The sequence below is a fragment of the Nymphaea colorata genome, chromosome 10 (genome assembly GCF_008831285.2).
Source record: "Nymphaea colorata isolate Beijing-Zhang1983 chromosome 10, ASM883128v2, whole genome shotgun sequence".
NCBI lineage: Eukaryota > Viridiplantae > Streptophyta > Magnoliopsida > Nymphaeales > Nymphaeaceae > Nymphaea > Nymphaea colorata.
This window is the reverse complement of record NC_045147.1, coordinates 15,125,147-15,259,864: the sequence shown is the minus strand read 5'-3', so window position 1 is coordinate 15,259,864 and position 134,718 is coordinate 15,125,147. Positions and strand designations below refer to the sequence as shown.

Genomic DNA, 134,718 nt, shown 5'->3' with positions numbered 1-134,718 from the left:
ATTGATCAACTTTGTCCTATCGGCCTTCCCAGTTCACCGGTTGACTGCCCCCTTTCTGGGGAATACAAGTTATCCTGCAGATGACAAAGGACATTAGAGATTTCCTGTGACCTCATCCCTTTTGATGAAGAACCATTGGCGGTGAAGCCTCTGCAATTGGTACGTAGATTGGGTAGGTAGAAAGCACATGTTGCAAAAATTCATCGAAAGCTTTAGAAAGCTTCGGCGGAAGACTGTTTCTCTCTTCAGGGCCTCATGCGACGCTTAGAACTTGATTGTTGCCTTTCAGATTCTCCTAATGGTAGCTTAAAGGTGAATTTTAGCTGTAAGTTTCTTCAAGAAGGAATCGCAGATTGGGCTCACGGTTAAGTCGATTGTCGGATACTGCATCTTAGCAAAAGCCACAATAATTGAATTCCTCCCATTGAAAGAGAAGGTTCTTTTGTTGGGATATTCTGAAGCCTGAACAACTACTGAAACATTACCACGAATCCCCTCAACACTTCGTTGTTCACTGGACCACCATGGCCCAGAAGGCAAGGAAAAGCCAACCATAGTGCTCATGGGTTGCTGGAAACGCGCACTGTGAAGTGCCTTGTCACTCCACTCGTTCCATTCTGGACGTGGAAGTGGGATTTCATACGTTCAGGAAAACCCTAGAAGAAGAAGAAGCAGAAGAAGCTTAGAAACATTTGGATTCAACTTCTTATGGCCAAGACATTAGGCTTCGTTGTTTGGTGATTTCAACAGACCCGGTCAGGAAGGAAGAACTGATATTCTCATCTCGATACTTTTGCTGTTTATTCAGCGCAAATATTATAATTTGCATTGATAGAATTTTTAAGCGGAGATGCCGTCTCTTATTTTGTATATTGTACGAGAGAAAGAAAGAAAAATAATATTAACATAAGTCCAAAAAAAAGTTGAACATGGAAAAGATATTCACAAATCAGCTCTTAATTCTTCTACGAGGTTTAAGGTACCAGACTTTTTCCCATAAGTTACAGAAAATTAACAAAATATCATACAAAATGAACGATTCCATGCATGCGTTCAACTGAGACAACCTCATTCCTATAAATAATATCATTTATGAAGTTTCTAATGACCCACCAAAACGTAAATAATCAAATTCTTCAAATGGTGCCCCATTTCTTTTTGTTTCACTCTAACTGGTTCATGGATCAGGTCTCGAATTATAGATATGTTTGTGACTTCGATGGGAGACATAGACCATATAAGCACATAAAGATCTTGAAACACTCGACAAAACGATACCAGGTGAGTGGTAGTTTCCTCGGCACAACAACATAAAGGGCATAAACTTGCAAGGTGAAAACCAAACCTTTTGAGGTTATTTTGAGTCTGAACGCGGTCCAACAAAATGAGCCATGCAAGAGTTTTGGATTGTCGAGTAGGACCTCCAGTCCAAAGAAGATTATGAGGAAACTAGTTGACCCCAGGAGGTAGAAGCAAGCTATATGCATGATATATAGAGAAATGCCCTTCGCCATCTCTTGCCTATGAAGAAAAATGCTCTATGAAATCCATCTTTGAATTGTACTTAATGAATGTAGATATCCAAGATTTCATCAAATGAGATACTCTTCATCTATTTGGGAGAGAAGAGAGACTATGCAAATTGTATTTGTGTCGCAAGGCCATCGCACAAATTGAGTTGGAGTCTTGAATGAAGGCCCACCACTTTAAAATAAGAGAAATATTTCTCTTTACCGATATCTGGGATTCCTAAACCTCCATGAGCAAAAGGCTAAGTAACATATTCGCAAGCCACAAGATGTTTTTTTTTATTTCAGGTTTGTTCCACACCACAAAAATCTCTTGAGAATACTATTGACAGGTGGGGAGAGCGATATAAAATAAGAACGCAGAGACAAGAAGACATGCTTGTATATTACATGAAGAAATCACACTTGGGTCGGGGGACTTTGTCGCTTGCCAGCAACGTGAAACTCTGAGCTGAATACCTTAGCCCCATGTTGGCTTCTCTGTGCCTGAACTGAAATGACATTAGCGGATATGGGTTAGCAAGATAAAATGCTTTTCATCAAGTAGGTTAAAATATTGTTAATTAATTTTTATGTGCTGGGCGAAATGCGTTATTGGTCAGCCAAGAGGAACGCCGATTATACCGTTACTCAAGACACTGCAAAATCTTAAACAGTGTGCCAGAGTTGGACTGAAAATTGTTCGCTTCACCAGGAAAAATGTTGGCAAGAAGATCTTACTATTATGGATGATATCACAGACTTCTCTTTTGGGAAAATTTCTGTAAATTCTAAGAAATTGCGAAATGAAACAACCTGGACGTTCGGCATCAATCACGTCAAACGTCAATTTGAATCAAACCTGAATTCGGATGAGGAAGAAAGCCATCTAACTAAATTGAGCTGCTTCTACAAAATGACCCTCATTCTCTTTTATAGAATTTGCAGTTGAGTCCTGCAAAAGGGCCATTTGTGGCCAAAATTTTATATCTGTAAGGATTAACAGGCACTTTTACAGTGTACATTGCCGAAACTGTTGTTGTGGAGCATTAATATTAGGTAAGCGAAGTGGAAAAGGTAAAACACATAATTTAACTGTACAAATGCACATAATTTAACTGTACAAATTTGATCTTGCTTGGATTTCAGGAGTCAATCTTCCTAAGGACCTGTTTTATAAAATCTTACCGAGCCGGGACTCTGTTTATGTTTGGTTAATTCAGAAACCTGGAGAGAAATGAAATCTAATAAGTTCATTTGCAGGTATCATTTCCCTTCCCTATATAGTGAAATGCATTATTTCGGGAAACAACCTTCAACATAAAAGAAGTGCTGAAGTGGGGTTATAAGAATTCGACGTCTGGAAATCATTGCCAATTTGCCATGAAACTGAAAACTTTGAATCATTCTTATGCCCATCATTCACAAGAAAGGAGAAACTAAGAAACACGCATAAGAAAGGAGAGAAAGCTACGTACAGAAGATCAAACGAATTTTATTTATGGCAGCGATAATCTTAACAAAGAACAAAGAAAGAGGTCAGCTCCCCTTTCAAATCAATGTCGCTCGTCGAGCAAACCTAATAAACAGATAGAAAACTATGCAAACTTGCTGAGAAAGTAAGTTTGGCCGAGAATTAGTCTCTTATGTAAAAACCAGCAACCATGAAAAGTCATCCACAGTTCCACTTTATCATCTTCTTCGTCAAGCGTTCGTGAAGTCAGCTACAACTGGTGTAGGAAAGAGTCGGTGAGTTTGGCAACACATCTGAACTTAGAAATAGAGTATTTCCTGTATACTGATGTTAACTTTCCGACACCCGCATTTCTATGTATGTCCTCTATCAATTTCGCGCATTCCCTGCGAAGGTGAAAAAAATCAAGACAAAAGGGATAATCAGAAGAAAGATGCAAGTGTCATGATTCAACAACTTGGAGTAGTGGCCTCCCATTCTAGATTAACAGACTCCATCTTTTCATATCAGATCACAAATCTCAAAGCTTGAGTTTGCGTTGCTCAGTGAAAACTGTCTAGAACAACTCAGACCTAAGGATTTGAGACCCGAAGGAGGCAGAAAATATCTAAGAACTAATGGCAAAGATGGTTCCCGCCAAGAAAGCCTTCAAAGTTTGAGAATTGAAAATAAATTTGATTGGACTGAAAATGAGCACAATAGCCTGCCTGTGTTAATATTTTAAAGGTGTCAAGGATTCAAAACAAAAGGCAACTAGTCCCAATCTTCAATGTTTTTTTTTTAAGCAGGAAACCATTCTCAAAATATGGATGTGAAAAAGCTTTTCAACTAAAACAATTAAGTTCAGAGACTCACTGAATCTGCTCCTCCGAATAGGTGGAATGAAAAGTGAGGGTCTTGTTCCATAGTGGAAAGTGTTTCAGCAGGGATTTTCCTGCATAAATTGCAGCAGCAGATAGCATGGATGGTGGAAATTTTAGCATCTGATATTCCACCAAACACAACTCTATTAAATAAAACGCCACCATTTCCAACTGCACCAGCAAAATCAATGTTAAGACACAGGCAACACAGACGCAGGAGCGAGAATACATAGGCACCTCTCTCTCTCTCTCCCTCCGTGTGGGATACCTTAGTCTCAGATTCTGCAGCTTTAAGAAACCTTCTCATGAAGACAAAAGGTGTTGGAACTGATAAACTAAACTGTAAAGTGTTCAGAATTGATCTCTCCTGCAGTAGCCGTAACTGTCAATTATTTCAAAAGAATTTAAGAATACATGTTTAAAAATCATTATAGATTTCTCTTACCATCTTCAAGACATCCTCTCTAGAATAAGCTCTGTCTGAGATGATCACAAAATCTTCAAGGGCAGGAACATAAACCTCCTCATATTTGCAGGCGAGTAGCATCCCTGTGATGCCAACCAGTTGAAGTGATTTTCTCATAACGTTTTCAACAGAGAGATATCTGTCAATCAGATTAACTGCCAGGAAAAGAGTCTCATGCCTCAAGTCGAATTTGTGGTGGACCTAAAAATAAAGCAGCTTATCACCTTCATTACAATAAGATGGAAAGTATCTTCCGTATGAATGCAGATAAAGTAGCAGAAGAAAAAGGTGGCAGATTGCAAAACCTCGATCAGCCAATCGACTAATATAGCTCTCATTCTGTGATTGATATCTGTTTGCTTCGACATGTAGTCTGCTGCAAGGCAGCTCATGATCTAACAAGACCGAAAGATCAATTAGACATGTCCATGTAGTCTTCATCTTCGTAATTAGATTCCTAACTGTTCAAAGTATACCTCAGTTGCTCTATAATGATTATGTATATCCTCGATGTAATCAACAACAGCCAATGGATTTCCAACGTCAGATTCGTCGATTCTAGGTGTTGGCGATTCAGCTTCTTCCATCTCAATTTCGCATGATTCCTGTCCCAACCGCTCCTATCAGGTTTATGTAAAATAGCTCACAGAGGCAAGAGAAAAAAGGAATGGAAAGAGGACGGCATACAAATTCGTCGATCTCCGACAAGGGTGGAGGGATGGAAGGCGTTGCACAGTCCATGATATTACTCTGTTCCGAGCCGTCCTCTTCTTTTTCATCCATGGAAACGTCAATCTGCACGTAGGCTGCTCGATTCTGTGTCTCTTTTTTCTCGGGTGACGAGGTTCGCGATTGTTTAGCTTTCCACCGGATATTCCCATCATTCTCTTTGCCAGTGTTCTGTAAAGCCGGCTTCCCAAAACTCGGTTACAGAGAAAAGAAACTAAAGACCATAATGTTGAAGATAAAGGTAACGCAACATTGTGAATAATCAGTAAACCTGTGCAACTAACTGTGTTTTGGCAAGAATAGCACCATACTGTCTGCAGCCAGAGAAAAGGACGATAGTCTGTTAAAACCGAGCAGATCATTCAAATCTTACATAGTCCAGAAAACACCAACCAAGAATTGGGTTTGTCACCTCGTGATTGGTCGATCATGAGGGATGAAACTCTTCGTAGGATCTCTGTTCAACAAAATTCTTTTATTTTCGTGTAACACCAGAAAGGAAAAACTGGCAGAAATAACCTGCAGAAGTGAAGCAGAAACAACAAGAAAAGAAAGTACGTACTGAGGAGGAAGCCGGTCGGGATCTTTAAGGTTTGATGAGCTATAACAGCGACCGTCAACAAGGTTTCCGATATCTCCCAACGCGCTCCGTCTGCCCGCTCTCGCCATTCCGTGTCCTTTTTCTTTTATTTTTACTCCTTTGAGAAGGAAAAGGAGAGAGAAACTTAGTCAAGAGGGTCTCAGAAAGACATAAGGAGAGAGCTATTCCTGATCACCATGGAAAGGTGGAGAAGAGGAAGCAAGAGCGCGAGAAAAGGAGGCGAATTGGTATATCAGAAATAGAAGGGGAGGGGGGTTTTCGAGAAGGAAGGGAAGGTTTCCAGAGCGAGAGAGAGAAATTGAAGGATGTTCCAACGGATAGTAGCCCACCAGAGGCAACAGAGAAGCGTGAAGAGAGACTTAACGGTCGAGGCATATCGACCGTCCGATCTCATCGTTGACGGTGCTTAAGAAGCCTTGCTCGGTTGCATCCACAAATTGAATTCCAAAGGCATTAAACAAAGCCCTCTTTGACGAACTTTTGCCCCCACTCGCTGACCTCTCTCCTTCTCTCTCTTGGGAACACACGAATATTTTTGCCAATGTTTTTTTCTTTGTCTCCACCACCCATAAAATTTACAAAGCTTGTTTCGAAACCTATTACAATTTAACACAGTCAAACGTGACAATAAGTTTTAAACCTAAGAAAAAGTTTTAAACCTAATTTTCTTGATGAAGTGGACTGTCTTGCTGCTTAGTATGCTAAAACAAGTTATTATAAGATCAATTAATTGTTACTTTAAAGATATTAAAAAAACAGTTAATTTTTTTAGTCTTGATTTAATTTAATGGTAAGAGAAGAATGTGAACGCTGTCAAGTAAAAATTCTCTAAGACCCAACTTTGTTATATTCTCAAGACTCGCTTTTAACAAAATTTTACATCATCTTAAATAAAGTCATGTTCAAGCATTTAAAAAAATACTTTTGAATCCCAGAGGACTTGTAGATTAGTTCAGTGAGCATAAGAACGCAATCTGAGGCTGCAAAGATGGCTGACAAGAGGGCTGGTCTAGTTGCTTTTATGGGCAGTTGGTCATGTTACTAGTGCCTTTCTCTTCATATCTCATATGCATTACATGAAAAAAGGAAAGTTCATTTTTTTTTTACTGACAGATGGGCTAACTAATTTTCAAAAAGAAATTGATGGAGTCCCCTAGATTTTAAGTTATTTTCAGAAGACGACCTCCGCATGTGTGGAAATTATAAATGAGAGCCAAAATTTAAAATATGTTAAATAAAAGAAAGAGTATAAACTTACGTTGGCCTTGTAACGGATTGGCCCATATAGATGCCTTTTGCAACACTGAATTGGATATCGAAAATAATTTTTCTCTTTCAATTTTGTGCTTGTTGGTAGAGAATGAATATTTTTTTCTTGCTTAGTTCCCTTTGGTTTATTTCTTAGGAAGAAACTGGTTCATTTTTGAAGATCAGCCAAAAACCACACTAATCACAACAGCTGTTAAATTACAAGTTAAACGGAACTACTACTTACCCAAATGAAAAAGAAAAACTACTTTGAAAAGACTGACTCTCCCTATATTTTGTCATTTGAGGACCAGTTTCAGTTTCCCCTTACTGACATTAGAACCCTTTGCGAATTGTGTGCGACGAAGTACTAAATTAAGTGAATGTTTGTAAATGTTGCCGGTCGACTGGCCGAAGGCTTTGGGAAAACCTTCGGCGCCGCGCGGGACGAACAAGACTTAAAAAAGTCGGCCCGTGACACTAAGCTCCATCGAAATAAATCTTAGAAAGTATTACAAAAAGCTCGCACCTTTTCCTTGACTACTTAACTTTCGAGGTTTCACAAACCATCCTCTACGAGATTTGTGTGTGCCCGTATCACATAGGAGGGCATTTGAGCTTAGCTCTGCCATTCACAATGATGAATCACCTTCAGGAATCGACGCCATGATTACCCAATTTAGGGGTCAAAGCAATTATATTAATCAGACATATCGCAGAGATGGTGGATGTCCAATTCTAACGGGAAGACACTCTTGGGAGGCCTCAACGAGCAAGGACTTGCAGATGGAACTCCAAGAGTTGCTATTTCAGTTATGATTAAATGGGCCTAGTCGCTCGTCGGGGAAGAATCTGGCGGAGCAGAGAGCAACCACTTTCTAGTCAAATCAAATGAGGTGCTAGGGCCTTGAATTGAAACTGATACATCTAATTCCTTCCTCTTCAAAAAGAATGGATGAGTTATACTCCAGGACCTGCTTTGTGTTAGGCTTTAGTTATTGATCCTACTTTTGCCTCTGTAGCAGTGTACTTACACATTTCTTGTAGGGAGATAGATACATTCGTGTACATACTTTTCCACAGAAGCTTAAGGTTGTAAGTGGTAGCTGCCTAAGCGTAGCTCTTACAGTAGAAAGAAAACCTGATGATGTTTGTCGCATGGCTGCAACTTCGGAAGGTGAGACTGGTGCGCTACGTATAGCCAGAAATGGATGGATCAATCACCATCGCTGTAAAAGCGTTAGAAATGAGATTTACCGACACTACATCGGTGTCACTAGGAAAGTCAATGAAAGTTGTATACCAAATCCCTTTAGCGCATGGTGAAATGTACACAGGAACTCCAAATATCATTAGCAACAAAGTGTCCAATATCAGTGGTATGAATTCGGTGACGGCCACTTAACGCCAGCGACTGTCGTCGATGGGGATCTTTTCTGATGGTCGGGCACATTAGTGATTGCCTATCACGGACGCTCGGTCAGTGAAAACTCAGTTTTTATTGAAGGTAAGATGAAGTCCTTGCACATGATTTTCAAGGGGATGAAGTCCTTGCACATGATTTTCATGGGGATGAAGTATGAATATGAGTGAAGTATTATTAAGCAACAGTACTACGCGCATTAGCTAATGAGATTATGTTCGAGGAATTAATTAAATAATTATCACTGAATGCTGATGGCCAAATGCCTAAATTCCATGCATGTTCATCTCTTCACGCCCATCTGCTCCACTTTTATAAAATTGTGCCATAGAAGAAAATAGCTAACCGTTTCAGGTGGGTTATGCTTCAACTCCTAAGCTTACACCTCCATAAATAGTCGCTTAGTCCAAGATGGTGCTCTCTTCATAAATAACATCAACTCACTCTTTGCAGTGCCTCTAAAAACCATATTTATTTCGTAAAAGGATGTCAACAGGACTTCATTACAGTTTTGCATGACTCATACGCAAAAGGGAATCAAAGGCTACTTTCTAGCACTTCTAGCACACAGTCAAATTTTCCATATACCTATATATATATATATATATATATATATATATATATATATATATATATATATATATATATAGTTGCCTTTCGTTATTGAATCTTCTTGAGCCAAACTCATTAGAGGCAAATATAGGAAATGCCGTTCTATGAAGTCGGTCCCTCTCCTAAACCTGAAATTCTACTTCATTCCTAGTTATTATGAAGGTCATTGCATCAGTTTCCAACAATTTCCCCTCATTTTCTTGAAGAGTAGAACCAACCAATCTCTCATGGTTGCCTTAGCTTGCAAACTTACATTTCTGTCATCTATGCGATGATAATGACCTCATCATGCTCTTTGGTTCCTCGATCTCCCTTCCAGAGCCACAATTCTCTGTATGGGTGCTGTTCTCTGCAGGTCATGCAATGTAGGAGTTCAGCCAGAGAAGACAATGAGGTAACTTGAAATTTGCTAGATCGAATACTTCAAGGTTTGGAGCATTAGTTAAAATCAGAGACAAGTTTGATTCTAAAAGTTAAGGTTGAATATCTTAAAGAGGAGGATTTTAATATCTCAAACTTTCAAAATTGCCTCACCCTCAATAATTTGAAAATCTTTAATGACCATATAAAACAGAGACTTTTACTTCTTTATGCCTTGGTGGTAACCGTTTCGTAGAGCATTGAATCTAAGTAGGTTAGGAGGCACATTAAGATTTGCCATTCAATCTGCTATCCAGCCTCAGTTTTGATTGGGTCATGATCACTGAAGGCCACCTTTTTTGCATGAAACTCATCTAGTTGGTCAAGGACATCTCACATTCCCCTGAATATATATGGTTTCTTCACATTGCATGAATACCACACGGAGCTGGGAAGGAAGCACAGGTGCTGTAAGGATTTGGCTCTATAAGGCATGAAGTTTTTGGTCAGATGATCTAAAACCTCGAAAAATCTTATTCTCTTCTTTGCTTTGTGATGCTAACCTCAATGGCAGTAAGGCAGCATTTGAGTCAGATTTCGCCTTACATGACTAAGAGTTTATAAATGGGTGCTCAAGAGCTCATAATATTTTCTTGGGCAACTATGCCTCGCTGAATTTGACAGATTTAAGCAAACCTACTTGGTGCTACTCATAAACCCCATGGTCCCCAGATGTCTGGCCCGGTCCGAGAAAAAGAGAAATCCCACAGTGGTGCTTGAAATCTAAGAAACAAGACATGACAAAGAGATAACTAATTTCCTCGCATTATAGCTCATATCTGCCATCTCCAGCAGCTCAATCTACTTGATGGCGTAGAACGTCTGCAACTTCTTTTTTTGTTAAGAACCAGTTTTAAGGCTATATTTATAAAAATTTGTTTCTCAATCAAAGGAACAATTGTGAATCTTAAAAAGAGATAGTATCGTTTGTACAGGGTCATCTTAGTTGAGGACACAAAATCAGATTGAAATCAAAAGAGTAAGGGCGTTGCAGCCTGCAGGTGAGAAAATGAGCAGCTTCACAACTGCTCCCATTCAATTGTGACACTCATGATATTGACCAGTACACGAACATCTCATGAATGAAAGAAACTATAAACTGGAACCATGTATAGGGTTTGGCTTTCGAGCCCGTGTTTACCAATAAGGCTAGCTAGGAGCCAATTCTGCAAGATATAAGGGAATTCTATACATAATATTGCAAAGAATAAATATGGGATGATGGATAAGACAGATAAGGGATAAGTTGCCCAAAAAAGAGACTACCTGCAGTGGATAATAAACAGGGGGTGGATGGGGATGAAGAATGTGCATTCCTGAATTTTTTCTGGGTAACTCCCGCTTCGTGAGATCCTCCACTGATGATGCTATTATTATGCTAGTATATTAAAAAATGTCCAAATGCTGCCTCCGTTTCCATGATGTAGACCAAGATGGCCTAGCCGCTAAAATTTTGAGTTCCTCTTCATCTTTTTATCTTTGTGGAAATACACAGTCCTTTTTCTACTTATCATGTTGCTTAAGACATAAATGATTTTCAGAACACAATGATTGCAACATAAATATACCAACTTTATCTCATATTTTACTTGATCTTTCTGTGCTAGTTCAAACTATAGGACTTTATAAAAAGTACTGGTTGCATCTGTATACCTAACAACTAGATCCATGTGATTTGGCATCGCAGATGGAGAAGATTTTTGCTGACGATAGCGTCAACAGAGATATCACAATATAAAATATCTTTAAAGCATTCAAGATATTTTCTGACAGATGCACGAGACTCCAAAACTAGAGAAAGAAGAAAATATCTTAAGCATTAAGCCATACTGCAACATGCAGCCAAAGCCACATACGAACACTAACTACTGCAGAGAAAGATCTGCTCTGAAATGCTACTGTTCGCGGGGAAAAGCCATCAAACAAGTTGATGGATAAATAACAAAACAAGGTGACTTGTAAAGAAGGTGGGTTGATGGATAAATAACAAAACAAGGTGACTTGTAAAGAAGGTGGGTAAGACGAACAAGAGGGAGCTGTGTAATGCGCAGCCCTGTTTTGTCTATTAACAAATGGTGTTAGTTTAATCAAGCATCTTTCTTGAACTAACAATTCTTAAACTGATCAGGACGTAAACTGAGTTCCATTTCCTGCAGATATTTTTAGACTTGGGGCCACCATCTAAGAGTTGCAGTATGAGAGCTTCTGGATAATCTGTCAGAAAAAAGCTGCTTCACTGCTGTAGTCCTTCCTGGTTGAAGGATTTGCTTATCATCTCGGAGAGAGGCGCAAGAAGATATTTTTCAAGAGGGGGCCAAGTTTTTGGAAGATGTGTAACTTAATCAGCACTTGCTAAAGCTGATGAAGCATTGGTTGTTTGAGTTAGGGGTTTTTCTAACTTTCCTCTCCCCAAAAAAATTAATCCTACAAGTCGAAAGCATAGTCACGTGTACCTCATTTTCGGAGCTATGGTCAGGCTTTTGAGAGGACGTCTGATTTCCCTATTCCAGGGACGCCTTTGTAGTTGTACATGGTGTCCCAACAACGGGAAGAACAAACGCGGCCTTTGCATCGCTAATGGCGTGCAACGCTCTTGGGAAATCAGCACCTTCGTGGTACCTCAGTGAAAACTTGAAATTAGGTATGGAGGATGAATCTTATGGCGCAGTTCACTTGAAATTCGAAGCCAAATATGATTAGGACGAGCGGCAGCTTGAGTGCAGGAAGGAATCTTCCTTTGGAAAAGCTCATGTCCTACATGCAAACATGGTAAAGTTTTTTCTCGCTACAATATTAATCCCAAAAACGAGATGTTTTTTCATCGGTTATGAGAAAGTTCTTTTCCAAATTCAGACGCTCCCTGCCTACCACATTTATTGACATTTGCCTATTCCACGTAGAAACTTTTTGGTGGAAAACGAATACCCTACAAGTTTTTGGTGTGCCAATGAGCTAGATGAAAAGGTTTGGCAGCTATTTAAAAATGCTTCGATATTCAACTCCTACAAGTTACAAAATCTTATCTACATATATGAAATAGAGTAACCTAACCATTTACTTTTACTTTTATTAGGTATCAAGCGTGGCATCTATGGCTAGAATTAGGGAAAAGAAAAAGAAAAAACGTCTGAAATTCAATTGTAATGGTATAGCTGGTCAGTGTGGAAGGACATGTAAGCAACGTCTCCCCGCTTTAATTCCTGTGGGTGTTATTTTCTTAAGGCACAAAAGGTAGGGTATGTTTTGTGGAGTTGAAGGCAGCTCACTGCCCAACCGGGGTTAGGGGAAATGGTGGGTAAAGCTTTCGGACTTCATCCAAGTAGTGGATAGTTAACCTCATGCTCATCTTAAAATATGAAGATAAAGAAAAGTTCTGCAAGTTGCTCAGCAGGATCCAGCCAAAGGGGAGGATAGATGGCGAGCACCTTTCTGCCATTCTTTTAAGGGTGTTTGATGACACCAAAAACCAGATTCTGCCTCTAAAACCAGATTTTTGGAATGTTTTGGTGCCATTCAGTTTTGATGAAACTTGATTTTGTAAAAGGGAGTAAAGAACCTGTACCCCTTTTAAGTTATTCAAAAACCAGGTTTTGATTGTGCCACCTAAACAAAAAAGTCCCAAAAACTCGTTAGAAGATCATCCCAATTCCTGCGTGACATGAAACACCGCCATTTGTTTCCTTTTGTGATTAATAATCACATGAATCCATTTATGATTTAGGATTGGCTCTGCGCTTGGTTTGAATGCTAACGAAAACAAACGTTTCAGATGTGAAAATAAGAACAGGCCATTTCTTATGGAGTGGGCAGATAACTGATTTCCTGCAAACAAAATCTGTTTCTTTTTCCCTTTTTCTAATTATTTGGTCATTTTAATATTTATTAAATATGGTGATGTTCAAGTATCACATGCATATTTTAAAATTTTGATTGGACCCTGCACATCCTTTCTTTCTGCAGATTCCATGCTTTGAATACCTTTTTTTCTTTGTTTTTTATTTCGTTTTCAAAATCTTTGCATTAAAAAATGCAAGCCAATATTCTCACAGAGATTCAGGACTATTGCAGAGGGAACTTCTGCCTTTTTGGAAAGCGGTTCAGCTTTTGAACCGATAACATTGACATTGATTTATAATTTTAGACCACCAAAATACAATTGGAACTAGGAAGTTCCATGGAAGGCCTCTAGTTTCTGGATTTTGAGGTTAAGAGTAGATCATACGAGTGCTGCCAAGTTACATTCTTGAAGGGTTCTCAAACCTCTAATATTTGTTTTTACGATTGACATTTGGCCTCTGAAAATTAATGCTGCAAATCTTTTCCTTTTCTTCTTCCACGAAGGTAGTTTTTGTGTGTTAGATAGAATTATATGTGGGTCTAATAAACGATCAGCAGAAACTTCATAGCGTTTAAACTTTTTTTACGATTTTGTTGGGGAATTTGAAATGTTGCTGTCAGATGGTAGTGCATGAGTTTGCCTTTAAAGTTTAAACCGTCTCGTTAAACAAAATTAAAGGCCTTAAAGCTGTGTTTTTCTTCATCAAAATCTATGAATGTCCACTGAGAGGGCGGCAATGAGTCAAAGCATTTGATTTTCCACTGTTATCATAATTTTTACCAGAACTTGTCCAAGAAGCCGAACAAACCTCATCCGTAATATTGTTGGCTGATTTTTCCAATCTCATTTCTGTTTTAGTTACTTTCAAATGATGCCAAGTGCAAATGAAGTAGTCCCTGATATGAGATGTAACAACGACAGGTCCCACGCGTAGAAATTTCAGAAACGGAAACGATTTAATTCTAATAATAATGTTCATCAACTTCAAGAGGCGAAAGTGAAAAAAGGAAAAGAAAACAAAGAAGATCCTTGGATTTGCGTGTTGGAGAAAAAGTGTCGTCACAGCTCAATCTGACCAAGATCATTACCAGACCAAGATCATTCAGATTCAGAATAAGGATGGTAACCACGTGGTCTGGGGCAGCCGTTGGCTTCTTGTGATGTCTTCCCGTTCTTTATTCCTCGTGTTTCATTATTTAATGTCATCTGGTGAAGCAAGACTCTCTTGTGGAGGAAAATTTCAATGATTCATTCCCCACAAGATAATCCCATTGAAATCCTTTTCATTCTGTAGTCTCTATCAAAAGAAGCAATCTTCTAACTACAATCAAATAAATAATGCATGTACAGAACAGAATTGATGCCATCAAGATGCCACAAGAGTGTGAACACAAACACCATTATTTCGTTCGCTGAAACGCATCCTTTTTTAAATTGAGAACGTCATTAGAAGGAAGATTCTTCCACAATTGTCATTAAGGAATTGAGACTACACTAAGCGCAGCCTGTCCTTGGCCTAAGTGGTAATGCTCACGTACATTTGATAGTTTGATGTAAAACTAATTTAAGTCATCCGTAATGTAATACTAATGATGTATTACGCCTCCGGCTATCAGTGCTGCTTGAATGACTGCAGAGATAACATCAGCAACTTCGGCTAGAAGACATGTGCTTCCCCTGAAGGCTTCTGCTCCAGAGTCGCGAGCCGTTGCAACACATTGCAGCAATTCCTCATTGCACTCCAGATCAAGGTAATCTATTATGATATAAGAAGATCAGGAAGATAACGAGCAAATAATGATGATAAGGACACAGCTCAAAAGGCAATGGCGTTCGCCGAAAGGGGTGAACTTTTTTATATTGGAAAGCAAGTTATGCCTAGTTCTTGTATAGTTAACTTCAACCATGTTCCTAAACACCCGATGAAAATTGTCAGAAAGGCTCAGCTCCTGAACTACTGCTGAAAATTCGGCTCTGAAGACCACTGACCTCTTGCATTAGTTAAGCTGACCAAATATCTAATACACCTGTTAAAACTTCAAATCTCATGAACTACCAGTTCCTGAACTCCTAATCAAATTTCAGATTTCAAAACCAATTTCATGGCAACCATGGTCATAAAACCATAAAAACATTGAGTTCGTGACCTTGCTCAAGATTAACATGATGCCGATGCGTGCTAGACTATTCTATTCAAAAGTAGAAGAAGGGGAAAAAGCTTCACTTACTGTTCTTAGCCTCAACGCAAGCGTCATGCTTCTGACAGCAGGCATCTAGGCTATCACATGGTCGCTCTCCAGCACAGCCAGTGTACATAATCCCGCAATACTTGCCATATCTCAAGAATGGTGGTACTGCAAAAACCACCATTCAAATAAAAGGAGGCTCCAATGAATCCAAAAAAGGGCCAGGGGCCAAAACCACCATTAACCAGATGAATTTCAAAGAACAGCAAAGGCGACTGCTTATAGGAGCCCGAAGAAGCCATTAGCAGAATCGATTTCAAGGAACAGAAAATGAATTAAGATAGGAGAACATTAAGGCAATAGAAGTACCAGAGCAGAACTCTGAGTGGCACGTCCTGCTACAACCTGTATGCTGTAGAACATGGAGAAGGAAAGAGGAAAAACAAAAAGATAAAAAGGAATCAAAACTGAAGGTTCAACACCAAAAGACCACATTTACATGATCCAAATCAACATGCCCTGAGCTCAAGGCCTCTCAAAACCTTGTCGGAGCGTCCAAACTTAAGCCTAAAATTGATATCTTTTCGAAGAACGAGAGCAAGAAGACATGATCAAATTTGAAGGCGATACCAGTGAGGTGGTGGAATCCCAGTTTACACGGGATCAAATCCCTCTTGGTCACGGATGGTTTTCATATAATGGATGCCTTCGCAAATGAAGGCAGTCGCTCAATGGCTTGCGCCCAGAAAATGGAGGCCCCATTAAGCCATCACTTGCAAGCTTTCTCACCATTCGAGGAACAAACCGAAAAAAAGAAAGAAACGGGTCTCCGTTTACACTACTTACTGCATTTGAATAAACTTGCAGAGCAGAGTCCTGAAAGCCGAGGTTAAGTCCCTGAACTCTATGCAGCAGAGAAGACAGGGAGAGTGATGAAACCATTACCATGATGACAACATTAAACCCGCAGCACCCCGTCATGGCTAATGATGCCGGTGATGGCTACTGATGCCGGCGGTGCTGCTGTTCTTCCTTCTCTGATAGACCTGAAATCAATGCATGCCAGTGCGCCGATTTATAGACTTCATACATCATCAAACAGCCATTTGTGGTCTGTCTGAATGTGGGTGAGAGACGTAGAAGAGTTGTGTTTTTGTCATGTTCCCTCCCGTGAACACATTTTGTTTCTCCCTTCCTCTCCTCTCTCTCTCTTGTCATTGCGTGCAATGAGGCGAAGGATTTCACCCCACGAGAGTTCAAGCTCTTCTCAATCGTTGATTTGGCGAATCTCGCGGTTCCCCGGAGCTCTGTTGCTGCGATGGGGTCCGGTGGCTCCAAAAATAGAAGGGTCTGTGGGCCTCAAGTCTGGGGCCTCCTCTAGACCGAGGCATGGAGCCCAGATGGAGGGTCTCATTCTTGTGTTAGATAATTGGATCTGCGAGAAGTACGCCATTTTTTAGGCTCTACCATCACTTTGGATTTCGGGTGCTTTCCCGACTTGCCGGAATTGTTGCCTGAGTTGGCCTGATGGACGGTGAGCGTCCGGTTGATCAAGTGGATCATCAGCAGCCTTTTGTAGCTTTCATTGGTTAACTCACAACAACAAGAAAGGAAATTGGAGCCTCATTCTGGCGCATAACTTGGCCCGGATCCGCGCAGAATCTAGGAAGAACCAAGTTTGGTGTAGAAGAAAGAGATCCGGTTGAATATTTCAGGTGGAAATTGTTGGGTTTGACTAATAAGCGGTTCGGGTCAGACCTGTAGGAACTTTTTACATTGGATCTGAACCTGACCCATTTTATAAGTAAGAAGTAAGAGCCCCAAATTTCAATACAAAAACATGATTTTATCAGGCAAAATTATGCTTAGTTTACATCTTCTCTAATCAGATCAGATGTGAGCTTTCTATGAGACCGGACAAGGGTCCAAACAAGGCAACTCCAACCAGATCTAATCGTTCTGTTCGATGTGTTTACTAGATACTTAGACATTTCATGTCAGTGTGTTCTCAACGAGGCGATGAGGAGCGGTTTGGATAAAAAAAAAGTAACCTTTTCCCTCTAAAGAGAATAACATGAGGGCTACCAAAAATGAGTCATAATTAGAGCCTGCAGGAACGTATATATAGAAGTTCTGAGGCTGCCTTTCCGTCACTGAAAGCTTCTGTGACTTCATATCCGACGTTATATAGTTCGTCACTATAGGTCGTGCCATTGATTGAGTGGTTGCGAAATCCACCATCGTCAGTGATTAATTTAAACCAGTTACTTAATTTAAGCGACATCCGATAGTTATATTTTCTACTAGGCTTCCTAAGCATCATTGAGAAATGTGTGTGCCTATATATATATAAAAGCATGCTCACACACACACACACACACACACACACTGTAGATCCATCATATTGAAAGATTTCACACACCGTGAGAAATTGTTTTCCATCATATTGAAAGATTTCACACACTGATTGTATATTATTAAAAACCTGAGAGTATTGCAAAGTATAATTCAATGACGATAACACCACAAGACTATGGCAGTAATAAGAAGCAGATTTAGATGGCCGTCATCGACTTCAGTTTTGGGGCCTAATTACTTCAAAGCAGTAGTAGGATATCCACAAAGAACAGGAGAGAGAAGGGGGAGATGCAGAGAAGATCATGGACGACAACTGATGAAAGAAATACAAGCATATTGATCAAAGAATAAAAGATGATGGCATGCCATTCTATCCTGAGAAGTTAATTGTACCCATCAATGGAGCAATCTCCATTGAAATATTTACTCGAGAGGAGCAAAAGGCAGAGGAACTGCTGTTTCGCCATTTACGTGAAGAAACAAGGATTTGCCTTGTAGAGAAACTCTTAGAAACTGTGTTTGATCACCTAGCATCTTATATTCAATGTATTTTAAGATCTTATGGGTTATGATATCTTAGATTCTACGACTTTTTACTGCATTAATTTCTACCAAGGACTTGATCAAATCTCATGTGTTTGAAATTAAGATGCAAGGATCACGAAATTTGTAAATTTTACATCTTGAAATCTCAAGTTAGACCCCGTCCTTTGTGATTTGAGAGCCGCGGGATCCATGGTTCTAATGCATAGTCGTGATGTTAAATATCCAAATTTGAGCCAATATTTGTTAAATGAGACCCTCAAATCTATGATTTGGAATAATCAATTGACCTAAAAATGGAAGGAGCTAACATCAAGTCAAAAAAATATGTTTAAAACCCAAGAAATAAAAAAAAAATCCTGTTTTTTCCCGTATAAACAAGATTTGATGGGTTGAAAAACCTCAAACCACTGATTTCCTAGTCCAAGCTCCAAACGCCAAACAAATCTACAGCTATGAATTAATCTGAGTTTGAGACTGAATTAATCTGAGCCTAAAAGTGGATGATCTGAACATTAAATTGGATTGACATTAACACCCATACCCAGAAAGAATCCATGTTCACTCCCCTTAAATCCCTACCAAGTATCAAACAACGTGTGGACGCATGGATAAATTGTGGTTGGCATGATTGTGATGGGCAGTCCTGCCTGTGGATTCCCGAATTCCGGTGACTACTTAATTCCCTGCCACCATTCTCTTTGATCTTAAAAGGCTCGCACAATATAAAACTGACATGTCCAGTCATTCCTTCATTTCATTCAGCAGCATGCGCCAGTGCTATGTCTGAAACCGGCCATTAGCTGTGAGGGTAGCTCAAATTTATGTTATAACAATTTTTGTCTTATACAGCACTGGGGCATGCTCTGAATCAGCAACTTTATTTAGTAGATGTAGATGCCACGAGAAGCTCGAGTTTGGCCAGCTCGATCGAACTCGATTCGGCTTAAAAAGCTTCAGCTCTAGATCGGCTCCAATTTGAGTTGAGTCAAGATCAAGCTTGACTCGACTGTACAAAATCAAGATCGAACTCGGCTTGTTTAACCCATTTAACTGGCTTAAGCATTAACTTATTTAGCGTTAACACGTGTAAGGATTAACTCGTTTAACTCATGCAAATGTTAACTCGTGTAAGTGATAACTCATGTAACTTGTGAAAATTTGCTTTTATCATAGAAGTTGAAACCGATGCTTCGGTGAATCGGTTTTGACAATATTATACAAAATACTGATTTGCGAGTCGAGTCGAGTATAAACGAGTTGAACTCTTGAAACTTGAACTTGACTCGTTTATCGTTTCGAGTATCTTCGTAAGCTCGAACTCGGCTCGTTTATAAACGAGTCGAGTATAAGCCGAGTTTTTTCGAACGAGTTCAGTCGAGCACGAGTTGGCTCGGCTCGTTGTGCAGCGCTATTAGAGGTACAAACCTTAACAATTTAGCACATCTCCAAGGAAGAACTAATATTGAACGTTGACACATTGATGTTGATAAAACAAAATAAAGGGTAACATAAGCATGTATGGATTAAAGTGTCTTAAGCTATTAATTATGTGCCCCTACGACCATCTGATTTTAAGGCGTTCATTTTGTGGGTAACGACAGATCAGTAATTTTTCTGCGGCTGCAAGTTTTCTCCATAGTGTCCAGACAAAACGTCCCTCAATCATCATTTGAGACAAAAAAAAAAAAAAAAGGCCGGGCCACGAGACTTTCTCGCTCATAGTTTAACCTTCCTTTATTTACGCGAATGTTAGAAAGAATGAAAGAGGGGAATGGAGAGATACCTTAAAAAACGAGGATGCTCCCTCTTCTTCTTTTTACTTGCATTGTGAACTTAGAGTTACTTCACTGGACGGTAATACCTGTCATTATTTACAGTGCAGAAAAACAACGACCACAAAAATTGCATTGGTGCTTTTAACAGTCCACCAGTCTGACCAACCACGAGCTTAATGTTCCATTAGTTTTTGAAACCCAAAAAATTAGGTTCACTAGGTTTTAGACCATGTTCTTGGAAGATGAACGCCAGTAGGGAGGCATTTGATGCGGAGAAACACGAGGTAATCCTGAACCAGATAAAGAGTCGATGCTACAAATTAATTACACTGGAGTTTCATGGAGAATTGGACGAGGCAAACCAAAGGCATTTGGTTTGATAAGAAGAACACTGCATTTTTAAAATATATGTTATTAAAATGTATGTTTGAAAGTCGTATAATTTGTTTTGTTTGAGCATGTGTGTTCTTCGAAAATATATTCTAACGACATATGCTCCGAAAGTTATAATGTTTTCTTATAAAACACTTTCTTAGAACATGAAGTTACTACTGAACTGTTGTGTAAAGGGAAAAAGATTAGTCTACTTGAATCGAGTCCCTTTACTTTTGTTAAGAGCACGGTAATGCATGTGGGGTACTGTAACACCCCAGAAGTTTAGTCCCGTATCGAAGATTGTGGGAGGCTATTAATGAGATGATTGTCCTGGTTCCTAGCCTTTTTAGGATTGAAACCGAAACTGCTAGGGGACGGGTTGGGATCCGTCGAACCAGGGGCCCGAGCCTGGGAGTGGGTCGGGTTGTTATAGTGGTATCAGAGCAGTTTCAACACTCGGCCTTGGGGTCCCACACGCGCGGACGCGTGTGCTTTAAGGGGGGTGGATTGTAACACCCCAGAAGTTTAGTCCCGTATCGAAGATTGTGAGGAATCTTCAAGGGCTTATAATGGGAGGCTATTAATGAGATGATTGTCCTGGTTCCTAGCCTTTTTAGGATTGGAACCGAAACTGCTAGGGGACGGGTTGGGATCCGTCGAACCAGGGGCCCGAGCCCGGGAGTGGGTCGGGTTGTTATAGGTACCATGTGGCCTCCATAAATTTGCACAATGTTTTCATATAGATAAAAGTACACTTGAATACTGATATCAGCACTAGGACTTTTCTCAAGAAGAAAACAAGCAAATGTGAAGCATAGGGACTCAAGCATTTACGGAGAAGCAGTGGAGGAGGTAAAGAGAGGAAAAAACAAGTGACTGTTTGTGTACTAGTCGTTATAATTGATTTTGTCAATAGTGGCAGATTGGAGTGACACTGTAGTTGGTCGAGCTGGTAACAATATATTGTTAGTTCAATTCTCATGGATACTACGCTTTTTTTAAAAACAATATTGAAATGACAAAAGTTGAACTTAAGCACCCATACAACCCTCAACCTTGAGGGCAAGAGATTGATTGGTTGATGTGTCACAATATTAAGATATCTAATATTAAGGTATCTGATTTGAAATAGCCCAAGTTATCATCCTGTCGCGCCCACGGTATCATGGCTTGCTAAAAGTCCACTTCCCCCATGAGTCATCCAGAACACTTAGATTTTATCCTTTGAAAGAAAGAGTTCAGTAAAATATTCCATTGACTTGTATTTTGTACTTCACAACAATTCTGATGCCTTTTTGTTAGAATGTATTACAAATGGAAAAAAATAATAAACATTTTCAATCAATTGTTGAAAAATTAATTGATGGACAACTTCTTAAATTTGTTCTTGAGATCCATATCCAGGGGCAAAGACGGGGGGCCGGCAGGGGCTATTACCCCACTTTCAGATTTTAAAATTTTAAGGATTGAATTTTAAAAAATTGCATTTTAGCCCAGCAAGAGTTTTCAAAAAATATATTAGGCCCCCTAAAAATTGGTCAGCCCACACAATAAAAAAATTATGGCTCGGACCCTGTCGATACCAATATCGATCAATTGTAAATGGGCTTCATGACATCTCGGTTTTGAGCAAGTAAAGATGTAATGAAGGATTGCATAAAAAAAAAGGAATGAATTAAGGAGCTTCGGCTTCTTTCTATGTACCCTTTTCTCTTGAACTTTTTGTTTACTTGCGACATATTTGCATAAAAAAGGTTTTCGGTTGATGTGTCAACGACTTTGAAGTTGGGATCTCAGTGTCTTTTGTGTTCCAACAGAACACAAGTGCTCTTTTTGTTTCGTCTACAATAGACAAGCAATTTGCACTACACCCCATTATTTCAAATCCTGTATATTAATGGTATAATAGTATTTTTAAGTATATTAATTCAATTTTTTTAATATTCATTGTCAACATTAAGCATTAGTAAATGTGAGAGACAGAGAGAAACATCTCTTTATTTATCAGAGCAATGTCACATAAGGTCTCAGACGACGAGAAGCAGAGAAACGCTTCTTATATTGAAGACACTATCTTACCATCTCGGAGATGATACTACCACACACATCAAACCCATCTTCATAACCATAATACAGAGCACACAGAAAAGGGGCAAAGTTCCATCTAGTTGGCAACGACTTGGATCTTCATGCCGGCCTGGCAGTGCCCTGCAAATGTGCATATGAAAGAGTTGACTCCCCTGCTCAGAGTGATCCGATCATTGCCGGAGGTCAGAGTCCTCGCATCCCTCGTCGCCGCGCAGCTCTGGTAGGCCAGCGTGCTCACCACAACAGTGTTGTGGAGCATAGGGTTGTACTTGAAAACTGCTCGCCCCAACATGCAAGAAAGTCACGAAATCAAAACCTTGTAAAATAGTTGCAGTGTTTCATAAATCCGCTCTCAATTTTTGAGATAGATTCATGAAATTTTCATTAATACAGTGTTGCTGTTACCAAACACCTCCAAAGTGTTTCCATCTCCGTCTAAGTTAAGATTTATAAACTGTGAGGCACACATTCTATGGATTCGTAGGTTGGGATTCTTATAGGATCATGCTTACTAAATTATCATGAGAAGCCAAAACAAAAAAATAATCATCATCAGCATAGAAGAAAGTCCTAAAAGTGGTTATAATAATGTTTGATTGTCGTTACATCTTAAAAACCACATAGGACATGTCTCAAGGGGTGGGCGCTACTCCCATGGGCTGCTAAAGTGGGGATGCAGCATGAACAGTGCTTTCCGGCCTCTTTTCTAAGCTGTAAGTTGTTAACGTCTGGCTCAACCAAAAAAGTAAACTACATCCGTAATGAACAATGATCAGAATCTGAGGTTAACAGTCATGGATACAAGAATCACAGATACTCACTGAGCACATCCCCTGCTCGGAAAGTTTTGCCGACGGGCCATTTGTCGACGTTGAAGGTCCAGCCCCTGCTGTCTCCGACTACATAAGTCGCGGCGTGCCCACTCGAGAAGTGGGCAACGACGCAGAGAGCAACCAGAGCAAGAAAAGCACTGCCTCTTCCCATGGCCATCTCCCAAAGCAACTACAGTTATGTTTTCAGCAGAGGGGAATCGAGATCTGCTGGAGTGATGGCGGTGGGCTTGAGGGGGAACGGATGAGCAATGAAAGCATTATATAGGCACAAAGTACTGCAGGAATTTACCGCTCAGATGAGGAAATCAGCAACAGGGAAAAGGTAACCGGAGAAAGGACACAACCATGTGAATAATGAAAGCAGAGATGATATGATAATCAAAGAGGAATTGAAGGAAGCCAACAAACCACACTGACCACCCTCTTGGACTTTGTGTGTACCTGATCTGACCTCTACTGCCCCACGCCTGACGCTTTCTTACCTCGTGCAAGATCAGAGCCAAAGAACGATATCTCTCTTTGCGCCGGGTGGTAGCCGTGGTAGACCTGAAAGTGAAGTTGCCAACGGAAGAAGGACGGGTGCAGGAATCTAAGGATCAAAAAGTCGCAGACCTCACTGTCCTAATTTAGCCTGCCATATCTCTGCGTTCATATCAAGGCCTTTGAAATATCAACACCGTTGATTCTCCTATATCTAGAGGTCATATTAAGTTTGAACTTATCATGACAAGCCACTTGTAGCCAAGGTTCTTTTCAATTGTGTCACAACTTAGTCAGTATCCTAGTTTTCTTTCAAAATCTAGAAACACAGAAATTGAGAGCATTTGCAGGAAGTGACTTATAGTTCGACCTTTAGTGGAATTTGCAAGGAATGTTATTGTGTCTAGTGTTATCAAGAAACATTTAATTTGCCAACAAAATTAGGTAAGCTAATTATTGTTTTTGGACTTGAGGAAGATGGAGTCAATGCCTAGGGATTCACTAGGTATAATTGGTGTGCTTGTCATTAATTCCAATTGGCCTGTAAAAGAAGGAAAATCAATTTCTAACAGACTACTGTATAGAATGCTTCATTTTGTGGGGTTTAACTTGATAAAAAATGGAAACAATCCATGGGATTCCTAACAAGGGCAAGCCAATTAGTGGTGGGTAGAATCAGATCGAAACTAGATTGTGAAAGGAACCATGTTGTAATTCTCCTTCATAAGTAGGCATATGAACGGTCTCGAGACAGAATCAATTTAACCTTTAACGAGAGTCTCATGCACCAAATTGATCTCACCTAGTTGGACTTTTGTTCGGTCTTTATCTCAAACTTGATTTCCGAAACCAATTTTCAGTATAACCTAAATGGATGATCTTCTCATCTAATTGAATTCCTTCCCAGTTTTTGGCTCATATGTGCGTGCTTTTGTATATTCCAATCTGATATAGAATCCGATGTGCAGATGGAACAGAGTTGAGATCCAGCACCGAACCCAACATCCCTTAATGACTGGGTCCTATATATTTTCTTCATCATGGAAGCCTAAACTGGTAGTGGTTCAGCTAGCAAGGGCGAGGGCTTTTCAATCTCAGGCTTGGAGACCGGACTCATCCGGCTTAGATGCCGATGTCGCTTTTCCTCTTGCAGTCCAGTCTTCTCTTTAGGGTTTTGATCTCAATAGTTAGAATTCATCAATGTTTGATAAACCAAAGTGGGGTCTTTACCTCTTGAAGAAAGAAGAGAAGGCATGGGGGGTGTTGCTCGGCCTGTTTCTAAAAAGGTTGCAGGTAGAAGAGTTTTGGTCATGGCTTTGAATCTGATGGTCACTTTCTGGGTTGCAAATAGTGTGCGACATCCTCATTGAATGATGTACTGTAGATCTATCCTAGTTCCGAAATAAGCTAAAACCTTTGAAGTATAAAGATACGACCTTGGTGGTTTTACTGTGAAGGAGTATACATTAAAAAAAATGTGGCGATTTCATCTATGTTAATTACTTATATAAATGTACAAGATGATGTTATAGAGGAAATGCAAACAAGGGATTTGAAGAGTTTCTCATTGGACTTGTCAAAGAGAACAATGACAATTTAATATTTTGGCCAGATTGGTGCCATTTTTCTCATCAGCATGTATGGCTTTTTTCCGTTCCGAACTTTTTTGCCTTCACTTTTCCGGTCTGTTCATGCAGTGGGATTTGTTGGGGCCTTAAATGAAACATGAATGTCGGTCAAGATAAGTCATCTCCCTATGTCTGCTGCGGTATTAAATGGCTGCGAGTTGGGGGTTGGGGACAGAGATGAAAAGTGATGGACTTTCGTTCACACCAAGGGTCGCCCATTTCCAACCCAGATTGACTTTCATTTTCTGCAAGTGAGTCTCCACTCGATGGGTTCAGCGGCGGAGTCAGAAAATTTTGGTTAAGAAGCCAACCTCTGGCATAGTAGGATGAATGCTTGTACTGCACCTAGGTTTGAACCTAGGTTCAGCTCAGTTACAATAAGCATTTCAAGGGTTGGCGTGGGCAGTGGTCCACACCAATTACACACTAGCTCCACTACTGGATAGGATGAAATCGGATTTCAGGATGGAAAAATCAACCTACGCACATCCATTTGCTTTCGACATGTCATGTATTGGATTCAGATCTAGCCAGATGCGCGATGTAAACCGAAAAGTTTTATTTCTCATGAGAGCTTTGAACAAAATGTTGTTACTGTTTTATGAATCTGCAATAAGTGAACTTGAGTAATGCCCAATCCAGCCTAAGTGATCATGTAGCTCACTTGGACCCCTATATGAAATCAGATCTGAAGGAATCAATACAGAATTACCATCCAATTAGTTGGAAGAACAATATATTTATATCCATTAAATGGTTAGATTTTGATTCTTCTGAAATTTATCAGCAGTAGATGGGCTGTCCGTGCGAAAAGCCAGAACTGTAGAGCCTAAAACGACCCTTGCTAAAATACAATTCCATCAACCTGTTGGCATGAATGTTCGACAGGGTTACAGTAGAAAATTACTACTGATCTAAATCTCCAAACTAAAGTAAGTTCGTGATTTTTTTTTTTTTGATTAAAAGTGCATCGGTTCAGCTTGATGTGTCCAGAAATGAAGTTTACGTAGTAAAGAATATTCAACGGATTAAAGTTTTGTATATTCTTTTGCAGTCATTTATTTGGGAAAAAATGGAAGGATCCAGGGGCTGGGTTCTGGACTTTCTACAAGTTTATGCAAAGTTAATCCTCCAATGACGATTTGTACAGACTTTATACAACCAAACAAAGCACGAATTCTTTTAGGGGTCCATCCGATCTCGTCACTATAGGCAATTTCTAAGTCTTTATCTTGTCATCATACTGTATCCGATTGTCTTCACCATGAAGCTTTGGCTTGATATATGTCCGACTTGACATATGGGAAGTTAATGTTTTTTATTGGTTACAAACACGACTGCCAATGTGATACGAAGATTTCCAATGTCTCTAAGTAAAAGAAGGAAGAAGAAAATCTAATAGTGGTAAGTCCACGGTTAGCAGTCGAGGCCTTCCTTTGGCTGCAGCCGGTACATAATTATTTACTTAACTGTAGTAACAGTCCGAGGAGTGTAGTATAGGTAGTTGGGTTGGTGGACTGGTAAAAGGGTGGTCATCAATTTAATTCTGGTGAGTGCTATTCCTTTAAACTGTAAACAATAACAAACTTAACTTTCGAATTGAAAAAGACCTCCAAAATAAAGTAAAAACAATACATCATCAACTTGGTGCCGCACTCTACCTCATTACGCTAAGGCCAGTACAGTATGTGAGCCCCTCAAAGACCCATCTTAATATGTTCACTTATTTATATACATCTCCGTCCTTCTCCCTCCCCTGTTTCTCTTTCTTTCTCTTTCTCCTACTCCTACCCAACCACATTTCTCGTCTCATTAATGCTTAATATTTTTACCCTGAATGTGTGTAAAAAGGGAGACACCAGTTAAGACAAATCTACGCGTCTGATGGTTATAGAACTAAAATTTCGCAAGAAAAAATACCTTGGCACGGCAATGAGTAAAATACGTATTTCATGAATTAAAAATGTTTTTATGTAATAATGAAGCAAGAGGAAAAAGAAAGAAGCGAAACATTTCCTGACATATCCCACATTGTTTGTGTGCCAGGTAACGGGTTCTCTTTAGCTCTTTAAGCTATTAAACTTAACTTTTTTCTTAATTTCATATATTTATAATGGTGGATTTTGCTACACTTTTCAGTCGTTTGTTCTTTGCATGGGATGTCTAATGTGAGCCTGAAGCTAAAAATCCAACTAAAAGTGTTGTAAGGCAGAAATATTATTTTTCCTTCATTAGAAGACATAATTAGCTTCGGTACCTTGCTCTTTCAGTTCTTTTTACTTGGTTAAACCCTTAAGTACTGTAGTTGTTGGATTTATTTCTTGTTCTCTATTCTTATTCTATGCCCCCTGAGGATCGTGATTTGAAAAAGAAGGACGAATAAAACAACTCAAAATTAAGAATGCAAAGTATCATCCGACTCCCTCAGAACCAGCGCAAGATCAATAGTATTATTATCTTCACATCCTCATATATGTGCTCCGTTTTCAATTTGTGTTCAACCGATGAGTTGGACCCGAAAAAGTTTTGAAGCACGCATTTGCATTGGGGGAGTCACAGGTGCACCTCAAGGTTTCTTTTATTTTCAAATTAATTTCCTTAATATTCGCTATGTTATGTATATAAGTGAAAACTTCCCTCAAGAAATTGTTTCTCTCCGCCACTGTTGCCATTAATGTTGGTTCTGTGGAAATGGAGTTACATGAGAATGTTGGTTCATGAATTGTCGCTGAATTGTGAATGAAACTCGACTGCAAAAACTAAGTGCACAGTCTCAAGCAAAAGAAGCAGTTGCATGACAATAGTATGCGTACGAACTAGAAACAGTCAACAACATCAGTCATTGATGTCCCTTTATATAGCACATTCGTCTTTATACCGTAGCTGAATTTCCTTGGAGAAAACGCAGAGAATAACGCAGAGAATAAGCGACCAGGTACAGTTCATAATAAAGAAAGAGTGAGAAACCAGTCAACTCTCTTGAGAATAAAAAGAGAAAAAGCGTCCACCGCCAGTTGCCTATCATGAACTTCTTACGTGCACTACTGAATGTTGCGACTTGCAGGTTTACTTGTTCTGCTGAAACTGATGAACCAGAAATTTCTCTGTATGGGGGATCTTTGAAAGTAGTTCCTATAAAATTGAAAAATAGTTTATCTATTTCTTTTCTCCACCATTTTGCTGAACTGCAAAAGAATGTGGTTTCCAGAACAGTGTGCAGGTACAAACCATAAAAACAATTTTAGTTAAACTAACTTTGGTTGAAAAGGAGGGGTACTTCATCCTACCATCCAAAAGACACAGCTAAAATTGCCACTCAATCCCTTGTCTTTATAGGATACAAGGTCTGCTTTTTTATGTTTTGAAGCACAACCCCGTTACTCTTTAATTTACACGTTAGTTAAGTTGACACTTGAAAGATTCAAAACGGAAACTAGCCGCCTACTTGCTCCCAATCTACTGTCAAAGACATTCGTCAAGCTAATTAACCTACCGATTAGACAAGCCTTTTCAAGCTTATGCAATCATTAATCTTCAAACCATTATCTTTTTTTTTTTTATTCTACTAAGTAAGATATATGGCCACCACCCACTCCACTCCTATATGTTACTGAGTGATTAGGATATGAACAAGCTCCATTAAGAGATAGTATTTGGAACTTTCCAACGCAACACTGATGACGTTCCGCATCATCTTTTTAAAATTATGATACATAACGGATAGAAACTTGAAGGATTTTTCTTGGCAGCAAAGACGATCTTCTCTTGAAACTAAGAAGACAAAAAAACATGTAGAAAAAAAAACCCACCAATAGCCAATTGAAAAGAAGGATTATACAGGCTGATCCACCCAAAAGGTCTGTGACAGATTTAGTTCGAGGGGTATCATTATTCTTCAGAAAGCAAATGCCTAACTTTTCAATTTTTCTTTTTGGTTTCTTAGACTAGCTACACGATAACGAGCTTTGGCACATTTAATTCGTTCTTTCGGTCAACCGGAAAATGCAAAATACATAGATATATCTGTGTATGTGCTTCTCCCCATGCAAGGAGAAGCCGATGTTCTTCTTTGGTGCATGCATATATGGATTATATATATGCATACATAACTTGTGAACACAAGCAGACAAGTCCTCTTTGAAAAGTAAGACGTATGCATAGACATTAAGTGAAAGCAAAAGAACGGGTTATCTCCCAACAGATTCCCAAAGGCACTTCCCAATCAGGTCCACCAGAAACAATCTATACATATCAGTAACAAAGCAAGAAGTGTTTAGTTCAGTAAAATACTACTTTTTGAAAAATATAAATTAGGCGGATTTGGCTCTTATTGATCAAGGAGACATAGCAGCGATTATTCCACCCCTTTTGCCATGTTCGAAGATACAATGATGTTGTGAAACAGCAATTCCTAAACAAAACATAAGCTTAAGAAATGTAAAAGGGACCAATCAATATATGCTTGATTAATCATAGAATACAAAAAAGGAAATCCAAATAGTGCTCATTTTATTTGTTGTGCATTGACAACTAGAAAACCAGAAGCCACAAGAACAAATTGTTTGGAGAGGGAAAAGGAAAGGAATCCAACTTGCTACCATGAAATGACAAAAGCACAAACATCCTAGCTAGATTTGGGGGACGGATAATAACCAAGAAAATCAACCCATGAATAGCAATAAAATCAACATGTCATATTAACCAAGAAGCATGAACGAAAGAGCTAAAAGCAACGACATGCTTCAACAATGTTACGGTGTAAAACTGTTTTGTTATAAACAGGAAAAATAACGAGAACAAGCCATTCATGATTCAACTTCACATAAGGTCTTGTTCAAGCCATGAAAATCTTCTGGTTATAATAAGATTTTTCTCTATGAGAAATCTTTCTGTCAACAAGGGCATCAAATCCTCGTCCCGATAAATATTCTCAAAGTCACACAGCAAATTAATGTCATTATATAATGGAAGTCTTACGAAGTGAATGATTTCGAATGTGGTGGGAGCAATGGACGTAGGCGCGGATTATATTACATCTGTATGAAATCAACTTATTGTGCTTTATTTTTTATTTTTTCCTTTTTGAGAATGTAATTGACTTGCATGCTCATATGGAAAGAATCTAATATTTGAACCATGAAAAATATATAGGCCTTCATAGTCAAACTGCAGACGTTTGTCTTTCTATAACATAAAGACTCAAGAAGTGGACCTTTGAAATTAGAATTAACTCAAACTCTCAAATATTCTCCCCATTCCACACTCGTGAAGGGAGATATTACCTTACATGGTGATTGACCTTTATAATCAAATATCAATTAGCGGCAACTCCACTGATCAAGAATCTATACTTTATTTAATTTTATATGTTTGCCATTACTGTGAATCGTTTTCAACTCAATATATAACTTCAACCATATGATATTTCTGACCACTCAATATAACGTAAGTTAATATATTTTCATTTCCATTTATATAGCAAACTTCTAATAGAGGCTTAGCACTATGCTTGTCACAAACAACCATATACTTTTCTAAACTAACGCCAAATCTTTGACAGTGACCTTCATTTGTGACATTTCATTGAATCCTTCAACTGTGTAATTACTCATAGCTTTTGCGCTGGAGGCCAACAATGCAACTTGACTGCTAAGAAATTCCTTTTTTTAAAAGCAAAGATATAGCTTAGGAGATACTTAGTTTCTCCATTCTCCATACATATACTCATGAAATTTCATTTGTGAGTTCCTTTCATCTCTTCAGCATTTTCAAAACAAAGCTAAAATTTTCAGTACCTATGTATATGACACTTAAAACTTAGTCTCAAATGCAATGCATTGTTTTTTCACATATAATTGCAAGTAATTTGTCAATTACATGCGCTACGCTAGTTTGAATACATGCCATTACATGCATCAAGCTTCTCATTGCTAAGCGAGCAATGTTCTCATCATATATCTTCGACATAGACTTCAACTTTTTAAAAGGACTTGCAAAAGGTGTCTCATTACCTTGATTTTTTTATTGGAAACTAATTTATGCGTTCTCAAAAGTTTGTTTTATTTAATACGACACATTCTTTATCGTATCGTGCCAGTAATAAATGTGTGTACGAGATAAATATGGAAAATGATGAAGTTATTATACTTTCATATTATTTATTGGCATACAAACAATTATCCACCAATAGTACTCTGTAGTCACAGTCAACTTCGACTGGTTCAAACTTCTTGTATAATTGTTTTGGTGCTATTTTGCAATTCAATTGTTAATTTGTAAACTATTTTATTTTTATCTTTCACCTTAAGTTTCTTCAAGTGCTTTGTATATACCATCTTCTTCAAGTTCTTACAAGGAAATGCCATATTCACGTTTATTTGCTACTGAAATTGACATAAACTTGGGGCAAATTTACTGCTAGCTAATTAAATTGGCAATATCTTCACCATTGATGAGAAAAGCTCATTGAAATAAAAAATTTAAAGCCTTCCAGAACCAAACTTGCATTATTGTATTTATCTCTTTTCATGTAATACTTCAAATTGTGGCCTCACTTTAATTGTATAAAAGAATTTAATTAATCTTTATATTTTTTCACTAGATCATAAACATTGTTTCATGCAAATAATATGTTATTTTGCACATTACTTTGTGGACATAGTTCATCTTTATAAATATCCTCATGGCCCTTCAGAAAAGAATTTGGTTCCATAGTAAGCATAAAATACTCGAATAGGATACCTTGTAAGCATCTTGCAAATTGGACTTCTTTTAATCTTTTATATGTACAACTAATTATCTATTATCATGTGATATTTGGTCTTTTATGACTTGATTTTATCATCAATGGTTTTACCTTCATATATATGGTAAAATTCTTCAAGGCAATCTTTGAAATCACACATTTTATGAGGCTTTTCATATAACTCATTGTTTTTCCATGATAATGTGGAACAACACTATTATTAACAACTTGATATTCACTAATAATAATAAGTTTTACCTTATCCATGTACATTTAATAACCTTTCTTCAACTCATGTTTCAAAAAAGATAGGCAAGTACGATTTTTCAAATTTCAACAAATTAGCTTTTATAGGGCACTCCAATATTTAAATACCATAATTTGTATAGCCTTGGCCTTCATTCTTAAGAAACTGAAGGTGTCTGCTTTGTTATCGTGCTCGCATTTCAATTTTATAATACATTTAGACATTACATGAAGAGTACTTTTCAAGGTGCAACATTATTTCTTCAATCTTGTTATTTTTTTTTTAATTCGATGTAAGTGCTATTAACATTTTTTGCAATTATATCATAGATAACATGCACTGAATTTTCTATTATGGTTCAATTCATACACTGAATACATAGTAATGTTACATTGCAGATCCAAGGTTGGACTGTTTGGAATGATGTAATAAACACTGGTAAGAAACATATTCCAACATAGCAGTTGTAAAACTATTAGTGTGAGGCTTGTTGGGGGTAATAATCTCAAATGCTTCTAAAACTAATAATTCCAAGCACATAATTTAACATATTACTAGAAAATTAACATGTTAAATTATGCACTAAAATATTTAATATGGCAAAACAGATGTTTGTTACTTTCAGAGGAGACAATAGATTCGCTACGTCGTTTCATAAACAAATTCTTAGTTAAGTTAATGCTTACTAAATTTATTGATCACAACTTTGTTTTTTAGTTAGCAAACTAAAATTTTTCAATTTTTTCAATGTATTTTTTTTTTTCAATTAGTTGGGGTGGGGCCATGGCCTAGGTGGACCCCCCTCCCTCAGCCCCTGTGTCAATTAAATAAGACAGATGAAACCATGTGTTTGTGTCTTGAATGAGATATTCTTTAAAAAATCTTTCATCATCTTCTCAGTCATATGCTTGCTTTTGTTGCGCCCCTTCTAGGACCCCGCCGCTAGCCTCCGCCCAAAAGTCACCAATACAATAAAGACCCTGGCCGGACAGGACCCCGGCCCTCTAGCTAGTCCGGGTTGAGTACAAATGAATTCCCCATTCCCAACCTAATTAGCATACATCAAATTTTCTTGGGTTGTGAGGTTTTAAATATTACAAGAGCGTGTGATACAATCTTTTTAAACACTCACAACTCACTCGTATGCCGCTGCCGGGCTCATTCATCCATAGCATACATGCCTAGTTTCGGCCAAACCACTTAGAAAACAGCTTTTGTATTGAACAAGTGCACACAACCTTGCTTAGAAAACAGCTTTTGTATTGAACAAGTGCACACAACCTTAAATAGATTGCCATTTATACGATATAAAGTGATGAATTTGTCATCTCATGCAACTATATGATCACCCTTAACTGTTCATTTTGCATATAGACTAGTATATGGGATCCATGTACCGGCACATGCATAACACATAAATTCATCTTTCTAGGTAGGGTGGAGCCAAGATTTTGTTGAGGGGTGGGCCAAATAATCAAACTTCGAATTTGGGTAGGGTCAAACTGAACCCAAATAAAAAAAATGCATTGTATAATTAAAATTTTTAAATTTTTTTAATGTAATTTTTTTTCTAAGTTAGTTAAGGTGGGGCCATGGCCTAGGCGGCCCCCCTCCCTCCGCCCCTATTTCTAGGAACAGGTTTTTAGCGCATGCGCGTGCACACACACAGAGAGTATATATATATATATATATATATACTCCTCAAAAGGAAGATCCGTGTTTAGGTTAGAACTCCAACCAATGTCTTTTAAAAATATTCATATTAACAGTCAGGCATGAATAAAAGCCAAAGCATCGGATGAATCCTATGAATTAGGGTCAAAATAAAAGTGATCTTTTTTTTTCAGCAGTTAAAACTAATTTTCAATTCAAAATGACATTGTTGAAGCATAAATTAGCTGTTTAACTGCAACTAGCTAATTTATGCTTGAGTGTGAAACATTTCGAGGAATAAGCCCGCATTTTTTGGCCTAGATTTTTCTACAATCCCAAGAGGGTATATATTCCACAATTTTGTTAATAAAAGCCACTTTTTTATGAAAAGTATCAAAACCATAAAATCAGTTTCTTAATTTCAATATTACCCTTATCATTGTATTATGTTATACTCTTTTAACTAACAAATTTAGTTTCTTAGGTTAACAGAAGTTTACGTCCTTATTTGGAACTCTGCAAAAATGGGTTTTAGTATTTTTTTTTAATTATAGGCAATAATATGCCAAAAATAAAGTTTCACCTTCTAAGAATCGTCAACGACGTCGAAATTCATATATAAAAACAAGAGATCCATATCTAAGACTATATCTAAAAGGAAAGCCTCTAGACAGAAGCTTCTCCATAGATTAAATATAATCGTGCAGAAAATTTTCGAATACTATAATCCAATTTATCTAGAAACTCCGTAAACATACCCGAGACCTTGACCACTCAAAACTCGCCTAACAATCAAGAATATCAGAAAAAAAAAAATTATTCGCTCTTCAGGCAAACCTAACCGAATCAGAGCACATCCGCTGGAATGAGACTTTGAAATGTCTTCCTCAGAATATAGGCAATTTAAGTTAAATGAATAAAATTTATTATGATAGACATGCCGACGGCGACGCTCATGAGCGGACGCAGTTCCTTGGCCATCGTTCCGCAGTGGACCGGAAAGGCGCCTTTAGAATTTCCGGCGAACCGACGCCTGCAAGAAGAAGAAGTGGAATAATGAATGCCCCAAAAGAAAAAAAAAAAGAAGGACAAAAGAGCATCAAGTCCCAGGAAGAATAAAAATGCGGCATGGGGGACAGGCAGAGCCTCATAAGGACTCAAAGCAGCTGCGGTCTGCCGTCGACCTGCTCACAGCCTCGAGCCTCATCATTTTCAACACCACGCAGCTTCCCACTTTACTCCAAAATCCAACTCCCTTTCTCTTTTTCTTTCTGTAAAGAAATTCACCCCCAACGGGAAACAGAGGCCAGAAAGAATCTCCGGTTGCTTTGCTGTTGGGAGCTTTTCCCAAATTGGCCTTCAAAAAGACATTCATTACTTTGGATTCTCGTAATTCGAGAGAGTTTCTGCTGTATATAAGTCTCGAGAACCAACCCAATCCAATCCAATTCATCCCCATCTCTCTCCTTGGGCGTTCAATCTTCGAGACTTGTTTCTTTTTCTTTCTTTCTCGCTCGCGTCTTCTTTCGTTTTGGCTTTCTTCCTGCTCTCTTGTCCCTCTCCCCACATCTGCTAAAAGCAAAGCAAAGGTGAGAGGTAAAGAAGGGGGACCAACTCAAAAGTCTAGCTTTTTAGAAACCCATTTTTTTTTTTTGCCTTGTGAACAAGCGATTTGAGATGAAAAACAGTGCCATCGTGTGGTCTCCTTGTCAGCGTTGGAGACCGAGATCTTTCGCTCCTCTCAATACCTGCCTGCCTTCTTCTTCTTGTTCCTCCTCCGCCTTTCACTAAACCAGAGACCTGCCTTCATTAGCAGCAACGTGTCTGAGAAATCATAAGTCCTGAACGCCTCCTGCTCTTCCTCCTGTTATTTGGTGGTATTGCTCTTTTGTAGTTCCCATCCGTCTTTGTCTTCGAATTTAATTGGCATAGCAGTGGTGAGGAAGCACATGCTCGTTTGCCGCCACCATGATCACCGCAGCAGACTTCTACCACGTGATGACCGCGATGGTGCCGCTTTACGTGGCCATGATACTCGCCTACGGCTCCGTGAAATGGTGGAAGATCTTCACCCCCGACCAGTGCTCCGGGATCAACCGCTTCGTGGCCCTCTTCGCCGTGCCGCTCCTCTCCTTTCATTTCATCTCCACCAATGACCCCTACACAATGAACCTCCGCTTCATCATCGCGGACACGCTGCAGAAGCTCATCGTGCTTGGGCTGCTGGCCGTTTGGGCCAACGTTAGCCGGAGGGGATGCTTGGAATGGACCATCACCCTCTTCTCCCTCTCGACGCTCCCCAACACCCTAGTGATGGGCATTCCTTTGCTGAAGGGCATGTACGGCGAGTTCTCGGGCTCGCTCATGGTTCAGATCGTCGTCCTGCAATGCATCATCTGGTACACCCTGATGCTCTTCATGTTCGAGTACAGAGGCGCGCGGATGCTGATCACGGAACAATTTCCGGGCACCGCCGGCTCCATCGTGTCGTTCAAGGTGGACTCCGACGTCATGTCGCTGGACGGGCGGGAGCCGCTCCAGACGGAGGCGGAGGTCGGGGAGGACGGGAAGCTGCACGTCACGGTGCGCAAGTCGACGTCGTCGAGATCGGAAATCTTCTCGCGGCATCAGGGCCTTACTCCTCGTCCTTCGAACCTCACCAACGCGGAGATCTACTCGCTGCAATCCTCGCGCAACCCGACGCCGAGGGGCTCCAGCTTCAACCATACTGATTTCTATTCCATGGTCACCGGCGCCAGCGGCCGCAGCCCGCGCCACTCGAGCTTCGGCCCCGGCGACGGCTTCCCCAAGGGGCAGACTCCTCGGCCTTCTAACTACGACGAAGATTCTCACCATTACCATCACCATCCTGGTTCTCTTCCTCCCCCGCCTTCTAGGGGGCGGTTTGCTACTGGTGCCGTGCAGTATCCGGCCCCGAACACCGGGATGTTTTCCCCCAAACCGCAGCAGCCTTCAGGACCTCCGGCGGTACTGTTAGGGAAGGCCAACAGTGGGGCGTTTCAGACGACGCAGAGCGACGAGCCTGGCAAGGACCTCCATATGTTCGTGTGGAGCTCGAGCGCTTCACCGGTATCCGAGGCGGGGCTTCATCATGTCTTTGGCGGTCAATCAGAGTATGGGAACGATCAGAATGTGAAGGAGGTGAAGATGAACAGTGCTGCGGCCAAAGGTGTGCCTTATCTTTTTCCTTCTCTGTGGTCCGATTGCTTCTTGATTAGTTGATTGCGTTGCTCTTTCTGGTTTGTTGGTCTCTTTTATTTTCTGAATATTGAATACTTTAAATTTTTTTCTTCTGTTGGTGGGTGAAGGGGAGATGAATTGGGAGGATTACCAGAGAGAGGGGTTTACCTTCGGGAACGCTGGGGTGCTGCAAGGGGACGAGAGGGAGGGGCAGTGCGTGAAGGTGGAGATGGAGTCCGATGCCAGAGAGGGCAAGCCCACTTCCATGCCTCCGGCCAGCGTGATGACGAGGCTCATCCTCATCATGGTGTGGAGGAAGCTTATCAGGAACCCCAACACTTACTCGAGTCTCGTCGGCCTTACTTGGTCCCTCGTTTCGTTCAAGTACTTACTCGTTCTTACCCTGTATATGCACGTGAGAGAGAGAGAGAGATTTCAGGCTCTATTTTGATCTGTTCTAGTTTACTTCCTGAATGCGATCTCCGATGTTTGGTTGATTGAGATAGATTCTGTAATAAGTTGTTCAATTGTCTGTTAGTTTTATTTATGTCCAAAGGATAAAGATAGTAACAACTAAACCAACAACCAAGTCTAGTTTTCTTCTTTAATGGTTTGTTTAATTGTTGACTTAAACTTTACTATGCAGGTGGAATGTGGCCATGCCAGCCATCATTGCGAAGTCCATCTCTATCCTTTCAGATGCTGGTCTTGGAATGGCTATGTTTAGCTTGGGTAAAGCACTCGACTGGCTTCCGTTTCTTCAAGGGAGAGAGAGAGAGTGAGAGAGAGAGGCAATTCTTGGTTACTATGGGCGGTTTTTTATGGCTGAGATACTTGGCTTATGTTGGTGGCCGTGATGATGGTGGATTGCAGGGCTGTTCATGGCATTGCAACCGAGGATCATAGCGTGCGGAAACACAATCGCGGCCTTTTCCATGGCCGTGAGATTCCTTGCGGGTCCGGCCGTGATGGCTGCTGCTTCCATTGCTGTTGGATTGCGTGGTGTCCTCCTTCACGTCGCCATTGTGCAGGTCTGCCTCTTCCAGACAATCCGAATCCCTCTTTTTCTTTCTTTAGCTGGCAGTACACCTAAAAGAAATTTGCTCTCTACTCCTGTCCCCTTCCTGCTTTTTTTTTTTCTTTTCCTTTTTCTGATTTTGCTTCGTTGAATCAGTGAAAGGCATAAAGGAATTTTACTGTTTACGGCTACGGGGAAAAGGAAAGCAAAGAAAGTGGTAGTCCCATATTTCTTATATAAAACTAAAAGGTGCAGTGTTTTGTTGTGGAACAGGCAGCACTGCCGCAGGGCATTGTCCCCTTCGTCTTCGCCAAGGAGTACAACGTACATCCTGATATACTCAGCACTGGGTGAGTTAGGACAGCTCTCCCTCTCTCTGCATTTATTTTTGTTTTTACACAGCAAAATCACCCTTTATATCTTGTCTCTCTGGTTAAAATACGTGGGTTTCCCTCAAAACTTTTCCGTTTACATGTTTCAGAGTGATTTTTGGAATGCTGATAGCTCTGCCCATCACGCTCGTGTACTACATTCTAATGGGCCTATAAGTAGAGACTCTTGCAAGTAATGAGATTTCAGTTCTCCCCCGTTTCTGCGTACTGCTCGAAGACCATTCACCAAACGAACACTTGTTCTCGTGACAAACAGTGGCAGAAGCAGGGAGATAGAGGGAACAATCTTTTCTTTCTGAGCATTTTTCGTTGTTATTTGGTTGGGGGGGGGGGAGGGGAATGAACGATGGGTGTCCTGCTGACCAGTGTACTTGAACGAAAGAACTTCTTGTGATTGATGTGGAAGTTCTCTTAGCTTAAGAATCATGTCTGTAAATCAAACAACCGTTCTTTTTATAAATTCAGCAGCAAGTCAATTCCTAGAATATGTTTGAATGTCCATCTTCACGGTTTTTTTTATGTCCATCAACACAAGCAGTAAAATAATCATATATGTATGTATAAACTGAGAGAGAGAGAGGGAGGGAGAGGTTGAGAGCCACAGGAGGCCCATGTTTTGGCAGAGATGCATATGGACAAAGGCTGTTGCTGTTACTGTTCAGGTACTTGGTCTGTGCTTTTGCTTTTGGTTTTGGTTTTTCTCTTTGCAACCTTCTTTGACGTAGACTGGTTTGGCATACTCCACGACACCACTGTTGCGCGAGGGCCCATCTTGTCTCTCGGCATAATTGCGCGTGTTCTTACTTCCCTTCTTTTAACGCCCACTTCGCTTTGGAAAAGTAACCGCATATTAAGTGTGCCCATAAAAAAATATATACGAGAATAATGAGTGATTAGGAGTCGTTGAGTTGGAATCTTACGAATATTAGTACTTCCTTGAACCAATTTTGTATGTATAATATAGCTTCTCCATTTTAGAGAGAGAGAGAGAGATTCCGGGCACAGCTCTAAAGAGGGAGAGAGGGATTATGGGCACAGGTCTGGTGTGCTGCGAGCAGCAGGTGCGGCTAGTCCGTCTACTAACTGGAGGGCCTCTGTTGCCGCCACCTTGTTCAGAGCTAGATTCCGTCCGTGCAGCTCTTCTACTGGCCAACTTTTGGTTTAGTTCACTGTGAAATTTATGACAGGATCTAACTGGTTAGATGATTTATTACAGGATTTAACTGGTCAGTAAGGTTCCGAGTGGTCTGGTTTTAACCGGTTAGTTCGGCTGCAAGTGGTCTGAATCTGGTTTTGTTGCCAGAGATCTGAATCTGATTAGATGTTTTTTATTAATTTTTGCTGCACCACAGCTAGTCTGCTTCGCATCTCTAACGCATTTTGATGCACTGAACATTTCTGCAGCTCTGCTGGTTAGTTTATTAACTAAAATGGCTTGCGAGATTCTTAGTTCTTGAAGTCGCGTGTATGAAGAAGATCCAAGTGGTAAATGGGACCATTAACACTACCCGGACACCAACCTTGCCTTGAGATATTGTTGTCAGGCCTTTTTCTATGATACTCCCGGGACATATCAATATTCATAAGAACTTTGTTGTATATCTCAGGTTGAAGCATTAAATACCTATGTATCATTAACATTATTATATCTAAAAATATTTCCAATTTATAATTTTGTATTTTTTTTTCCGTGAGCAGCTTCAGATCTGCAATTTGGGGCCGCCTTCACAGAAGTTTTCAGTAAATATCATTGTATTAGTTTTTGTTGCTGATCAGATGTTTTGCCTTTTTGTTGGCCAAGGTTTTTGTCGTTATGGTTTAGACAAGCTTTGCGGTTGATGACGAACATGTCGTCTTTCTCTGTTTTTCTTATTAAATTTATTTAGATAGATAGGCAGTAGCCTGTCTTTTCTCAGGTTCATAGTTTCGATAACGAGTCAAAGCAAATCCAAACGGCTGTTGATTATTTGTTCCGCAGATTCCCTTGAAAAAATTGTTGCTTTGTCCGGTTTATCTAGAGGGCAAGAAGCCACAAGAGTAACAAAAATAGAAATCCCGATGTTAACCACAGTAACTTTGATTAAAAATTTTCCGGTGATAGTCCCCAGAGCTTCATGTTCGTCATTTTTTTTTGAAAATTTGAAATCCATCCTCTTCTTTTTTATATCCATTAACAAATCCATTCATCCATACTCTAACTCATCACTCCTTGTTTTTTCCATACAGAGATCATCACATCAGCACACGCCGATTTGTGGAAAATACTCACGGAAGAAAAGTTTGTGTATGGAATTGAAATTATGACTTAATACGTGAAGGATATGAGTTTGAGAAATTGCCAACAAGATGATGTCCCTGTTAAGCCAACTATCTTTTTATAAGTATGCAAATTCAATGTAATTGGGCCACAAAAATTGTCGACTATGGTTTAGCACATAGTAATTTAGAACCTGAGCAGTGGGGCTAGTATGCCTTCGGATTCGTACCCATTGAGCGAATGTAACATTCACAGTAATTAAACTGATGATCGAACTTTCACAGGCCTGCCAGTCCGAGTCCGAGTCAGTTATGTCGTCAACCTCATGACATGAAAGTCAGATACCTATCTTCCTGCAAAGTATGACTTTGAAAGGGATGTGCATGATAAGAGAGTAGAGGGCAAACAACATTATTAGTTGTATAGATAATAATGGTGAAACAATAAGGTAGCTCAGCCATGATAACGCAAATATTCAACATCCCAATGTCAAGTTGGGGGTGAAGATAACGATAGCTACCAACTTGCTCACAACATGCCATAGCTAAGTTTGAAAGGTGGCACTGATATGTGAATATATATATTTGGACGAAAGGAATTTTAGCAAGTTGGGGAGCGCACGTGGTCACCCTGGTTCATATGTGGCTCTGCTACTGTCTTTGACATGGATGACTTTTCATGAAGACGGTCCAGATTAGACATTTAGTGGGTTTTTTCTAGTATAGCTGAAGTCAAATTTTAGAGCGAGATTGAATGCTGTGATTATGGCAGCTTGATTGTCACAATATATTATTCGGGGTCCTGTGCATTGCTATGAAAGCATATCTGACTTGGAAGTAACTTCATCCAAACTAACTCAGAAGTTGATTCTCTCATGGCACTAAACTTCAATTTTATTGTTGGATTGACATATACGGTCATGCATATTTAATTATTTAGTTTGGTTTGGTGGCAGAGCCACAAGTTTTTAAATGAGACACACTAAATAGCTTGGTATATTTACCAAGACATGACTACTCCATTATTTCATCTAAAGTCCTCGTCCAATTATCCGTTTGATGTATTGCATTCGATTGCCTTGAAATCTGTAAGTGATCAATATATGCATTTGTTAGATAACTTCACTAACTACATGTGCAATGACGTTGGACTGAGTGACTGAGAAGTAAAGTGGAACAATATTGCCGACTAGTTCATGAGGCCGCTTGGCATGATTTTATGCGATCATCTTTGGTTGACTAAAATTTATAATTCGTTTTAGTAGGTAAGCATCGAGACTTGGTATAGAAATTTGTTTGGTCTAGTTTAGAAAATTAAGAGCATAAATATATTTTTTTTCAAAAGAGTTAGACGAGCCCCTTTTAGTCCGACCATAGTTTGGAAAAAGCTTATCTTAATTTCCCTAAATATCTTTTTGTACCGAAGCATAGCATAATTTGTCTGCTCTTAAGAAGTTTGTTGCCATCACAAATGATGTCATCCAAACATACCAAGATGATGATCATATGTCCTCATCTTTTTGCATAATGGAAAAGCAAAAGCAGCTACCATAGTTACCATAGTTTTATTTATTTATTTTTTAAGGGTGAGTGGTTCATTCCACCGCCCCTAAAAGAGGTTATTGGACTCCATATGCCCGCTTCCTTGGGTTTTCATAGTGTATGCTTCAAGACTTTTTACGGTTTAGAGGTAGATTACACTGAAACGTGATAGTGACCACTCTCCGGACCACCTTGCCACCTAACAATACCAGAGTTACTCTGTTTTCATCTTTAACTTCTAGAGGGATTGCGAGACTCAAGCTTGATAAACTTAACCCCAATTGGGAAGTTGTAGTATTTTAGCTCACAGATGGCCTTTCAAAGAATAGATATAGTGATTACGAACACGAACACTTGGCAATACGATAAACCAGAATGTAAACCCATCAGGAATCTCCAAAATGAGCTTCAATGCAAAACAATTTTCAGGTCTTTCCTCATACATGCATCTAAAATAAGAGTGTTGCAATCCACCACTTTTTAAGAAGATGTGTTATTAGATGTTGGACTCATTTATAATTGAATGCCAAACTCACTCTGATACCGTTGTAATTACTCCATTTAAAATTGACCATAGGAAGGTACAATTGTTTTAAATGATGTTATATTCTCTTTGCTTATGTTCGTTCGATGGAGAAAGCTTCCAGCCTCTCATAGTACGTGCCCAATGCATTGCATCAGACGACATGTTTAATTACGTTTGGGAAATGCAATCCATCAAAAGACTATGATTAGACAAAGCTCAAGATGGCCGGAAGATTTCAGCTTATATATACAACAATAGATTATTGAGACTTGATGAAATGTTTAAAAATTGTGCAAACTATTGATAGACTTACTGGATTCCCAAATTCTAATCCCCTTTAGCCTATATTTATTCAAGTGATCAGGTGAACAAAATAATTAATCGAGGAGGGTGATCTACTCAGTTTGTTTAATAAAGGTTGTCATGTTATTTTGATATACAACAAGGACGATCGATCGCGACGTTCAGAAGTCATAGGCCATTTCCCACGTTCTTACAAGCGTCAGGAGATCAAATTCTGAGTTCTGCTTACCAAAATATTGATTTCGAGTCAGCGGAGGGATATGCTGTATAGATAGTTCGCCGGTTTGGACTCGAAAACCGACGGATGTTTCATCGATTGAGCGGTTTGAAAAAGGTCTTATCGTTGAGAAAACGATGATGAGAGCAGTGATGATGCCACCCTGCTTCCCTTATATGCAGCAAGATTACGTGCTCCTGTCTCCTTGACCATTGATGATTGATCCCAGCTTACTGTAACAACTAGAAGATGGCAAAATTAGAAACGCTAGTTTTAAATTATAATTGTTTTTTGATTTTTTTTAAATATTTTACACTGGTTGAGACGCCGACAATGAAACAGAACCCATATAAAAATTATGAGCATAAACATGAACTTTCATTAGTAAAATTGCCAATCTTATATATAAATGAGTTGAGGAACAGACAGCAGAACACTACCCAATAAAAAAAACTCAAGGATAAACATAAGAAAGTAGAGCCGTGTCTCCTTCGAGTGCATTTATTTGCGATCAAATCACGTCTATCTCATCGAATTTTGGTCTGCACTTGATGAGATATGGAAGTGCTTCTGCGCTTACGTAGATTGTTCTGCATGAAAAGAAAAGAGTTTTTGGGTATTAATTAATTGGTCTTTATAAACCATGCAGTCACAGATTCATCCTTGATCAATAGCCCTGCCTTTTATTTAAAACAATATTTCAAATCAACTCTCGGGTTAATTCTTCGATCGAAAGTTTAGAAATACAAGCACTAGTTTTTATTTTACTAATCACGATTCACAAGGACGTAGATATGTAATAAAATAATTAGTTTCAACAAAGACATGCACATGGATCAAGATGTATTTCGATCAGAGATCCATTTCAGGTCTAATTAGTCAGTATCTGATCAAGAAATTAATTTTAGGTTCAGCGTATAGTTTTATGACCAAGTTTGGATCTAAATCTAATATCTGATTGAGATAGAGCAAAAATTCAATGAAGTTACACATAAATGTCAGAACTAAAGCTAATTAAATCTCAAATTCAAACCGTTTACATCAACAGGGTGAACGAACCGATGACGCCGGAAGCTGACATTTATGATTCCAAGCGACAACAGGGGAGAAGGGAGTAATATATAAACAGGGATAAGTGTAGGCTATGCGCGTGCAAAGCACGCCTGCGGCAAAATGCACAACCAGAAAGTAGTCAATCCAGTGTCTTTAAGGCTCAATGATTTGTTCTAGAATTTATACCTACCTGGAATTTAAGAAGGCGTTGAAATTCAGGGTAAAAGCTCGAGTCTCCGTTTTGAACAAAGGATTTTTATACAGGATATGAACTCAATTGTTTTATGCATATATTCCCCACACATTCGTGTAGGTTTTCTGCTTTCTTAAGCTATAGTTGGCAAACCGTAATTCAGATTCCGATCAGAAGATAACCGGTTCAATGAATTGACTCATCAACTCGGTGAATTGACTCATCGACTTGATCGAGTTTTAAAATGATCTGAATTGGGCGAGTTAGGGCCAAGTCAGGAGCGTATCAGGGGCAAGTCGAGCCGACCTTGACTCATGGCGAGGTTTTTCTAGCGATTCAAGCTGACTTGAGTGATTCCCGAGCCAACTCGACGAGTCAGCCAACTATGCCTCAACCAAGGACCTACTCTTGGGATTTTGATGCCCACCAGCTCTTTTTTATGGGGCCGTTGACCTTAAAAAGGTCTTGTGAGTATTACATAAATCTTCCATAAAATTGACGTATATTTATGAAACATATGAATGAGTATTTCTTGAATCAGCCTCACTTTTGAAAGAGATTCATGAAAGTTCTTAATGCAAAATGGCTCCCAAGGAGTAGTTCAACTTTATTGAACTCGTAGTCTGAGTTTCGAAGATTGATTAGTTAATACCAATTAAGACGGCCTGAGTGATCAAATTGACCCAAGTTCATGGTTCTTGCAGTCGATTTAAGTCTGTTCATAGTTTTCTCCTAAAAAGTGGCTATAAGTTAAATTTAAAGTACAATAGCCATTGGATTTTCTTAAAATCTCTCAGATAATGTAACACTGAGCCAACCCATTCTCCCACATTTAATTTGTATGTTATGATCCTAATCCCTGCCTGTTTTTTTCTTCTTCATTTTATACGAGAATTATAATTCATCAAGGAATTAAACAGTTCAATAGATCAACATCAAGGTTTTAAATGTTCAAGTATGAATTAAACTATACTAGTTTTTGCCCAAGAATATTGGAGGGTTTAGATGATCCAGACAAAGGTTAGGAGTCTTGGAAACTATGAAAATTGAAGGCTTATGTTCTGGGGAGAACAAAATGAAAAAAGACATGTTTTTTTTTCAATTTATCAAGTCAAATAGCTGTATTTATAAAGCTAAAATCTAATTAAGAGTTGTTCCAAAGCAGAAAAACTATTTTGCCTTCATTAGAAGACCTAATTATCTTTTTTTTTTTTTGGACTTTGTTGAACCGTTAAATAATGTCATTATATTTATTTCTTGCTTTTACTATATTCCCAAAACCTCCTCCCTCAAAGTCATCATTGGGTGCGTTTTCCAAGAGCTCGCACTGACGCATTGCGGGTGCGGGGTTCGGGTGCGTTCCGCACCCGATGATGAGGCGCACAAACCGCACCCAGGGGAGTTAGATCAAGTTTCGAGTCGAAACCAAATCCAAACCAAGTTCATCTGCGTGTATGGTTTTAAAACCAGATTAAAAATCCACAAAATCAAATCCCCATCGGCCGTTGCATCTAATTCAATACATTTATAGATATATTATATGTTCTCTTTTTTCTTAAAAAAAAACGATACAGGACTAAAGAACGGTGGCTTTCATAAAACGATCTGTTTGCATTTTTTTCAAACATTTCTTTTTTGATTTTTTCCCACTATCATAAAAAGGTATAATTTAATTGTGTTATTCAATTTCTACGAAAAATTAATAATAATAATAATATTAATATTAATATTAATAAAATATCTTCACCGCACCGCCGCACCTAATTTTTTTGAGATGTGCCGCACCGGCACCGGCACCCGCACCCCGCGCACCCCGCATTCAGGTGACATAGGATCTAGTTCTTTAATTTACCCTCAAGTAACCATTTATTTGTTTAGAAATGAATCTAAATGTCAGATACAACTGAAGGTTTCATTTTGATATCGAGTCTTTCACAAGTAATTAATTGATTCGAAATGAAATACAAACTTCACCGCTTCTACCTACATGTCATATTGGACGAGTTTTCGAATTTCGAGTGTCTGAAACTAATGTGTGAATCACACCTTACAAGGGTTCAAAAATTATTAGTCCCACAATAAAGTTTCGCTGTCTGTTTAAAAGCCATCATTCGCTTAGTTGGGACAGTGAAGAATTTTATCTGTTTGATCTGAGATGAGATCTACGCTAGCGGTCTAAGTTCTCAGAGATTCTTTTTCTTATGATGACCATGATCCTCGTTTTCTAGGAAAGCACGTTCTTGTTCAACCTGAAACGTAAACTAAAAGGTTACGGTGATGAAAGACCAGTGCAGGTTAGTTCTATTAGTGATTCAGATTATATATATATATACATATATATATATATATATATATATATATAAGAGCATTGTATAGCTTAAAACATATTGTTCTCATAATTTTTTTAAGACAAATGGGTTTTAATGAGGAAACAGAGGAGACAAAGTAACATAATAATGCTTCTTTCAAAGAGAGGTGTGGGGCAACCAGTCGGAAACATTCTCGTCCCTTCTTTCTCTTGCACCTTACGGATGGAAATGGAAAATCCTCATTTTGGGGGGGGATTTGGTGGAGGTTGCCAGAAGACACTCCCCACCCTGTTTCAACGGGATTTCAAAGTCCCATACCTTTCCCACCATTCAAACACGTTCTGTCATTCTCACAGTAAAAATGGCAGACATATTCATGCTTGTTATATGCTTTGTGTTGGAACATGATGTTGGCAGTCGCTATGTGATCAAAATTTGATGGAATCGTTTCTCCAGATCTTATTCTGTGCCACCTCTGTAACCCTCCTGCTTAAATACGGTCACATGTACATCACACCCCCGAATTTTAGAGAGGATTGTTGCATTAGTTGCAGAATTGAGGAAAGAAGCATTCCCTGTGAAATCGAACAATCGACTCATTCAGTCTTCATAGACTGAAGAAATCGAGCATAATGCCATTAATTCAAATCGACAGGAACTCAACTAAAGTTGGAATACTCAAATTCTGCTACCATGCATTTGCAGTTCTGCACCAGTCTAATAAAAAGTCAGAAAAGAATTTTTCTTTTCTCCACCATTGTGCTGAACTAGAAAACAACCATGGATTATATGCTCACCACTTACTCCACTTCTGTATGTTACTGAGTGATTTGGATGTGAACAAACTCCATAAAAAGATAGTATTTGGAACTTTACAATGCAATCTGACGATGTCTAACATCATCCTCTCAAAATCAGGATACACACTGCAAAGGAACTTTGAAGATTTCCTTGGCAGTGAACACCTTCTCTTGAATCTCAGAAGACAAAAAGCATGTACGGGAACCTTTTCTTGCGAACGAAACCCACCAAGAGGCAACCAAAAAGAAACACACACACACACACACACACACACACATATAAACAAGTCTGTCCAAATCCAGTGGCTTGTTGCATAAAATTGTAGTCCTCCAGCAGCTGATCCAGCCAAAAGTTCTGCAACACATTTAGTTCCAGGGTTAAATTCATTACTTGAAAATGAGCATCTATATCAATTGCTCATTAATTTATGTTGTGAATATGATGATTACATGAAACCTTGTTTACGTGGTTAATGCTCTCATTATATATATATCCTGTCTATGTATTTGAACGATCAAATGAATGATTGATCTAACGCATGGAGATCGAGTGTATCAAAATCTGTTGAATGATTGGATCGAATGTACAGTGACTGAGTGTAGTGTAATCAAACGGATGATTGGTTAGATACATAGTGATTAAGTGTTAATGGTTGATAGAGTTCATAATGACGAACTAATGATGGATCACAGTGGCCTATGATTATGTAAAATCATATATTGTGATTGTAAATGTTTGTTCTTAGTTCTTACACTCATGCCCAACACATTATTTTTAATTTACATGTTGTATTATTATCAGGGCATTAGCTGCCTGGTATTTAACTCTAATAGCCATTATTGGTAATACTGAATACTGGGTTGCTTTTAGATGCAACAAAAGTTTCAGTTCCCATATATACCATCTTATACCATGATTTAGAACTTATGTTCTACATATTTTATTTTCATGTTTGTTTGTGTATAAAAGTTTTCATGGTACATTTCTTGATGTAAAAAGAGGATTGGAAAGCAACAGCCCAAAAAATTTACCCAGGCTTAAGTTTCCACGGTATAGGTCGTAGTTTATTCCAGGTATTGTAGTTCCAGTACATTTGTTCTAAGTTCGTCTCCTACTAAAATTTTTTAATAGAATTTGAATTAATGTTTTACCTCTACAATGGAATATCACGTATAAAGTGACCATAGAAATTTAAAATTTAAGTGTTACTCTGCTCCCCAACCAGGAACTTCTAACTCCTCCCGTGGTAAAGGCCTCCATATGTACGTATGGACCTCGAGCGGTTCGCCGGATTCCGAGCCGGGGCATCTTCCCGTCCTTGGGAGTCAGTCGGGTTATGGGAACGATCAGAGTATGAAGGAGGTGGAGATTAACAGTGTTCCGACTAAAGGTGTGCATGTGCGTTCTCCTTGTTGGTCCGATTGCTTCTTGATTACTTGCTTCACTAGCTGTTACTGGTTTGTTCGTCTCGTCTATTTTCCTAATTAATGTCCAGTTCTTTTCCCTTTTGATTCTGGCGGTGGTTCAGGTGAGATTTCAGAGGGTGCTTACCAGAGAGATGGGTTTAGCTTATTGAACACTGGGGCGCCGCGGGGGGACGAGAGAGAGGGGAGTGCCAGGTGAAGGTGGAGATGGACCCCAATCGCAGAGACAGCTAACCTACTTCCACGCCTCCGGCCAGAGTGATGAGGAGGCTCATCCTCATCATGGTGGGGAGGAAGCTTATCAGGAACCCCAACACTTACGTGAGTCTATTCGGGCTTACTTTGTCCTTCGTTTCAAGTACTTCCTCGTTCTTACCTTGTGTATCATCCGTGTATCAGAGATCTTACTTAAGTTTCCATCTGTTCTAGTTTACTTCCTTAATGCCATGTTCGATGTTCGGTTGATGTAGATAGATTCTGTAATCCAGTCCTGCTTTCTTGTTCGTTGGTCTGTCAGTTTTGTTCTTCGTTGACTGAACCAACAACCAAATCTGATTCCCTTCTTCAATGGTTTGTTCTATTGTTGACTCGTTTATTAAACTGTTCCTCTGCAGGTGGAATGTGACCATGCCAGCCATTATTACGAAGTCCATCTCTATCCTTTCAGATGCTGGTCTTGGGATGGCCATGTTTAGTTTGGGTAAAAGCACTTAGCTGGTGAAGAAGGTCGGGGCAATTGTTGATTACTATAGGCGGCTTTTGTTTAGCTGAGATACTTGGCTTATGTTGGTGACCATGATGATGGTGGATTGCAAATTTGCAGGGCTGTTCATGGCATTGCAACCGAGGATCATGGCGTGCGGATACACAATGGCGGCCTCCTCTATGGGCGTGAAATTCCTTGTTGGTCCGGCCGTGATGGCTGCTGCTTCCCTTGCTGTTGGATTGCGCAGTATCCTCCTCCACGTCGCAATTGTGCAGGTCTGCCGTTTTCTTTTCCTTTTTCTGACTTTTGCATCGTTTAATCCATAAAAGCAACAAAGGATTAATGTAACTGTTTACGAATTTGTAGAGAAGGAAAAGGAAAATGAATGGTAGTCCCGTACACTAACTATTCAAACTAAAAGGCGAAGTGTTCTGTTGTGGATCAGGCATCACTGCCGCAGGGCATTGTCCCCTTCGTTTTCGCCAAGGAATACAACGTCCATCCCGAAATACTCAGCACAGGGTGAGTCAGGACAACTCTCGCTCTTTCTCTCTCTCTCAATTTATTTGTTTTTACACATCAAAAATCACCCTTTTGATCTTGTCTGGAACTCATTGACATGTTTCAGGGTGATTTTTGGAATGCTGATAGCTTTGCCCATCACGCTCTTCTACTACATTCTATTGGGTTTATACAAGGGATGAGATGCCAGTGCCGTCAGTTTCCGTTCATGGCTCCAACGAGAACGAGCCCTCGTTCTTGTCACGATGAACAGGTGCGGAGGGGGGAGAAGAGGGAACCTTCTTGAACTTTATTCTTTCTTTCAATACAAAGTCACACGGCCTGAAGATTGAAGTCGTTATCACTGGGTCTTTTTGTTTTTCTCGGTCTATGGTATTCTTTATTTTTTGTTGGTTGTCTTTTCTGTCGAGTAAAGAGTAATTTTTTAGTTTTTCCCATTTTATACAGAGTGAGTTCTTTTGTCATTCTTATTCACTTTAATCCGAGGATGAACATGATTGATGCAGAAGTTCTCTTATAAAGAATCATGTCTGGAAGAAAGGAGCACCGTTTTTTTATAAATTCAGCTTTAAGTAAATCCAAAACGTATATATAACCTAAATATGCCATGTGATTGCTCAAAGAATCTTAAGCCATTCCTAAAATTATCATGAACCATTAGCTGCACATATTTTCTAACTTTTAACTAATCTATATTTTCTATTGTGTCGTTAAACAAAAAAAAGTTTCTAAAGAATATTGTCTGTTATTAAAGGTCATTAAATATCATGGCCAGGCAAGTACTGGTATATATATATATATATATATATATATATATATAGTGAGTTGAGCTCTGATTCTGGGTTCACTCTGGCCATGGGACTGCCTACGGAGCATTATTAACTCGTTTGTTCATTTGGGGCAGCGGAAGAGTAGAGAGCAAAATTTTTCTGTAAATACGTTGGAGAAGGAAAAATGGCAATAAAAGGAATAGGGTTTTAGAATAGAGTTTTGTGTTGTCTTCACTTTTTCTCACTTCATCAATCAAGTCCTTCCTGCCTTTATATAGAGTTTCATGAAGACAATTTATGACCATCATAATTGCTTCATCAACTTCAAGAAATGCTTAGTAATAAAAATTAATCCATATTACTAAGCATTTTTACAGTTATCAGATTCTTTTGAGAAACCCAAGAGACCACCATTTACTCCACGGTTCTTTATCACATTCATTGCCTTTGGATTTTGATTCTAAGTTGCAGAACCAATTACAGTATCTGTTGACATGAAATATGCTTTCTATGCTAATTGAATATGTCCGGGGCTAAAACCTCAATCCCAACAACGACCTGATAAGATAAAACATGTATATTTTTTAAAATATGGGCCGTATCGGCCACGCACATGAGTCATTCGCAGCATACCAAGACGGTAGTGTGTATATATGAAAGGAAAAATAATATATTAACTAAGGAGAGTACTGGTCCTTCCTCCTCAGCAGGTCAATTAATAAAGGATGTAAGTAAAGAGGGGTGAGTGGTCCAGAGGAGACACGGGGAAGGAGGGTTTGCCTGAGTGGCCGACCCCGCAACATGGCCTAGTGCCCATAGCCCACGCGCCTCTTTCGTCTTTGGCCTTTCCTCAAAAAGTTCCAAAAAAAACAAGAGAGCCCCTGCCTCATTCCTCCCCTTGCCTTCTCCTTTTCACCTCGCCATCTCTCTCCCTAGGACTGCACACTAGCCGAGTTGAGCTCCAGCTTTGCCAGCTCAAACTCGATTCAGCTAAAAAAAACTCAAGCTCGAGCGTGGCTTGAACTTGACTCGTTTAACCAATTTAACTCATTTAGGTGCTAACTCATTCAACATTAACTTATCATGTACGCATGGATGTAAACATTAACTCATTCAACAACTCGTGTAATTTTTAACTCGTATAACTTGTTAAGCCAGTTTTGACAATATTATATAGGGTACCGGTTTGCGAATCGAGTCGAGTTCTTGAAACTCGAACTTGACTTGTTTTTCGTTTCGAGTATCTTTGTAAGCTCGAACTCGGCTCGTTTATAAATGAGTCGAGCACGAGCCAAGTTTTTTCGGCAAGTTTAAGTGGAGCCCGAGCTGGCTCTGCTAGTTGTGCAGCCCTACTCCCCCCACCATCCTTTCCCAACACTTCACTTTATAATTTCATTTATCCCCTTTATAATTTTTATTTATTTTGAGTGTGCCACATTGTAAGTAGAATTAGAGAAAAAAGAAAAAGGATATGAAGATGATGTAGATGTGAAGCATATCTATTTTTAAATGGATGCTCAAACAAATCCGTTCTCACGAGTCCAAAATATTTCCTAGTAAAATTTTATTTGATGATCCGAATGGCGCTAAAGCAGGCACGATTAAATTGCATGTCCAATTAGATCCATTTAGAAAAAGATCCCTTGTCATTATTTGTTACCACGATGCTGTTCTGCAATAAAGGTGAAGTTCTAAATTTCATGAAAACACAAAACAGATTTTGCATGACTAGAATTTTAAATCAACCAATGCAGTTAATTTTTCCCCACGGTGTTGTTATTAAACTTCGGCAATCTCATCAAACAATATTGCTTTTGGTGGCAAATGGTGAGCCAAATTGACAATCAAGGGTGCCAACTGTAACATCCTGACTCACTCTTAGGTTTGGGCCATTGGTTTAAGAGATCCCAACCCAGCCCCTAGCAGTTTTGGTTTTAACCCTGAAAATGCTAGGAACCAGGACAGTCATCTCATTAATGACCTCCTTTTATAAGTCCTTGAAGATCCCTCACAATCTTTGATACGAGACTAAACTTTTGGGGGTGTTACACAAACATTATCGTTCTTCGTTGCTAATTAATTATCTGACTGGTTTGATTTTAAATACAAAAGCTTCCTTAACCCCCGGGGTGGGGAATCGGAAGAGGGGCTTCGGCCTCTTTGAGATATCTCCCCCCACTTCATCTAATGAGATTACAAATCTTTGGAAACTTGGTTGTTACTAGTTTTGCTTATTTGAGGTGAGGCAGCAATTTGTGTTCAGGGGAGACATTAAAGGGCAGTTTGACAATAATTAAGAACAACTTATAACTATTCTATGAATCTGCATGAAAATGGTTTAGATCATATGCATGGTTCCTTTTGCCAAAGGGGCCCAAGTAGCCATGCCTTCATCTGCATCAACCCTACTTGTGCTTGTGACTTCCAAATACTTCATTTTTCGATGACCGCAACTTTTCAAGCAATTTAAAGAAAAAGAGTGTATAAGTACTGACAAAGAGGAAACTAACATGGTCGATTAAGCTAGTATGATTGAACATCCTAACCATGAAGCTAGCCTCTGCCGAAGAGGAATATTGTTTCATTTCATGGATTAGTCTTAAGTTTGTTGCGGATCATAGGAACTCTATGTCAAGCCTATCAGCCTAAAGCCTTTACCATGTCCAATAAAACTTTACCTCCTAAACGCCTCTTGATTGAACTTTTCCATGAACCTGAGCCCACTCGTTACCTTACTCTTCTAAGGGTCCCAAATGGCAAAAACCTAAAATTCCTGTTTATTTTTTCACATGAAAGCGTATGTGCATGCTACTGCTCACCCTCTTCAATACCTGTCCTTAAAACCAACATTTTTGGGTACCGTCATCTAATCTTATGGCACCAGCCACTATCACAAATATGGTGTTCCGTTGAGATTTTTCTCGAGTATATACGGCAAAGTTGTAAGTTGTTTTTTGGGAAAAACTTTACAAAAATGTAAGAAAAGCTATAAAACTAAAAATAAAATGTGAAAAATATGAAAATAAAAGTATGGTATTAGAATATATAAAAAAAGGGGGAAACGAAAACTTGGAAAAAGACATAAAAACCGTGAAAAGATGTAAAAAAAAAACGTGATTGGAAAGCATTTTATTCGTGATTTTTCCATTTTGAAGTTTTATTAAAAAAAAACACGTTTTTTAATCTTTTTGCGGTTGACCTTTTCTTTGATGTTCTTCTAGCGTTTTTTTTTTTTTCTAATAAAACACATTTTCTATCACAATCGTACCTGTACCACGACGCCAGGGACAACTGGTACTCATGCATGCTATCTATGTGAAAGATGATCACATTCACACCACGCACAATAACCCAAAGTTCTTGTTTCTTTCCGTGAGAAGCCATTTTCCTTGCAGAACCTTGGTTGTCCATACTCTTTCCATGGAATATTAGATGCTGCCTACCTTTCTCAAGGTCTTCATCGAGAATTTTATTTTCTACCATGTTTCCTAAGCATCATTTAGCAATGTGTGTACATTGGATCATTATAGTACCTTATTATGAAAGGTCCTGATATCTCATTATTCTGCGTTAGTCGAGCATTGTCACGCGTGGTCTAGGTATCTCGAGTCCACTATTTCATTGTGGACTTTTCTTGAAACCTTCAAGGAAAAACTTTTTTTTTATCTATTCCCTGTAGGTGAATTGGACTTCTTGCCCCGTAGAATGCAAATATACCTAATTGGTATGGAATTTAATAAGGAGGCAGCCCTCTCTCTTGCACTTCCTGGAAACATCATGTTGTATATTTTGTTCCAATTTAGCACGGAAGCAAAGTACTTAGACATTGCTAATGATGTAGTTGTAGAAATTTCTTCAAGATGGTCCGCTTGGCTTCAAACCGTATACCAATTATTTAAGCGTGTCAATGTTTTTGCTAACTATCCGCCTCCCACTGATCTTCCATAGGGATAGCAACCAAAAACGAGATGAATGATGTGCATTTTGTAAAGAACAAGATTGCTAGAAAAGTTCTGGAATTCAATTGATGGCATTTCGTCTGAAGATAGAATTGTTGATGCTCTCATAAAGCATCTCCCGCACGTGGTGTTTAATCAGTTTTTGTAACAAAGTTGAATGTTTACGCTGTACCATTCCGCTCGAGAGAAAACGCCAATAAGTAGTGCACTTTGAAGACCCATCAGCAGGATCCGATGAGATTGGCTCGAGAATTTGAATATAATGTTCTCTGGTGCTTTTTATATAGCCAGATTATTGGAGGTCTAAAATATATTTAGTAGTAAATATTAGAGAAATATCAAGTTGCATGCCTTCAGCAAACTGAGAGGCATATTTCGGAAGCCATGGACATGTCCAGACAAGAGGCATTCCGTATGGAGCCCAAACTTATCCTAGTATATATAGAGGCTCGTACTATTTCTGGTGAAATATTTCCTGAAGAACGTAAGGGTGCACAGTGAGACATGAAAATAGTCTTCAAGGAAATCATGATCATGAGAAATATTTAAGAGCCTACCAACTTGGATTCTGCAAAACTCAAGTCTAATGAGATCTGTTATACCAGAGTAACACTGGGATGGGTCACTAGATTTGGTGTTAAAATCAAAATTCAACAATTTGACTGAAAGTCCACTGCTCATATATACATGATTTCTTATAGAAAAAGTGAATGCTTGTGACAATTCAGGTCAGTTCAGTTTGATCTGGTTGGTATATTTAGATGGTACAGTCCAGCATCATGGACATCATTAAGCCTTTACAGGTAGAACCATGTAATAAAAAGCCATTGCCTTCTTTCGTTTTTTCACTCGTTGAAATGATGGTTTCCCTAGCTCACAAAACTTATGCCGTCTAATCAGCGCGGTTAAACTGCAACTCGAATGATCGAGGGATCTCTCCTGCCACCTTTTGTTCTTGACATGTATGTCATGGCATTAATGAGCCTGGTCTCGGTGACTGCTGGTCACGATTAATTAAACCCTGTGAAAGGAAACCCGAAACTGAATATGAAGCTATCCCCACTCACAAGCCCTTCAGGCTTTCAGAACCAAGTTTTTCCTTCTTTTTTCTTTTGTGAACACAAAGAAGAGATAGCAGTGCTGTTTGTCAAGGGCACAACTCAAGCGAGCCTCCCCCATTTACTGCTTTTCAAGGAAAGGCACATATGATATATATATATGTTCTCCTAGGGTACTCCATGTTGGCAGCAGTTCCTTATTGGCCCAACCCAACTAATAGAGCAACCCCGCCCTCATCATTCTCTGGTCCTCCACTCCTATTAGTGGGTGTCATAATGAGGCCTCTTGATGCCTAAACACGAGCTATCTTCATAGACTCTCAGAGACAATGAGAGAGAGAGAGAGAGAGAGAGAGAGAGAGAACTTCATCGCGTACGAAAAGGCATACGTTCTGCTGAAATGCTTAAATCCTGAAGGCATGTCTTTGTTGATCCGAATGTACCTGTAATCACGGAAAAGGTATTCGTATATATATATATATATATATATATATATAAATTCTGACATGCAAAAGTTTATATAGATCATTCAGAATACAACACATGTATATACTATATCATTTCAATCATGGAAAGAGTTTTCTGGTCCCGCATATATAGGGACCAGATCTACAAAGTACTCCACTCCCATACGAATCACAACCCATAAAATAGCAAACCGGCCACAACCAAAGCGCAAGAAGCGACGACTATCACTATTTTGGACGTTTTGACGCCGTGAAATCACACCAAAAAAAAAGAAAAGAAGAAAAAAAAAAGAGACCAAGAATCACGTGCAAACCTGTAAGAGACGTTTCTTCTTTGCTGTTTTTTGTTTTTTTTTTGTCTATACTATTTCTTCGTATATTGTTTTTGCCGGTGAATTAGATGGACCTATGATCCAGCACTGCGAGGTTGGTCCGCTGCCGTTTGAGGCTGGAAGTGGTGGAGTCATCAGTGACGTGACGTTCCATGACTGCCCTGAGCGCCTCCTGGATGCACCCAATGGAAGGGACGCCTAGAGACGACGACGAGGGATCGCCGTCGTGGGGGTCGGCGTCCTCGCCGGTGACCACAAGCACGTTCCTGACGCGGCCGCCCAGCGTGGTGATCTCTGCCTTGAGGGTGCGCAGGCGGAGGGACTTGAGCGCCTTGATGAGGTCGGACAGGAGGTCCGATCGGTCCTCGCAGCAGATGGATGCCTTTATGAGAAGCTTGCCGTCGCCGGGGGATTCGTCGGGATCGACCGTCAGCTCGTCCGTCTCGGTGGGCACCGGGCTCACCTCCGCGATCTCCAACATCTGCCGCTTCAACTCCTTCACGTGCTGTATCACCTCCGCCAGCAGCGACGCCTTGTCCGTCTGATATCGGAAAGCAAGAGACGACCAATAAAATACTCTTAATCTAATGCGCAGAGTCCCCTTACAGTATAAGGGAAGGGAGAGAGGTTTTCTATGCAATAACAATCGAAAGTTTTCAATTAAGATCTTCCACTTCAAATTCCAAATCCATATGAAATATCAACCAAGGTTTTCACTTAAAGACCCATTCTCATCAATATACTAGATTGCAGCGGAATCCTAATGTTTCTCCACCGCCACTTATCATTGATGAGCTTCCATGTGAATGGTATCCTAGTGAATCCAAGAAAACACCAGAAATTACACATAGGAGGTTGATCAGCATGCTATATATATATATATATATATATATATATATATATATATATATATATATATATATATATATATATATAATGTGTGTGTGTGTGTGTTAAACGAGATCTCCACAACTCAAACAATTAGGTTTTTTTTTCTCCATGTTGAATTTTATAAGAAAACTAGCTAATCAGTAAGTTGTTTCGATTAGTAGAAGTCAAAATCTAGCTCCTCTCGCCCTTTCACTTTCTTTCTATATAGATAAGATCTTCGCAACTCAATATAGAAGATGTAACTAAGAAACTCTAGTTATCTTCTCATTATTCAATGCTCTATCGTACATTTAATCACAATATAGTTAAAGGGAGTTGTTCAAGTTATTTTGGCCCGGGAGTTATGAGAGTACATAGGTCTTGAAATCTCAATAATATAACCCTCTGAAAAAAAAAAAACCTGGCAAGTAATTTAATAGAGGAAACATACTATGCATACCATGTCGCACAAAAAGTTAATGTGATTATTGAAAATCACGCTTTTGTGAAACCTATTAAAACTACTCAATGTAGTATCAATAAAAAACGAAATTTTAGCAAATTAATGTTTTATGCGAGAGAGAGAGAGAGAGAGAGAGAGAGAGAGAGAGAGAGAGAGAGAGAGAGAGAGAGTAATTGTGCCTTTTAATCCTCACATGGTAAGTAATTTATATACTAATTCCATTTCGTGACCGAAAGATTTATTTTATTCAGCAACAATTTTCAGTGCGTGCGATCTGAGCAGCTAACCTTTATATCATAAAAACAAGTAAAGGTATCAAAATAGCCAACTTAATGCATGTCAGTTATATATTGAGCAATTACACAGAAAACTCCATTAGAATGAGGAAAAAAAAATACTATTAGGAACTAAAATTTGAAACGACACAACAATGTCACAATGTATGCGCACACACATATACAGAAACTGGTATTTCGTAATATTTTGTATCCTATTTATACCAGCAGCTTTTGCTCCATAGTGCAAAATGAATGCGCTTGTATTACATATCACCTTGTAAGTAGGATCTTGCAATTGATTTAACGGTGATAATCATAATACTCAGATATTTTGGAGCTACGGCAAGAGGATTGTACATATACATATACGTATCGTGTGTGTATGAGTGAGAGTGTGCACAAACGTACATATGTATACACGTAACAACTTAATCATACATATATAAAATATGATAATACAATTTTTGAAGTTTCTAGGCTTTTCTCTTTATCTGATGCAATATATGAGCTTATCATGGACTACAAAAAAGATAATGACATTTTGACGGATCATACACAATGTAATGGCTCATTGTCAGAACAATTATGTTTCTGTTTTTATTTATCTATTTATTAAACACTTACTGTTGAGATTCAATGAAGAAGGAGATAAGGAGAGAAGTCAGCATTCTGAGGATTGTATACTTTGCCTTACTTTGCAGTTGCTTCGCAGAAATCCAGCAATTAATATGCATCATTCAACTAAAAGCATGTAAAAAGTCTCATATATATAGATATCATAGGTATATTATACAAACACACATTTGGAGTTTAGCAACCTAACCGGAGATTCTTTCAAAATAAATTTTCGAAATCACAAACATACGGATGCTTTTTTGTACCAGAAGTACGTAAATTTGTTCCAGAAATCGCTTACAAATTGTCTCAAAATTGCAGCGATAATGAGGGTGAGTGAGCATCAGAATTCTCGAACAAGGAAAACATTGAATCCTAGAGTACTGCAGGCATCGCATCAGATTCTAGGTAAACAGGATCAATGGGTCATCTTTGCAATCTTCATACCATGGCTTCACTTTAATTTCTGATGTTTTTAATCGTTTCGAACCTTGTGGATATCCGATCTGCAGGCAATATTTGGTGACTATCTGCGTCCCAGTCGTAAGAAACAAATCTATATGCAGGATTTTTGTGGTCATAAAAAAAAGTTGATGACTAAATTCTGGAACAAAAGCTTCTTGTTTCTGAGAAGATATGTACCTTTGTCAACCATGATCGAATCAGTTCAATTTCATCAGGTGGAAAGGATACTGTTCAAGCCTCAAGGCAAGAGAGAGAGAGAGAGAGAGAGAGAGATGGCAGTAATTTCCTAGACCTGCATGCATGCCTAGGCCAACGAAAAGGATATCGCGTATAAAGAACTTACTGACAATAATGCCTGTTTTTCTTTTCCACCCCAACATTCCTTTCCCCCAAGCATGTTTTTTTGACAGTCTGGTTTCTCTTTTTCACATCAACCGGATGGCACCACTGAAAGCATCACACAGATCCAAGCAACCTAAAAACTCCCTCCTGTCTTTTTTTTGGAACTCCCCACGAACAAAAGATGCATCAACAAAAGAAGTTATAGTGCCCATACACTTCGTTAGACTGTCTTTCTAACTAACTAGAGCTTAAAACCTCGGCCAACTGATCTGAAGTCTACGTATTTTTATACTATTTTGAGTATTTTTATATCTTGATCAAGAATCGTCCTCCTTGTGCAGTAATGTTGGTGGTAGAGTTTAGGTCATGAAGAGAGCAAAATATAGACAAGGCAAGATACGATTAGTTTGTGACTTTAATTCATCGTTTTGGTCTTTGGCATCAGAGATCTTACTTTTGTTGCATTGGGGAGGAGAGTACGTAGCTTGTCAAGGTGCCCATTGATGCGCCCTCGCCTCCTGCGTTCTGCCTCGCTGTGGTTCTTGGACGCGGCAAGCGCCTTAGCGTCCATGATCTCCTGCGCCGTCAGCTTCGACAGCTCGGCCTGAAGGCCAAACGGGGAAGGAGAGCCACCGATGCCGTAGCCTACGTGGTCGGTGCCGGCGTAGATGCCGACTCCTGGAAACAAATCCGGCCGCTCGAAACCAAACTGGAGGCCGAGACGATGGTATCCTTGGAAGATTGACGCAGGAGAGGAAGACGAAGGCCTCGATCCGGGAGCAAAGCCAAAGAAATTGTCGTGGTGGTGATCCCTGGGCGGAACTGGCGAGAAGTGAAAGCTGTTAGCCACGGGAATCGGCCAGGGGAAGAAGGTTGACGCTTCCGGCATCGTTGGTAATGCTCCCCAACCATGCATTGCGTCCGGGTTCATATCGATCACGTCATTCTGTAGTTCATTGTACAATGGTGCACTCTCTGAGCCCTCGAGAGGTTTCTCTGTTCTGTTATCACACATCTCTCTCTCTCTCACGCTCACTCTCTACAACAAGTGGTAGAAGGAAGTTGCAGGAAGAATCGAGGGCACACGAATGAATGTAATTGCTTCTTCCCTCAAGTTTATAAGAACAAGGTGGTAATCCACAGTACCATCCAACTATATGTATGTCTATATATGCTAATACATGTGCATATGAAAGCGAGGGAGAGAAAGGGGACTGTGGAGGAGATGGTAGAGAGAGAACTGGTTGCTGGTCAGTCGTAAAGCCAAAGGCTTGTTTAGTTTTGCAAATGCTTTCTGCCAGTCTTTGTAGTGTCCCCCTTTTTAATATATACTTTTTCGTGGTTTGCATGTTTACTCATTTTCCTTGCTCCGACGGCATCCTTTTGCTCCCTTTCTTTCCCTTTAGAGCCTTCTTTTTCACTTTTATCAGTTCATCCTGCTTTTTAGGTTTGTTCAAATAAACAATGAACTCTTGAATTGCTGGTGCGGCCGGCGACCGAGAGGGGGAGGTGTACCTTGGTCAAGGGCACGTTCATCGTTTCCCAATTCCATGCCTCACTCCTGCTTTCGAGAAATGATGTAATCATTGTGCCTTGGAACGCACTCCTACTCCCTCCTCCTCCAATCGTTCACCAGACGCTCTCTTTCCCTTGAGCGTTTCTTGTCAATTGTTATACTTCAGCACTTTTACAGTTGAAATTCATGCCCGAGTTAAGTTTGCTTATGATCGAAACCCTCGTCATTCATGATATGAAGTTGACCTAGCGAAGTTTTAGTCAATCTCGTGTTTTCACACTTGTGATACAAAATCTCGTTGCTATTTTCTTTACTGTAGAGGAAGTGGATCGAGCAAAATAGGTAAAAGAAGCCGGCGAAAAAACAAAGTCATTCGGTTTTGTTAATGAAAACTTGGTTTTTAATTTGTTTTCGAAACTTTGTTTAAGTTCGTTTGATAGCCTGGAATCTCAAACTGCATTAAAAAGTGTGTTGTTGAGAGATCCTTAGTTCAAATAAAGGAAGGATGTCAATAGCGTAGAATGAAAGTAGGATAAGAGGCTCAACTTTAAATCCATGAATCTGAGATCCTAGGGATGATCTCAAGAACCACTTAACATGGCATTTTATATGAAAAACCATGCAGGAGAAGATCTGGTTGAATGGTGGAGATACATGAGGCTGATGGTGGAGATACATGTGGCTGGCGTGAGCCACTGCCTATACTAACCCATCAAAAGTTTGTAGGAGAAATTTAAAATTATGTTGTCATGACTTCAAAATTGCATGACATGGCCTACATCAAACTTGGGCCGGTGAATCGAGTGCCTTCAGTAACACACACACACACACACACATATATATATATATATATATAGGCTTGACCACAGGTCTAGTTATTCACTACCTTTCATAAACATCATTTTGTCAAAATTGGTTTTATACAAACCCAGTTTTAACCATCATGCAGAGGCAGCAAGGTATTCTACTTCCAAAAATGCCGGTTTTAGGATATCATGTAAACATACCCACAAACTTTATGAAGGTGAAACGATTAGTCATCACGCATGGAGACTGTTTATCGAGAAGGAGTCGGGTAACGAAGAGAAAGGTGGGTGTATACACTAATTGTGAATTCAGAAAAGAAACAATGTCAAAAAGGATGATTGATACCGTTTTGACATTTAATTTTTCCCCTTTATGATTGTCGGGGACATGATTCAGATGGCCACACGCGAAAAACAAGGCCCTGCAGGCCGACAGTGGCTAGCGAGTGAGATCTAGCTGTGGCTGGAAATAGATGAAAAAGAGCGACCGATCAAAAACAGAAACTTGCTGCTACAGTTTGCCCTGGCCCTGAGAATGAAAGAAGAGTCATCTCTCCGATCGATGCCACCATTGACAGAAGAGCTAGAATATTGCCATTAACTAAATGCGTGTGGTTCTAGCTACTACACCAGCACCAACCTTTTATCTTGTATTCCCAGGCTTTCCAGCTGCTTTTCCTGTCACGCAGGTTGGTCCTTGTCGACGTTGGCCGCATACAGGTACCGTCGTCTAGCCCCGGGAATTGAATCGTCACTGTCCGCACGGACCGCGCTTGGACTCAGACGGCTAGCCGCCGGTGTGATTTCGGTCTTCCTGCCACATAAAGCCAGCTTACTGCTTGAAGGCCAAATGTATGTCAGTATGTGTATGGTACTCCATATAAGTGTTGCGCTTATGAATATTGTTCCCCACCGTCTAGTAAATGGCAACATAATATTGAGATGATAGGCAAGATGCAGTGGCAGATCAGCGAGAAATTTATGGCTAATGGGTATTAGCATTTTGACTTTTTTGGACCTTTAAGAGATACTAATATATAAATTAATAGGGCATATATCAATACATACAAATTTCTGTAGGTTTCCTTGGGCAATTGCAGACACCAAAACCATGGTAACCGACATGGTGTCCAAATCTATGTCTACATTATATGTACCGATTATCGAATCAGATAAAATTGTTAAAGTTCTTATAAAAAACGTAAAAAGTTTATTAGCATGCGAGTCTGCATGGATAGTGTACCATGATAATTAAATTAATAGAGATAAACACTAGCAAGCTAGGAGCACCATATCAAACAGCCTTGCATTTAAAAACGTAAATAGTTTAGAAAAGGTCAAACAAGAACGCGGAAAATTTTGGACGCGGTTATGTTTTGAGCTTCAAGATGTGACAACAGCCCATACTTTTATGATTCTATCTTCTTGAGATTAGGCTTGTCCCTAACCTAACTTCTGACTAGATGAACTTACCTCTATTTCTTCATGAACCACTTCTCATCAAGCGATCTGAAAATGAAATTTATGTGACATGTTTGAGCTTGGGTTCTATTTTCCGCGAAATGGGCATCTAGCGCTCTCAAATTGTCAATTCTGTGAAGTTGGCTTTTGATCCTTTTGTGGACGAACACGAAGGCCCAAATTGTCTCTAAGAATATTGGCTCTGGAAATAGCTTTCTACCGCCTATAATCTATTAGTTGGCTGCAAGCTTAGTTTTGTCCCTGGAAATACTACCATTAAGTTGTTCTTTAATTTAAAAAACCCATTCATAAAGTACATACAATTGTTTATTTGGAATTTGAAGCACTTAGGTCTGGTTATGGGGTATACCCTCCAGCAGGTGCATTATTGGAAGGTCCAGTTATGGACTTTTTAAAAGGATTGAATTTTGTCATTCATTTTCCATAGCATCATTTTTCATTTTGAGAAGGATGTGTAGAACTTTGGTAAAGCAAGTCACCTACTCCTCTTACTCTCTCTCACTCGTTCATTTCAAGAATGGAAAGGATGCTTCAAATATTGGTATCATTAGAGGTCCATGTTTGGTGTCTGGAGTTAATGTTTCAGATTTGCAGTGGCCTGATTTACATATACAATGCACACAGAATTTGGATTCGAACTGCATTGCCCCCTTAGCTTCATCGATTCTAAAAATAATTCCTACCATAGTTCATGCCATGACATTCATGCCTTTGCTCTTGTCGGCTATGGAGCGCATTTCCTTCTCTGTTTATCAGCATCTCCTTGATTAATTAATTGCTTGCAATTATTTCCTCCACGGATGGACATTGCTGTCATATAGTTGTCTTGGTTATGGATATTGTTGTTTGTTGCTACAGTTCTTGGACGATTTGCTGCTGGCGGTACACTAAGCTCCATCATTGATGGCGTCCACTTGATGATCTTCATCTCTGTCATTCACATGATAGGCTTCTGTTTCATTGCAGCCATTGTGAAACCTCAGTATCAACCTTGAACCAGCCAGAAGAAATGATTTTTCTTCAGAAAGCTTCGTGTCTAGACACATCACACTTCTCCACAGGGAATATCAACGCAAATTACCTTTATATTCAGCTCCATATCCAACAAACTTCCACATCTCATATTTCAGGGAACATTTTGAATTTGATCACTAACAGAAAAGCTTAGGTATCGTAGCACGTCTAGCTGAATATATACCTTGAGAAGGACGCGATTTCGTTTTACATTTTCCAAAAAATTATGGGGATGTTGATTTGCAATACAGTGGTCTCAACAAGACTTATTGCAACTTGATCCTGTGCCTTACTTCTGAAAGATTCAGCCTGTAATTTTTCGTGTAAAGATAAAAATCTCCGATTCAACATATAACTTATGCTTCCTGGTTGATCCACATTTTTCTGGGTTACTCGATACCACATGCATAAACACACTGTTAATAAAATTAGATGGCGAGGTTGGATTAAAACACCAAACCGAGAGAAAGTATACTACAGATGACCCATCAAATACCATGTAACTCTGAAAATCTTTCTGGGGTTCCTTAGATGTCAGATCTCAATCCACCAAGATCTGTGATTTAATTTGAACACGTTAGAAGTTATGAGAAAACCTAAATCATCGCTGCTCTGCTATGGACAGAGACAGAGTAAAAGCATATACCCATGTCCTTTGTAAGTTGGCCCTTTTCTAAGCCTCTCGAAATAAGTTCCTGTCCAACTATTTTACCGAACATTTGAATACATTTTCCAAGTGTCTTAACAGTAATGAATTCGTATCGACGATGTACCACAGTCATCCAAAACAGATTTTTTTTTTTCAATTACGGATGCGATCACAAATTCACGCACTATTCCAAGGCGCACTAGATCAGTTCTCTCAAATACTGGGTCTAAAAGTTCTTCCTACTTTTTGGGTGTCGATGGTTCCGTTCCAACTAGATACTTTTACAAGGGACTATGTGTAACAAGTGTGATGAAATTTCAATAGCTGTTCTGAAATTCTGCGACTCCTGAAAGATTCACCCCATTTTGGGAGCTCACTAGACCAAGCAACCTACATATCTAGCTTTTCTTAGTCGTAATTTGATGGCAAAATTTCCAAGGATGAGGGGGATGCAGCCATTATAAAAATCTGACGAGTTCTAGTTTTTCATGTCTGCATGTGGAGAAACGTTATGCCTGGTTTCTGTTTCGTCATCAGATTTTCCTAAAAATTTTAGAGAGTTCAAAGGAGCCAGAGACACAGGAATCGGCATAGTAAGACTCGTTTATGGTTGAAATTCACAATCAGAGGACTTCTGCTCTAAGCATGCTGAGGTCTACACAAAACATAGTTGCAATCTGTGACTTGCCCATTTAAATCTGAAAGCTTCATCCCTCGAATCACTGATAAATCATCCAGTTTTTGCCATGTTTTTAAAACAATATAAACGAACTACATATGAGTTTACAACATGCAGGAGCACCAGAAACTTTTGCAAAGCGTTCTGCTTCATACAAGATAATATAGCTTGATATCTGTATGCCCTGCTCAAGCTACCTGACAATTCCTTGCTATGTTTGGTTTTGTACACTTCAACCCGCGTTTCAGGACTTGGGTCCTGCATCCGACAGAACAAATAATTTGGCTGATCTGTTTCTCAACTGGGTAGCTTTCTGTTTTAACATATCTGAGCAGAAGAATAATTTCTTGCAGAGACATGCATCCTACTCTGAACCATCAATTTGGATCGGAAGAGGACATCTCTGACTATGCTTCCTTCAGGAATCTCGTTTCTAGATATCTGCATGTAGATATACATGGTCTGCAATGATCAAACTCCAAGACATTTAATCCACTGCATTTTGGTCAATTTTGGAGTCCCGTACTTTTAGCAAATTGTTTGATGACCAAATGGCCTCTTAAAATAAATAGTCCGAACCTTTTTTGAGTTGCAAAATACGGTCCACTCAACATAATTTCACATTGAGATTTGATTTTTGACATAGAGAACCATCTGCATATTCAGTTGCGAGGAACAATGAAACCAGAAAACATGAGTTTGAGTTATCAAGCTACTGTGCAAACTTACCTTTTGAAAAAAAATCTGTCGTAAGAGCAAGATCAGACAAATTCTTTAACAGCACCACCATTCAATAAATAAAAAAAATTGTTCTTTCAGCACCAATTGTTCTTTATGTCCAAGGATCATTAGTTTTGTGGCAAGATCCATTCCGATCAAATCCTCTTCCCCTGTGAAGCGCGCCATTTCACTTTGCCAGGTACTTAAGCGATGGAGTGTCCTGTTCTTTATGGAATTCACCATCCACCTTGTGCATTCACTTGGGTTTAATGGCGTGCAGTATTCCTTAGGTCCTTTCTGTTTTCTACCTCACACTTGTTCTTATCCTTTGAAGTTTGTAAGCCCATTTGTGGCACTTGTTCATTCCACATCACCTCACTTGGGTGCCTTCTTTGGAAATGTCATATTTCCAGTTTCACGACAAGGCTAACCTAAGCTTGCTTTTCAGGTTTTTGGATAGCGTACCAAATTTTGTTCCTAAACGTGGAAACAGTGAATCAATTTACCTCAACATTATCTAGAGTTCGCAGACTCAGCCATGACGCCAATATTGGTGTGGTTTTGATTCCAAACTTTTCCAGATCACTTTGCCGAAAAGGCATGAACATTATGAAAACAGAGTTCAGATGACCCATCTTCCTCATAGACTGTTTACAGAACATCTGCGTACGATTCCCAGTGTCTAACACTAGTGAATTCCTATTTCGGATCCACCATACTCATGCAACACATATCTTTTCATTTTTATTTTTCAACTACCATTAAGTGTACACATTGACATGTAACTTAAATGGAATATCTCTAATACTGCTTCTGAAATATAAATTAGACATTTCTAGCTCTCTGACATAATTGGAACCATAACAATCGGATATTTTTGCAAGGACCTATCACCTATGCTTAACAAGTCTCATGAAACTTGAGAGCCTGTTCTGAACTTTCTGCAAACTCCTGAAAGATTCTGCCTGTCTCGGATCTTCCACAGGCTAATCTATGATGAATTTAGTCTTGTAACTTTTCCATCAAGCGATCAACATATCTTACTAAACATCAGAGGCGTAATTTGATGGCAAATTTCTCAAGGATGAGGGAGGAGCAGCCATTATAAAAATCTGCACAAACTCCTGTAATTTTATGTCTGCATGTGCAGAATCATGCTACCCACTTTATGTTTCTCGGCAGACCTCTCCTGATTAGCTCAAGATCTGACCTTTCATGTAAAGGGTCAGGGTTCAGTGGGGTGCCAGATTCGGATTCGAAGTTGGACAGAAGAGAGTGTGAACCCGTACTACAATTCCTACTAACTGGATCTTACTTTTATCACCAAACCCATCTAAACTCGGTTCTAAATATGAGTAGCTTAAGATGTGAATTTCTACATGTAAATAGGATTTTGCACCAAAGCCCGATCCATTTACAAACCTAATCTTGCTCTGATTGGCATCTTTCAATAATTTGGTATATATTCACAAAGCATCACTGCCTTTTCCTTTATTATTTTTTTTTAATATTGAAAAGAAATGGATGAGTATCAAATAAAGCGAACAAGTATTACGAATTTTCTCAACGCATTTGCGATAGAAAGTAAAAATTTCTAACGTTAACCTTTTGAAACAATTACAAAAGGAATCTTTTCGAAAAGACATATCTTGCTTCAAAGTACCATCTCCCCCTTTTTTTTTCTTGTGCTGGATTTAATTTTTCAGAAGTTCAACGAAGACAAATATAAAATGAAAGAAGATATATACTTGAACATTGGGAGACTCGATCCTGACGTGGAAACGGACAACCGGACAGTTCCCGGTATCTCTCTTCCAATTGTCATGGTGCTCCATGTTTGATGTTATTATTGAACAATTTTTTCTTATTGTCTATGTAAAATCAGGATAATTAGCTATTTTTTATTGAAGAATTTATTTAGCCCGAGGGTAGGGCTGTATAAAGAGCCAAGTCAACTCGAACTCGACTCAAACTTGCTTGAAACAACTTGGTTTGTGCTCGACTTATTTATAGACGAGCCGAGTTCGAGCTTACAAAGATGATAAACGAGTTAGAAAATGCGGAAAGAGAGTGAGTTATCAACCGCCCAGCCCTATTGGAATTGAAAAGACTTTGAAGTGCTGGTTCATTGAAGTAGAGGGCATTTCAGTAGAGGGGGTCATGTCTCTTTCTTGGCTCGATCTTGCCGACTTTCCAGTATTGAGAGTTCAAGTTTCATGAACTTGACTCGACTTGCAAATCTGTACTCTATATAATATTTGTCAAAACCAGTTCATCGGTTTTAACTTTTTAGGGTAAAAACAAATTTTCACAAGTTATAAGAATTAACGCTTATACAAGTTAACGTTAAACCAGTTAACACCTTAACGAATTACATGGATTAAAAGAGTCAACTTCGAGCTTGCTTGATTTTGTGTAGCAGTTTAACTAACCGGCTGGTTCTTTGGAAGAATCCAATTTTACAACATTGCTGAGACTCCAAAACTTGGTTCCTTGTTGCATTCTTCTATAGTTCTATCATTGCCTCCTTGAAATATTAGACACGGAGATTTGAGGATGATGGACTTTTTCCTTTCTTCTTTTTCATTCGAAAAAGGTGAGAAAAGCTTTTCAAGTTTCAGCTCAAGTGGAGAGCTTTGGAAAGCACAGAGAACGTTGTGTCATTTAAAAGATGTGGAGCTTCTATCTAAAAGTTGACTTCAAATGGAATATTGTCCTTTTGTTTAACGGGAATAGAAATTGTGAATGAGCGAGCTCCGGTGGAGGACTCATGCAGGGATTCATTCTCCTTCCTTGCCTTTATTTAATAGACTTTATCTCTTTCTTCCTTTTTTTTCGTAAAAGCTCCTGTAAAAGGCGTTTGCTTTTTTATTTCTTTTTATTTTCCTTCTCCCAAATAACCGAATTTAAAGAAGCTCAATAAGTTTCCTTGGGCTTGCAGGGGCCTCCTGGCAGAGCTTTTTTGCTTTTTTTTTTTTAGTTGTTAATCATTGTATTCTTTATTTATAAAGGTGGGGGGGGGGGGGGGGCTACCTAACCCCCAGCATCCGTTCGCCGGAAAGATGCTGAATAAGTTGCACGTTAAGTTGGCCGGAGGAGTCTCCGGCGGTTCTTATCCGGCACTTCCTAGGGTTAAGAAAACTTTTGCCCACTTACCAATTGTCTAACAGATCCTTACTTGAAAATTTTGAACTCTGGCCTCTTTAACTAGGAATTTACGGTTGGTATTTAATACTAAAATTTTAATTAGAAACATTGGAATCTTAGCCTTTTCATTATTCATTTCATGAGATTCGATATATGAGATGAAAGCTCAATTTTGTAGCGTATACCCACACAGTCGCTCGTACGATGCATCAGGCTGCGAGCAATTCACAGATGCTGCAAATTTGAATACCCATTCAGACTTTTCTCTCATCCATCGTCTCAAGATTTTGTCTATCAGATAGATATAATGTGATGAACGATAGACGAAACGATTCGTACGGTGTAATACCTTTCCTTAGGAAATATATTATACAAAGTCCCTACCAATGTTTTACAATTAAAAGTCTTTAATATTTGTTTATGAAAATTTAAAGAAATTAAAAAAAAATAGATAGAGGAAAAGTCAGACAATTACCATTGAAGATATGAATTACAAAAACTGATGTAAAATCCCTGACAATTTCGAATATAAAACCGAACTTTAGATATCTCTCCTCGGACACCTCTGATTTAAAAATAATTTGTGAGCGAGGACCAGGAGGAAGCGTGAAACGAGAAACTCCATGTGCAGTGCGGGTAATGAAACGAATAGTCCCATCCAACCTCTCAGGCCAGGGTGGGGACCACTCCCTCATGGTATTTGTCTCCTCGTGTCCCCTTTGTTATATCAAAAAAATATATTTTTTATAGTAAAAATTCGTAAGGACGAGGAGAGAAGGGGGAGCATAATTGAGACGTCACGTCCTGAGGAGGTGGAAAGGGGGATGGGGAGGGAGCGTTTCCGTTCCGTCACCCGTAACGGAGAGAGATGAATGTGTGCGTGTGTGTGGTAAGAAGCGCCGATTATGCAGGCGTCGACGTCGACTGATGCACAGTGTCGACTTGGTTTGTCAGAGAGGGGGGGAGGAAAGGGGCTCGTACGGGCGCCCTCCTCCTTTTTTCATCTTCACAGAGAGAGCAGAAGAGAGGGGGAGGAAAATGAGAGAAAGGGAGGACTTTTTACCGCAGAAAGGGGAGGATGAAAAATGGTAAAAGTTGTCGAAAGTTTGCAGCTGTGTCACGGCACTACGCCTCTCTCTCTCTCGTATATTTTGTTATCACTCGAAGGGGGGGCGGGAGAGAATCCCACCTCCTCCTTCCCCCCTTCCCCTCTCTCTCTCTTCCTCTTCGTCTGGATTTGCTTCTCCTTTCCTAGAGAATTCCTTCCTCTTTCTCCGCCATGACCCTTCCATCGCTCGCCTCCCTCTCCGTCGCTTTTTAGACCGAACCAGACTGCTGCAATCGAAACCAAGCGTACGTCTTTCTTTCTCTGCGCAATAAAAGGTCGCATCCCGTCTCTCGCTCTCCCCCCCTTCCTCCTTTTTTACCTTCTTATCTCTTGCTCTTTTCACCGCCCGTCCCTTCCTTGTACGCATTTCATCACTATTTGGGCAATTTCATATCCTTGGAAGGTGAGCTTTCACGAGCTCTCCTTAGAGCAGCGAGAGAGAGAGAAAACGTACTAGAATCATGGTGCTTGTTGTAAAAGGATAGAGGGGATCTTTAGAGGCACGAGATAAAGAAGAAGGAAGAGATGAAGATGGAGCCCCATTATCATCGCCCGGATCACCAGCTACAGTTTCCGGAAGAAGGCGGAGCCAAGTGTCCGGCCACCGGAAAGGTCAAAATGGAGGAGCCCGACGCCGGGGTGGACGAGCTGCTGGCGGCCTTGGGGTACAACGTCCGGTCGTCGGACATGGCAGAGGTGGCGCAGAAGCTGGAGCAATTGGAGATGGTGATGGGCAGCGCTCAGGAGGACGGCATATCGCACCTCTCCTCCGAGACCGTGCACTACAACCCCTCCGATATAGCGACCTGGATCGAGACCATGCTCTCGGAGCTGAACCCTCCGCCTTCCCCAAATCTGGGCGACGTGGCTACCAATCTCTCCGGGACAACCACCGTGGCAAGCACCACCACCACCACGACAACCGCCACGGCCGGTCATCCTGGTTGGAGTTCCGAACACCACGTTCAACACCAGCGGGCAGAATCTTCCTCCACCGCCAGCGGTAAGGAAACAATTCTTCCCCCGCCTCTCCTACCGCCAGATTTTAGTGACGAAATCTCAGGCATAGAGGGGGTCGTGTACGGTCGTGGGGTTCCTAGGCAAAAGAAGCGTATGAAATTGGAGGAGCCCCTCGCGTCGGAAGCGGTACCGGTGCCGACGCCAGCACCGGTGGAGCCGCGGCCAGTGGTGGTGGTGGACTCGCAGGAGACGGGCATCCGTTTGGTCCACACCCTGATGGCCTGCGCAGAGGCCATCCAGCAGGACAACCTCAAGTTGGCAGAAGCACTGGTGAAGCAGATTGGCGTCTTGGCGGCTTCTCAAGCAGGAGCAATGAGAAAGGTCGCCACCTTCTTCGCAGAGGCGCTCGCCCGCCGGATCTACCGCCTTTACCCGAGTGATTCCCCTAATGACGCCTTCTCCGACCTCCTCCAGATGCATTTCTACGAAGCTTGCCCATACCTCAAGTTCGCCCACTTCACTGCCAACCAGGCCATCCTGGAGGCCTTCGCCGGCAAACCCCGGGTCCACGTGATCGACTTCAGCATGAAGCAGGGGATGCAGTGGCCGGCGCTCATGCAGGCACTGGCACTCCGCCCCGGCGGCCCGCCTGCTTTCCGCCTCACCGGCGTCGGCCCTCCCCAACGGGACAACTCCGACCCCTTGCAGGAGGTCGGATGGAAGCTCGCCCAGTTCGCGGAGACCATCAACGTCGAGTTCGAGTACCGTGGCCTCGTGGCCGCAAGCCTGGCGGACATCGAGGCCTACATGCTCGACCTCCGACCCACCGATGGTGAGGTGGTGGCAGTGAACTCCATCTTCGAGCTCCATCAGCTGCTGGCGCAGCCGGGGGCAATGGACAAGGTGCTGTCGCTGGTGCGCAGCGTCCAGCCACAGATCGTGACGATGGTCGAGCAGGAGGCCGCTCACAATGGGCCAGTTTTCCTTGACCGCTTCACGGAGGCTCTTCACTACTACTCATCATTGTTCGACTCGCTCGAGGGCTGCACAGGAGGGTCGTCGCCGGCTACCGGACAGGACCAGGTGATGTCGGAAGTGTATCTCGGGCGGCAGATATGCAACATCGTGGCGTGCGAGGGTGCCGAGCGGGTGGAGCGCCACGAGACGCTGGGGCAGTGGAGGGCGAGAATGGGGGCGGCCGGCTTCGCTCCCGTCCACCTGGGATCCAACGCGTTCAAGCAGGCGAGCATGCTGCTGGCTCTCTTCGCCGGTGGGGACGGTTACAGGGTGGAAGAGAACAATGGGTGCCTTATGCTCGGATGGCACACCCGCCCCCTCATCGCCACCTCCGCCTGGCAGCTCCTCCCCTCTTCCGCGTCCTCCTCCTCGTGAACCGTCCGTTGATGATTACGAGGACCTCTCTATCGCGCTTTTTTCCTCCGCTTCTCTCTGAATCTGAGAACGCATCCTCAATTCCAGTCACTTTTTTCCTTTGCTCGGCATCCCCACCTTCCACTTGTTAATTTTCCACGTATTAGCTGTACATTTTTGCTGCTTGGAGATGTGAAAATCAATAAGAGGAGCTTCTGTGTGTTTTAAGTTTATACTGTAATTCTCTTTTTTCGCTCGCTTTATTTTCCCCGGCTTGCCTTCAAAAATTGTGGTTCAATGGCTGCCCGAACCTTCTAGAGTGGGTCGTTTGATGACACCCTCGTGGATTCGTTCACGAACTACGAAACAATGAAAACAAGTTGAACTCTTTGGGTTTGGGGTTTCACTTTTGCTTTCCTTATTTCAAACGCTTTAATACACAAAAGAGAAACTGCACCCCTATTTGATGGCTTTTATGGTTGATACTGCAGACCCCTATACCTTACAGTTGTTAATAATTTTGCCTTTTTTTTGGAGGGAATGATGAGCAGAAGATCATGCCGACAATAGAGAGAAATGAACTGACTAATGAGGATGCACATTGGTGGGTGTTGATGGTCAGTTTCTGCACACTGATATATCATATTAAGGAGAAAGCAGTACAGCTTTATTCCATCAATAGCAGCTAGGTATAGGCCTTTTTCTTGTGAAGGAGAGAATTTCCTGTTCTTTCCATTCAATTTGATTGAAGTAAACTTTTTGGTTGTTTCAGTAGCTTCTTTCTGATGATGTCGAAACACTTCCTCTGATAAGAGGAGAGATTGACAGGCAAAATGCCCTTAGACCAACTGTCAATCTGGCCATTCTCTCATCTTCAAATCGAAGTTCTAACATGGTTAACTTTCAGCATGCAAGCATCTGCATCGAGCTGTTTCTATGGTCTCCTCCTGTTTCTGTCTCGCTGTTACCTTAGTTCGATCAGTTCTCTTGATTTAAGAGCGTTGAAACATCTGCGCATGTTTGAGTCCGAGAATACATATACATATAACATCTGCGCATGTTTGAGTCCGAGAATACATATACATATATACATACGTATGAAAGAAGGTATATTCGCGTTTGCTTTGGTGCGCTTCAATTGAAACAGACCCTTGTGCTTGGGCACTGTGCAAATATGCGGATCGTTGGGTGGTCAATTTTATCTCATTGCATTCGATACCTTCACAATCAAAATTTGTTCCCATCTCCATTCGGCGTTCAACTTTTTCCTTCTTTCATCATTGTGGGTTGTGACTCAGAGCTGCCTCGGAGAGGAAAAAGATGAAGCTTAGGAATCGCAGAGAAGGCACTCCCGAAGAAGAAGAAGATAAACGTCAGGACCAGGACCAGGAGCAGTCAGTCCGGTCCTTTTCACCGGCCTGCAGAAGCGGACCCCTTTACCTCTGCTCCTTTTGCTGCAGAATCTTCTCGTGCTCCTGCTCTGGGATGATGGGGATTTGTATTTCCTAGTGATCAACAGTAGTGCCTGGTTCTATTAAGCTCATGAAGCGGCGAACTCGCTTTTCCTCCTAGTCGAGAAACTGCAGCTTTTTCTTTGCCTGTACCACAGTTACCAGGAAATGCACTTCCTTTCCTGTCTCCTTTTGTTTGCTTCCTCTCAAGTCTTGTCGTTCTTGCTAATGGATATGCACTTCCTCCCTTTTGATTACTGTTTGGTTTTTGGCGTCTCTTTCTATTTACTTTGATGTATTAACTTTGAAATCTTGAGTTAAAGAAGGTCAAGAGATCAGTGCTTTACCTGCTGGTTTTGATGGGAACTTGTCCAAATTTTGAACATCTTTGTGGCCTTTTATCAGTTGATAACATTGTAAAGTTCCAGATGCTCCAAAATAACTTCTTCTTTTTTTTTTGGGTGTTTGGTTAGCTACAATTTCTCCAAAAAAAAGTTTACTTGCTTTTCCACTTATTAAAAAATGATGAGGAAAATTCTACAAACACTTCAACTACCTGCTTTGCATTAACGCTAGGATCTGAAAACTCATACAAACTGCTGATCATTAAGCGATGAGCATGTGCAAGTGGAGTTAAGTCGAGCACTTATTGTTTATTTCCAACTCTTGATGGGTGAAAAAGGTAAACAATGAAGTGGGTAATTAAGCGAACTAAACACAACGGAAAAGTACATTTGAATTCATTGTTCATTAATAATGTCAATAAATAAAAATTAATTTTGAATTCAAGTGTTAACAGCGCCTGGGTGGTAGTTCACAAATTGTTTAAAAAAGAACAAATGAAAAAAAAAAAATTATGACAGTTAATTACAAATAAAAGGTCTTAAAATACCTAAAAGGTCGTAAAGGAATGTTACAATTTGTTTCGGATAAGCTTGCGGCGTGGAGATATAAAGTGGTGGCGCCTGCGCCGGCACCAAGAGGTCGAAGTCCGGTCAACGGCTAAATTTGCCGGGCGGCTGGAAGAGACCCGATCAATATTTTATGCTCACATTTAGTTGACTTTGACCGAGTAGCCGACCTCGTCTTCCCGTCAAGACTCGAGAAGCAGCAGAAAAACGAGCCGCATCCGCGTGCTCCTTTGACTTTATCATCAATGGAGTTTAGCTTGACTCACTGTGTAACCTGTCACCAGCACGTGGGCTCACGCCAGAGTTGGGAATGGGACCTCAATAATTTGTTACACCTCTGGGTCGGGCAGTGGGGCCGGGGCATTGAAATCTGGAAGCGGGCCCCGGTGGGTGCTGGTACAAGGTCCGAGCAGCCTGGGCCTGTGGACCCGATCAGGAGCATAAAGAAAGAAGCAGCCGGTCATTTAATTTAAGTCGTGTTTGTTTTGTCGCGGATTATTAGTCCTAATGCCGATAATTAAGAAAAATCTCACATACAAATTCGTCCACAGTCCCTCGCTTCATTTCACTGCACAAACACGAAATTCACGTCATTGAATCCACATAGTAACACGGACATGATAATTGTCATTTGCAACTGATTTAAGATAAAATTGCATATTCTCATTCATACATACATGTGCAAGTTTTCAGATTATTTTTAGATTATTAGAGGACTTCTTACAAGTTCTTTTGTAAAATCAATCGACTGTCTCTCTTTGTTAAAGAAAACCATGTTTTGCGTGTTGTCACATCGGTTTCAGTGCACCATGCATTATTTGTGTTGTCAATATCAGCCCATATGATGCCGATACAAAATTCATGGCTCATGTGGATGTGGGGTTGTATATTTATATTACTTTTAGACTCAAGTAAGGGAAAAGAGTGAATAGACTCGATACCAAGCACAATTAATATGTGTTGGCCAATACCTTATACAAGGGAGAGCCGATACTGTAAAGCATTAAATTCACAAACTCTGATTATCGCACCGCGTTCATCTATGCATTGCTTACGTCAAGCACATCCTTTTCACGTTTCTATGAGAAGTAAAGAGACTCAAGTCAGAAGGCTCCGCTTCCGAAGTCCAAAAATTTCAGCCCTCTTTGAAAAGTTTCTAATATAAGATCACTTTCTAGTAGGGCTGCCTGCACACAGTCTAGTCGAGCTGGAGCTTGCCCAGCTCGAACTCGAGTCAAGCTCCATGACACAAGCTCGAGCTCGACTCCCTTAACTCGATTAAAGCTCCATGACACAAGCTCGAGCTCGACTCCCTTAACTCGATTAACTCGTTTATGACTTGTTTTTTTAAACTTGTACGGTACAACAAAAAAAAAAAGGCAAAATGCAAGCAAACAAAATCCACCATGAAACCCCAATTCAAACTCAACCAGGAACATGTTTCTCAACCAAAATGAAATTTAAGGAAGAGATTTATTACTGATTTGTGCATTTTCTTGATCAATGCCATCAGCTTCCTCTTCAAACCTCTCTGGAACCTACACATTCGTCAAAAAGATGGAAAACCATATAAAAGAGAAAGAGAGAGAGAGGAGGATGGAAAATAGAGTGTGAGAGATACAAACCTTATTTGAGCTAGGGCATGGAAGAGTCTCATGAGCTCCTCTGTGGGCATGTCATGGAGGGCATTGAGATCAACTCTTCTTCATCTGTCTTTCGGCGACCTCCATCTTGACATCCACCTGTGAAAAAAGCCCTAAACATGTATGGCAGAGCTTCAAAGGAACACTAGGGTTTCAGGGAAAGGGGAGAAGAGAGACGAACCAATATAGTGGCCGGACTCTACTGGATGGTTGCATCGTTACCCTTATTGCATCTTTCCGTCGTGAGGAGAGGTGATTAGAATCGGAGGAACCCTAACGTTAGCCCCAATGTCCCTTCCACTGCTTTGGCGCCGTTGCACATCAGGTGAGTGGTGGTGGTCATGGCATGTGCCGCGGTGAGTGGTAGAGAGGAGAGAGAGCGGTGGTGAGTCGTTGCAGCCGTGGGCGGAGTGGTGGTGGGTTGCTGCAGCCGTGGGCGGTAGAAATGAGAGAGCGACAGGGAGAAGTTGAAACGAAAGTGTTAAAAGATGAAAACATAATAAACAAAAAATGTTTAACCTAAATCGGTGAATCGGTGACTCGGTGAACCGGTTCATATAATTAAACGAAACGAATTTCAATAATCGAGCCGAGCCGAGCCGAGCATAAACGAGTCGAGTTCTTACAACTCGAACTCAACTCATTTATTGATTTGAATTTAACTTTCAGCTCGAACTCAACTCGTTTATAAACGAGTCGAGCTCGAGTCGAGTTTTTCCGAGCGAGTTCGAGTCGAGCCCGAGTTGACTCGACTCGTTGTGCAGCCCTACTTTCTAGTGGTGTTGAGTGAGAATAGGCCGCCCATCAGTGTCCCTTTGTTTGCATAACAAGAAGTTGAAATGAAAATTAGAAGTTGAAATGAAAACTAGCCGCCCATGAGATCTACTTTCTCAAAGATTAGAACATTACTTTTTTACTAGAAACTATTTAAAATAGTGAATTCTACTAAAAATTTGCAAAAGGTGAGACCAAGAAATGCAAGTTTTATATATATATATATATATATATATATATATATATATTATAGCTAGTATAGCCTTATAGCCAAACTTGGTGGAGTTGTCAGGATCGTCACTTAAAGGTCCTGGTTGATGGCAGATTCAAATTTTGAGCAGTAAAATTACCATGGAAAATAATACATGATAAAAAATTGGACCTCTCCATGTCTGACTTTTTTTCAAGGTAAAATTACCCTATCCATTGAATTTGACATGGTAATTTTTCATGTGTTTGATTTGAATGTAAAAAGCCGTATAAAAAAGGTAAGTTTTCTTCGATGCGCAGTAAAATATATGTACATCAAACAGGGCCAAAAGGACATGAGATAACAAAAAAAAAAGAGATGAAGAACCAAAAACCAGACCGTTTTTTGAAGAAATTGAAAAGAAAAAATGAAAATATCATGAAAATTTAGTGTCCACATTGGATTTTATGATCCCGAAAGTTGGCACCATGAACTTAAATTCTTCTAGTTCCCCATCTACATGTCATGCACATTGCATTTGGTCATTTTTCAATGCAATCAGAGATCGTTACCAAATGAGCATTTGACATACGTCGAGCATTAAACAGCATTAAATTTATAGTTCTTCCAACAAGTCAGTGTTCCCGTAGACCACAAGGGAATTGACGGCCCCCACAGCAATGGCGCCACTGGCAAGAACAGGAAAGGGACGGAAAAGCAACATCGATTAGACCAAAGTGGCCGGAGATCATCACCCTGTAATCTCCCTTGGCGATGACATTACACATTTTTAATTGTTTTCTATCTTCCGTTCTGATTTTCGATATGCTTAGTTAGGACAGGATGAACATCCATAACTTTTATTTATTATCTCGATTATGAAGTATTATTTCTAGGAAGTTTATCTGATTTTATTTAGAATGACTATCTTGTTACTTTTATAATTCCTCTCATCTCTAATATCTTGGATTTTTATTCAAGTCTCTGGAAAGGCATGCGTCCCTCTCGTGCTAGCTGCTGAGGGCAACAGACACGTAATGGCTGGAAGTAGGCTGAGGAAAGCTAAAGACTTGAAGATTTACAGACAGAAGAAAGTAAAAAAAAAAGCAAGTAAAGAAAGAGATGAAACTTCGGCCTCTCACTCCAGTGATTGAGTTCCTTTGAATTGAAAAATCTTAAAAATAAAAAAATTGTGTGTGTGCATGAACCAAGTAAAATATACATGGGTGTTTGGTAATAAATTGTTTTATGTATCCACCACGAATATCAACATTGTTCCATTTGCCAAATGAAAATCATAAGAACTATATCCGAAGAGGTCTCACTGACCTTTATCATTAAAAAATAAAACTAGTCGATCGAGAATACGCACATGAAAAGGACCGTAAGGACTACTTGAATAAATATATACAACGATGTCTACGATTTGACGTGCATCCGACGCACTTTCATTTTCGAATCAAGAATTAATGGCCAACTCGGTAGGAGTAGAGATGCGGCAGGTTGATTTTGGCGATTTCAAATTGTTCAAAGGTAAGCAGGACATCGGGGCGTGCTTACATGTAAATATATTATATATGTATTCAAATGCAATAACCCGAGTTGTGCTATGATATGAAAGTATCTTCCGTTCCAAAGGCATTTCACATGAATGTTATTTTTAGCACATCCGGCGTTCGTTAGAACAACATAATAAACTTAAAAGAGCATTGGTTTTTGGTGCGTAAATCAACCGTGACATATGACAAGGATGTGGAGAGAGAAATGAGAGATCTGCTAGTCAAATGATTTTCATGACCGTCAATTCGTCGCTGGACTAATATAAGAAACAGCACATGGAGTAGGTGAATTTGGGTTCAGATATGAATGAAGAAAATCTCGTAGGATATCCAAATCCAAATTTTAAGTTTTCAATTTGAATCTAGCTTTTATTTTCACATCTGGATTCGAATTTGACTTTTAAACACATATACAATCGGATCTAAACCAGCAGTGGCGGAGCCAAAAAAATTTACTGCTGTTTTTAAAATACTCAAATCTGATGGGGCACTTATATATATAAAGATAAATATTTAAGATTCTCATTTAAAAATAAAGAACTTTTAAGAAACTGGTGTGAGCAGTTTATAACTACGCCACTTTGAACCACAATGTCATTGTTAAGAAACGATTTTGAAAAACACATATTGGATGTAGGATACTTATTTGAAACTTAATTCAAATCCAAATCTGATTCCAACAGAATATTTAGTTGAATCTAAATCTGAATATGAATCTAATCAAATGTCATCTCCAAGTATAAATGAATGCGGTAGAATTTCTTTGTTGGATGCACAACTTTTTTTCATATTCGAATTTTGATGAGGCATATGATCGGAACTCGATTCATTAACATCCCTAGTTGTAGGAAGGAATTTCATGGGCAGGGATTAAAATAAATAAAAAATCCTTATATAACGACGTCCTTATATAACTCGTTCTTCATTTTCTAGTTTAATTTTCCTAGAAAATTATTGTCACTTAATTGAAAAATTAAAACCAAAAGAAAAGAAACCCTTATGATTGATACAAGCTGATGTTAACACTACTTGGATCATATATATATATGAAATGAATTAATCAACAACACCTAATCTGAGACTGGTTCCTTCAACCTTTGACTCATTCCACTCAGTACTCTTTGTGCACCCAAAAATCAGGTGTGGTATCCATAAAATTCAACAAGTCCTACTTTGAAACTGGTTTTTTCAACCTTCGGCTCTTTTCACTCTGTACTCTGCGAATCCAAAACACAGTTCACAAGGAGATCAACCCATCCACAAACTCTGAATGAACTAAAATCAGATCTTGGAAAAGTGGGAAATACGTGAAGAAGAACACAGTTAATCTCTACGAGCACAAGCTTGTGACTCCACTGTTCCTGCCTTCGTGGATCAATCTCCAGAATGATCACGACAATGGTAGGGTCCAGTCAATCAGACGGCGACTCTGTGAGGTAGCTCCATGTGATGCTGTTGAGTATAAGTGAGACCCACCACCACCACCGAGCTGACAAGAGCCATCAAGGGCAGCCTCTATCGTCTATCCCTGCAACCCCTCAGTGGCCCATTAGAGCTCAGATTCCTACTGCACGATGCCTCAGAGACGATTATAATACCGGCAATTGATGGAAGCATCTTTCATGGCGACCAATCTCCAGGCAAGGCCAGACCAAGATGGGCCAACCCCATGTGAGTGGCAGTACTACTAACTCAGTGGGCCAAACTCACATTCCCCATCTCTGCGGTAAATCCAAAGAAGTAGCAGTGGCTTCTGCATTTGTGCTTCAATTCTCGAGAATTCTGAGGCGAGTGGCGTCTGGTCTGCCAAGTTGGGACTTTGGAATTGTACATGTTTAAAATGAAGGAGTAACTGCAACTAATCGAATCTGTGAAATTGGAACTTTGCTGCTCTTGGAGGTTTGTATGACGAAAGGGTTAGCAAAATGGGGTTAAGGTGGAAGGTGAAGAAGAAACTTATAATTCATGTACGTCGCGTGGAATTTGTCGGCCGGCTTTTGACGATGAAACTGCCTAATTATTGGTATGATCATGTAGTTACTGTCACTAGCTTTTCCATTCTTCAAGTTCCTGCTGGTCTATTAAGCTCGCGTTGATCGCCGATTCCGAGCGGCTGCTGAAATAGCAGCTTGATCAGGATGGGAGCTCCACCTTACAAGAGCCATATGTTCGCTATCAAGGTTACTTAAGAACCAGCCTAATAATAGATAATAATTAATGACATGTGCCGTGTGCTAGCATGGTTAAAATTTAAAATTTGCCGTTTAAAGATCAGTCACTAAATTTGTATTGATTAATTTTATTATGATTTTAATTACAATTTGTAGTCTTTTTTAGGGACAAACTTTTGAATTTGATTCATCCAGTAACAATACGACACTCAGCAACATTGGCTTTTCCTACATATTAACGTATGTGCATCTGAATATTTTTACAAATACTCCACCTTTCCATCACACAAACATAAAATCAGGCACGCATGCATATAGTGATATGTGCGTGTGTGTATGTCTTCATGTGCTAAAATTATTTTCTTATTACTTAAAAAAAACCCATTAATTGCGCCATATATAGCCAGTTTGATCAACTCACTTAAGGGGCAAAGTGTTAAGAACGATCCCCCATCAAACTCTTGAGGTTAAGAAGAAGCAAGGATGAAAGCACACTCACATTCGGGTGTGTTATTTCTCTAAGTTGTTAAAGTTAGCAAGTGCAACACTTAAGTTGAAGCGGGGATCATAAGTCTAACCTATCTTTGAAGCAAACTAGCAAACTAGTTCCGGTGTGTTATTTCTTTTAAGTTGTTAAAATAGCAAGCACGACACTCAAGTTGAAGAGTATACCATAAGTTTAGCGAAACTCTGAAGCAAACCAAAACCCTGAAAGCATAAGGGTATGGTCATAGAAGTTCTATGCCGAAGGTGGTTTTTGCTAAATCAAAATTTAAAAAAAAAAAGGGACAAAAGCACACAAAAGTTCTTGGCATCACTAAGTCTCTGCTATTTAGAATAACAAGGAATACACAAGATGCTTAAGGCAGAAAATTATAATAACACCCCTAAACCCTCAACTTCTCTTACTATTTTTATTTTGGGTGTACAAGAACAGGGGAAACCTGTTAAATTAGGATCAGGCTTCATACGCCTCCAACGCTATGATAACCAGAAATCCCAGCTAGCGAGCACATTATAAGTTGGCTTTCTCAATCGGCTAATAACAATAATTGCGACATGGCATTCAACATATATAGCGAAAGTAGTTGTCTACAAGATGGGACGCCTTAAAAACAACTCATTGGTGGAGCAGACAACGTTGCGATAAGTTCATCTTCCGTCAGAAAGATCACAAGTGTGCGGTTGTGCTCTGCTCTCAAGCTCTCAGGTCCCTTTCAGCATATAGTGGCGGCCATGAGCAAGTGCCAACTGCAGTGGTGCTCGCCACATTGACATGAAAGACAGACATGGATGGCCCGCCGCAGTGGGATGAGGTCGACCTCCGATCATCGTCTCTATCATCGATAGGGTGCCCGGGGAGAAAAGAAAAAAACCAGGAGAGTAAAAAGAGCGGAGTGCTTTCATCCCCCAACTTGTTCTGTTGCCCGAAGATAGAGACTGCAAGTGTAAGGGGAAAAAAAGGCACATGCAAGTTCTGATGAGAATCTGCCATTAGCTGGCGAGGCAACTTTAACCTGTCTGCCAAATCATTTCCTAGGAAGCGCATTGATTACCCACTGAAAATAACAGTTCGGAGGTGGAGTTCGTAGCTTTTTGGATGAAAAAGTAGCCATGAAGTTGCTGTGTGGGCCAGAAGAAGGTTTCAATCGTGTCACAAGACGATGCCATTAAAATTTTGAAAGGCAACACGATCTTATCAAGATGGCAGATGATAAACGAGTAAAACAAACTGAAACAGAGGGTGTTCAAGCTCCCTTTCTGCTTGTGGTTATAAGTTTGAGCCAGGCTTTAGCTTAACGTGAGCATAACCAATCAATGGTTGAGCTTTTCTTATTTATGTATATGGAAACAAAAGAAGCGTCAAATGTAAGAGACATTGGAATCGATGTGCTTAAAATATGGCGAATGAATGTAATGGGATTTGACAGCCGTGATGACTTCTGGTCTGAAAGATAAAATTCCATGGCATAAGAACAAATCACATTGATTCTTAATCGTTAAGGAGTACAGCTGCAGATACTATAATTTGATTCAAAGGAGAACCCATATCAAATCAACCAAGTTGGTGCCAATAAGATCAGTTCAACGAACTTGGAGAAAAAACTGTTGAAATCTCTTCAACAATGTTTGTAAGATTCTAAAAACTGTGAATTGTTTTTTTTTTATTCCGAAATTTTCACGTCACAGAGTTCATTGAGTCTGAAGATCCAATGGACATAAATCTGTCAAGACTACACCATTTTAAACATGGGCTTGTGCATTCTTTTCTCAATTTGATGTTAACTAGAAGCCTTCACCGTGTTCTTGGAAGGAAGGTTTCTACCATAAAAGATTAAAATCAGGTGCTGAAAATTATAACAGAAAATTAACAATATGCATGTTCTAAAATGAACCAAAGAACACTTTCATAGTTTTCATTCGAGAGTTAGGGTTTCCATTCTACCCTGTTTTATACATTGGCAGTTTCCAGTTTTTCAAAAATTTAAGGCATGATGGATTTTAATAGATTTACATCCTGAAGACTTTCTTGCCACTGGGTTTGATCTCTCTGCGTGATTTACTGCAGAAAAAATGGTTTGGTAGGATCAGATTTGGAACCAGTTGGCTCAACACAACCCGCAAGCTGAGTAGGGGAGATCGCACGTTCAGCTTGGAACGAAACTCAGCAGTCAGTTGAGGTTTAGTAAGAGTATCTTCGATTTTATCATTGCTGGAAATAAACTGGAAGGCTTTTTGATAAACTAAGTCCCATAATTTAATATGGATCGGGCGAGCATGGGAAATAATATTTGCTGCAAGATAAGTGGTGCCTAAGTTGTTATGCCAAGTTCTGAAGCAGTTGACGGAAAACAGAGTTCTTGAAGCAAAGAACTAAGCTAAAGAAGCTTAGAAAACGATCCAGCAAGGGTCCCATACCCTAAATCTGTGCTGGATCGTGCAACAGTGCCCTGTTTTTGTGAGCTCAAAGAGAGATTCTGAAGTAGAAATACGGAGATAAAGCCAGATGCAGATCGTTGATCATCAGGTTAGCCATGATAACTGACAGGAGATAGATCTGATAAGGACACAGGATGCCTATAATAGGCTGAATGCGGAGCAGTGGGCTCTGATCCTACGTCTTCACATGTTGATGACATAACAAAAATAATTCGCCGAGTTCCTTAAGAAGACAATTGCGGATGATGCAAAACTTGTCTCCTATCGTTTGAATTACAGAGATCTGTAGCCTGGTTCAAGTCTAAGTATAGTCAATTCGTCGGTGCTCCTCAATACTTCACTGTCGCAACGTTTCTCAGTCCATAATCTGTTCCAGTATGTATCGATTAACCATGGACTCGTGAGAAACGCAGGAGTAGTAACGCTAACAATCCATCGCCCATCAACACTATTGTTATGGGGAAGAGAAAAGTTTAGCTAGTTATCAGATCAAAGTTGCGCGTCAAAGCAATGTATTAAATACCATTCCCAAACAGGATGCCAATGAAAAATTTACTGGTAAATCAGTACTTTACTAGTATGCAAGATTATCTTCAACTACCATGGATAACAAAATGCGGCAAGCTAACTCGGAGCAGAGTGAGCCTCGTCCTTTTACATTAAGAACACGACTGCATAGTAAATACAGTATGACAAAAAGAAATGGTCGGTATACGACGAGTTTGAACCTGATTGGATTGCAAAGAAGCGTTCCAAGTTCATCCTGAAAGCTAAATTCCATTATCAAAAGTCGCTAGTGCTATGGTCTTCTCGGGACTAAAGAAAGGGTGAAGACGCATTCAGGGACAATTGGAGCGGCCGGCCTTGTTCTTCCAATTGTTATAGCATGGGCAGTATTCCCTGTTGCCGTAGGTGCCGGGAGGAACACATAGGCACATGGCACAGCATTTCTGGCAAAAGAACATGCAGGGCCTCCGGTGGTGAGTTGCTGAACACCGGTACGAGCACCTCTCCCCACACTCTGCATGTCGTGGATCAAAGAATCAAATCATGGATGGTTTACCAAAACAACAATCCTCTTACCTGAAATTGCACAGGAAAATCTTTCTCTTATATATCTACTTTAATTAGACGATCGACGCTGACATTTTCCTCTTACCGGAAGGGTAAAGCTGCGAGCCATAGTAACCCTACATAACAAAGTAAAGAAAGTTAAACATGGACCCTCTTCCAGTACAGAATTAGAAGGAGAAAACAGACGACAGGAATGCCACTGTCGTATGAACGTTTTCAGCAAATTCATTCAGTCATGCACAGGATAAGGATTGCTATTAGTACTTCAACCTCTCTTTTGGAATACAAAAAAGTAAATGAATAAACTCAAGGTTAGAGTTTGATTCCCCACGGATCTCAGATAGGAGGGGATTTAGATCCACTATAGCTGAAACCCAGAGTTGGATTTCAGCATTCACCCCCAACTTGGATCTCAAACTCAGCTGTAGCCTAAAAATCATCCGTTTGAGATTCGATTTGGGGTGACGGGGTGGGCCGAGTCGGACTTGATCTGCCTAATCAAACGCTCTCAAGTTCCTAGCGGCTATGTCACTTGAGTAGGGGGTGCCAGCGCGACATTAAACCCTAAACCCTATCTCAAAAAATTTAGAGTATTTTATTATTATTAATAATCTATAATAATAATAATAATATGTATATAATATATATGACAGAAAATTGTCTATAAACGATAAAATTATTAAATAATAGTCCTGCAGCAGTAGGAAGGAAGAATCAGAATGAATCCAGATCAGAATATAAAACAAAAGCAGCAATCCACGGCAGAGAGGATATACAGTGACATGAAAAAAAAAGAGGTACGAAGAATGTCTGTTCAGTGTTCACTGCTGAGCCACACAAAATGAATCAAGTTGAAGACGCTAAATCTCACACACACACAAACCTAGGTTACGGCAAAAGAAGCCCATGGTCTTCAGATTTCAAACTTGAAATGCAAGTTCACATCTAGCAATGAAATAAATATTCCATCATAAATTAAAATGCAGAAAAAAATTCAATAGAAGCTGCAGGTGCAGAGCAAGAATCACAGGGAAGAGTGACGAAGAGGAAGGGCAAAGAAGAAGGGACTAAGAGGAGGCACAAAGAGGGACGAAGAAGGGGGACGAAGAAGAGGGACGACGAAGATGGACAAAGAAGAGGAAATAGGGAAAGAAGAAACAGGGAAAAAAGGAAACATGTCGGACGGAGACGATAATGCAGACTCCGGTCGCCGGATGGATATGAAGCTGCCGGTGGAAGAGACGAAGCAGCAGCAAAGGGGCGAGCCTGCAAGGTCGACATTGCTAGAGAGAAGGGGCCAGAAAGGCACGCAGGCGATCTTTGATAGAAATTTGAAAAAAAAAACAAACAACGGAAATCAGGTGTGAGTTAAAAAAAACAATTTTAGTACTGGTTACACCTTACTCTTGTTTGACCACCTTAGTTGCGTACCCGCACTCGTATTGCGTTGAGCGCACTCTTGTGAGAAAGGAAGATAAAAAAAAAAGGAAAGAAAAGAAATCAAAAGAAAAAAAAAAGAAAAGAAGTGGTTTAAAAGGTCGTTTGAATGTAAATGAAAGGAAATGACAGTGTAGGAATAAAAAAGGCTTGTTCTTCATTTTTCTTTTTTTCTTTCTCAATCTATTAGATTTGAAAGGGATTGCAGTACATAATCCTTCCTTTCCTTTCATTTTCCTCCCATCCCAACTAAATACAATTTCTTCATTTTTCTCTCTTTCTCTCCTTTCTAATCTAATTAGCCAACCAAAAAAACAAGGTCATTTCCCAACCAAACAAGCCGTTAGACTACTGGAGCATGTAAAGGAAAGCAACTTACTTGAGCATTAGATAAAGAGGAGAGAAAAGCCTGGGCAAGGCTGAGCATGAGCATGAGCAGCAGGGAGAGAAAGTGAAAACGGGCCATGGTGGCTTTGGATGACCAAGTGGCAGCTGCTACGCTTTTGGGAAGTGTTGAGCAATGGAGGAGAAGGCTCTCCTTATTTATGGCTGTCCCCGTTGAGGATGCATTAGCGAGAAGACTGTTCATTATTTTGGAGGGAAATCAAGCAATTTTCAAAGGCAAAAAGATCGGCGCGAATTGCGTGATGGGCACAAGGTGCTGGATCTTTTCCTCATAGAACGTCGGCAGGTCAAATTTATACGCTTCAAAATCTGGATGGATTTCACACTTAGTTTCCTCTCAAAATTGGACATTGAAAATAGTAAAATGTTCTTTTTCCTGTTTTTGACAAAGTGTAACAGACGGCATATCTAAGAAAATGGGCCCAACATTGATAAACGATATCTTCCCTTGCAGCTGTAATTTTTCCTATCTTAACAACATTTATATACAATTACATACATATTTTATAGAAAAAAGAAAGTGCTGGATAATCGATTGGTAGCTCAGTTTTTTAATCAATTGGGCGGATTGGAAATTGGGAGAGAAACGGGCTTTTTCTTCGTCGCTCACGGAACTTGGAAACCGTTTAACTTCAGACAGAGCACGAGTCTTCAGGCCGTTAATTCCGCTATCATGCCCATGTGATAAGGCAACAGCTTGTTCTTAATTTCTTTCGAGCTTCTTTAGTGTGTTTGGTAGAGTAAAAAAGACAAACCCTGATTGTCGCAATACAAGGAGAAAAGTTTCTCAGGCTTCCACGGCTCCGCCGTGATATGTGCAGACCAACTTATCAGTTGTAGCTAACTAGAAGTAGCGACTGTAAAACTACCACCGGCTTTACGCCGGCAGCCATTGATATCAGAAGTTGATTTCTTCTAAAAGACAGCGATTTTATCGTGAGGTGATCTATCCACCTTTTTTCATATGTTCAAGCCTCAAGATTAATCAAGAGCTATCCACTTTTTTTCGTGTGTTCAAAGTATAAGAACGCATATCATGTTGAGTATCCAGCCTCAGACGATCAGCAGGTTGTAACACAATGCTCCCCACTGACTGAAACAAATGCTCGAGCTTCGTTTCGTTGCTTGATTTCATTTTAGCTTCGTACGATCTTTCACGGATCCAAAATTGACACCTCGCTCTCTAGAAGAGTATGGGGATCCCTCTTTATTTGTCATTTGTCATGGTTTATGTTGATGACATCTTAATTGCAGAAAGCTCCTACGGTTGTTTACCATCTCATTGTTATTTCTTGGTAAAGAATCGTTAATCAAGTCAAGGATTTGGATATATTTTCTTTTTCCTTGGAATTGAATGTGTTCCTACGTTTCACACGTTGATGACACAACAAAAATTAACTCGCTGAGTAGCTTTGAGAAGACGAATGCGGACGATGCAAAACTAGTCTCCACTCCTTTGTCTCCAAACAACGAGTTATCTTTGTATAACAGAGATCTGTACCCTGGTTCCACTGAATATGGTCAGTTCATCGGTGCCCTTCAATACTTCACAGTCGCAATGTTTTTTCAGTCAATAATCTGTTCCAGTATGCATCGATTAACCATGGATTTGTGAGAAACCCAGGAGTATTAACACTAACGAGCCATTGCCGATCAACACTAGTGCTGTTGAGGAGAAAGTTTAGCTAGTTATCAAACTAAAGTTGTGCGCCAAGCAATGTATTAGATACCATCCCCAAACATGATGCCAATGAAGAATTCACTAGTAAACCAATAATTTATAGAGTAGTGTATTCATGATGAGGCTAGCTAACTCGAGCTGAGTGAGCTTCGTCCTTAACAGTAAGAGCATGACTGCATAGTATAAATAGTATGCCAACTACGAATGGAAGGTAAACTACGAGTTTGAACGTGATTGGATTAAAAATAAGCCTTCCAAGTTCATCTCCATAGCCAGATTCCATTCCCAAAAGCTGCTAACGCTATGGTCCTCTCTGGACCAAAGATCTCCTACGTACTTCTGCTTCAACTTCAACTTATATATATCTATAAGAATGTGGGAAGATGCATTTAGGGGCACTTGGGGCCTCCTTCCTGGGTCTTCCAGTTGTTATAGCATGGGCAGTACTCCCTGTTGCCGTAGGTGCCGGGAGGAACACAGAGGCACTTGGCGCAGCACTTCTGGCAAAAGAACATGCATGGCTTCCGGTGGTGTGTTGCTGAACACCGGTACGAGCACCTCGCCCCACACTCTGCATATCGTGGATCAAAGAATCAAATCATGGATGTTCCATCAAAACAGCAACCCTAAGCTGTGATGCAGCAACAAATTAAGCTACATAATATATTTTTCAACACGTTTATATGTATCTTTTTGTTTTTGTAAGCTTGAGTTCTACATATCCTTTGTAAAACGAGAAAAATACATTTTTTCTTTGAATTATAAAGCATATAGTATGTTAGAATGTTGAATCCTCAGGTCATAGAGTAAAAGCGAGGGTTATCTCATTTAATTTTCTCTAAATCGAGTGCCGCTAGATGGCCATTGGTAAGTTGCAATAAGTTGGTAAGTGCAAAAGCCTGGCCTATCTGAAGTAACTCAATAAAGGTGAAAGCAAATTGAACAGGAAACAGAAATAATTCCCTCATATATCTACTTTTTCCCTGTTAATTAGACGATCGACGCTGATATTTTGCTTACCTGAAGGGTGCAGCCGTGAGCCATAGTAATACTGCATAGCAAAGCAGAGAAAGAAAAACATGGATCAAATTGTGGTACAAGATTAGCATCAAGAGAAAAACAGCGGCACGTGATAAGGAGAAAACAGATGACAAGAATGCCGCTCTAGTATGAACCCTTTCAGCAAGTTCATGTAGAATAATACATTGGATAAGGACTTCAAGCTCTTTTTTGAAATGAAAAAAGTTATGGAATAAGATCCAAGTTCAATAAGTGCCGAAACTAAAGCACCCTTTTCACTGCATTATATTGGTCAGGCCGGAAGGTTAGGCTCATTCAAATGCTCAAGTCAAAGTCAAAGTTTTAAACCTCCTTCCAACTAAGTCTGGGCATTGGTCCCGCCCGAGTCGGGCTTGGGCCTGCCGAACACTCAAAACTTGTGTTCGGATTCAACTTGATTAAATTAAAAAATATATTTTTAATATAAAATAATATATAAATATAATTAATTTTATTAAAATATTATATATATACATATAAATTAATAACAAAATATTTTAAAAAATATTATCAAGCCCACCCAAACTTATGGGAACCTACTTTCAAGTTTCAACTGGTTATTTCCACTGGGAGATGAAAAAAAATGTTAAGAAAAAGTTAGAGTCTAAAAAGTGCATGTCTTTACAAATAATTTCAATCAAGAATACAGGAACTCCAGTAACTTACCTGAGCATTGGATAAAGAGGAGAGAAAAGCCAGGGCAACGCTGAGGATGAGCAGGAGGGAGAGAGACTGAAAACGGGCCATGGCTCTCTGGTGGTGGCTATGGATGACCAAGTGGGCAGAGGCTGCTACGGGTTTGGGAAGTGTTGAGGAATGGAGAAGAAGGCTCCCCTTACTTATGGCTGTCTGCGTTGAGGATGCTAGCGAGAAGGATGTTTCATTATTTGGGAGGGAAATCAAGCAGGTTTCAGAGGCGAAACGAGCGGCACGAATTGCGTGAGTCATGGGCACAAGGTGCTGGATCTTTTCCTCATAGAACGTCAGTACGTCACATCCATACTTTCAAAATCTGGTGGATTTCACACTTAGTTTCCTGTCAGAATAGGACATTGCAAAAAATGAAATTTTTTGAAGAAGCGTAACAATCGGCAGACCTAAGAAAATGGCCCCAACATATGACTTCCCTGCATCTCTACTTTTTCCCATTCTTCGGGTCATCAATTCCGTTCTCATGCCCAGTCTCTGATACGAAACAAACTAGCTATATGCAAACCAATTGACTAAGTAAAAGCAATAAAAATGGATATGAAAAAAGTTAAAAATTTTAAAAAATATATATATTTTATGTAGAATTCTTTAAATACCCAAACCCCCCCCCCTTTTTTTTATCTCCTATGTATACTTGTTGCATTCACATCCATGTGACAAAGGCAATTAGCTTGCTCTTAATTCATTTCGAGATTCAGCAGTGTGTTTTGACAGAGTAGAAAAGACGAACCCTGATTGTCGTTATTATATAAGAGAAAAGCTTTTCCGGGTTCCACGGCTCCGCCGTGATATGTGCAAACCCCCTTATCGATTGTAGCCGATTAGACGTCGTCAGCCATTGATATCGGACGTTGTTCCCTTCGAAATAACAGCGATTTATCGTGAGGTGATTTTCTATGTTAATGTAATATCAATCTTTCTCGTGGGGGATCAGCTTGGATGGTGGCACCGGCCTAGCCTTCATGTGAAAGGGATACTTGGTGATCTCGAGCTTGCTATTTCGTTTCAATCAATTTCAAAAAACATACTTTGTTCTTGTTAAATACCCTCTTGTATTTCCATAAAAGCATCAGTCGGTTCGGTACTCTTCACTTTCTTGCTTCTCTGAACATGATAATGGAATAAAAAAGCTGCCACAATGTGGCAACGAACTTTTAATAATTAAATTAAAAGAACGCTTTTTGTTAAACGATTATGTGAAATTTAACTTTTCTCTTTCGACAAACAATATTATGTCCATACCATGATGCTTATGAAATTTAGTAGCCTGAGAAAGGTTTCCAATTAAAATGGTAACTTTGCATGAAAAGCATTAAAGATTAATGTCTTCCATGGCGTTGCCATTGGAATTCGAGTTTCATTTTTTTTTAAAAAAAATTATTATATGGCTTCAAAAAGATAAGTTATGTTGCTTTGAAGGGACAAACCTAACGAGCACCACACAGCCTATAGCATTCTTATGCCAACAAAATTTCTCTAGCTTAGGGTGGGCAAATTTCCACCCTAGGTAGATTATATGTGGTTCCCACCATCACTTTTAAGGAAAAAATGTTTTATTTCGGAATGAATGGCTTTAATTTCAGGCAATAGGGATGCATTGGAGCCTTTCTCCAAGTTTTTTCTTACATGGGACTTCAATTTCAAAGGAGTACGTCAATATCTCCAACTCTCATGATATAGGTTTCATGTGCAAATTTACCTTAATTGATGTGATCACTAGTGTGATTGAATTTTGTATGGTGGGTGGACTTAACAAGCAAAGCAACAGCGACAACTCAAGAAGCCAAGAGCATTTTTTGTTTTTTTCATTTCATTGATTATTAGAAGGTGATCATTTATAAAGATGGTCAAAATATATGGAGCCTCAACTCTAAGTGCCAACTCTAAAAAAAAAATTACTATTAAAAAGATGAATGGTTGGATGAAAGCTTAGATTTTCCTTCATTTGAGGATTATCATGAAATATTCATCACTAAATAGTGCAACCGGCCAAGCAGCATCGCTTCTCCCCTCCCTCATCTACTCCTTCCCAACCCATCTCCATCCCAAATTTGCCATGATCACAGGCGCTAACTCCGCACCAAGCAGCGGTCTTATCGATGCCCACACAGCTTTGTAATTGTCAAAGGCTGGTTCCCCTGTTCTCTTCCTCACTCGTTTTCGGGTTCCCCCGTTGGTCACCTTGACCTTGCTGGTTGAGGATGGGACACGGTGTTGGTGGACGGAAGGCGAGCATTATTGGCGGTGGTAATGGAGAGGAGTTGTCGGTGGTCGTCGTCTCGATCTTGACCATTTGCAGGAAAAGGGAAACCGGAATTAAAATGGTTCCCTTCTTCAGTGAAGGAGATGATGTCAATGTCTGCACCGGTCAAGGAACAAAGATCTTGCTTCCTTTTTTGAGGAGATCCTTCTTCTTCTTCCTCTTAGGGAAGGATCGAGTTTTGAAAGATGTGCTCCTTCTCAGAACTCATTTTTCAGAGCTGCACTTAACCACGATGCTCTAAGATACTGTTTTAGCCTTTAATTCGTTTTCTCAGCCTACATCCAACTCCATGTTGACATGTAGCTGATAAATATCTGATCCATAAATTATGAGCTGGAGGTAAGAAAATCCTTTAAGTTTTTGCCTTAGTTATTGCCGCCAATGTTCCAATTGTAATGAAACCGTTGTGTTTAGGGCTGCACAACCAGTCGAGTTCGGCTTGAACTCGTTTGAAAAAAGTCAGCTACTCGTTTAGAAACGAGTAAGTTCGGCCTTAGAAAGATACTTGAAATGATAAACGAGTTGAGTTGGAGTTTCAGGAATTCGACTTGTTTTTACTCGAGTCAACTCGCAAACCAGTACTTTATATAATATTATCAAAACTGATTACACGAGTTAAACGCTTACATGAGTTAAACGAGTTAACGCTTATATGAGTTAAACGAGTTAATGCTTACATAAGTTAATGCGTAAACGAGTTAAATGAGCTTCATTTTGTATAGTCGAGTTGGGCCCGAGTTTGCATTAAGGAGCTCGACTCGAGTTCGAGCCGAGCTCGAGTTTTTTGAGCCAAGTCAAACTCGAGCTGGCAAAGCTCGGGGGCTCTTGTGCAGCCTTAGTTGTGCTGAAGCACAGGCTATTTCTTTCAATCTTTGTGGCGCTCAATGGAACCCATAGATCGAAGGGTAGTTCCAACATTTTCTCCGAAATCATTTACCTGTCATACATGTGAAAATCAATGGATCACGGCCGTGACAGGTTTGAAGTTATGCCGAAATCCCTTAGATTCTAGATATCAGCAGGCTACCATTTTAATTATTATTTTTAAGGTCAAAGGAGCCTCAATGGTGCTAGCCCTTGTGGCCTGTAAAGTCCTGGACATTGATTATCCAGGTACAATTCCCGACTCAAGTAGGGTACTTTGCCTTAAGCGCAGTGGTGATTCCACAAATATGAGGATTAACATATTCATGGGCAATGATTGTTATGAATTTGAACCTCTTCTTGTGTTTTAGCTACTTGTGTATACGTATGTATGATTTACATGAAAGGCCAGGGGTCTGATGTGATCATGTTAACTTTCATGTATGAAAAATGTGAGGTGGACTTTATGAAGGAACAAGCTTGAAAAAGGGGGAGATAAGTTTCGTGTGACTCAGCCATGTAAGTGTTTCATCCACGGAAATTGGTTTAAGGATATATATTGTGAACCATGATCACCATCAGAGAGAGAAGAATTTTTCAATAGAATAAGGCTGAACTGTAGTTTTAAAATTTTAACATTAGGCCTGGGCGGGTCGGACCGGGCTGACCCGTCGGGCCACTCAGCCTGGCCTGGGCCCGACCCGGACCCGGCCCAGCTGGGGAGAGGGAGAGGGGGAGGGGAGACGGAGGAGGAGGGAGAGGGAGTGGGAGATGGGGGAGAGGGAGAGGGGGAGCGGCAGCGGAGAGGGAGAGGGGGAGCGGCAGCGGAGAGGGAGAGGGGCCGGCCCGTTGCCTAGGCTTATTTAACATGGACTAAAATATAAATTTTTAAAATTTTTATATGGGTTAAACGAAAATTTTTAAAAACCTCGTGCAAAAGAAAAAAAAATTGAAATTTTGGGGTGGGGGCGTCCCTGGCTCTGCCCCTTATCACCATTATGGTAATGAAATGCAGGGAAACTGATACGATCATGTCAAATTATGTATGCGAAAATGTTGAGTTACAACAGATCATACTTGGAAAGAGAAGAGAGACAAAAGTTCCATGCATGTGGATCAGCCATGTAGATCTCATCCATGGAGGCCACAATCATTCATGATCTCATCCATGGGAGCTCCAATCAAAGATACGTGATAATTATGATACGTGATAATATTTGAGTATATATATGCAGCCACTTCATCTTGTCAAGCAGCGATAAGGAACTTATGAAGTGTCCACTTTTGTAACATGATGAGAATTCCCATAAAGGGTGTTCAGTAACAGGAACGCTGCGCTCAACGGCGAACATCTCCCTTGTCCATATCCTGCATTTCCGACAGTGATGCTCGCTGTCAACGGCCTCCTTTGGCGATGCGATTATCTTTCTCACTGTCCCTGAAGGCAGCCCCGAGCTGCTGTTCCTGCAGTCCTTTTCTTGCATGAATGGGGTGCCAGAGCAGCCATTTTTTCTGCAGCAAGGGGCTGCTTCCAGGCGACTCCTTTCTACTTCTTTTAAAATCCAGGCAACTCCTTTCTACTTATATGGAAAAGCCATGCACTTGAACTCTTGTGACAAATCAAATAATTAGTGAAACAAACTTACTTAATGATGCATTCGCCTTAAGCAGTAGCCGACGCCTTGCTTCAATGTTGCCCCGTTCAGGCTAAGGCTACATGAGGAGTGCATGTTATCGGATCAGCCAGATTATTCGAATCCAGCAGTTTCTGATTCGACTCATAGCTTATTCGAAATGGTCAGCTTTTAAATAGTTCAAGATATTAGTTTCTACTTCTTCTATTTCTTGAAGATGGCTTTTTTTTAACAAATATTGATTGTGCAATTAGTTTTTGCAGTTGGGTCGAATAGGCAGTTCCATTGTTCACTTCACCTAAGGTGGCAACCGGGCTGGGCTGGGTTCCATTTTGGCTACCGAGGTCCAGGCCCAACCACCATGGACTGGGTTCGGGCTCGGCCGAACCGGTTCAATTTTAATAATAAGATTTTCAAATGTATATTGTACAAAAAATACTTTCTAAATTTAATAGTAAATTTTAAAATTAATAGTAATTTTTTTATCTAGCCCGAGCGCGAACCTATTTTTGCGATCTGGGCCAGAGGTCCAAAAGCCCTACGGACCCCTGTTTCAGTGCCACCCTCAATTTCACCAACCTATATAATTATATATTTTCGTTGAGTAGCCCAATTCAACAATTAAATACTTAATCATTTGCCAATTGGCTAAAAAAAAAAAAAAAAAAAAACTTTAAGAAGTAGAAAATAGATAGAAATAACTAAAATCTTGAACTAGGAAAAAGCTGATATTTCGAATCAGCTATGAATTGAATCAGAAACTGATTGGATTCAAATAATCTGGCAGACCCGATAGCATAACTGGCCATGGGCCTAGCTTTTTCTATAATTCTAAAAGGGTCTACCTTTTGTTATTTTGTCAACGAAAGCCACACTTATGAAAAGTATGAAAACCATAAAATGCTAGCCACAAGTTATAGGTTCTATATTACCCTTTATCCTTAGATTACGTTTTACGTTTTTAACTAACAATTTTTCTTTAACGAAAGTTTACGTCCTTATTAGAAGTTCGAAAAAATAGGTTTTAGTTATTTTTTGAGTTATAGGCAATAATAGGCCTGAAGGAAGTGTTTCATCTTTTAACGAGGTTGGAATTCATATATAAAAACAAGTATCATATATATAGCTGAAGGGAAAGCATGTCATGTGTCTCTTCCGGATAAAATTGGAACAATACATAGAGAAAGGAAAGCCTCTAAACGGATGCCTTTCGATGGATTAAAACAAGTATCATAAAAACAAAGAGTTCTTGTTCATGTAGACAAGTTGTAATTTGGTCCGACCTTTATTTGCTTAGACAGATCATATATTAAATTATTTTCATGTTGTAAAATCTAATTTGCCATAAAAGAAACTGATCATCTAACAATGCACCATGGACAGCTCTCTCTCTCTCTCTCTCTCTCTCTCTCTCTCTCTCTCTCTCTCTCTCTCTAGATATATAGGTTGCCCATAAGGTCTTGCAACTCTTGCGATAGCAATGTTGAGTCTTCGGTTTAATTCTTTGATTCCTCGAGCTCGACCCTAACATAGTGACGAATCCTATATTGTTTCATTAGGTTCAATTCATGGGTTCCCACCTACAAGAAGATAGGACTACATCATGTGAAAAAGACAAAAAAATGTGGAACCCAGAAATATATATATATATATATATATAATAGTATATATAAAATAGATCATTTATTGATATGGAAATGGATTATTCACTGAAAACTAGCGGAAAGGAAAATACTACTAGGACAAATCGAAACACAAGAATGAGCAGAATCTTTTTTGTAGAGTATTTATGGAAGCACTTACGGCATTCAACTAGCTAAGATTGATATTATGTCATGATAACATATTGACCAAGAAATTGCCGGTTGTAACAAATTGCAATTTTTGCTAAAAAGTACAATAATTAGGGATGAACAAGCACACACTAAAGTCTGAAAACAATTTCAATAACAAGAGATATCATCTGAGTATATTTAAATCAGTTTGAGTTCATTATTCTCAGATTAAGTTTAATTACAATTCTACATATTCACATGTCACTTAGTGCATAACTCAACTTATGATCTTCTTTTTTTATATCAATCCTGACATTAATTTTTCAATTTCTTTGCTGATTTAAGATCAGATGCTCTTCTTCAGAGCATTTCTAAGTGCAGTTTGATTTGGCGAGCCCTAAATATCCAGTTTGCCTATTCCCTTCATGACTCAATTTAGAGAAATGTTTTTTTGAAAGGGAAATGATAGAATTGTGACATGAAATTTGGCTTGTGCCTGGAACTTCACCGAGCCCACCATGTGGTTGGTTAGCTTACCCACACAGCCTGCTGACCTTAGTTTCTGTGCAATGGGTAAAACTATCCATTTTCCAAATGTGCATTATTTCTTTATAATCCTAAGTTTAATGTCGCATATGCCTAGGTTAAAGTAGTGCGTAAGCTTAGAAGCCCAGAACTGAGTCCGGTAGGTCCACCACACCTGGCTGGACCTACCGGAAAGAACAACAAACATTTCTTTATACGTAAACCAAAAGGGGATGACGAATTAGCATTGTTAAGGATAGTCAGAGCAAGCCAGCTCAAAGCTAGCCTGCACACGGCATTGCCATACATGGAGAGGAATCAGTAGCAATAAACAATCTTCGTCAAAGTAGAAAGAACACCAAACAATCATTAATGTGTTAACCAAAAGGGGATAATGAATAAAAATTGTTAAAGATATTCATAGTATGCTAGCTCGAATGTAGCTTAAACATGATATATATTCCCATACATGGAAAGGAAGCGGTTGCAATACAAAATCTTCATCAAAATGGAAAAAACATCAAACCTTTCTTAACATGTAAACCGGATCATCATCTTCATGGAAATGATGGACCTCTTGTAATCATAAATATTAACAATGTGTGTGTGTGTGCTCAAACTCACCACATAAAGGTGGATTAGAGAGAAGCAGAAGAGTAAAATGAAGTATCAAGAATGACCCAGCATTGGCCCGGTGCACAGTCTATGATACCCTTTCTTTAGAACGGTAGGGGGAATAATATACAGGCTAATAGCTGTGGGCAAAGCCAAGGAAGAGAGTGGGAAAAAAGAGAGATAGAAAAAGCAAGAAGTCGTTGAGCCCATAGTTGGCAAACTCATTGGGATGACTCGGGAATCGGCCGAATCACCTCGGATCGTTTGCAGATCCGGCCACGAGTCAAGGTTTGGGTGAGGTAGAACCTAACTCAGCGAGGGTCACTTCTGAGTCACCCCGGATTTCTCAACTATGCTTCATACAGCTTTTAATGAGTTGGTGCATGCCGATCTCTCTGTTTACTGTTTAGGATGGCATGGAAAAGATCAAAAACTTGGATCCATCACCACAGTGGATAAAATCTATGTGGCCGTCTGATTTGGAGTGGGTCCATGAAAGGACTTGCTTCCCTCTATTGGAGCTTTTATTGGGTGGAGCTCGATAGGGAGAAATCATCTTTGCCCTCCTGCATTCGTTCTAGAAGCTGGTCTTCTAAGGATATATGCAAACGACTCCCCAAGGATCTCAAAAACAAAAGATGTCAGCATAAAAGAAAGATGAGCTGGTGGTGAATAGTATTCGAAAAAAAAAAATTTGAACCCTTCAGGTTGATGGATTATAGCCTTAACATGGACAAGATGAATTTCCCCGGGCGAGCTCTATCCGATAAAAGTTCCAATGGAAGGAATCAAGTCTTTTCATGGGCCCATTTCGAACCAGAGGGCCGAATAGATTTCATACAGTATGGTGATGGATCTCGTTGCCTTGATCTAGAATAATGCCAATGCCAAGTTTTTGTTCTTTTTCATCCCATCCTAGCCAGTAAACAGAGAGATCGGCAGACACCCACTCAAAAAAAAGCTGTACGAAGTGATAAGAAGCGCAACTGGTTGGGTTGGATAGGGTGTTATAGCCGCATCTTCAGTGCGAATGTGCGGTATTGAGCAATGTTGAGCCGGATCATTTTTTTTTTTTTTTTTTTGCTTCTCTCATGGTTTCATTGATCATTCATAAAGCTATGAACCTTAAGGGACCATTTGACAATAATAATAGCTCGTTGCTGTTTAAAATGAGGCAGATTCATGAAAGAGTGCCTTTTTTTTTTTTGGAAAATTTACAGGACAATAACTATGTGTCGCTGTGGTCAAACGATCCCTAATGTTCCTAACAAATTGTTCAGCACAGTTGAGCCAAGAGTTCAGCGGAGTTCTCATTTCACTTTTCCTTCCATATCTCTTTCATCACTTATTTTAGCCAATGATTTTTTATTTTTTAAAAAAATGGTTGTTAAGTTGTTGGTTGTACTGATTCTTAGTCTTTTTCGGGTTGAAACCAAAATTGTTAGGAGACGAGCTGGGTTCCGGTAGTCTAGGGGCCTAAACCCCGTGTGAAAGTGCGCTCAGTTATTATAGGATCTGCCACTGAGTAGAAAACATTCATCAGCTTCTCAAAGATCAGTGTACTTTGGTGTCATTTACTCCTCCAATGCGGATGCCAACAGATTGCTCTTGCCTTCTTCGATTTATCAAAGAAGCCGCAATTAATATCTCCAACCTCTACATTTTTAGGGCTTTAAATTGTGTGAAACAAAACTCTCCATTGTGGGATTTTTTTTTTTCCAAGTTTTGATGGATCAAAATTGTTCACATATATTGCGTCCCTCTGCATGGCTTGCATTGTTATCTTACCTACTCTGGATCAAATCCAACCTTTAAGAAGCAAAATTTATACGAGTTGGGATCCAAAGCAGGAGTACTACACTTGATACTTCAAGTCTGCCACAACGGAGGTCCCCAAGTTTTTTTCTTTCTTTTTTTTAATTAAAAAAAGCACGAACAAACAAGTTTGTTGTTCAATAAATTTTAATCAATATCAGACATGTGTTGATATCTAGTAGTAAAAGAAGTTCTAAAGAGTTAAAATAAACGTTTGAAATAAATGTAGTTCTACCAACACAAACTTGAGTTGCCATCCAGGGCGTACAACTAAAACAATGCATCTCTCTTAGATTTTACTCGTGAATGGAGGTCTGCATGGCTACGTTTCAATTCAAAGTTCCAACATTTACCCATTCAGAATCACATTTTTAAAAAATGTCTGATAGGTAAATGGCCCATTACAAGAAAAATATGAAGGGTAATCTTGGAAAACAATATTTATAGCATGCCAACTCCAACTGAGCTTAGAGATACTATTTTGAATTGTACCTGAATTTATATCTACGAGGAAACAAGAAAATTGATGTTACCAAATTTTTATTTTTCTACTTTTGAACGTGTTGCTCGTTAGGACCCGTTTTCCATCATTTTCAATCATTTATAGTCATATCCCGCTATTTTTTAATAATTTTGCAATAAATTTTTAGAAAATAGTTTATAAGAGATCCGGTGTGTCTTATTTCAAAACTGTTTTGCTTAGACATGTGTTCCCCAATTTCAGTATTCTTCTATCCTTAATTTGGATGCCCAATTATGATGTATGATCCAATCAAGATTCACCGTCCAATCTTTTGATGATCCATGATCGATCTGTCTGTCGTTCCAGATCCATGTTTCCTTATCCAAATCACTTCATGTTAAGAACTCAAATGATATTAAGTTCCAGATTTGGATCATATCAAGTCCTGGGTATTCATCTTATATTCAAAGCGATTTCACCATCGTCTCTGACTCATGGATTCAGACCATCTGGTTTCATTTCAAATCTTCCAATTAAATTCAAGTCAAATCAAAATTTAGCTAAATGAATTTCAGAAAATTCTTCAAAATTAAATTTCAGGGGCTGCCAATGTTCTTCAAAATCAAAATTAATAGAAGCCACTTCCAAGAGAATTTTCACGTCAAATTCCCAATTTTGAAAGGTTCACGGCACTATTAGTTGCTTAAGGGCAGAATGCTTAGAAGACATTGATTATTTCTATAAGTTTAGCGCAGTTTTTAAACCGACTGCTATTCGCACCATTCTGACATTAGCCACTCTGTGGGGCGCAATCGGTTTACCAACTCGATGTCAACAATGCCTTTTTGTTAGGTCGTTTTTTATTGACAATCTACATGATCTACCCTCCTGGGCCCAAATTATATATAGCGGCTTCACATGTCGATAATTCTCTATTTGTGCTTCAATATGGTTTTGTGCGTGCCTTTATTCAGCAACTCTCTTAGGAGCCTCCATCTACTCGTGCAAAAGCTTCATACTGAATTTGCTCTTGAAGCTTTGGGTGATAGACATTATTTTCTTGGCATTGAGGTTTACCCTGACATGCGATGGAATTTCAATTTCTCTTTCAATGGAAGTACGTTGTCTGAATATAGACAGAACCACTGTAATTCTTCGTGTCTCCCTTTCTGGCTCTTCCTTTTCCTGCTTTCTATTTAATATTGTTGTGTTATAGTACTACCCTTCAGAAGTTTCTTCAAAACTGATGAACCTAATGAATATATCTATATCAACCTGTCTATAGCAACATATAGTAAACCAGTCAGCATTAGCGTAAGTTCGAGCATTCATCTGCCGAGTCTTTTGCATTTGCGCCATTGCTCTAGAGTTTTTAGCATTTGCTATACTTTCTATAGTTTTTATTGTCCCCTTGAAGCCCTTCCACTCCACAGACACTCCAGATTCGATCAGGCTTTCAATATGTTTACTTATTAGTATCCGAATCATTTGCTGATTTACTAGTTGTAGTTGGCTTGGTTTGAACTGTTCCGTGGAAAAACCAAAAAAATGCCGGAATATTGCTTGATGTTTCTAACCAATGAGCAACTACAACCACCATCAAAATGCAAGGTAGGGGACTTGTATCTCTCTAAAAAAGTTTCAGTGATCTGCTCAGTCTCCTCAGGATGCAGCAAATTATATATTAGCGGCCCCACTGACAACCGCATCCGATGAAAAACCAGTCGACCAGAAAAACTTTGGCACAGAAATTAAATGCATTTCTTTTTCCATATAGGTAGAAAACAGAGCAGCACCAACTCATCACCGACGTCCTACCCATTAAAAAACAACACCGAACCAAAGAAAATTTCCAGAAAGAAATAACAGCCCAACTGGATCCTTACGACAGCACATGCATATGGAACAACACCAATAATTCTAGAGAGAGAAAAAGGGAGAGAGGAGGAAGCGGCCCTATTCGTCCTGGATTTGTTCTTCTTCCTCTTCGTACTCGCCATCGTCGTCGACGGTGGCGTCCTGGTACTGCTGGTACTCCGAGACGAGGTCGTTCATGTTGCTCTCCGCCTCCGTGAACTCCATCTCGTCCATCCCTTCCCCTGTGTACCAGTGGAGGAAAGCCTTGCGGCGAAACATGGCGGTGAATTGCTCGCTGACCCGGCGGAACATCTCCTGGATGGAGGTGGAGTTGCCGACGAAGGTGGAGGCCATGGACAGACCACGGGGCGGGATGTCGCAGACGCTTGACTTGACGTTGTTGGGGATCCACTCCACGAAGTAGGAGGAGTTCTTGTTCTGCACGTTGATCATCTGCTCGTCCACCTCCTTGGTGCTCATCTTCCCCCTGAACATGGCGGACGCCGTCAGGTAGCGGCCGTGCCTCGGGTCAGCCGCGCACATCATGTTCTTGGCATCCCACATCTGCTGGGTGAGCTCCGGGACGGTGAGGGCCCGGTACTGCTGGGACCCGCGGGAGGTGAGAGGGGCGAAGCCCACCATGAAAAAGTGCAGCCGGGGGAAGGGGATGAGGTTCACCGCCAGCTTCCGCAGGTCCGAGTTCAGCTGTCCCGGGAATCGCAGGCAGCACGTCACCCCGCTCATCGTCGCCGATATCAGATGGTTCAGATCTCCAACTGCAACACATCAATTTTTTCTCTTCGTTCATCATCCCAGCCCATTTTAACTCAACCAAGGAAACTTTTTCAATTAAAAAAAGCGGAGATCAAGATCGATCATGTGTGACCAAGTTAGATCAAAGCAGGAAATGATTGTTTCAGACGGGATCGATCCCCGAATTATAATTCAGTGTTTGAATAGAAATCAAATGGGATCTACCAACAACATCGATCGGCAGAACTGGTGGTTACTGGTGAGAAACATGGCATCCTGATTCAAGTTTCAGCCCAAGACTAGTGTAATTCTCCAAGGAACGTTCAAATTATGCTAGAGAAAAGGACAGTCAATAAACGCATATGGGTGACGGATTTCATCTCCCACAGATATCTAGATTATAGGTCGCCATCAACGTTGTAAAAAATCAGAAAGCGTCGTGCATCAGAGGCCTCAAACTACGCGGTTTATCAGCGCCCGGCAGCAAACTATTTCCTATTTATTTCTTTAATTAAAAAGTAACAAATTTTTCAGAAAAAAACGGGTGGTTCATGGGCTCTATATCGGCTAATAAATGAAAGAAGGTGAGTGAAGTCAGTACTCGGTACAGTGTTGACAAGGTTTCTCACTTCTGAACCAGATCCAACCCCCCAATGTGAATCCGATTCAATCAATTGGAGTCAAATCCGAATAATTTTGACCTCTACTCTGCACTCCAGCTGGCCTTCTACCAGTCAAATATTCAAATCTGACATCATCGGGTCTGCAAAGAATCTAGATCCGCTGAATTTCAGGCCTGACCCGTACCTGGGACCAGTAATAACCAATTTTCTCCGCCCGGCAGAGTATTGTCATCAAGCATCAGAGTGAGAGAGGCCACTCGATCTTGAGGACTGTGCGGCCAGACTTTCCTAATTTACGAAAGCGCCCCTAGATCTCAGTTGGGACTGGGACAAGAGAGCGAGAGGGTTGAGTGAGTAATTACAGCTAGGGGTGGTAAGCTTGAGGGTGCGAAAGCAGATGTCGTAGAGGGCCTCGTTGTCCAGGACCATGCACTCGTCCGCGTTCTCCACCAGCTGGTGCACCGACAGCGTCGCGTTGTAAGGCTCGACCACCGTGTCCGACACCTTGGGCGACGGGAACACCGAGAACGTCAGCATCATCCGATCCGGGTACTCCTCCCGGATCTTGGATATCAGCAGCGTCCCCATTCCCGATCCGGTCCCTCCTCCCAGCGAATGGCAGACCTGGAACCCTACATCCAGAAAAAAAAAAAAAAATCAGAAAATCCAAGCTCGAAATCAAGGCGCCGGTGAAATAGGGGCGAATTGAATTGCGAATTGCGTTACCTTGGAGGCAATCGCAGTTCTCGGCCTCCTTGCGGACGACGTCGAGGACGGAATCGATCAGCTCGGCGCCCTCGGTGTAGTGGCCCTTGGCCCAGTTGTTGCCGGCGCCGGACTGGCCGAAGACGAAGTTGTCGGGGCGGAAGATCTTGCCGTAGGGGCCGGTGCGGACGCTGTCCATGGTGCCCGGCTCCAGATCCATGAGCACCGCCCGGGGCACGAACCGCCCGCAGCTGGCCTCGTTGTAGTAGACATTGACCCGCTCGAGCTGCAGGTCGGAGTTGCCGGTGTACCGCCCCGTCGGATCGATGCCGTGCTCATCACACACCACCTCCCAGAACTTGGACCCGATCTGGTTCCCGCATTGCCCCCCCTGGACGTGCAGGATCTCCCGCATCTTGGATCGGTGCCGGCGGTGGTGAGAGAGGCCGAGAGAGGGACGGAGAAAGAAAGAGAGGGTCGTTTCTCGCTTTCTTGCCGGCGAATCGTGAAGTTGTGGGGAGGTAAATATAGGCGGTGGGGTGTCGGGGCGGGATGGGATCGGACGGTGGAGATGTGATCCGGCGCGCTGCACGTCACATGGGAACCAGAGATGGACGGCCGGAGGCTTCGATCCAAATGGTAATGGGGACGGCCCAGATGCGATCGCTCGTCGTCAATTATTGAAAGAGGACCCTCTCTCTGCGCTTTAAAGTGTTGGCTTCTCTATCAAACTCATGCCTGCTCAGCAGAAGCTGGATTTTCTTTTTTCTTTTTTTTTTTCCGAATTTCTTATCTGCTGAGAATTAACGAAGATAAATTTTCTCAAGACAAATTTTAAACCCAAAACACCCGAAACTTTTCAAAAACTAGCTCCTGTTGAAATATTTTACTTTTGCCCGTCTGAATTCTGTCCCGCAGAACATGTGGTCAGATGAAATTTATGAAACTTGAGCTTGTCCTGTTCCTGAGAAAAATAACATATTTTTTCTATAAGTAATCGACAAGCATCATCATCATCATCATTGAGTTGGCTGTTCAAGTAATGAAAATTTTACTGTTTTGCCTTGTGAAAAGGACTTAATAAGCACATGTAATTTTTTTAAATAAACATCTGTAAGAAATGCACTTGAATTTTGAGCAACCACGCACGTACAGCTTCCTAATAAACGAAAGCTGTACCCATTTCTCCAACATATTTAGAAACAGCCCCAAATTAGTTTAATTAAGAAAACACATGGTGTGGAGTTAGATAAGTAAGCAGCAGTACTTAATCAATCAGGAAGGTATATTGGTCACTTAATTTATTGATTCAAGATAAAAATGTCGATCAGTATTCTCAGTTAACAGTACGGAGAGCTCAATATTTTGAGCAATAAACTCCGTGAGAATAAACCTTATCAGTAGAACGACTTAGTTTTGAGATTATACAAACTTCGACGATCATGTTACTTGTTGTGATCTCGCTGGTACTTCGAAGGGTGATGAGCAAGCAGAAACAAAATGCCGACTAGCCGGCATCTTTCGGGAGACGAGACCGAAGGGAAGAGTTGGAAGCATGGTCAGCAAAAGACGAAAACTCCTGTAGCTGATTGAAAAGATCCTTCCTTCCTTCTGAAAAGGGCTGACAGGGAAGTGGACAATGAACAGAAAAAGAAAGAGCCAGAGGGAATAATCAAACAGGAGACTGGGAGAGAGTTTGGTGTTGGTCTTGGAAGCGCTGCAGGCACTCACCTGCGTCGAAACAAGGCTGCACCAATTTCAGCATTCCCGAGCCACATAATGCCTTGTTCACAATGTGATTGATACCAGTGGAGCAAACACAGATGGGCCACTTGAGAAATTCACAGATGCTTTCATGGCAGTGCTCTTTTTCTGTTGCATTTCGGCTGCCAAGTTTGTTTGTTTCACCAACTATCTGAACACAGGTTCGCAGATTTAAGGTCGAATCATCCTTTTCATTCGGCCTTAATTAAATCCACAACTTTTTACATGTAATGAAAATAATGAGTTTAATGCAATTACATAGCTATATTTCAATTCATAATGTGATGAGTATATTTTACGAATGAAAAAGAAAGGATGGGGTCGCTTCCTATAGCAGCATTCTTTAAGGTAAAAGGGGGACCGGGATCCAATTTCGTTTTTATGGATCCCACCACATGAAAAGAGTTAATGGAGAGCCCTCCCCATTTCCATTTTCTTTTGGTTTCCTCCATCTTTCTCTCCTTAATTTGTCTCTCCTACTTTGGTGGATGGACGGGGCCACTGCCCTCCTTTAGAATGCAAATATATTGTTTAGGTATACGACGCAAAAATAATGATCAAAACGTCGAGGATGTAAAGAAATTGAATATGATCCCTGATTTGATTTCATGTCCGTTTAGCCGGATCTGACAAAAAATATTTGGACTCAATTACCAATCATATTCAGATTCACATGCAGTTTCATAACGGATCCAAGTCCAAGACTGATTTGTAAATGAGATCCGATGGAGATCCAGTAGATATATATAAATGGCTGATTGAGTAGTACAATCTGAATTTGGTGTGGGAAAGTTCTGAATCCGACTTGCCTAATTCAGTAGACGCTGAATCCAACCGAAACCTGATCCCCCAAGGGTGTAGAGCAAGGATGTAAATGAACTGATTAATCCATCTGATCATTGATTTTGATTTCGAGTCTGTTTTGGCATACTAAAAGTAAATAAATTTCAATGATTTGTTTAGAATTTTTGAAATGTGTGTTAGCCATCTCACATGTTCAGATGAACTAATCCAACTATATTTAGAACTTTCTAAGCTCTATGCAGAATAAAAACTATTTGAAATCCGGGAAGAACTCGAAGAATAATTTAAATTAACTAAAGCTAGGTGTACCTTCTGCGGCAAAGTAAGAAATGCACTGTTCTACTGCTGCTTCCATGAGGACGAGGATTAGGCTTTCTCCATTAATGGCTACGAAAGTTACAGTCCTGCAACTAATTTTTACTTTAGCCTTTCTGTGGGGCTGACGCCTTCCGCCATTACCTCCCAAACTCTCCGTCTATAATTTGGTCATGACGGTCACAAGCTGCTACTCCCAAACAGTGTCGAAACTTGTGGACCCTTTCAGGAGTTTTTCCACAACCGAGGAGAATGCATAAGCTAATCAGTAATTTGCCACTTGCATGATTTGCTTTGCTCTTTAATGGATCTGTCCCAGCACTGTGGTGGCTTTATGTTGATTAGCGTTTCTTTTATTGGTCTGGAGTGAGCTCAGCAACTATAACAATGGCGTTCCACAAGCTCTCGAAGTAGGCATGAGGCGTTTTGATCTTTATTCTTGGGCTTCATTTATTGCTTACACCAATTAAGATTTCTTCCACAGTTCATATGGACAGGATTAGGATAAAGTAACATAATGCACTACAGGAATAAGGCAATATTTCCCCTAAAAAGATTATGGGTTCTCCCAACGAGTTCCTTAAAATATTGATTATCGGGTGCCAAGTTGACGTGGGAATAAAATAGTGCCTTTAAAACTATACATAATTAGTATGCTATAAATACGGAAACTTTTTAAAATTTTTGAATGGAAAAATTATATATCCTTTTGACTATTTTACTTGCTTAGATTTTGCCCATTTTTCAACTATTTGTTGAACCCCAGGACAACTTAAGGACATATTGCCCCACAAGGACTCTATCCACCTGTTGAATAGCATGGCTAAAATTTTGAGGGTGCCCTACAATTTAAGGGTATATGTGCATTCTTCTTCATTAAGCCAAAAAGTTAAGGATGCTTTCTTACAATAGGCCTTAAAATATGTCATTCGATATATGCTCAACTTTATAACTGGTAATCACCTGGTTCGGTAGGAGTCATAAAGTGCGAATTTTAACAGACGAAGGCAAGCATTTTCCTAAGCAGCGCCTCTTTATGAGAATTTTTTTATACTAAAAGAAGTTGATGTAGTATCAACAGCATATAACTCCGATCTCTACCACATCGATCCTTTTGCAGCTGCAAGAAGAAGATCAAGAATTAGCATGAAGAGGGGGAAGAGGAAACAAATCACAAAGAAAAGGAGGAGGAGAAAAATTGTTCCAAAATAATCAGCGGCCGACACTGAGATAAGTCCAAAAATCAGGAAGATTCGCACCTTTTTCAGCTGTCGAGTGGGAGGAAATCTTGAGATTGGTGTGGTGAAAGGTCGATTTCGTAGTTGTCCGGAAGCTTTTCTGATCACTTCAGTAAGGCAATCCATCGGGGCCGGTGAGATCTGCCAAAATCTTGTTGCTTGAATACTTTAATGCATGTCTCCGCTGTTCAGTGACCACTACCAGACCCCTCCTCGCTTTAAGAACGGTTAGATGGTCCAATTATTAGTTGATGGAGTTGTTAAGACCACTTATCTTAAAATACACTGATTTGAAAGCAGCAGTTACCAGATCGATCCTGTTCCAATTACAGAAAGACGGATGAAAAGATCTTGCCATTCACTAAGAAAAATCCATGTAACATTAACGAAGGTACAGGAAACAAATTTCAGATTGCTAGAACTGCAATTTGAAGAGCAAATTAAGGCCCACTCTTTGTACAAACTGAAGCTGTAAGTGTGCAATTCAACAACTGTGATAGAAAGGTACATGCAAGAGGGTTTTTTACCATTGGAGTCGCTAAGGAAGACCAGCTAAGCATGATGGCCAACATTTTATTTTTCTGTTTGGTGTTTTCACGTATTACCCTGTCTACCTTTGTACTATTTATCAATGTCCGATCGTCTGCCGCAATATTGAAATGGGACAGAGACCTGCGCTAAAGCTGGCTCTGAAGCCTGCAGCTTGTCACATGGAAAAATTCTTTTCACTTTTGCTTTTCAATGTGGCGATTCACGGCACGGCCGGGAGAATTCTTTTGTTGGCATTTTGGGTCCAAAACCAAGATCATGTGGCCGGCCATTGCGGTCACCCTGCAACATGGGATACTTGTCTCCTTTGCTAGCACTGGCTCCCCATGACCAGGCTACTGTGTAAGATGGAACACGTACGAAACCTGATCATCCTCACTCCTTGTTTTGGCCACTGCTTGAGAAATCTCAGACCGAAGAAAGACGATGCGAGTTATTGATCATGAGAGGAATTTGATGAATAGTTGTAAAGGCTTTGACCCACATTGAGTTCAGGCATTCATTCCAGTTTCTTAATAGTTTCTGTTTCAATTTAAAAAAACCAAGAACCAAGACGACTAACCACTTTAATAACATTTTTTATAGGTTCTCCAAAATCCCTTATATTCTTAGATACAATAATAAATTTTTAAGGTGTTACAATCCACCTCCTTAAGATACACTCATTTGTACGTATAGAACCCTAGAACTGAGTGTTAGAGCTCAAACCCTTAGTTCGATGGACTCTAACACGCCCTTTAATAGTTTTTGTTTAACCTGAAAATGACTAAAAACTAGGGCAACTAACTACTTTAGCAACCTTTTTTATAAATCTCTAAAAATCTTTCACAATCTTAGATACAAAACTAAATTTTTGAAGTATTACAATAACAATAATTAAGATATTGGCAAAAGGATAAATTCAAGATAAGGGAAATATATATATATGTAACAGTTATCTTAGTGAGAGGCAAAAACGGCTGTATACAATATGTTTTCACTGGCAATGCTAGTTTTGCCCACACAGACCCACGAAATTCGTTTACTATACATTGTTGGTGCTTTAAGCTATTTTAAAATGTAGTTGAAGGGTCTAAGATTCTTTTAAGGGGTCTAGAATTGATCCACTATGTGTTATTGCCGCTCAGCTAAGAGGGAATATGAACTCTGCCTTTAATTCGATTTCTAGGTGCTGGAAAATCTTCGCTTCAATAGGGCTTCCACGTAAGTTCAGTGAAGAGGATCCAAGCTTCCATTGACTCCACACAAGGAAATTTCGAACTATGTAACTATTGACACTGCAGCTTTTGCGTCATGTGACTAAGAAGACAAAACGCTAGTCTTCTAAAGGATACTGGTCAAGATGATTCTAACTCATAAATGATGACACTTTTGTAGTCCTAGGCTGCGCTACTAACGCTTGTATGTTAAAGTTTTAGAGAGTGCAACTGCAAAAAATCTAACCGACTCCTAGGCTTGGGCTCCTTGTTTCGTGAATCTCAACTTGCTCCAGTCCATACTAAAAGAACTAGCAACCAGGACACCCAAACTTTATAAGTCCCTCAAAATTCTTTATAATTTTAAATGTATAACTAATCTTATTGAGTGTTACAATTCACCACTCTTAAGGCACGCTAATGCACTTTGTATGTGTAGGACCCCATGTCTAAGCATTAAACAAGTTCAGATACTAGTGTAAAAATCCGACCCACTTCGACACCAAATTTGTGCTTCTGATTTGGTAGATCTCAACCCATTCCTTAGCAATTTCAATTATAACTTTGAAAAATATAGAAACGAGAACAATCAATCAATTAACAACCCTTTTTTACGAGTTTTTCAAGATTCTTCACAATCATACAGAAACAAGATTATAGGTGTTACAGCAAAACTGTCCTATAAATATAATAATGTCCCTATCCAAATGCCAATAACATCCAAATGCATGTAGTGATTGCTTTGTCAATGAGGTAGGTGGTGGTTCCCAAATTAGAAGGTGGAGGTGTCGTCACTTGAATTAGACGAGGGACTGGCTGTCAACTATTAAATACATCATCCAAATCTTGATGGATTGGCTATCATTTAGCGACAGTCACATGCTTAGTGTGACGAAAATGTCGCTATACAAAGTGCCCAAAAAGGCGCTATACAAAATCCTTTCACGGTTGAGAAGAACTACAATCATAGTTGGGCAAATCACATGATCATCACATCAACGATATAAACTATAAATCCAGAAAGAGAGTCGTTTGTCGAAATGTTCTAGCTATTGGGTTTTTAGTTTCGAAACCAATAGGTCCGTTGCTGATTTTGGTTATGGACTCCGAAGCTATTATGGCTATAGTTCTCGAATACCAACTCAAGGCATCCACTGTTTTCAAATTGAAGTCGAATGCGTTAGTTTCTTGAATTGAGATTGCCAGTCATGGCACCATTTTTTGCAAACTTTTGTTTTTTTGCTTCCTTTAGATGATATTACTTCGGACCCCAGAAAAGAAAGATGTCTTCTAATCTCTGACTGGTAAGGCCCACCAAGCACTATTGAGATCAATAGACAGTTCTTTTGAAACCTGTAAACTTCACACTCTCGCTAAACTATGGAGAACCAGAAAGAGGTCTTCTAATGATAATTTAAAATTATGCAAAGTCAAATATTTTATACATGTTATAAAATGGCAACATATTTGTCAACTAATATGATGAAAATTAGGGGACGAGAAATAAGAAAACATGAGTTGGTTTTTGTTTCATATGTTCGTAGTGGTGGATCCTCTCGAGCTCAGGGTGGGAGATAGTAGGGCAAACAGTTAGAAGTGTTAAGGCTTTTCCCCGATGGTTCTGTACAGGAAATTGTATAGGAGAATGGGGAATGTGTACTTTTAATCGTCAAAATGTAAAGTTCCTTGGATCAATTAGAGGCTTTCACTAAAAAAGGATTTGATTTCAAAGTAACACGGATAGAGTAATGTACAAGTGTTTATTGGTCATCATATTTAGTGCTGAGACAACAAGAGCAAGATTTATTAACAAGGATAAATCCTTCAGTCTGTGTAAATTGTGTTTGCACACCTTGTTATGCAACCTTACATCCCATCAAACACTGGAATTATAGAACACAGCCAAGGTGGCCATTGAGACGGCTGGCTGGCAAGATGAGCTTCGTGAGAATAATCCATTTCGATTTCACAGTTAACGAGGCATCATGAGAAATTTCACATGGTTGCTAGGGACTGGTTCGAATAACTGATCCTATCCCATTTAAAGGTTCTGCACAATCTCGACAAGAAAAATGATTGCACCTGAATGAAAAACTTACAACCTTTCTTTACTTAGAAAATGATAATTTCCCTTAATCTTCTGAAAAGCGAGTATAAGTAACTTCCGATGACACTTTCCTCAGCAGAGGCCACAATCTTCGGCACAAAGCTAATTCTTCTAAAGTTGACGAACTGCTTTCTGACTGACGGCTCTATAAGTCTACAACTCATGCATTGCTTCCCTTTCCTTTTTCTTTTGCTCTTCTTTACAGAAAGCAAAAAACTGGCAGACAGAAACCTTGAAAGCAAAATATAGTTCAGTGGTAGATCGGATTCAAAATAAAGAGTATAACAAAAGAAAGAAGCTCCCGGATTTCTTCCGCTGCTGCCCGCCTCAGTACAGCCATCACTCAGAGGGGTCCAGGAAATATACCCAATTCCCTCTGCTCGTTCCACTTCTGGATCTGCAAATCCCATCAATCTCTCATCTCATCAAGAATAAGTTTAGAAAAGAAAAAGAGGCCGTATTGATGGTAGCACTACAACGAAGACAGATAGTTTTTCCCATTAAAACAGTATCAAATTCACGAGTCCGCAAGTGCAGAAAGCTCACCCACTCGGACGGGCAGAGAGAACGGTAGTATCGAGCAAACTTTTCGCATTCGGGCGCGCCTTTCCCCTTGGCTTGTATGCACCTGCACCATCAATCAATAACTTCCACATCAACAAAGCAAATGAGCAATACTCCAGACACACAGCGCGTCAAACCTGGCAAGTGTCATGGCTTTTCATTGAACTGAACTGTCGCCTGAGTCGGCTTCTGTGTTGAAATTCTAATTTGAGAACGGTAGGGTCTCTAAATCAAGCCACGGAATTTTCTGAATAAGCATATAAGTTCCTAAAAAAATGTCGAGAATGTGTTTCTACATTGAAATGCTAATTCATATTTCCAGAACTTCATCTGCACATTCAACAATCTCATATTGAAAAACAGTCAATACTGCCAAAGAAAACCAGATTCGTCTTTTATTCTCTTTTATTGAAAAAAAAACCGAAAAGGAGAATCTAGTACTAAACCTTCCCTATGGATTTTGCTCAAAGGCAAGAAAGTGTAATCTTATAATTCATTAAAGATATAAAGGCTCTATTAGTCTAGCCTCTGTCCTCATCCATTTTTTATCCTCAAAATAGAGAACTTGATCTCACGTACTTGTGGTACTCAATGTAGCGGGTGTAGCAATGTCGTGTCTGGTTGGTCGTTGGGAAGCGTGGGTCTGCAGGCGCTGTGACCAGATCAACCTCCTGAATCAGTAGACATGCAGAGAAACAACAACAGTAACTCCATTAAAGAAATGTTCGGCCCTTTACACCACGACGTTAACAATTAGATGAGAGCTAGAGTAGTTAAAGGAGTAGGCATACCCGAATTGTAGGAGGGCCTGGTACGACTGGTGCTTCTTTGATGCTACCTGGTTCGTGGGATGGGCGAGGAGCTTGCTCCCCTCGAGCTACGCGATTCACGTCCCTGGCTCGCATCTGCTCATGGGGTTCCACCGGCGAGCTCTCCATCCCTTCTTCCTACGAGAAGCAGATAGAAATCCCCCACTGAATTCAGAGAACATCTCCATCACTTCTCGCTTCTTGAAGTTAAACACACCTCACACTCCCCTCTTCTCGATCTCTCTGTCTAGATAGGTGCTGAGGACAGGTGGACTAGGGATCGCTAACGTGGCATCATCATAAGGACGAGCAACTTCATGCAATTTCTAGAAACCATGGAAACCAAGACGAAAGTAACTTTATGAGTCGACCGGATGAATAAAGACAGCAGCATATAATTTGATCAACATCCTTCAAATCTGTTCTGGAAGTCTCCACAGGCAACTCCTCCGCCCGCAACTCAGCATGCAAGAAAGCAGCATCCTGAAAGTACCAATGTTCAAATGCACGTCTTGAAGGTGATGGTTCAACAAATTCAACTAAGAATATAAATATAACAGAACCACCAGGAATAAGAGAAGAAAGATCATAAATCTGGCGACTAACTAAATATAAACTGGTCCATTTTCACTTTAAAAATTACGTTCACAAGAAATTATAGAGTAGCGGAAAATACGGATGCTGAATTGTACAGTATCATAATTAAGAATGCTGAACTGTACATTATCAAATTCACGAATGCTGAATTGCATATTATCAAATTCACGAATTTGTACCCAGGTTCCATCTCTCAGTTGTTTTCCTTCACAAGGGAAAAAATTTGTTCTATTTCGTTGTTCTAGCAAATTTTATAAAGAGAAAGATATCACAAAAACATCGAAGTAGATACAGCGGCCACCTTGTGGGAACTGAACACCAACTTCAGTGTAAGAATCCCTTTTACCAATAATCTCCACAAGAACAAGATCCATCTTTGAAGTGGTGAAAACGATTAGCATCACGAACAATTATTTCTCTATCTTCGATTCTCGAGATGAGCTTCGTTGCAGAGTGGCAGTTAATACAAGCACGGAGGTTCTTTGTGATCCGGAGTGTTGTTCCAGGAGCTGTACTTATAAGACCAAAAGCAATTGCTATCATCTCACTGTGGTTACAGAGCATCTCCTCTTTTTCTTCATTGTCCAGGTCATGTAAAACAGAGTCCACATGAGGAACATATCCAGCTTCTTTCAATTTAGACTCTAACTTTTCAAGCATTGCAAATATTTCCTTGGACCTTGGATGTGAATCATCCCCCACCCGGAAAGCCTGAAGCTTACCATTGATCTCTATCAAACTATATCCGAGTGCCTTGACCAATCCTCTTTCCTTCATCAGTACCCTCACCTTGGCTACATCACCCCACCTACCAGCTGCAGCGTAGAGGTTTGACAGTTGCACATAGTGTCCTGCATTTGTTGGATCAACGGCAAAAACACGTTCTGCTGCATATTGCCCTAGTTCCACATGCCCGTAGATCTTGCAAGCACTCAGGAGAGCTCCCCACACAGTGACAGCAGGTTCCATTGGCATCTTCTTGATAAATTCATAAGCCTCATCCAAGTATCCTCCCCGACCGAGAAGGTCGACCACGCACGCATAATGCTGATGCCTAGGCTCAATTCCATAGCCTCTCTTCATGCTGTGGAAGTACCGCCATCCCTCATCAACAAGTCCAGAATGGTTGCAAGCTGAGAGAATGCCGACGAACGTTACATCATTCGGCTTCATTCCTGCCCGCTTCATCTCTTCGTAAAGAGCAAGGGCATCCTGACCATGGCCATGCAAACCGTACCCCATGATCATGGCCGTCCAAACCACTACATCCTTCACCGGCACCATGTCGAACACTCGGCGAGCTTCAGCTATGCTTCCGCACTTTGCGTACATATCAATCAGAGCCGTATTCACGAAGATATCGGCTCTATGTTCACTGCCTCTAACATAATCACCGATCCACCTACACAATTCCACGGAACCCACCTGAGCACAAGCTAGTATAGCAGCACGTACAGTTACTGAATCGGGTCTAACTTGTAAAGGAAGCAATTCCCGGAATAGCTCAACAGCTTCACTAGCGTAGCCATTCTTTGCATATCCAGAAATCATGGCGTTCCATAGAATTATTCCAGGGGACGTGACCCTATCAAACAAGCTCCTTGCAGTCTCTACTTCCCCACATTTGGCGTACATTGCAGTCAAGGATATCAAAATGTCTACTTCAGATTCGAACCCGCCTTTAATCACATAACCATGAATAGATTTTCCTTGTTGGAGGCCCTCCACATCGGTGTATGCCCTCAGAATGCTGACAAGGGCAATGCAATCAGGCTCCATTTTGGAACATTGCATTTTTCTGAAGATTTGCAGGGCCTCAACTGGGTGACCATTCTGCGCATAACCGGAAATAATCGAGGTCCACGACACGATGGTTCTATCCTGCAACTTATCAAACAAACTCCGAGCATGATCAACCCAACCACATTTTGAGTACATGGTTATAAGACCATTCTGCACGAAGACATCCGATTCGAACCCAAGCCTGAAAATCTGCGCATGAATTTCTCTGCCCTTTCTAGCATTCCCCAGGCCGCTGCAAGCTTTGAGAACATGAGGAAAAGTGAAACCATCAGGCAGGACACCTTCACTTTGCATTCTACAATACAATCCAAGTGCACCCTCCAACAGGTCGCTCCGAGAATGCCCTCTAATTATCGCATTCCAAAGGAAAACGTTCCGTTCAGACATTTCGTCGAACACATCGCAAGCGTGACGAATCTCACCAAACTCACAGCAAACGTGCACAAATTTGGTGGTGATGAAATTGCTCTGCTGCAACCCCAACTTCAGAATCCAGCTCTGAGCTTGAGTCAAATCCCTCAGGTTGGCGCAGTCGTCCAAGAGAGAAGTGCAAATGGTAAAATCAGTGGGTCCTCGTACAGGGTTCGGGTGATCGCCTTCATGGTTGTCAAGGAATAAAGGCAAGGATGAACATGCCCTGAAGCAAAATCTGAAAGTGGGTAGTCGAGAAAATAAGTTAGACAGGAAAAGAGAAATGAGACATGGCGGGTTCGCGACGAGAAGAGGACGAAGTAGCAGAGAAGCCATCCATGTTAGAAGTGGACGAGAGCCGTGAAGTCGTGTCTTGTGTGACTGTGTCCCCAAAACGACGGAGAGCCAACACAGGTCGGACCGAGCAGCGGTCTATCCATACTTCTTCTTGAGCTTATTTCACTTTAGCTTGAGCTCAATGAACGCGAGATTGTTTCATTTTGGCCTTGTGCTCAATTATTTACACAAAACAAACCAAGCTTGAACCACCTAAGGCCTAGTTCGTTTAAGTTCTCCGCTTCCTATCCCCAGCTATGGTGCAAATCAACTCGTATTTAATTAAATCATATTTGATTGCTAAAGATGCGGAGGATCTGATCCAGGACAGGCAAATTCCTAACTTGGATTCGAATAATCTCCAGCTCTAGCCACCCCAAGACTTGGACGATGGTCTGGTCCAACATGGCCCAACTTAAAGCATAATAAGAGCATATATGACCACGCTTCCCTGCTATCTTAATCCTAAGAATAAAAAAAAAAATTTATCCTCATCCAATCAAGAGGACTAGGTAAGTCATCGAAGGCCCTCAAACTTCATAAGGATCAAAACTGGAGATGTGACACTGCCCAATGTTATTGGCAAAGGGATGGTGCCCAAGAGGTCATTACATGATTACATCAACAAGGAATTGAAACAAAATGCACCTCTTATAAGGCCAATAAATTTTAAAGTTGGCGAGTTCTTCCTTTTACAATGTGAAATATATTATGAACTTTAAAAAAGTGAAAGAAAGGAAGAAAGTATGATATGAGGTTAGGGCGAGCATAAGTACCACTCCAAAATTGTTTAAATAGGTTATGGAAGAATGTTTGAACTACCTCTACATCCATTAGGTCACAATGAGCCATTTTGCATTAAGAACAGTGAGCGTTACATAAATGTGTTCTAAAATTATGGTAGATTCATGAAACACTTAGATGTTCTTAATGTCAAACAGTCTCATATATAGCCATGTTTAATGGATTCGTCGCTGTATTCAATGTAGTTTCTATGTTTTTGGCACGGGAGTTCTCTATAGCATCTAAAGTTCCCGTTTTTTGTCTTAGGGTTCGAAATCATTTTTAAAACGAAGTTGATAAATCTAACAATATGGATGAACTGGAAGTGGCCAAAATGATTAATAGAATCTTGAAAAATTGCTGTGTAGATTGAGTCGTATAAGAAGAGAAAACTACGACTGACAAATCTATTTTACAAATTTTAATGTGTATATTAGATTTCCATGAATTTTTGTTAAACCTACAGGTTTGGACATTCTGAGTTTATCGAAATGATTGGATTTCTCAGAATCAACTACTGCATTTAAAGAAGCCCAGCCGACACTCTAACTCATATTTGTAAATGCCATATTTTAAAAATCATATATACATATATGAAAGCTCAATCTTGACCATTTTTGTTCCAACCAATTTATATTCATGTATCTTTCTTTTCACTTAATGCTCATTAAATGAGTTTACTTCAATTCTCGATGTAACACCACAACCGTTCGAAGCAACTTGAACATAATTTTATATCAAATTGATTTTTTTTTTTTGCGTGTATAATTGCGGCCATACTATGAACTATTTTAGGAGTTTAATAGAGTCAGTTTTGGGACCATTTCGAGCCTGCCATACTATGAGCTAATTTATTACAGTTTATATTATATAGAAGTTTAATACTCGAACACAAAGTCAAGCATACGATAATGGTATGTTCTTCAGGAAGGGTAAACCGTAATGCCTCAGGTACATAGAAGGATTTATGTTTGTTTCCGGGAAGAGGGCGCATTATTCACTGTTTAGAAGGACTTGACAATAGTATTACAAAATTTTCAAAGGTTTGTTCGAGCCATGTCCCCATTGATTGTCTTAGTTTGCAGTTCTCTTAAACGCAAACCAAAAACCAACTTCAAGACCGATTGAAATCTGTTGTATGTGGCCATTTAAACGATGCTTGAAAGGCCTAGTAACCTTCAGATGTCTGCTAATATAGAATTACATCTGATCAGAGTTTATTGGCCGATCAACAGCCCATCCGTCGTTGGGGTCCAACCCAGTTCATTGAGATTTAAGATGATACAAAGGGTCGGTTACCTTCCTGCACTCAGTTTCACTCGCCTAAATTGCCCTCTTTCCTGTAAAACGCAGCTGAGACCACTTTTCCTAAACAGATGGCAGAAAAGGCTGCAGACTCAAAGCTGAAACGCCACGAAGCCGCTCAGCCTTTTGCTTCCACCCCCACTTACCCCAAGGTTTTTCAAGTGGTTGGCGTAAACTAATCCAGCACAGTGGAGAGAGTTTTTTTAAAGAAAAGGGTCACTGATTCAAAAAAAGGAAAAAGGGACAAATCCACAGTGAAGAGTAAATGTCATCATATGCATCGGAAAGTGAAGACAAGAAAAGGGAAAAAGCTAAAGTAGCAGGGAGAAAAGGTTTCAAGATTCACGTGAAGCAAAGAGAAAATACACAGTGTATGCAGCAGCAGAGCTGCTGTCTTGTCCTATCTTCCTCCACCGCACCTGGTAAGATCAGAATTGCATGAGACAGGCCCATATGGTAGGCACTTAGATATGGGGTACAACTTTCATTTCTTTCCTAAAATAATGCCCCAGTTGATTTTTGCCCACATGTTCATCAGAAAAATACTGCAGAAACATCTGTTTTATTTGGTGAGACTAGACTATGGGAACCTTGGAGACCTTGCATGTTAGCTAAAAGAATCATTCACATGTCAGAGGCACCGGTCAAGTATGTTTAAAAATCATAAAGGAAAAATTGTCATTATGTGTATATAAAGAAGCCTTTTACTCTTCTTCCCCCCATTTGCACAGTGTTTATCCGCGTCTCTTCATCGACAGTCTTCCACATGCATCTCAAGTCTATACAAATTTTATATGTTTCAATCATAGCAACGCATCTCCTTTTGGAGATCTCTCAGCAAGACAAGCAATCAAAAATTGTTTAGTGAGCAAGATCTCTGAAAATTTATGTACTTTACGGACAGAACTTGAAAAAAGAAAAACGGAAGATATAAAAACGTTCGGAAGCGGAAAAGTGAGAATCCCTTCTACGAATATGAACTCCAATAAAATCTTGTTTAAAATTGGTGATTTTTCTTAATGTCGTATTTTTTCCGTCATTTTGTCGAAACCAGGCCGTTCTCAACAAAGCTAAATCCTGTATGTTGAAATATGCCCAAGAAATTTTCGTTGTTCTCTCGAAACAGATGATCCATAGGCAGAGGAACAAGCACTGCTTGTTTGGTACAGCAGGTACACGCTTGGTTCACCCTGTTGCTGATTTCTTTTGCAGAGAATCACATGTTCTTCTTAGGAGTTAAAAGGGTTGGTGCAACTGCTTGGGATGGGGCTGATAGGTTCTCAGTCTCCATGAGAGGCCTATTCAATATAGTCTAAGGAGTTGGTGTAACGGCAGCGGGTAGGAAGTCTGTGTCGATTTTAAAGGTAGTTGTACCGGAAATAAGAGTTGGGTGAAAGCTTTCCACTTTCCGAAATCCCAGTATTCAACGTAGCCGGTATAACTTCTTTATGTTGCATAGGTTATTAAACCCCCAAGAGATGATCGCCCCAAATTCCACTCACAGCTCAACCCTGTCCACGGCATCCGTGACCCAATACAGAGAGGCATCCTTCCAATTCCCAAGGCAGAACCAAAGCCCGAAAAGTGTTTTTTTTTCACAGAGTTTCCAGTCAAATGAGCCTTTTTGGTATGAAAATCACAAATTTTATTGGCTAAGTGTAACAAAAAGCAAGCAAATAAAGGGGCCCAGCATTGATAAATGATGATTTTTCTGGCTTGTGCTACTTTCGTGGCAAAATGTAGTCCTGCCATCAACCTAACTTTAAAGCATCTTTTTAACGTTTGCTCAGTCCCAGTAAAGAAACAGTTTACTTCATCTCAGTGCAGAAAGCCCCATTAAATCTACTGCAACTACGGTCATGACCTTATAGAGGGTAGGTTCAAAATAACATTTACTGTTCTTCAGCTAGTATGAACTTACAGGAACGCCCACCTGGAAGTTAATAGTCGCTACGATTTTGACTGGCAAGTTCGAATCATTACGCCTAGTAAAGCGCATAATCAACAGCGCAATCTCTTGTCCTCTAACCTCACAGATTGAACGCCTAACTTGGACATCGTTCCATGGCCTGTGAACCCCTGTCGTGAGAAACAAGAAAAGAAGCCGCAGAAAGAAAGAACTAAAAGCATGGCCAAATATTTTTACTTCGAAATCTGCAAGATGCAGCGCACTGCTCAATACACCCACAAAACGAGAAAAAGTTTAAAAAAATGGTTGGTCTAAAACCTAGTCACTAATGGAGACTCCGAAGGTCCCGACGCTACGACGCCGTTCAGAAACCTTGCTCAAAGGACCTGGTTCCAAAATTTCCTCGAGAACGAAACCTTTGCTGAACCAAAACAGATCACCATGAGCTGGGTTTTACATTTGAGTAAACTGGCCAGTAGGGTGCGAGTTGTTTGAGAGGATACATTAGCTCACAGGTAAGTCTTAAAGATGCAGATGATAAAGCATGAGCTTTTAGGCCTTAGATAAACTTGGGGGCAGAGATGTTGCCAGGGATCACATGTATTTGGGAAAACTCGACGCAAGGCAGAGATACCCCGCAAGAAAACTCGTGGAAACAACAAAGAAGTTGAGCCTTTATGGTGCTTCTGTGGCTAGCTAGAAATTGAAAGAACAGATGGCTTCCACTTCTTAAAATCCATGAACTCCCCTGCATTTCCCACCTCCGAAACGGAGCCACAAAATCATCTAGCCAGGTCGACTAAGCCACCTGCGACCAGTGCCCTCAGCTCCATGAAAATAAAGTAAAACACAATCGAGATCAAGAGAGGAAAACGAAGACTGGTTAATGTAACTATTTCATGGAAAGATTTAAACTGAAAAAGATTGTACCCTTTGACATAAAAATGCCAATACATTCCCACCATCACCCAATATAGCACAACCAAGACAAGAAAAGGATCTGCAGAGAGAGACGACCTGTCCTCATTCTGCGTGCTATATGTATTTACTATATATTAACTAACCACACCTTTTATTTGATTCTCACGGTCACAGATGTGGGCAGAAGGTGACGATGTAGCTGGCACCGGCGCAAGTAGCAATGCTGGTGGGATCATCATAGGCGTAGGAGTATGCTCGTGGGCAGGCCTCCTTGAAGAGCCTCGAGTAAGAGGTGGGCTTGCAGGCCTGGGGCGTTCCATATCGGCCGGTGCAGCAGTACATGGGCGAGTTGAAGGCCGAGCACGCGCTCTTGCACGCCACCACCCTGTTGTCCCTCGACCTCACCTGTAGACCCGACGGGCACACCTGGTTCAGGTCCCGCACGCACCCCGCGTAGCTGCACTTCCCGCTCCCTCTCACCGGCGCTATCGCCACCGCCAGATTGTAGCCATCCACCAGGCTCACGTCGTAGAAGTCTTTCGCCCCCAAGGTGATCTCCGCCAGCGTCGCCGGCGGAGCCCCGCCGTTCCCGTTGCAGTACAGCCCTCCGCAGTCGCCGGTGGCGCACCGGCCGTTTCCCATCGCATCGAAGGCACAGTCCTGCCGGCCCCAGATGCGGCCGGACCAGCCCGCTGGCGCCCGAAGGGAGACCGCCTGCCTGGGCTGTAGCCGGAAACCTCCCCTGGCAAGGATGGCCTTCCCTGCGCTAGGCTGAATGCCTGGCCATACAACGTGGGGACATTTGTTGTACAGCGTGAACGTGGTCGCTTCCACTCCTCCCCACAAGCACAGAAGAAGGAACAAGCACAACGCTTGGAGAGACGAACAGGAGAAGATGCTCATTTCTTCCTCTCTATTTCAGCCTCCCCCGGACCAGCACAACACAACGCCTGATGAAAAGCAGCAAGAGTTTAAATAGGGAGAAGGGGTGAAACCAGTCGAAATAAATTAGTAAAAGCGAAGTGGAACAGAGGATGCTTGCACACACACATGTGTGTGTGTGTTGTGTGGTCGTAGTGCGTGATGATGGCACAGAGACATCTGCAGAATCGAGGTGTCTTTTAGTTTGAAAAGGAGCGTGCTCTGAAAAATGGAAGAATCACATGAATGGTAACTTGTCCACAGAGAGAGAGAGAGTGGAAGGCCTTGCCTTGGAAGAGAAAGTAAGTAAAAGTACTTTAAATGTGCACTGGCAGCATGTGCAATTGAAATCTGAAGGCGGGAGAGAAATCAGGGAGCTAAGTCCGTGGAAGGAGGCGAGCGAGCAGCAAGGTCGAGTGTAGGGTGGGGTCCTGCACTGTGGACGAATTGGTGCGGCCGTCTGTGAGGGGAGGGGTGTCAGTGAGCACTCACCGCGTGGGCAGAGGCAGAGGCAGAGGCAGAGACGACTGCGGTACAAGAAGGGGTAGATGGCTGCCTAAAAGAGAATCGTACGGCAGCGGGAAAAGTAGATGAACTGAATTGGGGATACCATACAGTTGTGATCTTCAATTATCCAACATGCCTGGCCTCTTTTCTCACAAGGGGCGGATGGTCTTTTTCTTTTTCCTGGAAAAGGGGGAGAGAGAGAGTTTCAAACCATTGCTTCGAAAAGAGAATATGAATTTACGAAGGATGGAATCTGGCAGTGAGCTTCAAAAATGATGAGAAAGGTGCCTTGGAGAGAAAATTTTGGACAGAACCCTTGCTTTTTTTGAACAATGGTCATTAAGAATGGTCCTAAACCTTCATTCAAATGTACATCCCATGAACCTTGAAAAAAGTCCTTCAAAAAGACCATCGTGTGGGTGGAATCCAAGTCCTCATGTCCACGGTGAAAAAGCCAAGCTTGATGAACCGGCCCTTTTTTTGGTATGACAAACAACAAGAAGGCCCGTCCCAGTATATTCCTGACGGAATGTGTAGCCATCGTATGATCGCCTTCCCTATTTCGTATACACAGCGCAAAAAATTCTTGGAGAGCATGTGCCGTAGAGGAAAGTCAAAATATGTGAAGGCTCCTTTCCTTTAGTTTAATGGGAACTGCGATCTTCATTTGATCTCTTATAAGTTTATGCTCTTCCATTTTATTCATCTTCTCAAAAGACTGTTTGCAATCCTCAATATATTGCTTAGAGGAAGACTGATCGGTTGATCAAAGGATGGATCACTAACACCTTGTTTGAAAGTACAATTGGCAAGGTCGTCGATTTGGAGACTTCATGTGAAATCTAGGTCTTATTGATTGTTTATTCCAGAAGCTCTCGTGAACGAGAGTTTCATCTTCTGCACCAATTAACCTCGCTCCAAAAGAATGAAGAGTCTGTTGAAGAATATATTCAATCAAACGTATATGTGATGATCTTTCTACAATAGGAAAACCAACAGATGATCGTGCTTGTGTCCACTGGCTCCTTCAAGGGTTTTCATAAGGATATGAAGCTTTTGTGGCTTCTATGATTCACCCACCTGCTCCCTCTTATAAAGAAGCTGTCTCTCTACTTCAGAGTTTTGATGATCGACTTAAGACTCAAACTTCTACTCCAATTATGGCTATGGCTAATTACCAATCCAATCATAACCATGGTTGAGGATGTGGATACAACAACAGGGGATGTGGTTCATATCAGCAAAATAACTACCAACAAAACAAAAGTTCTCGCAACGACACTCCTTCCTCTAAGAATGATAAGAAGAATAAAGAGCCGTTGTGTCAAATTTGTGGGAAGAAATACCACTCTGCCATTAAGTGTTGTGAACAATATAATCATGCACACTAATCATAGGATACACAACAAGCCGTGGCTGCTATTAATATTGCAGACTCACAAGCCTCCGAGTGGTAAGAAGAATAAAGAGCCGTTGTGTGTCAAATTTGTGAAAAGAAATACCACTCTGCCATTAAGTGTTTTGAACAATATAATCATGCACACTAATCATAGGATACACAACAAGCCTTGGCTGCTATTAATATTGCAGACTCGCAAGCCTCCGAGTGGTTCGCCGACAGCGGATCGTCGGCACATATGACTTAGAATTCAGGTAAAATTTTTAACCGCTCTCCTTACCAAGGTCAAGAGCACATCATTGTGAGAAAGTGTAAAACTTTACCTATAACACATTGGACAAAGTCAAATTGTTTCTAACGACACATCTATTCTTCTCTCTAATGTGCTATATGTTCCAGATTTAAAGAAGGGTTTCCTATCTGCTCACTAGTGATTTACTTTATACTTTTGAAATCATGCTCACTTCTTGTTTGATAAAGGACAAGAGAATCGGGAAGATTTGTGGCGTAGGGAACTAAGAGAAATGGCTTCTACAGCCTTGGAGATGGAAATCAACGTCCATATGTTGTTTTATTGATAGGTTTTGTTGTGCTTCAGAAGATGATTGGTATTATCGTTTGGGGCATCCTCATTCTCGTGTCGTCAAGCATTTGCAGAAAAATAATTTAATTCAAGTGTGCTCATTAGTTCTAAATTAGCTTCTATTTGTTGCAGTTGTCAAGTTGGCAAAGCATGTAAATTGTCTTTCTCTAGTCGAGTTCATGATAGCAAAGAAATTTTAGAAAAAATTCATTCAGACTTGTGAGGACCAGCACCTGTCGCCTCTCATTTTGGGCGCAAGTATTATGTAATGTTTACTGATGATTATTCTAGATTCTTATGGCTATATACTTTAAATGCTAAGTCTGAATTTTTTTGGTGTTTCATACATTTTCAGAGATACGCAAAAAGGCAATTTGACAAGGAAATTAAAAATTTTCAATCCAATGGAAGAGGCGAATATACCAGTGATAAGTTTGTCGAATACTTAAGGATCTTGGGAGCCAAGCAGCAATTTTCAGAGCAAAACAGATTGGCAGAATGGAAACATAGAAATATTACTGAACTGGGCATTACAATGCTTTTTCATGTTAATGTGCCCACATGATTCTGCTTGAAGCTTTTTCCACATATATTTTTCTCATCAACAGACTGCCATCATCTTCGATTCACATGGACTCTCCTTTAGAGTTTAGACTTTTGGACAACATCCTAGATATGATTACCTTATATTTTTTTGGATATAGTTGTTTTCTTTATTTGAAAGACTATGCTAAAGATAAAATGGAACCACACTCATTACCTTGCATTTTTCTTGGATATAGCCTACAATTCAAGGGATATAGATGTTTTTATCCTAGCTTCAAGAATACTCTTATTTGTCGGCATGTCATTTTTTTGAAAAACAATACTTTATAAGAATCCTGCTCATTTATATGAAGGCGACTCTCTGATGTCTGACTTAGTTTTGATAATAGATTGAGATCCATGAATATTCTTTATAAGATATATGGGTAATACTATTGGTGGACAGGGGCAAGCTGCACATGCTCAAGAGTCTACTTTGGGCGTTGAAGAGTCCATTTTGAACGCTGAAAATAACCAACAAAGAGATGATTTCATTTCGGAGCTCACTCTTGATCAGGAAAGAACTGCTCATGATCATGACGTTTCAACCTGTGAAGCCATATCGCAGGACAATAATGGTGTTTCTAATGAGCTTGAACATATTACTCAAGAAGAAACTCTTATTCCCAAAACTACTTAAAGAATTATAGTGACACGATCTATGGTTGGCACCCACAAGGTCAATCAAAATACCCCAGTCTGCACCATCTCTATCAAGGAGTTCCCAAGGAGCCCAAAAATGTTCAAGATGCTCTCAAACACCCAGGATGGAAGGCTGCCATGGACGAAGAGGAAACCTTTAGATGAAAATCAAATTCGGAGGCTTGTTTCCTTTAGTTTGAAGATGAATTTTGTGGGATCTAAATGGGTCTTTAACACCAAACTTAAATCTGATTGGTCTTTGGACAAGCTGAAAGCAAGGCTCGTAGCTAGAGGATTCACCCCAAAAGACGGTATTGACTTTCATGAAACCTTCTCTCATGTGGTGCGACCCACTACCATTCGCATGTTATTATATATTGCTATTGTTAAATATTGAGAAATTTGGCAACTTGACATTAAAAATGCCTTCCTCCATAGCGGCATACATGAGGATGTGTACATGCAGCAATCTCCTGGATATGTGGACGAAGATAATCTAATTATGTATGTAAGCTTCAAAGAGCACTTTACGGCCTCAGACAAGCATGCCGAGCTTGGTTTGCTCGGCTAAGTGGTTCCCTTCTTTATTATGGTTTCACTTCTAGTGCTGCAAACCCTTCCATGTTTGTCCTCCATCATGAATCTACAACTCTCATACTTCTAGTTTATGTAGATGATATGGACTCTAGAAACTGTCATTCTTCCCTCCAAGTCTTTATTGACAAATTTTGCTCTGAATTTCTAGTCAAATAACTTGGGCACCTTAGTTATTTCTTGGGCATTAAAGTATTGCGTACACACCTCAAGAATGTTTTTTGCCAAATGAAATATGCTAAAGACATTTTAGAAAGAGCAAGGATGGAGGATTGCAAGCCAAGCAACACGCCTATGAGTTCCAAGTTGCCTCATGTTGAGAAAAATGATGAGGCATTTGACGACCCCACTTTTATCATTAAATCGTTGGATTTCTTCAGTATTTAACACTTACCCATCCCGAAATATCTTTTGTTGTCAATTAAGTCAGTTAATTCATACATGAACCTTTACAAAACACTATCAGAGTGTCGAAAGAATTCTCATATACCTCAAAGGATCAGTTCATATGGGCATCAATGTTTTAAAGGAAAGCACACTTAACTTGTATGTTTCTCTTACTCACATTGGAACGGATGTTTTCAAGCCAGAACATCAACAACGGGCTTTTGTGTATTCTTAGGTGCCAATTTGTATTTCTTGAAGTGTCAAGAAACAAAAGAGTGTTTTTAGATCTAGCGCCAAAGCTGAGTGAAATGACAAATACAGTTTCTTCTCAAAGGTATAGGAGTAAAAATAGACAAAATTCCATCTTATTTTGTGACAACAAGAGCTCTATTTTCATGACGGCAAATCCAATTTTTCATATTAAAAGCAAGCACATTCAAATAGGTTATCAGTATGTTCGAGAAAGAGTTGTGCTCAAGCAATTAGAAACTAGCTATATTTCATTACAAATAAACAAGTTGCAGATATTTTTACTAAGACACTCTCAAAGAAAGCTTTCATGACCATGAGAAGACAACTCAGCCTTTTCCAACAGCTCGATTTGAATGAGAACGTTAACGATTCTGCCCAAATTGATAAGGAAAGAAATCACAACGTTACCAAAAAAACCGTTGAAGATAATCTTGGAAAGAAAGAAAAAAAGAGAGGGGGAAACTCGAACAGAGGGAAATTAGAATTATCAAGAAACCTGTTGACATCTTGAAGAACATCTCATGCAAAGACAAACAGGGAAAAACTCATTAAATCTAGAATTGGTATATATTCCCCTTGGTGTAATTCCATTGTGCACTTCTTCTCTGGTTGCATGGACGTAGGCTTATAGAAGCCGAACCGTGTTAATCCTGAATTTTTTTTCCCTTCTTGCTATAATTTCTTCAATCAATGCTGTCAACGCAGAAAGGCCTGTCCACCTTTGTTAACCAACGACCGGCGTTGGCCGCAGAAAGAACTTCATGAGGAGGAATCCCACAGCATTAATCGACCTGTCAGCTCAATCATCATCACGGTTCAGTGTCTGCGAAAACTGAAAAAGCTGAGCAGGTTTAAGTGGGCAGCCACAAGTATAGGTTTCATGAAAGAAAACATAAAACAATAATAGAGCTCAATGAGATTAACATGGATGGTTTCTTTATCGACAGGCCATCAAATCCATAAAGCAAGTACCTTATATTTATAAGGGATTTATACAACGACTTCCAAAGGTTGTCCTAAATTATATGAACTGTTATAATAGAAAATTTTCTTTCTTGATTTGATGGCGATGGCATCTTTTACTTAAAATCGTTATTTGGTAAGTGATGCGTTACCATTTACTTTTCTATTATTTTCATTCGATGCTGTAACCTTCATCGGCAACAATGTCTCACATTGACTAACGCTGCTGCATTGGAGTCATCCTTGTCCATAATGCATGACCTTTTACTCATGATTAAGCAAGCGAAAAAAAACAGGCTCTTTCCAATGTTGATAGATAGAATATATTTTTGACTTGATTTGATATTAATCGCCCATTTTTTGTTTATTGATTTTTTAGCTACAGCGATCACCACCTTTTGGTTCTCATCGCGTTCCAAAATCTTTATCATGTGTCCAGCGTACCATTTTCTCATGTTTTATTGTTCCATTCTACAAAAAGTGCCTTAAGATAGAGTTAAGTTACCTTTTACATCGTGGCTGGCCTAAGAAAAATTGTAATCAGATAGGCATGCATCTATTAGAGTAGGGATTGCGTTTTTTTTATCATGGTTATCCTAGCTGCATTTGATAGCCGAGGCTGCATTAAAATGTATATTTTGAAAAATTCATCTGGGGATCTTAAATCCATGTTACATGTTAAAACCAAAGATGGGGTGGGGTGGTGTGGGGGAGGGATCAGATCTTAAATCTTTCGGTCTCAAGTCCATGGTAAAACCGACACACCCTAAAAGAATTCATGACTTTACGTCCAGAGCTTTTTTGTAGATTTCACCGATAGTTGGGTCGCCCTTGCAGAAATTTCAGGAAGGATATTTTCAAATACAGAAGAACCTTCCCAATAGATCAAGTAAGAACAGTCGATGTTTCTTCTCTTTTGTAGTCGACAGTCCACAATGAAGAGAAAATGGTGTGCATTTCAGCTAGTTAAATTAGACCTCAACGCACTGTGAGAGTCTTTGCAATGTAGTTGAATTTGGTCATTTGTTGCAGCGAAGCAACCCCATGCAAACTAACAACCAATTTTTTTTTCAAGTATTAATCTTCTCACATTCACCCTTTCTTGCCAAGCTGTCTTCAACAAAATTTAGATCCACCTTCACTTATCTTTCTCGTAGGAGAACCTCATGAATGAGGTTAAAGTGACATAGCTAATCAATGCAGAAAGTTTAAGCCTCTTCGCCAAACATGTCTAGTTGCAAACCCGCCTGAATTCAGTTTCTCTGGCAGAACTAATCATGGGTACAGCATGCACGAAGATAGATTTAGGAATGTCTAATGTAAAGTCTGAATTTAGTCCTTTCCCAAGTCCATAAGTTAATTCCCCTTTCTCTTTAGGGAAGATTCAACATTGAGTCTTGGTCAAGTCATTTAGGTGAATCAAAACTTAGATATCAAAATCACAACTTTTGATTTTGTTGCCCCCAGCAAAAGAGTAGCAACAGCTGAATCTCTCATGTATAAGCAAGTTTTATTTTTCTACTCTGCCCTGCACTGTTTTCACATAGAGGTGATCTCAAAGGACTACCTTTGGTTGATCGCAGAATTATCTCCCTCGTCCTTTCCCAAGTCTATCTCATCCAATTCCTTTGCAGGTTTAATGAGGGGATGAATAGGATAAAGTTGAGAGGATAGACCATGCATTAATTCCATAGAAAGGACCAAATTATTCACTTCTTATGCCAAGCTCTCATTAGATCTTTAAATGGAGGATGAAGTGATGAATTTGTCATTCATATGTTGTCTACATCAGTACGTGACAACCTTTTGCTGTAATGATAAACAAGAGAGATCACTGACAATCCTAACGCAGCCCAGGGAAGCTTCTAAGAGACAATAGACAGGATTGTGCCAAATAAGACACAATATGGTATGCTACAAAAACTCGGGCTTTAGGATAATTTTCCAATTTTTTCTAGTTATCGTACCAATTGTAGTAAATGTTCTCTGAAAAAAGAAAAAAGGGTAGAGGATAAGAGCCTTACTTATGGTCCGGCAGACGATTTATGGATGCCCAACGCCCTGTTCAAATATTTTTCGCATTACGAAAAAGGGAAATTTCATAACGGGAGATCATAGGTGAAAAAAATGGAGACACATTTTCTAAAACAAACTTCATTTTTTTACAATGATTGATCAAATCACATACAAGAGGCAGAAAAAATGAGGCTGCGAACAGAGGCATTCTGCTGCAGTCCAAAAAATGATACAACTGCAGGCACCGGCAGACTTGCAGGAAACCCAAGTGGTGCCTATCATTTTTTTTTCCGACATGTACAACGGGCTTGCTTTCTTACCAAGCTCAATGAGATGGAGCAATGTGCTCAAACAAAATCTGTAAACCGAGCCTCCGAGAGCCTCATGTTAAGAACGAAATAAAAGAATGGAGCAAAATTAGGCCGTTGGTGGCGTGAATAGGTTAGAGGTGTGGTGATGTCAAGATCGCCCAGGGAAGAAGCTCAGGGATTAGCTGTATGGATAACTTCTGATCTGTTCAATCTGCACATGCAATCAGGACAAGGAAAATTGTAGATCGAATCATTTGGTCTTCTTGTCTGCACACCTTTGGAATCGCTATGTGATCGCATGTTTGCCATGTGCTTCTTGAATGTCTTCCATCTGTAATATTCAGATCAGAAAATGCCAGCTCACAAAGGATGACCAAGAAAAAGATGTTAATGAAAACTAACTCATCTTAAAAGAAAACATTTTAATTTCCAATACGTACAGATACTAGAATAAAAGAAATGTTAGCAAACATCTGAACCAGCAAAAGTATTTAATCTGCTTTCCACAACCACATTTATCAGCAAGCATTCAATCAAGTTTGCAGGTGTAAATCAAATATAATTTCTTACTACTTGACAAAACCAATGATCAGCAGAAAATAGAAAAATTACAGTGTGTTAGAGCTACAGAAAACGTTCAAAGACAAGATCAACATTAGATGCTCATCTGTCTTATTTTGCATTTTAGAGATAGCAAGTAAACACAAACAAGCAGCAAAAATCACACATTAAAGCAGCAGATTATTCAGAAAAGAGATTAAGATTTGAAGTGTAAGCCGGTAGCATGCCTTTCAAGTATTATCTGTAGCCACAGACAACAGTAATTATTTTGAAACTAGTAAATAAGTATGCTTTCTAGTAAATGATACTGATAATTAAATACTTAAATGTACTAAATAACCCGCTAATGAAATTTCTAGATCATAGACATATTTCTGTGATTCATAATCTGTGCCTAGATAAAGGATTTGCTTCCTGCCCCAAAGAGGATATCTTCACATAGAGACATAGCTACACACGAATTAGGACTTCGCTTGTTACTGTTCAAGTAGTAACTAGTAAGTCAATCCTTCTAGGAAAGACTGCCCGAACTGGATCACCAATTAGTTGATTCAAGTACCAATTTTTGTAAACAACACTGCAAAATTCACGGAACAAATAAAACAGGAAGATTGCTTGGATGCCTTGCCATAGGCCTATAAGGAAAGAATTGCACAAAAGAGAGCTTGAAGAATGATACACATTTACAGAATAATTAAAATCTGTATTCAGACAAAAACACAAAAAAACATGGACTCATGTAGGGATGTCAATGGAACATTTGGATCCAATAGTACTATTACCATGTCCAACTATTCAGATACTGCTTAAGTTTGACTCACAGTCGAATTCAGATGAATATCGTAAACCTAAAACCATCAGATCTCAAGAAGGAATCACATTGTCCATGAAAATCAGATGTTTATCTGAGTCAGTAAAAGAAATTATATGCCCTTTCCTCATCTTGTTACTATTGTGGTGACTTTGTTATCAAATCTAGCTACTTGAATTCAGATTGAAATTGCACATCCAATTGTTAGATAACCATTGAAATCCCTAGTCACGTACATACATGGAGAAAAAAAAAAAGTTAGGACAGATATAGTACATAAAAGTATCAAGTACAGATGGATACCCTATATTTGGATTATCCAGCAATAAAGCCAGTTTTCGCTTGTCAGGCCTGATAGTCTTTGCATGACCATCAGACAAGTACCGCCTATGACCCATTAGAAAATGAGGAAAATTTCCGCCTTGAGTCGTCACAAATACTTCACTGTGAAGACAAACACTATAATCGACAGCTGCCATTCTAGAGGAATACTTCTGTAAAAACAATATGTAACATATAAGTTAGGCACAACAGACTATATAGTCATAAACATGACACAGCACAGATCCAACAGATCCACCCAAAATGGAAGAAACAGAATACTTTAAAAGGTGCAAGCTCTTCAGGTGATGCCAAAGTCTCCTTTGTCTGCAAAAGTGGGAACATCTCTCTTAGGGGAGCCATTGTTCTCTCAGACTCATAGATCTTCCCTGATGCCACATAAATAGAAGTCCTGTTACTAAATCCCATGCCCCTAAGAATCAACCCAACCTGCAATGATATAATGGCAGAAAGCAAAATGATAAGCATTAAACTATTAGTAATCACTATCCTAAAGCAACAGCAGATTAACATCAAAACAAATGGGGTTCACTTTTTTCTCCACACTGCAGTTCAAAATCAGATGGTATCATAATCCTAACTGTACGTAGATCCATGGCTGTGCAATGCTAATCCATGAACTAGTGACCATCCTGCCTCGCAGCTCCGAAAGTAATCAAATGTTTTTCTTGTGTGTACCCAGATACAAGTCAAACAGCAAATTCAATATGTTAATCAGCCTTCTTTCTGTTTATAACTTAGTTCATTTAAGAATGTTATTTTGACCACTGTTGTAAAAAGCGTATCGTAAGCCATATCGGTTTGCCTTTAAGATACGCCGTATCGCAAAATATCGTAATGTATCGTAACCGTATCATTTTTTTTAAATAAATCAGAAAAATAGGAGAAAAATTCAAAAAAATCAG

General features: G+C 40.1%; 13 protein-coding genes and 1 long non-coding RNA gene across 19 annotated transcripts in view; 2 read left to right on the top strand and 12 right to left on the bottom strand.

Moving 5' to 3' along the window:
• Nucleotides 1-2,983: 2,983 nt before the first annotated feature.
• Nucleotides 2,984-6,009, bottom strand: LOC116262810 (G2/mitotic-specific cyclin-2-like). The gene is made up of 10 exons (XM_031642316.2): nt 5,603-6,009; nt 5,453-5,497; nt 5,312-5,354; nt 4,999-5,211; nt 4,788-4,916; nt 4,617-4,706; nt 4,291-4,512; nt 4,114-4,212; nt 3,838-4,016; nt 2,984-3,368 (listed from the first exon to the last, which is right to left on the bottom strand). The coding sequence occupies exons 1-10, from the start codon at nt 5,707-5,709 to the stop codon at nt 3,233-3,235; spliced, it is 1,263 nt and encodes a 420-aa protein (XP_031498176.1). The 5' UTR covers nt 5,710-6,009; the 3' UTR covers nt 2,984-3,232.
• Nucleotides 6,010-14,567: 8,558 nt separating this feature from the next.
• On the bottom strand, nt 14,568-16,593 carry LOC116262804 (phospholipase A2 homolog 3-like). 2 transcript variants are annotated; one of them, XM_050080182.1, is made up of 4 exons: nt 16,314-16,593; nt 15,738-15,780; nt 15,411-15,536; nt 14,568-14,938 (listed from the first exon to the last, which is right to left on the bottom strand). In XM_050080182.1, exons 1-4 carry the CDS (start codon nt 16,347-16,349, stop codon nt 14,769-14,771), a joined length of 375 nt encoding a protein of 124 aa, XP_049936139.1. In that variant the 5' UTR covers nt 16,350-16,593; the 3' UTR covers nt 14,568-14,768. The 2 variants fall into 2 exon arrangements, with proteins under 2 accessions (XP_049936139.1, XP_031498168.1); XM_031642308.2 differs by having other exon boundaries at nt 16,215-16,583.
• Nucleotides 16,594-22,395: 5,802 nt separating this feature from the next.
• LOC116262748 (basic blue protein-like) lies at nt 22,396-23,591 on the bottom strand. The gene is made up of 2 exons (XM_031642239.2): nt 23,332-23,591; nt 22,396-22,786 (listed from the first exon to the last, which is right to left on the bottom strand). The coding sequence occupies exons 1-2, from the start codon at nt 23,498-23,500 to the stop codon at nt 22,587-22,589; spliced, it is 369 nt and encodes a 122-aa protein (XP_031498099.1). The 5' UTR covers nt 23,501-23,591; the 3' UTR covers nt 22,396-22,586.
• Nucleotides 23,592-34,998: 11,407 nt separating this feature from the next.
• Nucleotides 34,999-37,602, bottom strand: LOC126410447 (uncharacterized). The gene is made up of 2 exons (XR_007574432.1): nt 37,466-37,602; nt 34,999-35,129 (listed from the first exon to the last, which is right to left on the bottom strand). It is a non-coding gene; the product is annotated as an uncharacterized LOC126410447 (long non-coding RNA).
• LOC116262370 (probable auxin efflux carrier component 1c) lies at nt 35,186-50,756 on the top strand. 2 transcript variants are annotated; one of them, XM_050080031.1, is made up of 6 exons: nt 35,186-37,286; nt 37,426-37,681; nt 37,944-38,029; nt 50,155-50,312; nt 50,483-50,559; nt 50,666-50,756. In XM_050080031.1, exons 1-6 carry the CDS (start codon nt 36,065-36,067, stop codon nt 50,739-50,741), a joined length of 1,875 nt encoding a protein of 624 aa, XP_049935988.1. In that variant the 5' UTR covers nt 35,186-36,064; the 3' UTR covers nt 50,742-50,756. The 2 variants fall into 2 exon arrangements, with proteins under 2 accessions (XP_049935988.1, XP_031497533.1); XM_031641673.2 differs by lacking the exons at nt 50,155-50,312; nt 50,483-50,559; nt 50,666-50,756 and adding exons at nt 38,171-38,328; nt 38,589-38,665; nt 38,797-39,194 and having other exon boundaries at nt 35,203-37,286.
• Nucleotides 50,757-56,878: 6,122 nt separating this feature from the next.
• LOC116262966 (transcription factor bHLH30-like) lies at nt 56,879-61,457 on the bottom strand. Its single transcript, XM_031642520.2, has 2 exons — nt 60,633-61,457; nt 56,879-57,686 (listed from the first exon to the last, which is right to left on the bottom strand). Exons 1-2 carry the CDS (start codon nt 61,191-61,193, stop codon nt 57,210-57,212), a joined length of 1,038 nt encoding a protein of 345 aa, XP_031498380.1. The 5' UTR covers nt 61,194-61,457; the 3' UTR covers nt 56,879-57,209.
• A 9,795-nt stretch (nt 61,458-71,252) lies between these two features.
• Nucleotides 71,253-73,863, top strand: LOC116262327 (DELLA protein GAI1-like). The gene has a single exon (XM_031641583.2). The coding sequence runs from the start codon at nt 71,825-71,827 to the stop codon at nt 73,649-73,651; it is 1,827 nt and encodes a 608-aa protein (XP_031497443.1). The 5' UTR covers nt 71,253-71,824; the 3' UTR covers nt 73,652-73,863.
• Nucleotides 73,864-85,826: 11,963 nt separating this feature from the next.
• On the bottom strand, nt 85,827-88,419 carry LOC116262909 (gibberellin-regulated protein 5-like). Of its 4 annotated transcripts, none has more exons than XM_031642447.2 (3): nt 88,160-88,408; nt 86,429-86,459; nt 85,827-86,290 (listed from the first exon to the last, which is right to left on the bottom strand). In XM_031642447.2, the coding sequence occupies exons 1-3, from the start codon at nt 88,367-88,369 to the stop codon at nt 86,109-86,111; spliced, it is 423 nt and encodes a 140-aa protein (XP_031498307.1). In that variant the 5' UTR covers nt 88,370-88,408; the 3' UTR covers nt 85,827-86,108. The 4 variants fall into 4 exon arrangements, 1 of the variants encoding a protein (XP_031498307.1); XR_007574498.1 differs by lacking the exon at nt 88,160-88,408 and adding exons at nt 87,227-87,288; nt 87,519-87,761 and having other exon boundaries at nt 86,238-86,459; XR_004174534.2 differs by having other exon boundaries at nt 86,257-86,290; nt 86,353-86,459; nt 88,160-88,419.
• A 1,524-nt stretch (nt 88,420-89,943) lies between these two features.
• Nucleotides 89,944-91,755, bottom strand: LOC116262978 (protein RSI-1-like). The gene is made up of 3 exons (XM_031642533.2): nt 91,592-91,755; nt 90,887-90,917; nt 89,944-90,437 (listed from the first exon to the last, which is right to left on the bottom strand). The coding sequence occupies exons 1-3, from the start codon at nt 91,670-91,672 to the stop codon at nt 90,256-90,258; spliced, it is 294 nt and encodes a 97-aa protein (XP_031498393.1). The 5' UTR covers nt 91,673-91,755; the 3' UTR covers nt 89,944-90,255.
• Nucleotides 91,756-103,328: 11,573 nt separating this feature from the next.
• On the bottom strand, nt 103,329-106,048 carry LOC116262114 (tubulin beta-4 chain). The gene is made up of 3 exons (XM_031641208.2): nt 105,550-106,048; nt 105,186-105,455; nt 103,329-104,223 (listed from the first exon to the last, which is right to left on the bottom strand). The coding sequence occupies exons 1-3, from the start codon at nt 105,941-105,943 to the stop codon at nt 103,547-103,549; spliced, it is 1,341 nt and encodes a 446-aa protein (XP_031497068.1). The 5' UTR covers nt 105,944-106,048; the 3' UTR covers nt 103,329-103,546.
• A 7,291-nt stretch (nt 106,049-113,339) lies between these two features.
• Nucleotides 113,340-115,011, bottom strand: LOC116262223 (cytochrome c oxidase subunit 6b-3-like). Its single transcript, XM_031641374.2, has 4 exons — nt 114,857-115,011; nt 114,645-114,736; nt 114,048-114,129; nt 113,340-113,898 (listed from the first exon to the last, which is right to left on the bottom strand). The coding sequence occupies exons 1-4, from the start codon at nt 115,001-115,003 to the stop codon at nt 113,845-113,847; spliced, it is 375 nt and encodes a 124-aa protein (XP_031497234.1). The 5' UTR covers nt 115,004-115,011; the 3' UTR covers nt 113,340-113,844.
• Nucleotides 115,012-115,218: 207 nt separating this feature from the next.
• Nucleotides 115,219-118,146, bottom strand: LOC116262221 (pentatricopeptide repeat-containing protein At3g12770-like). The gene is made up of 2 exons (XM_031641372.2): nt 115,773-118,146; nt 115,219-115,357 (listed from the first exon to the last, which is right to left on the bottom strand). Exon 1 carries the CDS (start codon nt 118,019-118,021, stop codon nt 115,814-115,816), a length of 2,208 nt encoding a protein of 735 aa, XP_031497232.1. The 5' UTR covers nt 118,022-118,146; the 3' UTR covers nt 115,219-115,357; nt 115,773-115,813.
• A 4,755-nt stretch (nt 118,147-122,901) lies between these two features.
• LOC116262222 (thaumatin-like protein) lies at nt 122,902-124,378 on the bottom strand. The gene is made up of 2 exons (XM_031641373.2): nt 124,150-124,378; nt 122,902-123,889 (listed from the first exon to the last, which is right to left on the bottom strand). The coding sequence occupies exon 2, from the start codon at nt 123,840-123,842 to the stop codon at nt 123,108-123,110; it is 735 nt and encodes a 244-aa protein (XP_031497233.1). The 5' UTR covers nt 123,843-123,889; nt 124,150-124,378; the 3' UTR covers nt 122,902-123,107.
• Nucleotides 124,379-131,891: 7,513 nt separating this feature from the next.
• LOC116262037 (protein ESMERALDA 1-like) overlaps nt 131,892-134,718 on the bottom strand; it is an 18,232-nt gene continuing 15,405 nt past the window's right edge. Inside the window, exons 8-10 of the mRNA XM_031641046.2 lie at nt 134,075-134,242; nt 133,775-133,965; nt 131,892-132,430 (exon numbers count right to left, since the gene is read on the bottom strand). Coding sequence (XP_031496906.1) covers nt 132,271-132,430; nt 133,775-133,965; nt 134,075-134,242 — 519 coding nt within the window. The 3' untranslated portion in view covers nt 131,892-132,270. The remainder of the gene's footprint in view (nt 132,431-133,774; nt 133,966-134,074; nt 134,243-134,718) is intronic.

Bases quoted from the DNA above. Each gene is read 5' to 3' on its own strand.
- LOC116262370 (XM_050080031.1), top strand. From the start codon at position 36,065: ATGATCACCGCAGCAGACTTCTACCACGTGATGACCGCGATGGTGCCG. The intron at 37,287-37,425 runs GTGTGCCTTATC...TGGTGGGTGAAG, and splicing joins GAACAGTGCTGCGGCCAAAG to GGGAGATGAATTGGGAGGAT. The intron at 38,030-50,154 runs GTAAAGCACTCG...GCAAATTTGCAG, and splicing joins AATGGCTATGTTTAGCTTGG to GGCTGTTCATGGCATTGCAA.
- LOC116262223 (XM_031641374.2), bottom strand. From the start codon at position 115,003: ATGGAGAGCTCGCCGGTGGAACCCCATGAGCAGATGCGAGCCAGGGAC. The intron at 114,737-114,856 runs GTATGCCTACTC...CTACTGATTCAG, and splicing joins CAGGCCCTCCTACAATTCGG to GAGGTTGATCTGGTCACAGC. The intron at 114,130-114,644 runs GTACGTGAGATC...TTGATGGTGCAG, and splicing joins CGCTACATTGAGTACCACAA to GTGCATACAAGCCAAGGGGA.
- LOC116262222 (XM_031641373.2), bottom strand. From the start codon at position 123,842: ATGAGCATCTTCTCCTGTTCGTCTCTCCAAGCGTTGTGCTTGTTCCTT.
- LOC116262966 (XM_031642520.2), bottom strand. From the start codon at position 61,193: ATGTGTGATAACAGAACAGAGAAACCTCTCGAGGGCTCAGAGAGTGCA. The intron at 57,687-60,632 runs GTAAGATCTCTG...TTCCGATATCAG, and splicing joins TCCTCCCCAATGCAACAAAA to ACGGACAAGGCGTCGCTGCT.
- LOC116262810 (XM_031642316.2), bottom strand. From the start codon at position 5,709: ATGGCGAGAGCGGGCAGACGGAGCGCGTTGGGAGATATCGGAAACCTT. The intron at 4,707-4,787 runs GTATACTTTGAA...CGGTCTTGTTAG, and splicing joins ATCATTATAGAGCAACTGAG to ATCATGAGCTGCCTTGCAGC. The intron at 4,513-4,616 runs GTTTTGCAATCT...CTTTATTTTTAG, and splicing joins TAGTCGATTGGCTGATCGAG to GTCCACCACAAATTCGACTT.
- LOC116262909 (XM_031642447.2), bottom strand. From the start codon at position 88,369: ATGAACAGTCTTCTCGCTAATGCATCCTCAACGGGGACAGCCATAAAT. The intron at 86,460-88,159 runs GTAAGTTGCTTT...TTTGTTATGTAG, and splicing joins CCTCTTTATCTAATGCTCAA to GGTTACTATGGCTCGCAGCT. The intron at 86,291-86,428 runs GTAAGAGGAAAA...CACGACATGCAG, and splicing joins CTCGCAGCTTTACCCTTCCG to AGTGTGGGGAGAGGTGCTCG.
- LOC116262221 (XM_031641372.2), bottom strand. From the start codon at position 118,021: ATGGCTTCTCTGCTACTTCGTCCTCTTCTCGTCGCGAACCCGCCATGT.
- LOC116262748 (XM_031642239.2), bottom strand. From the start codon at position 23,500: ATGGCCATGGGAAGAGGCAGTGCTTTTCTTGCTCTGGTTGCTCTCTGC. The intron at 22,787-23,331 runs GTGAGTATCTGT...TGGGGCGAGCAG, and splicing joins CCGAGCAGGGGATGTGCTCA to TTTTCAAGTACAACCCTATG.
- LOC116262978 (XM_031642533.2), bottom strand. From the start codon at position 91,672: ATGGCCCGTTTTCAGTCTCTCTCCCTCCTGCTCATCCTCAGCGTTGCC. The intron at 90,918-91,591 runs GTAAGTTACTGG...TTTGCTATGCAG, and splicing joins CCTCTTTATCCAATGCTCAG to TATTACTATGGCTCACGGCT. The intron at 90,438-90,886 runs GTAAGCAAAATA...CACGATATGCAG, and splicing joins CTCACGGCTGCACCCTTCAG to AGTGTGGGGCGAGGTGCTCG.
- LOC116262804 (XM_031642308.2), bottom strand. From the start codon at position 16,349: ATGACGGGGTGCTGCGGGTTTAATGTTGTCATCATGGTAATGGTTTCA. The intron at 15,537-15,737 runs GTACTTCTATTG...TGGTTTTTGCAG, and splicing joins CCACTCAGAGTTCTGCTCTG to TACCACCATTCTTGAGATAT. The intron at 14,939-15,410 runs GTAAGTGAAGCT...ATATCATAATAG, and splicing joins TTGCGTTGAGGCTAAGAACA to ATTACCTTGATCTGGAGTGC.
- LOC116262114 (XM_031641208.2), bottom strand. From the start codon at position 105,943: ATGCGGGAGATCCTGCACGTCCAGGGGGGGCAATGCGGGAACCAGATC. The intron at 105,456-105,549 runs GTAACGCAATTC...TTCTGGATGTAG, and splicing joins GAACTGCGATTGCCTCCAAG to GGTTCCAGGTCTGCCATTCG. The intron at 104,224-105,185 runs GTAATTACTCAC...GATGTGTTGCAG, and splicing joins CAAGCTTACCACCCCTAGCT to TTGGAGATCTGAACCATCTG.
- LOC116262327 (XM_031641583.2), top strand. From the start codon at position 71,825: ATGAAGATGGAGCCCCATTATCATCGCCCGGATCACCAGCTACAGTTT.